We start from the raw sequence: 144179 nt of genomic DNA, 5'->3' as shown, positions 1-144179 counted from the left end.
TTGCACCAACACACTATGCGCATGCGCCGGGTGACTTTTGGGATAACCCTGCTTTGGTTACATGCGTGATATAGTCTAATCACCGCGCCAGTAGATAAAATGGTGGAATGTGTATATGTATACTCTTTGTGCATGCGCCGGATGGCGCTGTTATGTGTCTTGGTGACATTGCTTCCTGACATGCGCAGTTGAGATTACAGGATGCCAAACGGTGCGTGTATATGCACATACTGAATGGCGTAAGCCATGATATTGGTAATTTTTCTAATGGAATACAGCTGCAAACTGATTGCTAATTAACGTGTAAATGCTTTTGTACAATGTCTGCTTTTTTGCACTTTATAGCACTGCACTTTATGTCATTTTAATAGACACAGGTCACCATTTGCACAATTTGTATGTCATCTCATATGATTAGACATGCTCTTTCTAATGTAATTGTTCTTAAAGATTGTAATTATTTGCACCCTATATATACCTACCACATGTAACTATTCATTGCTTGAAAAAGGTTCGCATCTGTTAGAACCGAAATGTTGCTGAGATGGGCTAATAAAAGTAGCTCCTGCTTTTTCTACTACAAATGGTGTGCTGCCTCCGTTTTTTGGATTCCTGCGATTGAGGTTTGGTCTGTGCCTGGGGAGCTCTGCACCCGACTTCCTCTTTTTTATACTCTTTTTGTATTCTTGTGCTGCTCTAATATTCCTTTTTCTATCTATCTATCTATCTATCTATCTATCTATCTATCTATCTATCTATCCATCTATCTGTCTATCTATCTAGAAAAATCAAAGAAGCAGCACACCATCATTTTAGTGCATTTTAATAGCCCATTTGTGCGCAACGTTTCAGTATGTACCTGTGAAGCCTTGCACCCAACTATTGCCATTGTTTAGGTATAGCTCTCTGCTTTTTCTATCTATCTATCTATCTATCTATCTATCTATCTATCTATCTATCTATCTATCCTCCCTGACAGAAGTTATGTCGCTTATCAATGTTATGTAAATAAAAGCTTATAACCTGATGTTAAATTCATCATGGTTTTGGTTAAGAAAATAATTTGTCATCAATGCAGAAATATTGATCAGTTAATAGACACAGAATGGTCAGATTTTGGCAAGTCAAAAGTTTTGTCGCCTTGTCATATAATGCACCCAATCCTAGTTTACATCCTCACCTGTGCTCAGTTAATGATCGGTTAATTAGTGTGTGTATATAAAAAGAAACCCAGCACCACAAACCTTCACTTGAACTGCAACTTGAGCTCTGACAACATGCCAAAAATCCACCCTACGACCAAAGCCTGGATTATCAAGAGGCTGAAGACCAGATCCAGTGCAGAGGTGGCTGGCACCTTTATTGTGTCTCAGCGTCAAGTACAAAGAACTAAAAAAAGATTTGAAGAGACTGGAGATGTGTTTGACAAGCCCAGGTCTGGCAGACCCCACAAGACAACTGCTCAGGAGGAACGTTTGTTGGTTAGAAAATCCAAAGCAAGTCACTCTTCCACTGCAGCAGAGCTCCAACAGGCCTGGTCACCTCAAGTCCCAGTGTCAACTAGAACAGTTTGTAGGATTCTGTCTTGAAATGGCCCCTATGGTCGAATCAGTGCCCAGACGCCAGCACTAAACAAAAGGCAAATAAAAAAACGTGTGGCATTTGCAAAGTCACACAGCCTGCTAAACAGATGGACGCTGGAAAAGTGGCAGAATGTGGATTTCTCTGATGAATCTTTAGTAGAATTACACCACAGCCGAAGCAAATACTGCAGGAGACCCACTGGAGCCCGTAGGGATCCAAAATACACCCAGAAAACAGTTAAATTTGGTAGTGGAAAGATCATGGTCTGTGGTTACATTCAGTATGGGGGTGTGCGAAACATTTGCAAGGTGGAAGGCAATATCAATAGCCTAAAATATCAAGAAGTATTAGCTACCTCTTATATTACAAATCATAAAAGGGGTCAAATTCTGCAGCAGGATGGTGCTCCATCTCATACATCCATGTCTACAACAAAGCTCCTCCAGGCAAAAAAGATCAAGCTGCTCAAGGATCGGCCAGCCCAGTCACCAGACGTGAACATCATTGAGCATGTTTGGGGTAGGATGAAAGAGGAAGCTTGGAAGACAAAAACCAAAGAATCTAGATGAACTCTGGGAGGCATGTAAGACTGCATTCTTTGCAATTCCTGATGACTTCATTAATAAATTGTATGAATCATTGTTGAACTGCATGGACGCAGTCCTTCAAGCTCATGGAAGTCACACAAAATATTAAATATGACTCTAATAGCACCACAACTTCATTCACCAATGTTATGCAATATATATTTGTATTTTAAGTTAATTGTTTGAATATCACATTACTTTCTGTGTGCAACAAAACTTGCCAAAATCTGACCATTCTGTGTCCATTAACTGATCAATATTTCTGCATTGATGCCAATATATTTTCTTAACCTAAACCACATTTCGGAGGGTTTCAGCTTTCAAAAGAATAATTTATACAACCAATGGATGAATTTAACGCTAGGTTATAAGCTTTTATTTACATAACATGGATAAGCGACATAACTTCTGTCAGGGAGTGTATCTATCACCACTCCTAACCCCATTAAAGATAGAGAAAATGAAATAAAAATACCCATATGTGGTAACAGCATCCGATCTTTAAACAAAAAGGATTAAAACAGCTGATTTGCGTTCTTTCGACTGTTGCAACACCACAAGAAGAATGCAATAATACAGTATACCCTAAAATGGTATCAATAAAAACAACAAAACAACTCGGGGTACTAAAAAACAATCCTTTACATAGCCACATCAGCTAAAAACTCAAAGCAGTTGGGATCTCAGAATATGGTGACACAAGCAATTTTTTGATCAAACCAAGAAGACTCATACTACCAGGTAATTTTTACTTTATAGAAAACTTTGTAAATAAAAAAAAAAATTGCAGAATTGATCTTTGTTGCAATTTCACTGCACCCGGAAAAAATAAGATCTAATATTGCCTCATCTGGCTGTTGATGGAAGAATAAAATAGTTATGGCTCTTGGCAGGAGAGGAAAAAAATAAAAAGCAAAATGGCAAAAAGTGGAAAGTAGCCATGACGCAAAGGTATTAGTGAGCAGGCGACAACCCCCTTTACCTGTGTGCCTTGTTTTTTGCTCATGTTTAATTGTATTTGTCTATATTTGCCTCCTTTTCACATGTAAAGCGCCATGGAATAAATGGCGCTATAAAAATGTATAATAATAATAATAATAATAATAAATGTTATTTTGCTATAGTTTTGCTTTGGCTCTCTGGAGCTTGAAGATATTCCTTTGATCAGTATCATCTGGTAATAATACCTCCATGATAATATTACAGCCTGTCGTTGTGCTATCTCCTATATTTTCCCATCCTATTTGTTAGTAATGATGAAAATGATAAAATATTAAATGGAACTGAAACGTTCTGACAACATGAATGTGTAAACAAGCAATCAAAGTGTCAGATAAAAGGAAGATCATTTGTCCCCAGAGTGAAAGTTATAAACTCCCCGTCATATAGTGGCAGAAAGGAAGAAGATATCATTTGTATCATACTTTACTGGAATTTGCGGAAACAGTTTATGACCGACGTCTTCTTCCGTGGAGCTCCCTGGGGACTTTATGACAGACTGCTCCCTGGATGATGCATGGCTGACAGAGTGCTAGATTATTTTTGCATTGTAACTGATCTGAGCCATCATTCATGGATCGAAGCTTTACAGTAACCTTAAGATTATTGTCTCTATTCTCTGTGATATTCTATGCTCAGGGCCACATAACTCACAGTGACATTACATCATGTATCACCATCCACGGGAAGACGCCATGTTCTTAAAGGAAATCTGTCAGCGGGGGACTGTCATGTAATCTGAGAGCAGCATGATATATGGGCAAAGAGCCTGATTCCAGCTGTGTCGTAGTTTCATTCAAATCAGTGTGTCATGATCAAGGCCGAGTTTTGTATCTTGCTATTCTCTCCCAGGTCTGGTCATGCGGGTGTTAACCTTCTTTGCCTCGTTTTGGGATCTGTTTTGCTATATCAGTCTAGAGCTGCCTGCAGGCAGCGTCAGCTATAGTTCTTGCCCCCGGCTTGAGCGACTGACACTGTTACACCCTGATTTGTCCTCTGCCTGTTTACTCTGTTCCCCTACCTTCCCATTCCTGCTTCCCTGCTCGTCTTGCTGTGTGTTCCCCATGCTGTGACCTTGGTATCTGACCCGGCTTGTCCTCTGACCTCTTTCTCTGTCTTATGTCTCTGGCATCTCTGCTCCCAACTGGCTCCGACTTCTTTGGCTTGTATCTGACCATGTGTATTGATGTTTCCCCTGGTACTGCATTTCCTGTCTGTTCCTGACCCGGCTTGTCTGACCTCTCTCGCCACCTAGTGGCGCCTGTGCTGTTGCACTGAAGTTTTACGCATTGAGTGCTAAATATCTTCCCTCTACAGCACCCCCTGGGATAGGGCACATGATACTGCACCTCGGCAGCATTACACAGTGTTTTATAAGGAAGAGATTATCACTAGAGGACTATGTCTCCTGGCATGTAGTCCTCTTGCTCTGTATAACCCCGCCCCCACCACTGATTGGCAGATTTATGCCAATGCACAGTGTACACAGAAAGCTGAAACAAGTAGTGTGTGTGGGGATATACAGAGCTCAGCATTCAGAGAATTGCTAGATCTGCCACAGAGAAAACAGTGATTGTAACAAGCAGCCCAGTAAGTGACACAAACAAGGGAATCAGAGTATCTGCCCCTACATTATGCTGCTCTCAGATTACATAGTGAAAAAACGGTGACAGATTCCCTTTAGGTCATTGAACAGGGATCCAGTTGGACATGCAGCGACATCTGCAAGCAATATGGTATAAAGCACATGTGCTGGTTTGGTGGGGATTGATTCCGTATAACTTGCATTGTATTAATATAAATCCCTGCTTTTTCTACTCATATGAGTATGAGCCCCTACACACAGCCCCTATATACAGCATGACCCAACACACAGCCTCCAATATACAGTATGGGCCCACAAGCCACCTCCGTATATACAGTATGAGCTCCTCTATGTACAGCATGAGTCCCCACACAGCCCATCTATATACAATATGAGCTCCTCCTCCCAGTCCCCAATATACAGTATGAGCCCCCACATAGCCTCCTTACATACAGTATGAGCCTCCACATAGCCTCCTTACATACAGTATGAGCCTCCACATAGCCTCCTTACATACAGTATGAGCCCCCACATAGCCTCCTTACATACAGTATGAGCCCCCACATAGCCTCCTTACATACAGTATGAGCCCCCTCATAGCCTCCTTACATACAGTATGAGCCTCCACATAGCCTCCTTACATACAGTATGAGCCCCCACATAGCCTCCTTACATACAGTATGAGCCCCCACATAGCCTCCTTACATACAGTATGAGCCCCCTCATAGCCTCCTTACATACAGTATGAGCCCCCACATAGCCTCCTTACATAGAGTATGAGCCCCCACATAGCCTCCTTACATACAGTATGAGCCTCTACATAGCCTCCCTGTATACACTTTTAGCCCTTACATAGCCCTTCTTTATACAGGCACACATCCACACCTTCACAACAGTTAACAGCATCTGCGCTCCTCGCTCTTGTCCCCTGGTGCTCTGCTCCACTCTTTCTGTGCGCACTCACACTGCACACAGCAGATGTGATGTAGTGACATCACCATGTCTACAGTCTCAGTCGCACACATGAAATGGTGAAAGAAGGAGCCTTCATCCACCATTATATTAACCACTAGATGCAGATAGCGGTAAAATTGGGATGTCGGGCAGGGGAGGATGGCTACATGGTGTGGCCCGTGGCCTTCAGCCCTTCAGCTCTCCCATGAGACGCTCTCAGCTCAAGTCTAACTAATTGATTTCCTTTTACTGCACAATGTTGCATCAAATCTTCAAGGTTACTCGGTACAAAAAAAATATGTAGCATAAGAAATGGTTTAAAAGTCCTGGCTGTGTTCTGCTGCAAACTCCTCGCTATTCATTATTTATTCCTCTGAATTGTCTGCAGGACCAGGGGCGGACCTACCGCCGGTTCAACCGGTGCAGCCGCACCGGGGCCCGGAGGTGGAGGGGGGCCCTTGCAGGCAGGGCCGGCGTTAGGGGCAGGCAGACCAGGCAGCTGCCTGGGGCCCCCACTCCCCCAGGGGCCCCCAGCTAGCGGCAAGTCACGCAGCCGCTATGGGGCCCCTGTGAGGCAGGGGGGCCCGCCTGCCTCCAGCGCCGACTCCCCCGCCGCATTGAACTATACCGGCGTCTGCCGGTACAGTTCAATGCAATGATGGAGAGAGCGTCACCTGACGACGCCCCCTCTCCCATCATTCCCCGCTCTGCCTCTGACACAGCAGGTGCGCGCGCACTCACTGTGTCCCAGGCAGAGCAGCGGCAGCTACTAACACAGGAGCAGTGAGCAGCGCGGGCACGTGTGGAGAGGTGAGGCGCTTGTGTTTTTTTGTTTTTTTTACTGGATTGTGGGGCCATTCTCAGGACAGGAGAGGAGGGGAGGAGAGGAGGGGAGGGGAGGGGAGGAGGGGAGAGGAGGGGAGAGGAGGGGAGGGGAGGGGGGATGAGCATGCTGTATACTATTGTGGGTTCTGCTGTATACTACTGTGGGCAGTGCTGTATACTACTGAGCCCTCTGCTGCTACTGTGGGCTCTGCTGTATACTACTGTGGGCTCTGCTGTATACTACTGTAGGCTCTGCTGTATACTACTGTGGGCTCTGCTGTATACTACCGTGTAGGCAGCGCTGTATACTACTGAGCCCTGTGCTGTTACTGTGGTCTCTGCTGTATACTACTGTGGGCTCTGCTGTATACTATGTGGGCTCTGCTGTATACTACTGTGGGCTCTGCTGTATACTACTGTGGTCTCTGCTGTATACTACTGTGGTCTCTGCTGTATACTACTGTGGGCTCTGCTGTATACTACTGTGGGCTCTGCTGTATACTACTGTGGGCTCTGTTGTATACTACTGTGGGCTCTGTTGTATACTACTGTGGGTTCTGCTGTATACTACTGTGGGCTCTGCTGTACACTACTGTGGCCTGTGCTGTACACTACTGTGGCCTGTGCTGTACACTACTGTGGCCTGTGCTGTACACTACTGTGGCCTGTGCTGTACACTACTGTGGGCTCTGCTGTACACTACTGTGGGCTCTGCTGTACACTACTGTGGTCAGTGCTGTATACTACTGTGGTCAGTGCTGTATACTATATGGAGGACTATGGGAAGTGTATAATACTATATGGAGGACTATGGGAAGTGTATAATACTATATGGAGGACTATGGGGTGTATTATACTAAACAAGCAAAATGCTGCATATTCATTGGGTGATTGGATTGTTTATGCTGGAATAAAAATCCTTGTTCTCAGCAGCACATCGCCTGGTGTAAACTGTAGATGTGCTGCTGATAACATGATGCTGTATGGTGATCTGTAGTGATCTATTAGTGATCGTTCTGTCCCCTTCATTCTTTCTCAGATGGCGGAAAGAGGCAGGGAAACAAGCGTCCATGACTTCAGTATTGTCGATCACATTCGTTTAGCGGCCTGAGATCAGCGCAGGTAAATACAACTGAAATGCTTCTGTATGATGTGCAATATGCTAGCATTTGGGGCCCCATTTTAAACTTTTAAACACTATGGAGCATCATGTGCGGCCATTATACAGTATGGAGCATCATGTGCGGCCATTATACAGTATGGAGCATCATGTGCGGCCATTATACAGTATGGAGCATCATGTGCGGTCAATATACAGTATGAAACATCATGTGCGGCCAATATACAGTATGGAGCATCATGTGCGGTCAATATACAGTATGGAGCATCATGTGTGGCCATTATACATTATGGAGCATCATGTGCGGTCATTATACAGTATGGAGCATCATGTGTGGTCATTATACAGTATGGAGCATCATGTGCGGTCAATATACAGTATGGAGCATCATGTGCGGTCAATATACAGTATGGAGCATCATGTGCGGTCAATATACAGTATGAAACATCATGTGCGGCCAATATACAGTATGGAGCATCATGTGCGGTCAATATACAGTATGAAGCATCATGTGCGGTCAATATACAGTATGGAGCATCATGTGCGGTCAATATACAGTATGAAACATCATGTGCGGCCAATATACAGTATGGAGCATCATGTGCAGTCATTATACAGTATGGAGCATCATGTGTGGTCATTATACAGTATGGAGCATCATGTGCGGTCAATATACAGTATGGAGCATCATGTGCGGTCAATATACAGTATGGAGCATCATGTGCGGTCAATATACAGTATGAAACATCATGTGCGGCCAATATACAGTATGGAGCATCATGTGCGGTCAATATACAGTATGAAGCATCATGTGCGGTCAATATACAGTATGGAGCATCATGTGCGGTCAATATACAGTATGAAACATCATGTGCGGCCAATATACAGTATGGAGCATCATGTGCGGTCAATATACAGTATGAAGCATCATGTGCGGTCAATATACAGTATGGAGCATCATGTGCGGTCAATATACAGTATGAAACATCATGTGCGGCCAATATACAGTATGGAGCATCATGTGCGGTCAATATACAGTATGAAGCATCATGTGCGGTCAATATACAGTATGGAGCATCATGTGCGGTCAATATACAGTATGAAACATCATGTGCGGTCAATATACAATATGGAGCATCATGTGCGGTCAATATACAGTATGGAGCACTGTGTGGCCATATTTTTTTGTTTATAATTATTCTTTATAAAACAGTGTGATCAGCAGTGCTAAATGGATGTGGTTGGGACGTGGATATGGGTGTGACTAGTTATGAATGGGTGTGGCCAGAGGCGTGGCCTAAAATTTGCTGCGTTGCGCGCCGCAAACTTTTTCCCTCTTTCCCATCTTCAAAACTTGGGAGGTATGATGCTGGGCAGGGAGGGGGGCCCAGACACATTTCTTGCACAGGGGCCCAAAGCTGTCAGTGTCCGCCACTGTGCAGGACCATGCACAGATCATCACTTAAACCTGGTTCACAAATTTCATAATAAATCAATTACCTATCAGAATGTTTTTGAAGTTTGGGTAAAAGCCATTGGGGGAAGTCCACGCAAACACTGGGGAATATAGTAACTTTATGCAGTTGTTCTCCTTGGTATTTGGCACAGAACCGCTGTGCTGGAAGGGATCAGAGCTTACCCCAGACCTCTCAAATCTACTTGTCATCAGATATGTGATCTCCTATTATTCCAGAAGATCTGTCAGCAGATTATGCATTACAAACTGCATGAATTATTAAACAGATCACTTAGACCTAATGAATCTGTTGTACTTACTCCATGTTAGAATGGCGGTAGAATCCTTTTTGAAGTTTGAACTACCGCACACCTAGCCCGAGTGACAGCTCTCCAGTGTCACCCCTCCCGCCTGCTGCTGAAATCTCTCACTGCTCAGTGCCAGCAGCTGCCGTCAGTCAGGCTGTGTGGGGAGTGACTGGATAGCTTTGGACCCATGTGTAGATTGTCAAACTACGTAAACCAGTATCATCAAACCCGAGAGATCTATTCATTTAAGAGCTTATACTGGAATTTTATTTTTTGCGCAGAACACCAAGAACTAACAGGCAAATAGTTGTTAACAATGGTTTTCTTGTCCTGATGAAGAAGTCTGTAGCACTTTGAAACGCGTCTACTGAATAAAGAAAAACCTCAAATACTTTCTGTCTGGACTGGGATCTATTTTATGTGATACCAGCAGCGCAGATTATCTGCAAATTCTCCTCACCTTCCCGGTCTGATGACCCGTTGGACCTGCAGCAGCTGGATTTAAATGACATGGGAATGTTGCGTACACACAACTAAATCAGGTTAGCATGTCCTTATTTCACATCTTTATCTCCCTCTGGTATAGCCCTATTGCCTATATATTACTGGGGAAGACACTCCTGCAAGAGAAAAATCTGAAACTTGGAAACGGCTGTAAACTTCATATAAAGAGATCTGAATAGGAATGGATGGAAAAATAGTGCAGAGTGCAGACTGAAAAGGAAAATATGAATTACTGAAGCTTTTGAAATTTTCAGCTATACTCTTCTTTTCTTTTGTTTTTAGCTTGTGGCCTAGAAGACCGACCACTGCTGCTGTCTATTTTGTAAGACTGTGCTGAAGGTGACTGGGATTAGGAAGTAAAAGCATGCTGGCAATCTTGCCAAGAATCAATGCAGTGCTATAAGTGAAATAGAAAACAGCTTGGAAGCGCTGGGCATGTTCTACTGTTTAGCAGCAGTGGTCGGTCTCCAAAGCAATGAGCTGTAAACAAAAGAAAAGAAAATTTTTATCTCAATAATGGCTGAAAATTTTGATAAACAGTACAGTTTGCAACCACTGTTTGACAATATACATTTCTAAACATGGGAATAACCCTTTAGGGATCCTGCTTATAGTGTCTGAGAAAAGTTGGTCTACGAAAAGCCACCCAGAAGGGTTTGCTGGTGGACTATAGAGAGATGTGGAACAAGTTGCGAAAGCTTGTGATGTAAGTGATGACTGAAACCTCTCTGGTCACACCTCTATGACTGAAAGCCGGCTGCTCCCGGGAGGAATCATGGTAGCCGCGTTTTCAGTAAGGCATCCGGACGGCACTGTAAGGCTATTAACCTGCTGATTAACCCATATCTGCAGGATAGTAGTGTTTTGACATGATAAGTTCCCTTATACATGCCACCAAGAAGAAACCAGAGACAGCTCTTATTACTACAGTATGGGAGGAATAAGGGGTAAATATTTAATTAGTACTGTATAAAGTATTCCTCATGTTATGCTTTGACTCCCTCTCGTTATCATTCATCAGTGCATGCATTTTCCTCACTTCAATGGGTCTGGTTGGTATATTCTATCAATTTTTCACCTGTATTGCCAGACGCTTGCTAAATTTTGTATGAAGTAATGGTGCAGTCAAGTGAATAGTGTTAACCTTACGAGTTTGGAGATATTAAAATAATGAACATATGAAGAAGGGCACGTATTTATTCCTGCAAGGTTATTCAAGCTGTCACATCATATTTACAAGCCGTGCGCAGGACGGAAGTAGAAACACAGGTGAGAGCAGCCACATTTAATTGGATTGTGTGACAACCTTCGTGGGCTTGTCAGCTTGCGGTCATAATGACGTCTGGTGGATCCTACTGTGACCAGCGAGGGGAGAAGACACCGGATTACAGAATAGATAACAAATTGGATTTTCCTGTTCACAGTGCACTGAGCAATGAGCAGAAATGTCACTCGGATGATGTAAATAAAACAGAGCCCATAATAACGAGCGTGATCTCATTCTGACAAGAAAATCCAGAGCATAGTTTTTATCTTTGTTTTAGCTGAGTATTAAAGAATCAAGAAAAAGAGAGAAGGAAACAATCCTGAAGAAAAGAAAGAGAGACAGAAGAAAATAGATAGATAGATACAGTGGCTTGCGAAAGTATTTACCCCCTTTGTCATTTTTCGTGTTTTGCTACCTCACAACCTGGAATTTCAGCTTTTTTTTAGGGTTTACATCAGAACATCCCTACAACTGTGAAACTTTTGTTTTATTTTATTTTTTATGAAGCAAACAAATAGCACAAAATAATTGAAAACTTCAGTGTGCATAACGATTCACCCCTTACAGTCAGTACTTTGTAGAGCCTACATTTGCGGCAATTATGGCTGCAAGTTGCTTTGGATAAGTCTCTGTGAGCTTTCCACATCTTGACACTGGGATTTTTTCCCATTTCTCAAGACAAAACTGCTCCAGTTCTTCAAGTTTAGATGGTTTCCTTTGGTGAACACCAATCTTCAAGTCTGACAACAGATTCTCCATTGGAATAAGCTCTGGTATTTGACTAGGCCACTCCAAATATTTACACGTTTACCCTTAAACCACTTAAACCGATTAAAGCAGTATGCTTTGGGTCATTGTCTTGTTGGAAGGTGTATCTCCGTCCCAGTTCTCAAATCACTTGCTTTAGTACAGTTAAGTGCAGCCATTGATCTATTTGTTATGTAAGTCTTTTTTGGTTATGCACCAGTTCAGACTAGATTGCTGTTCAGTCAGTTTACCTATATTTACTATGTACTATTTTTTCTGACTTGAACGCCCCGCCCTTCACCATGCTGTGATTTTAATTACATCCAAACACAGTTGGTTCTGACCTTCCTATAAATACAGGCTTTACCATGTTATTAGCAAGAGGTAAGTATTCACACTAGCAGTCAGGTCAGGGACCCATCCGATCTGAGATTACCTTAACGTTTGGTGGATGGGCTCACATTTTTTGACCAAATCTTGTGCTAAGCATCTCATGTGTTTTTTCATAGATTTCACAAGCCATTATGCTATTCACATTTCATGTATCGCACATTTCCTTGCTTTAGTACAGTTGAGTGCAGCCATTGATCTATTTGCAATGTAAGTCCTTTTTGGTTATGCACCAGTTCAGACTAGATTGCTGTTCAGTCAGTTTTCCTATATTTACTATGTACTATTTTTTCTGACTTGAACGCCCCGCCCTTCACCATGCAGTGATTTTAATTACATCCAAACACAGTTGGTTTCGACCTTCCTATAAATACAGGCTTTACCATGTTATTAGCCAGAGGTAAGTGTTCACACTAGCAGTCAGGTCAGGGACCAATCCAATCTGAGATTGCCTTGACGTCTGGTGGATGGGCTCATATTTTTTGGCCAAATCTTTTGCTAAGTATCTCAAGTGTTTTTTCATAGATTTCACAAGCCATTATGCTATTCACATTTCCTTGCTTTAGTACAGTTGAGTGTAGCCATTGATCTATTTGCTATGTAAGTTCTCAGATCACTGACAAACAGGTTTTACTGAAGAATATCACTGTATTTCGCACCATCCATCTTCCCCTCAACTCAGACCATTTTTCCTGTCCATGCTGTCGAAAAATTGTGTTCTTGGGGTGATGATTTGTGTTGAATTGACACCAGATATTGTGTTTACCTTGGTGGCTAAAGAGTTTAATTTTGGTCTAATCTAACCACAACACCTTTTCTATACATTTGGGGAATCTCCGACATGTCTTTTGGCAAACTCAAAATGAGCCTCACAATTTTTGTGTTTAAGTAAAGACTTTTTTCTGCCTACTCTACCATAAAGGTCTCCTCTATTGAATGTATGGATTATTGCGGTCGTATGGACGGATACTCCAGTGAAACTTGGGAAATCTGCAGCTCCTTCAGGGTTACCTGTCACGCTGTGACAGTCTTCGGTAAGGAAAGGGGACCTCAAACTGTCCCTGGAACTGAGACCCTAACTATACCTATTCCGGGGTAGATAGGGCCGAGTCTCTGACTATGCTCTAATAAAACCCTGCTCTGTCCCCTCCCCCACCCCATGAGGCATGGGACAGAAATATATAATGTAAACAAGACACAAAGACAAAACAGGGATAACAGATGTAATGCCGGCGTCTCTGCACCTCTTTCCCCGGCAGAGACGCCGATGCTCTCACTACTGCGGCCCCGCACCTCACTTTCCTTCTCTTGCTGTCCCGCCTATGATGCTGGCATCTGTGCACTCTGTCTCATTCCCCCAGCAGAGACACCGAAATACCGCCGTGATCCAACACCTCATCCTCATCCTCCTGCGGCTGCCCGGAGTCTGCGCACAGTTCACAGATCCTCGGGCACTGTGCATATTTCCCTTAAGGGATGGGGGCAGTGTTCTGGATCACTGCGTTGAGAAACACGTGATGGTGTCTCCGCGGTGTTGGATGTTTTAATCTCCCCGAGGTCATTCATCCTTATGTTCATAGCCTTTTCACTAGGCACTGCTCCTAATAGCCAGTTTCCTACTCCACACTGATGAGGGGCAAATACCCCGAAACAGCTGTCTGTGGATGGATACCATGTTTTGGCATAGGTGGTTTTCCTTTATTGGATGCTGTCCTTCCCGTGGTTGTTCCTTCCCAGTGAAAGACCTGGCTATTCATTGCTTCCGTTGAGAAACACATGATGGTGTCTCCGTGGCTTTTCTACATGCAGTTTACAGCTCTGGCAGAAATTAAGATACCACCACATCAAAACCCTGTCATTGGCAGCCCAATCTCCAGACCTGAACCTTTGAACCATTGAAAACCTCTGTAATGTAATCAAGAGGATGATGGATAGTCACAAGCCATCAAACAAAGAAGAACTGCTTACATTTTTGCGCCAGAAGCAGTTTGAAAGACTGGTGGAAAGCGTGCCAAGACGCATGAAAGCTGTGATTAAAAATCATGGTTATTCCACAAAATATAGATTTCTGAACTCTTCCTGAGTTAAAACATTAGTATTGTTGTCACTAAATGATTATGAACTTCTTTACTTTGCATTATTTAAGGTCTGAAAGCACTGGGTTTTTTTTAAGTTTGACCATTTTTCTTTGTCAGAAAAAAATACAAAATGTATTGCTTGGAAATTCAGAGACATGTTGTCAGACGTTTATAGAATAAATGAACAATTTACATTTTACTCAAAAATATACTGTAGGGGTTCACTCGCTCAGATGCGTAGGAGGAAACAGGAGGCACATTCTCTTTAAAAGTTGACAGGTTTATTTGCTCCATAAACCATTTAAGTCAGCAACGAAAAAGGATAACAGTCCGTACATCAGGCCAACATAACATAAAAGTCCATAGAAGATCTCTGCTCTTCTCAGGCCTGACGGCACTCAGGCTCTGTCTGAAGCCACAGACAGAGAAAGGCTTCTCCATCTCTTTACACAGACTCCTGTCTGTAGTGTCCAGCTTAGACACACGGAAATCTGTCCACCATGACAGACTCCCACACTCACTCACCTGTGCCAAACACATCTCCATTAAGTAGCCTGAAACCACACCCAGAACCCATCACATGATTAGACATGTGGTTCTGACATCACCACAGGTCCTGACACAAACATAGACAGGCATGGTTATGCCCCTTACCCAGGGGTGAGGTATATGGGTAGCCAGACCCTCCCATCTCTCATAGCTACCCGTAACCCGGACCCAAATATACTACACAATTCCTTATTACTTTATGAGCATTACAGAAAACACTCCGGGTCACATCACAGGGACAAGCCTTCTCTGCGATACATACCTCCCGTCGATTAGACACCCTTTAGCCATGCTACAATACCTATAAAGAGAAAAATCAGACAAACCGAAAACTCTTAATTTTTGCTCTTGAAGCTCATCAAGAGATTGCCAAGAGTGTGCAAAGCAGTAATCAAAGCAAAAGGTGGCTACTTTGAAGAACCTAGAATATAAGACATATTTTCAGTTGTTTCACACTTTTTTGTTAAGTATACATTTCCACATGTGTTAATTCATAGTTTTGGTGCCTTCAGTGTGAATTTACAATTTTCATAGTCATGAAAATTAAGAAAAATCTTTAAATGAGAAGGTGTGTCCAAACTTTTGCTCTGCACTGTATATATATAAATTACTAAATTATAGACAGAAATATTTCTACCTTAATTCTGCCTTGTGGTCATGAGATATAATTTCCTGATGAATCTGGCTAACCCAATTTTGCAACAGCTCACATTACCTAAAAATAGCTAACTGCTTATTTCAGAATAAGAACACAGAATTAATATAAAGGGAGAGATTTAACAAGAGTGTTCTCCAAACACCATCACAAACAGCACAAGGGACTCTTTAACGCCTATCATTACATGGAAAGTGTTCTCTAATGAACAACCTGAAATATTGATGTAACAATCTTCATGACATTTTTATTTCTAAGTAATTATACCATAAATTCTAGATTCAAAGGCATAAAAAAAGTCGTTGTAAAGACTTATGCAAAATTTGATTCACTCGTATCGAAGTTTCAATTTTAACCTCCAAAACCAGTATCCCATTTACAGGAGTGTTATTGTGTAGTAGGCACAATGAGCTAACTCGGAGTTGCAAGAACCCCTACATTGGGTCATGTCTATGTCCTGAACTATGCACAATGATTCAAATAATTTATTGTTGTTTTTTTTTTAATTAGTGCTCTATACTGATATCGGTACTCTGGGATATTACTAGTGGTAGCAAGAGCTTCACATGGAAGCGCCAATAGACCTGAGTATACTTGCCGTGATGTCTGTAATATGTGTAGCCATAAAAAGAATGGAAAGTGGCATTTCTTAGATGAAAAGTCCTCAAAAATACTGTCCAGTAGACAATCTCATTGTTAGGCCTACTCTTCATTCACTCACATCTAGATAGGAAATTTCCACCTTACCTGTGATTCTCAAGGGCTCCCACCATGCCACTCCTTCATGCTATCTAGTCTAGTACAGGACTATACTACCACCCACCAATCAAGGCCTACAAGACAACCAGATCTCATTCTAGCTATTTTTATAGCACACCAGGACAGGGATCCTTGTGGCTCAGAACAGGACCTAACTACAGACTTTCAAGCTTGCGCTCATTGTCCCAACCCAACATCTACATAGAGGTTAAGCAATCAGGTCTAGGACTTCACATGGCTCTTGACTTCTGTTCACCACTCTCACAGCCAGTAGGGACAAGCTTGCTCCCAGTGATGACCAGGTCCTGACCCCACAACTGCATAGACGTTTAGCACTCAAGTCTAAGACTTCAAATGGTTCATTGACTACAGGATCTATCCAGAATTGAATGAATAAAAAAAGGCATGCTAAATCTCTAGAGGCAGTCATGACTTAAGAATTAAAACAAATTTGTCTATGACATTTCCTATTTGTAATATTTATTCCATTGCATCCATATGATAGAGGATCAAAGGATAATTTCATGTGAGAGTCTTCAGCTCTGAAGAAAATATGATTCATAGTTGATAAAACAATTATTTTTAACTTTTCCATAAAACCGAGCCAACCTTCAACTCATTATAAAACTAATTCAATCATATTTTTATAGCTAGAAAATTAAACAATGATGAATGTAGCAACCAAACCAGTCAGTCCCTGGTTATGTTTTTTTTAATTTATTTTTAAAAACAAAAGTAGATGGGATTGTCTTGTTATTTAATGCATCTTCCTTCATGGCATGTGTGGACTTTGCCTCTAGATGTAAAACACTCAAATTATCTTGCAAAGATGTTAAATATTCAGATTGAGTTGAAGTCCCACAGCTCATGATGATCATCATTGGTTCTCAGTCAATACTGTGGTAGTAGGAAAAAATGTCAAGCTGATGTTCAATCATTCTTTGGTCAATACTAAAACTAACAGGAGCTTTCCATAATACCACCTGGCCTCACGCAAAGTCAATTTTTGGTATAATGCTTGTGTCTAAACCTCATTAGTAGTCACTTGCGTAAGACTCCACCTTGAGCTTGGAGATCTGTTATCAAATAATGGATCACTACGTCACTAAACACTGTCTGTACGAAACCTAATGCTCGGGTTTATTACATATCGCTAATGGCCTATAAGCCCATTTCACATTGCTGGGGCAACCGAAGGCGTCTGGAAATGATTCACCGCTATGTCCAAATGACGAGAGCTTTGCATACGAAGAAAATGAACTTCCGATTCTCTAGGGAAATATGATGCCGGGCCAACTGCTTCCCTGCAAACAACATATTTGTAGGAAAATATTGGCCTATTCTGGAGTTCACTAATGAATAGCTTTCTTGTCTTTACTGTGGTAAAGTGAATGAATGGTTGCCACATTTAAACCTTAATAGGATCTTCGACATTAACTGTAATTTTTATGATGGTGAAAAACATTGCTGATGGCCTTCTGATTGCAGAAAAATAACAAATAAATTGAACTTTTTGAGCTGATCACAATGATGTTTTTCGAGATGAGCGTGCTTCCTTTCAATATGCTAAACTACTGCCAGATTCCAGAAATGTGCAGCAATAAATAATGTTATTATTCTTATATATATATACAAAATACAATATTCAACAGAAATACAGTATACATGCACAAAACACACACGTGTGGACAGTTAATGGCTAAATGAACCATGGAAATGTCAATTAGCTAATCCAAATTGTTTGTGATAAAACTGTGTTTCAGTGACAAATCAGAAGACCAGATTTCCAATTAAAATTGTTAGGTATAACAGTGTTGTTCAAGCACAGTAGCCAAGAAAATAAACAGTGATTGTTCATTTAGTGACAGGTGACTGATAGCTGTGGACCTAAGGTTGTGAGACAGCAGGTTACAAGAGGGGAAAGCTACTTACAACATGAGTGGGAAATAGCGAGGTTGTGATGGAAAGGAGAATATGCTTGGTGTTCGACATGTTCGTGGGTTAGGTGTTAATGTTAATGAAAGCTCAACTAAACAAACACTGTCTTCTCCTATGAAAAGACTACGGACAACTTCTGTTATTGGATGGGCTACTTGACTCATTTTCTTTGGCAGCCGCAACAGTGGTGGGCCTTGCAGATGAGGCTCAGAAAAAGCATGTGCTACAGTGGATGGCAAATACTGCATCAAGTGGCCTCTCCTCCTCTTCCTCCACCTTAACATCACACACAGTACAATCCTCAGAGGTGGCACCTCAATCACTATTTTCTCCTGCATCAAACATTTACAAATGCCCAACTGACTGTGGGGAACCACAGATGGGCCGCTCTGTAGAGCTGTTCACACATTCTATTTTATGGGCATCATAAGTCTGCCCCGAAGAATCACAGAATCCAAAGGAGGAAAGCATCTGCACAAATGCCCAAAATGTTTTCCTGTTGGCTCTGGGGCAGGACAAGGTAGGGTTCGAGCAGAATCCAGACACTCATCACCAGACATTAACCAACAAGGGTGGAGGTGATCCTGATGAGACTCAGAAACCAGAGGCATACACGGACAGAATTGTGGTGTCAAGGCAGGAAGAAGAGGAGGGTGACTCTCAGGGTGAGGAGTGTGAGAAAAGAAAGATGACGATAAGGTTGTATATCCCATTTGGGGTGAACCCAGAGGTATGCAGCTGAGTAGCTCAGCAGTGGAGGTGGAGGAGGAGGAAGACGAGGAGGTTACAATGGGGCTTTCCACACAGACTTGAAATGATGCAACCACGACAAGTACTGCATCCTCAGCCCCAGCACTGGTCGTGAGTGTGCAGATCACAGGCGCGGCAAGGGTTGACTAGCCTGGGTACTTTTTGAGACTGCAAAGGATGTCCTAACACACGTTATCTGTCAAATTTACAAAAAGAAAACTCAGTAGAGGCAGAAATTCCAATAATTTGACAACTACATGTATGAGCCGGCACATGCATGATCAACATGCTTTAGTGTGAGAATCTCACTACATTAAATGTGGACTAGCGGGCCTCACCAACCACTGATCATCCCATTAACCCCATCTGCTTCTAATTCCTCTTCCATCACCATGACAAGTCTTCTCACACAGGTCTCCTGTCGCGGAAACTACACTTGTTTACCCCCTACAGTTGGGGTGAGTGAGAGCATGTTAGCTGTTACAGAAGTGGACATGACTGCTGCTTTTGTGTCACCTAGCACAACACATTTTTCTCAATCCACCATAACATCTCCGCCTACACCTCACTTACAGTCCAGCAGCTTGTCCTGTTCTCCACACTCCACCCTCTCTCAGAACAGCAACCAATCCTTGGTCCCGCAGTTGTGTTCACATAAAATAATGTTTTCTTCTACACATGCCATAGCTAAGAGCTAGAACTCCACCATCGCCAATCTGCTGGACATGGAAATGCTGCCTTTCCGCCTGATGGATACAGACGGTTTCAGAAAGTTGATGACCGTCGCAGTTCCCAAGTACAAGTTGACAAGTCGCCATTACTTCTCTAAGAAAGCTGTGCCTTTGCTACACCAGCATGTCACCTACAATATCACTAGTTCCCTGAAAAAATCTATGTCTGCCAGTGTAATTTGATCACTGATGCCTGGATGAGCAAACATGGGCAGGGGTGTTACATCTCACTGACTGGGCACTGGGTGACTCTGGTAGCTGTAGTGGCAAGTGATCAAGGGGTTGCTCCACAAGTCTTTGACTCCCCAAGGCTTACAGGACAAACCTCTGCTTGTAACACTTCCTCCACTGCTTCTGGCTCCTCCACCTCCTGCAGGGCCTCCACCTGTATCCTCAACCTCTCCCTTAATCCGACACACGTTCAGATAGAATCTTCCCCACCTTCACACTACATAGCCATGGCTCACCGCATTCATGCAGTGTTGAAATTAATATGCCTTGGGGATCGCAGTAACACAGCTCAAGAGTTGTTGGCAGCTATCCAGGCTGTGTTAGAGCAATGGCTGTCTCCACTGAACCTGGAGCCAGGGAAGGCCATGTGCGATAATGGTGGAAATCTGGTGGTGGCCCTACGCTGGGGCAGTCTCACACATGTGCCCTGCATGGCTCAAGTCCGCAACCTGGTGGTGCTGCAATTTCTCTGCCACTGTCCCAGCCTGGATGCACTGCTTCAGAAAGCACGGTCACTGTGTGCTCACTTCCCATGATCACCCCCTGCAGGTCGTCAACTTGCATCGCTACAGAGGTCTTTCGTCATACCGGTTAACCGTTTGATGTGCTATGTACCGACATGGTAGAATTCATCTCTGTACATGTTGCAGCGACTGTGGCAGCATCGACGAGCCCTGGTGCATTGCCAGGGCCAACACAGTCCGGATGTGGTGCAAATCACGCTTGCTGAGTGGGCACAGATGAAGGACCTCTGTGCCCTTCTGCACAATTTTGAAATGGCTACTAAGATGGTAAGCGCTGACAAAAACAGCAGCCATGGTTGGTTTAAACAGCTGCCTAGCACTCTGAAAATGAAAATTGTGGAGGCTATAGCAGGAGAAGGCTGTAAGATGATAGCAAAGTGTTTTCAAATTGCCCTTTCCTTAATTTGAAATGTAATTAAGAAATGGCAATTAACAGGAACAGTGAAGGTCAAGATAAGGTCTGAAAGACCAAGCAAAATTTCATTGAGAGCTGCTTGTAGGATTGCTACAGAGGCAAATCATGACCCAGATGAGATGAAATGAAAGTGAGAAGAAATCTGATGAAATCAGAACCTGGATGAAAATGAAGTGATTAACCAGAGCCAGCATGCGTTTGTAACTAATAAGTAATGTCACGCTAACTTAATTTCCTTTTATGACAAAATCACTGACTGGATGGATCAGGGAAATGCAGCAGATAGTATATCTTGACTTCAGAAAAACATTTTACAAAGTATCTCATACCATACTTATTGAAAAAATGACCAGGTATGGAATGGACAAGTTAACTGTTAGGTGGATTCATAACTGGCTTAGTGAGTAGACCCAAAGAGTGGTCATAATTGGCTGCACATCCAGTTGGAAGAATGTCTCAAGTGGAGTACTACAGGGCTCTGTCCTGGACCCTGTGTTGTTCAACATCTGTATCAATGATTTAGATGAAGGAATTGAGGGTAAACTGATTACATTTGCTGATGACACAAAGCTTGAAGGGATAGCTAATACAAGAAAACAGAGAGAGAGGATTAAAAAAGATCTAAACAAACTGGAACTTTGGTCAGCAACTAACAGAATGTTTTTTTTAACAGGGAGAAATGCAAAGTCCTACATCTGAGCACGAAAAATGAAAAATGCACATACAGAATGGGAGCAATAGGGCTAAGCAACAGCACATGCGATAAAGACATGGGTATTCTAATAGATCACAGACTGAACATGAGGCAACAGTGTGATTCAGCAAAAAAGCAAACACAATTCTGGGTTGCATTAACAGAAGCATACAGTCGAGATCAGAGGTGTCAAACTGCATTCCTCGAGGGCCACCAACAGGTCATGTTTTCAGGATTTCCTTGTATTGCACAGGTGATAATTTAATCACCTGCACAGAATGATTCCAGCACCTTGTGGAATGCTAAGGAAATCCTGAAAACATGACCTGTTGGCGGCCCTCGAGGAATGCAGTTTGACACCTCTGGTCTAGATCACATGAAGTAATTATCCACCTTCAGGGCTGCCATCAGGGCATTAAGGTACCTTCACACGAAGCGACGCTGCAGCGATAGCGACAACGATGCCGATCGCTGCAGCGTCGCTGTTTGATCGCTGGAGAGCTGTCACACAGACCGCTCTCCAGCGACCAACGATGCCGAGGTCCCCGGGTAACCAGGGTAAACATCGGGTTGCTAAGCGCAGGGCCGCGCTTAGTAACCCGATGTTTACCCTGGTTACCAGCGTAAAAGTAAAAAAAACAAACAGTACATGCTCACCTGCGCTTCCCCCAGCCTCTGCTTCCTGACACTGACTGAGCTCCGGCCCTAAAGTGAAAGTGAAAGCACAGCGGTGACGTCACCGCTGTGCTGTTAGGGCCGGAGCTCAGTCAGTGTCAGGAAGCAGACGCTGGGGGACGCGCAGGTGAGCATGTACTGTTTGTTTTTTTTACTTTTACGCTGGTAACCAGGGTAAACATCGGGTTACTAAGCGCGGCCCTGCGCTTGGTAACCCGATGTTTACCCTGGTTACCAGTGTAAAACATCGCTGGTATCGTTGCTTTTGCTTTCAAACACAACGATACACAGCGATCGGACGACCAAATAAAGTTCTGGACTTTATTCAGCGACCAGCGACATCACAGCAGGATCCTGATCGCTGCTGCGTGTCAAACGAAACGATATCGCTAGCCAGGACGCTGCAACGTCACGGATCGCTAGCGATGTCGTTTCGTGTGAAGGTACCTTAAGCGACGCTCCAGTACTGCCCTTACTGGTGTATGGGGCCAGGTGAGCAGAGGGGAGCCCCAGGGATGCACGTTGATTGAGCGCCCGCTAGGACCGTGGGTTACTCGGAACCGGGCCGGTTCTTAAAGGGATGTGTCACGGTGGCAATGACCCGGTTCATGGCCCTGGGTGTCCAATAAAACGGGATGTAAATGGGGAATAAACTTAATGAAAGTTATTTGTTTGTGACGCCATCTGTGGTACTCGGCCAGGGATGGCCGACACTGCTTAAAGGGGTCCTCTGGGGTTGATGGTATTGCAGCAGAGGTGGAATAGTTCCCCACAGGTAGAACTTAGTTCCCAGGGCTTCCGGTGTAGTTGGTAAGGATGATAGATGGTGTGGTGCCAGAAAGAACTAGAGGACACAAGGATGCAGTCTCTTTACCTTTTACTGGTAGCATGCAGCCACAGTCCAGGGTACGGCTCACAGGTGATGGTGAGGTCCGGCCAGCTTAGAAGCAATTCGGAATCCCTCTAGCCAGGTGGGGTTGGAAGCCTTCCTTACTGCGCTGCTTTGTAGTCCCCTGCTGCCTAAGGCTTCATACAAGGTCCTCACTTTCTCTCTGTCCCTTTAGGTAGGACACTACCCACATGGCAGGCAACTCAAGCCTTTTTACAGGTGTCTCTGGTTGCTACTTCGGGCTCTATGTGCTGCTGTGCCTTCGGGTGTTATTGGTGGACAGGCGACTTGAAATCTTCTGTCTGCTGGTTTCTGCTAAGGGGCATACAGTTACCCCCACAACCTCGGTATACTGGCCACCGGCTTCTTGTGCTTCAGCGTGGAGGGAGCTCAGTCGCAGCTCTCCTCCAGCTCTTCACTACTCCTGTGCTTCTTCTCCCTCACAGTTTCCTACAGACTACTCTTTTCAGGAGCTGCAGAACTTCATGTCTGCACGGCCCCAGCTTTCCTCTCAGGAGCTGCAGTCCCTCGTGTCTGCACGGCTCCAGCTCTCTTCCTGCCTCACTAACTCCTCCTCCAGCCAGAATATATATAGGGAAGCCACCCACAAACTGGATCAGAACAGTGTTGTATGCATGTGTTACCTGTTAAAGGGTTCTTTCCTCACTTCCAGGCATGGCATCACCCTCCCCGTGAGGAAGGCAATACCACTGTGACAACCGAACTCCTGGGGTGTCACACTCAGTTAAAATCTATTGATTATGGGATACATGGGGCATGATGGAGACAAATGGGGAAGGCTCATGGGGCAGGATGGAGACAAATGGGGCAGGATGGAGACAGATGGGGCAGGATGGGAAAGATGGGGCAGGATGGAGACAGATGGGGCACGATGTAGACAGTTGAGACACATGGGGCATCATCATGGGACACATGGGGCGGGATGGAGAAAGAGGAGGCAGGATCATGGGGCAGGATGGAGACAGAAGGGGCAGGATCATGGGACACAGGGGCAGGATCATATGACAGATGGGGCAGAATCATGGGACACATGGGGCTGGATCATGGAATAGATGGGACAGGATGGAGACAAATGGGACAAGATCATGGGGCAGGATCATGGTTCACATGGGGCAGGATCATGGGACAGATGGAGCAGGATGGAGACAGATAAGACAGGATCATGGGACACATGGGGCAGAATCATGGGGCAGATGGGTCAGGATGGAGACAGATGGGGTATGATTATGGGTCACATGGGGCAGAATCAGAGGACACATGGGGCTGGATCATGGGACAGATGGGACAGGATGAAGACAAATGGGGCAAGATCATGGGGCAGGATCATGAGACAGATGGAGCAGAATGGAGACAGATGGGACAGGATCATGGGACACATGGGTGTCATGATCTCAATGGCAAGAGATCATAGCATCAGCATATATAGGAACTAGCTCTTGGAAGATGGGAACTGAGCTGACCATGAACTAAACCTAACGCACAACTAGCAGTGGCCGGGTAGCATGCCTACGTTGATTCTAGATGCCCAGCACCAGCCGGAGGACTAAATAATGCTAGCAGAGGGAAATATTAGTCCTAGCTCACCTCTAGAGAAATACCCCGAAAGGAGACAGAGGCCCCCCACATGTATTGGCGGTGAGTTAAGAAGAAATAACAAACGTAGTATGAAAATAGGTTTAGCAAATTTGAGGTCCACTTACTACATAGCAGAAGACAGAAAGGACACTTTCACGGTCAGCTGAAAACCCTATCAAAACACCATCCAGAAATTACTTTAAAACTCTGGCATTAACTCATAACACCAGAGTGGCAATTCCTGTTCACAAGAGCTTTCCAGACACAGTAACGAAACTACAGCTGTGAACTGGAACAAAAATGCAAAAACAAACATGGACAAGAGTCCAACTTATCTAGTAGTTGTCTAGGAGCAGGAACAAGCACAGAGAGGCTTCTGATAACATTGTTGACCGGCAAGCAACTAACAGAGCAGCAAGGTTATATAGCGACTCCCACATCTTGATGGGAACAGGTGAACAGAGAAGATGAAGACACCAGTTCAATTCCACCAGTAGCCACCGGGGGAGCCCAGAATCCAAATTCACAACAGTACCCCCCCCTCAAGGAGGGGGCACCGAACCCTCACCAGAACCACCAGGGCGATCAGGATGGGCCCTATGAAAGGCACGAACCAGATCAGAGGCATGAACATCAGATGCATTCACCCAAGAATTATCCTCCTGGCCGTATCCCTTCCACTTGACCAGATACTGGAGTCTCCGTCTGGAAACACGAGAGTCCAAGATTTTCTCCACAACGTACTCCAACTCACCCTCAACCAACACCGGAGCAGGAGGCTCAACGGAAGGCACAACCGGTACCTCATACCTGCGCAATAATGACCGATGAAAAACGTTATGAATAGAAAAGGATGCAGGGAGGTCCAAACGGAAGGAAACAGGGTTAAGAATCTCCAATATCTTATACGGGCCGATGAACCGAGGCTTAAACTTAGGAGAAGAGACCCTCATAGGGACAAAACGAGAAGACAACCACACCAAATCCCCAACACAAAGCCGAGGACCAACACGACGGTGGCGGTTGGCAAAAAGCTGAGTCTTCTCCTGGGACAACCTCAAATTGTCCACCACCTGCCCCCAGATCTGATGCAATCTCTCCACCACAGCATCCACTCCAGGACAATCCGAAGATTCCACCTGACCAGAGGAAAATCGAGGATGAAACCCCGAATTACAGAAAAACGGGGACACCAAAGTGGCAGAGCTGGCCCGATTATTGAGAGCGAACTCCGCCAATGGCAAAAAAGCAACCCAATCATCCTGGTCAGCAGACACAAAACACCTCAGATACGTCTCCAGGGTCTGATTAATCCGCTCGGTCTGGCCATTCGTCTGAGGATGGAAAGCGGACGAAAAAGATAAATCTATGCCCATCCTAGCACAGAATGCCCGCCAAAATCTAGACACGAATTGGGTCCCTCTGTCAGAAACGATATTCTCAGGAATACCATGCAAACGAACAACATTTTGAAAAAACAGAGGAACCAACTCGGAAGAAGAAGGCAACTTGGGCAGAGGAACCAAATGGACCATCTTAGAGAAACGGTCACACACCACCCAGATGACAGACATCTTCTGAGAAACAGGCAGATCTGAAATAAAATCCATCGAGATGTGTGTCCAAGGCCTCTTAGGAATAGGCAAGGGCAACAACAATCCACTAGCCCGAGAACAACAAGGCTTGGCCCGAGCACAAACGTCACAAGACTGCACAAAGCCTCGCACATCTCGTGACAGGGAAGGCCACCAGAAGGACCTTGCCACCAAATCCCTGGTACCAAAAATGCCAGGATGACCTGCCAACGCAGAAGAATGAACCTCAGAGATGACTCTACTGGTCCAATCATCAGGAACAAACAGTTTATCAGGTGGGCAACGATCAGGTCTATCCGCCTGAAACTCCTGCAAGGCCCGCCGCAGGTCTGGAGACACGGCTGACAATACCACTCCATCCTTAAGGATACCTGTGGGCTCAGAGTTACCAGGCGAGTCAGGCTCAAAACTCCTAGAAAGGGCATCCGCCTTAACATTCTTAGAACCCGGTAGGTATGACACCACAAAATTAAACCGAGAGAAAAATAATGACCAGCGCGCCTGTCTAGGATTCAGGCGCCTGGCGGTCTCAAGATAAATCAAATTTTTGTGGTCAGTCAATACCACCACCTGATGTCTGGCCCCCTCAAGCCAATGGCGCCACTCCTCAAAAGCCCACTTCATGGCCAAAAGCTCCCGATTCCCAACATCATAATTCCGCTCAGCGGGCGAAAATTTACGGGAAAAGAAGGCACAAGGCCTCATCACGGAGCAGTCAGAACTTTTCTGCGACAACACTGCCCCAGCTCCGATCTCAGAAGCGTCGACCTCAACCTGAAAAGGTAGAGCAACATCAGGCTGACGCAACACAGGGGCAGAGGAAAAACGGCGCTTAAGCTCCCGAAAGGCCTCCACAGCATCAGGGGACCAATCAGCAACATCAGCACCCTTCTTAGTCAAATCGGTCAATGGCTTAGCAATATCCGAAAAACCAGCAATAAATCGACGATAAAAGTTAGCAAAGCCCAAAAATTTCTGAAGACTCTTAAGAGAAGAGGGCTGCGTCCAATCACAAATAGCTTGAACCTTGACAGGATCCATTTCAATGGAAGAGGGGGAAAAAATATATCCCAAAAAGGAAATCCTCTGTACCCCAAAAACACACTTAGAACCCTTCACACACAAAGAATTAGACCGCAAAACCTGAAAAACCCTCTTGACTTGCTGGACATGAGAGTCCCAGTCATCCGAAAAAATCAGAATATCATCCAGATACACAATCATAAATTTATCCAAATAATCGCGAAAAATATCATGCATAAAGGACTGGAAAACTGACGGAGCATTTGAAAGACCAAAAGGCATCACTAAATACTCAAAATGGCCCTCGGGCGTATTAAATGCGGTTTTCCACTCATCCCCCTGCCTGATTCGCACCAAATTATACGCCCCACGAAGGTCAATCTTAGAGAACCACTTGGCCCCCTTTATGCGAGCAAACAAATCAGTCAGCAACGGCAATGGGTATTGATATTTAACAGTGATTTTATTCAAAAGCCGATAATCAATACATGGTCTCAAAGAGCCGTCTTTTTTTGACACAAAGAAAAAACCGGCTCCTAAGGGAGATGACAATGGACGAATATGTCCCTTTTCCAAGGACTCCTTTATATATTCTCGCATAGCAGCATGTTCAGGCACAGACAGATTAAATAAACGACCCTTTGGGTATTTACTACCCGGGATTAAATCTATGGCACAATCGCACTCTCGGTGCGGAGGTAACGAACCAAGCTTGGATTCTTCAAAGACGTCACGATAGTCAGACAGGAACTCAGGAATTTCAGAGGGAATAGATGATGAAATGGAAACCACAGGTACATCCCCATGAGCCCCCTTACATCCCCAGCTCAACACAGACATAGCTCTCCAGTCGAGGACTGGGTTGTGAGATTGCAGCCAAGGCAATCCTAGCACCAAATCATCATGTAGATTACACAGCACCAGAAAGCGAATAATCTCCTGGTGATCCGGATTAATACGCATAGTTACTTGTGTCCAGTATTGTGGTTTATTATTAGCCAATGGGGTGGAGTCAATCCCCTTCAGAGGAATAGGAGTCTCCAAAGGCTCTAAATCATACCCACAGCGTTTGGCAAAGGACCAATCCATAAGACTCAAAGCGGCGCCAGAGTCGACATAGGCGTCCGTGGTAATAGATGACAAAGAGCAAATCAGGGTCACAGATAGAATAAACTTAGACGGTAAGGTGCAAATGGAAACAGATTTACCAAGCTTTTTAGTGCGCTTAGAGCATGCTGATATAACATGAGTAGAATCACCACAATAGAAACACAACCCATTTTTCCGTCTAAAATTCTGCCGCTCGCTTCGGGACAGAATTCTATCACACTGCATACTCTCTGGCGATTTCTCAGTGGACACCGCCAGATGGTGCACTGGTTTGCGCTCCCGCAAACGCCTATCGATCTGAATAGCCATTGTCATGGACTCATTCAGACCCGCAGGCACAGGGAACCCCACCATAACATCCTTAATGGCATCAGAGAGACCCTCTCTGAAAGTCGCCGCCAGGGCGCACTCATTCCACTGAGTAAGCACAGACCATTTACGGAATCTTTGGCAGTAAATTTCCGCTTCATCTTGCCCCTGAGATAGGGACATCAAAGTTTTTTCTGCCTGAAGCTCCAAATGAGGTTCGTCATAAAGCAACCCCAAGGCCAGAAAAAACGCATCCACATTGAGCAACGCAGGATCCCCTGGTGTCAATGAAAAAGCCCAGTCTTGAGGGTCGCCCCGGAGCAAGGAAATCACAATCCTGACCTGCTGTGCAGGGTCTCCGGCGGAGCGAGATTTCAGGGACAAAAATAATTTGCAATTATTTCGAAAATTCTGAAACCCAGATCTATTCCCCGAGAAAAATTCCGGCAAAGGAATTCTCGGCTCAGATACAGGTGCATGACAAACAAAATCTTGCAAATTTTGTACCTTCGTGGCGAGATTATTCAAACCTGCAGTTACACTCTGAAGATCCATTACAAACAGGTGGACACAGAGCCATTCAAAGATTAGAAGGAGAGAAAAAAAAAAAAAAAAAAAATTTCAGCAGACTACTTATTTCTCTCCTTTCTCAGCCAAGGATTTTAACCCTTTAGTGGGCCGGTCAAACTGTCATGATCTCAATGGCAAGAGATCATAGCATCAGCATATATAGGAACTAGCTCTTGGAAGATGGGAACTGAGCTGACCATGAACTAAACCTAACGCACAACTAGCAGTGGCCGGGTAGCATGCCTACGTTGATTCTAGATGCCCAGCACCAGCCGGAGGACTAAATAATGCTAGCAGAGGGAAATATTAGTCCTAGCTCACCTCTAGAGAAATACCCCGAAAGGAGACAGAGGCCCCCCACATGTATTGGCGGTGAGTTAAGAAGAAATAACAAACGTAGTATGAAAATAGGTTTAGCAAATTTGAGGTCCACTTACTACATAGCAGAAGACAGAAAGGACACTTTCACGGTCAGCTGAAAACCCTATCAAAACACCATCCAGAAATTACTTTAAAACTCTGGCATTAACTCATAACACCAGAGTGGCAATTCCTGTTCACAAGAGCTTTCCAGACACAGTAACGAAACTACAGCTGTGAACTGGAACAAAAATGCAAAAACAAACATGGACAAGAGTCCAACTTATCTAGTAGTTGTCTAGGAGCAGGAACAAGCACAGAGAGGCTTCTGATAACATTGTTGACCGGCAAGCAACTAACAGAGCAGCAAGGTTATATAGCGACTCCCACATCTTGATGGGAACAGGTGAACAGAGAAGATGAAGACACCAGTTCAATTCCACCAGTAGCCACCGGGGGAGCCCAGAATCCAAATTCACAACACATGGGGCAGGATCATGGGGCAGATGGGATAGGATGGAGACAGATGGGACAGGATCATGGGACAGATGGAGCAGAATCATGGGACAGATGGAGCAGAATCATGGGACACATGGGGCAGGACCATGGGACACACGTGGCAGGATGGAGACAGATGAGGCAGGATCATGGGACACATGGGGCAGGATGGAGAAAGAGGAGGCAGGATCATGGGGCAGGATGGAGACAGAAGGGGCAGGATCATGGGAAACAGGGGCAGGATCATATGACAGATGGGGCAGAATCATGGGACACATGGGGCAGGATCATGGGACACATGGGGCAGGATGGAGACAGATTGGGCAGGATTATGGGACACATGGGGCAGGATCATGGGACACATGGGGCAGGATCATGGTACACGTGGGACAGGATCATGGGACACTTCGGGTAGGATGGAGACAGATTGGGCAGGATCATGGGGCAGGATGGAGATGTCAGATGAGGCAGGATGGAGATGTCAGATAGGGCAGGATTGAGACTTCAGATGGGGCAGGATGGGAGATCACATGGGGCAGGATGGAGACAGATGGGGCAGGATGGGGACATCATATGAGGCAGAATGGAGACACATTGAGGCAGAATGGAGAACATATGGGGCCAGGATGGGAAAATATATGGCTGGAGCCAGGAATGAGACACAAGGAACTAGGAATGGGACACAGGGGGCCAGGATGGGGGATTTTATTACAGTAGGGGCTAATTAAGGGATATTATTACTGCAGCAATGTATTTTATTTTTGAGGATACTGTTTTTAATGGGGGGTCTTGATACTGTGTAGGGCGGCACTATGTCACCTTTTTTTCTTCTTCTGGTGTAGTGTAGAAGTTGGAAAAAATAAAGGAATGTGCTCTTCAAGTGGTGTCATAAATAACTGTGTTATTTTATGCAGAGTCGAGTCCTGGCTGGAAGAAGTCATGTGATCTGTGCTGGATGAAGAAGAAAAGCGAAGATGAAGGAATTCAACTGGTGAGTCAGTCTGTTACCTATACACTATATAGTATATACAGAGCCCCTGTGTGTAATGTTACTTGTGATCACTGTATTACCTATACACTATATACAGAGCTCCTGTGTGTAATGTCACTGATAATCGCTGTATTACCTATAGAATATACACTATATACAGAGCTTTGTGTATAATGTCATGTGATCCCTGTATTACCTGTACACTATATACAGAGCTCCCATGTATAAATTCAATGGTGATCACTGTACTACCTGTACACTGACACTAAACACTGTCTACTATTAACAGAGCTCCTGTGTATAATAGCACTTTTGGTAATATTAGTATTGTTTTTTTATTAATGATCACTATTGTAGTATTCGAACACTATATGGTGGTAATATGTGGTCTGGTTATGGTGTGACGATATTTGTCCCTTGTACATAGTATTATTCAGTCACTATGAGGTGGTAATATGTGTTCTGGTAATGAAATGACCATATTTGTCCCTTGTATTTGGTATTATTCAGTCATAGTGTGGTGGTAATATGTGGTTTGGCCACGGTGTGACGGTATTGTGATATTATTAGTTATTTTAAAAAATTGAAAATAAATAAAAATATACCTAAAAAGAATATTGGATATTTTAACAAATGATTAATGGGTTAATAGGCTAGAGTAGAGTAGGGTCCTGCAAAAAGAGTCTCCTTGTCATGGTGGAAGTGTAAAAAAATGTTTGGCCTAAAAAAAAGCTGCTCTCCATGTATGTGATGTGATATTGGATGGGATCTGTTAATGTGTGATTGGTGAGGACGTGGTGCAAAAGTGGATTTTTTCCAAGAGTGGGTGGTAGGACTGTGGAAGGTTCAAAGGGTGCTGAGGTGGAGCCTTGGTCGAGTCTCAAGGGGGCCGAAAATTTTGCCAGTATGTGGCTCTGAAATTACTGGCAGCAGCCTTGTCCACTTCTACTCCTCTTTGGTAATACCTCGTATGGAATTCTGTGTCCAGTTCTGGGCACCATATTTAAAAGAAAGACAAACAAACTGGAGCGAGTTCAGAGAAGATCAACCAGAATGGTGACCGGTCTGCAAACAATGTGCTATGAGAAATGGAAAAAGGATTTTGGAATGTTTAGATTGCAAAATAGAAGACTGAGACAAAACTTAATAGCTGTCTACCAATATATCAAGGACTGTCATACTGTAGAGGCGTCAGCTTTATTCTCATTTGCACAAGGAAAGAATTGAAAAAATGGGATGAAACTGAATGGGAGGAAACACAGATTAGATATTAGAAAAACATTTTTTGACAGTGAGGGTTATCAACGAGTGGAACAGGCTGCCACGAGAGGTGGTGAGTTCGCCTTCCATGGAATTCTTCAAACAGAGACTGGACAGGCACCTGTCTGAGATGGTTTAGTGAATCCTACATTGAGCAGGGTGTTGGACCAGATGACACAGGAGGTCCCTTCCAATTGTACCATTCTGTGATTCTATGAAAACCCCCGCTTGACTGCAAAAGACCTTCAGAAAGATCTAGCAGACTATGGAGTTGTGGTACATTTTTCTACTGTTCAGAGACACCTGCACAAATATGGCCTTCATGGAAGAGTCTTCAGAAGAAAACCTTTCCTGCATCCTCACCATAAAATTCAGCGTCAGAAGTATGCAAAAGAACATCTAAACAAGCCTGATGCATTTTGGAAACAAGTCCTGTGGACCGATGAGGATAAAATAGAACTCTTTGGCCATAATGATCAAAGGTGTGTATAGAGAAAAAAGGGCACAGAATTTCACGAAAAGAAAGTCTCCTCAAAAATTCAGCATGGGGGTGGATCAATCATGCTTTGGGGTTGTGTTGCAGACAATGGCAAGGGGAATATTTCACGGGTAGAGGAGAGAATGGATTCAATAAAATTTTAGCAAGGTCTTGATGGAAACATCACACCATCTGTAAAAAAGCTGATGGACAATGATCCTAAACACGTCAAAATTCACAATAGACTACCTCAAAAGGTGCAAGCTGAAGGTTTTACAATGGCTCTAACAGGCCCCTGATGTGAAAATCATTGAAAATCTGTGGCTAGACCTCAAAATAGCAGAGCATGCAAGACAACCCAGGAATCTCACAGAACTGGATGAATTTTCCAAGGAAAAATGGATGAAAAACCTTCAAACAAGAATTTAAAGACTCTTTTCTGGCTACAAAAAGTGTTTACCAGCTGTGATACTTGCAAAAGAGGGTGCTACTAGATACTAACAATGCAGGAAGCTCAAACTTTTGCATAGACCCATTTTACTTTTTTGTAATTCTTAAAATTAAAAAGATTAAATGCAGGGGAGGGGGAGCAGGGGCTGTCTAATTATACTCACCTGCTCCTGGCGCGGTCCCTGCAGGTCCCTGGTTCCCCGCAGGTCCCTGGTTCCCTGGTGCCGCAGCTTCTTCCTGTACTGAGCGGTCACATGGTACCGCTCGTTACAGTAATGAATATGCGGCTCCACCTCCCATAGGGGTGGAGCCACATATTCATTACTGTAATGAGCGGTAATGGTGACCGCTCAATACAGGAAGAAGCTGCGGTGCCGGGGAACCAGGGACCGCGCCAGGAACAGGTGAGTATAATGGGGTGGGGGAGCGCTGCGCGATAGTCACCTTTCCTCGTTCCGGTGCCGCTCCGTCTTCAGTGTCTTCTGCAGTGATGCTCAGGTCAGAGGGCGTGATGACGTGGTTAGTGCGCGCCCTCTGCCTGAACGTCAGCGCAGAAGACGGAGCGGCACCGGAAAGAGGAAAGGTGAATATAGCAAGTGCTGGGGGCCTGAGCGATGAGAGGCGAGTATGTGATTTTTTTTTTTTATCGCAGCAACAGCAAATGGGGCAAGTGTCTATATGGAGCATCTTATGGGGCCATAATTAACGTTTGTGCAGCACTGTATGGGGCAAGTGTTTATATGGAGCATCTTATGGGGCCATAATTAATGTTTGTGCAGCATTATATGGGGCAAGTGTTTATATGGAGCATCTTATGGGGCCATAATTAATGTTTGTGCAGCACTATATGGGGCAAGTGTCTATATGGAGTATCTTATGGGGCCATAATTAACGTTTGTGCAGCATTAAATGGGGCAAGTGTCTATACGGAGTACCTTATGGGGCCATAATTAACGTTTGTGCAGCACTGTATGGGGCAAGTGTCTATATGGAGCATCTTATGGGGCCAAAATTAACGTTTGTGCAGCATTATATGGGGCAAGTGTCTATATGGAGCATCTTATGGGGCCATAATTAACATTTGTGCAGCACTATATGGGGCAAATGTGTCTGTGGAGCATCTTATGGGACCATTATTAACCTTTATGCAGGATTATATGGGGCATATTTTAATATGGAGCATCTTATGGGGCTCATCATAAACTTTATGGAGCATTACATGGGGCTCTTGATTCAATATCAATATTCAAAAACAGTTGAGAACGTGTATATTTTGTAGCGGCGCTAATGTAGGTGCATAGGGTCAGCTGCAAGTATAATCCCAAACCACATAGGGAAGTAATAATAATGCAAGGAGATATATAATATAATACCCGCTCTCAAAATCAATATGCACTTGTAGGTCACCAATATATTTTCAAATGATTACCTGTTAGGTATATAGGGGGCTGTTTGGAACTGTATGCTGAAAAGGTAGTTCAGATGGATGTATGTTGACTCAAACTGGAGTGGAAAGAAAGGGGGGTAATTAGTATACACACCACTTATCTGAATGCTATGCGGTAATTGGGAGGTACTAAAGTAAAAATAAGTATATCTATGTGTAAACTGGCTGACAAAGGGGGTGGCATTGTCATTCTGGACCAAGTCCACTATGACAGGGAGTCACAACGCCGCTTATGTGACACAAGGACGTATAAAAAATTGTTGGGTGACCCCTCAATAGAATATACAAATGACCAGAAAAGACTTCTCACTAGAGGCCTAGAAAATGGATTTATAAATAAACAGGAGTATGAATATATATAAAAGAAAGTATAGCATATGATGACCCAAAATTAGTATTTACCAGAAAACTAAACAAAAAACTAATATATTAAATATCTTTATACATTTTAATCAAAACTAGGAATAACAAAAACCGACACCCTTTAAAAAAAACCTCTACATAGGAGTGGGTTACATAAAAATCTGGCCCGATAATACTAGGGCAATAGGTGGGAGCACGATACTAGAGTCTGACCTCTATGCGTCCCTAAAGTGCTCCCTGCCTGTCTGCAGAGGTTGGCACCCTCTTGGACGCAATGTGGCGCCCCCGCTCCTCGACGGCTAGCCCTATAGGCCCTGCGGGTCCCTAATTTAGTAGGTGGATGCTGTGGATATCACCAAATTGCCCACATCTAGGGCCCAAATGAAGAACAAATCGATGCCAGATGGTAATTCACCAAAGTACCCCAATAGCAAAAGGCTTGGTCAAACCATATATAACCCCTAACAGTGTACTCTAAGCCTGCTCTACTGGCTATTACGCCCTTCGAAGTCCCTACTCGGACCACCCTGCCTGACAGCGGAGGTTGGCACCCTCTTGAGCGCAAAATGGCGCCCCCGCTCCTCGGCGGCTGTCCCTTATGGCCCTGAGCGAATCCCTACAAAAAAGTGGGGATCCTAAAAGGTGGTGCCTATGGGGCTGCAGTAGTGAACTACAATGAAGATATATGTATATATCAGTTAAGCCTAAAGTAGTAAAACACAGAATGGGCTAACAAAACAATGTGTCTTCATTATACACAGTGATACAACATGATAAAGGGACAGAGGCAATGAGCTACTTTTTAAATTCAGCACAACTCTCCCCAGGAAAGGTGGAGTTTTTAAAGGATTGTGCATTTTTTATTCTCACACATAATTTTTTAAAAATACAAGGCGGACTACTATGCCCAGCAGTGGGGCACAGCCATGGGGACCAGATTCGCGCCCAGTTATGCGAACCTCTACGTAGGTAGGTGGGAGGACCTCTATATCTACCCGGGGGGTTCTCTGCGCGTGGGTCTGGCCCTGTGGCTGCGTTTGAAAAACCTTTCTATATATTGGTGTCCTACAAGTGCATATTGATTTTGAGCGCGGGTATAATATTATATATCTCCTTGCAATATTCAAAAGCACTTAACCTACTGATGTCTCAATTAATTTTACTTTTATTGGTCCTCCGAGTATTTTTTAGTGCTCGGAGATTTAGTTTTTATTGCCGCAGCTGAATGATTTACATCTGTTAGCCAGCATAAGTACATGTGGGGAGTCCCTAGCAACCAGGCAACCCCCACATGTGCTTATGCTGGCTAATAGCTGTAAATCATTCAGCTGTGGCAATGAAAACCAAATCTCCGAGCACTAACAAATACTCGGAGGACCCCCGAGCGTGCTCAGGAAATCTCGAGTAACGAGTATATTCGCTCATCACTAATGATTATCCCTTTCATCCAGATAGTCATACCATAGAAAAACATTAATAAATAATATTTCCCTCACATCTGCTTTACATCAGCACCAGTTATAAAATGTTATTTTATTTTGCTAGCATTTTAGGAAGTTCAAAAACGTAGCAGCATTTTTCCTTTTTCCAAAGAAATTTACAAAATTATTTTATCTAAGGTCCTATCCAGGTTTTGAAGTGACTTTGGGGGTTGTGATGTAGTGACCCCTGCTACAGCTAGGTGGCGCTGCATGTGCTCCTCAGGATATGCATGGAGGCATATCTGTAGTTGTAATGGTTGAACTAGCCACACACACCTCCCACCTATGGGAGTGGCTACAAGTATATAATGTGACCATGTGGGTCACATGGGAGAGATGGATGGACCTGAGTGGTCTGTGTGGCAGGTCCTGTAGGGCCTCTGTGTTGGGAGGTCCTGGGAGTAGGACTGTTGTGAATTTGCTTTTTGCTCCCTCTAGTGGTTACTAGTTTTTTGACTCTGGTTTTTCTGTCATTCCTTTTATCCGCACCTGGGTCGTTAGTTAGGGGTGTTGCTATATAAGCTCCCTGGACCTTCAGTTCTATGCCTGGCAACGTAGTTATCAGAGCTAGTCTGCTGTGCTCTTGTCTACTGATCCTGGTTCCAGTTATATCAGCTAAGTCTGCCTTTTGCTTTTTGCTATTTGTTTTGGTTTTGTATTTTTGTCCAGCTTGTTCCAAATCTATATCCTGACCTTTGCTGGAAGCTCTAGGGGGCTGGTGTTCTCCCCCCGGACCGTTAGACGGTTCGGGGGTTCTTGAATTTCCAGTGTGGATTTTGATAGGGTTTTTGTTGACCATATAAGTTACCTTTCTTTATTCTGCTATCAGTAAGCGGGCCTCTCTGTGCTAAACCTGGTTCATTTCTGTGTTTGTCATTTCCTCTTACCTCACCGTCATTATTTGTGGGGGGCTTCTATCCAGCTTTGGGGTCCCCTTCTCTGGAGGCAAGAAAGGTCTTTGTTTTCCTCTACTAGGGGTAGCTAGATTCTCCGGCTGGCGCGTGTCATCTAGAATCAACGTAGGAATGATCCCCGGCTACTTCTAGTGTTGGCGTTAGGAGTAGATATATGGTCAACCCAGTTACCACTGCCCTATGAGCTGGATTTTTGTATTCTGCAGACTTCCACGTTCCTCTGAGACCCTCGCCATTGGGGTCATAACAGTTTGCCAGGCCAGTATTAAATGTTTAATGCATTGCAGAAGAGGGATTATAAGAAAGAAGATTCTGAGTTTTTTTTTTTTTCTTCTTCCCCTTTACCTCAGAGTGGCTATGCTTGCTGCAGACATGAATGTCCAGACCTTGATTACAAGTGTGGACCAGCTGGCTACTCGTGTGCAGGGCATACAAGACTATGTTATCAGAAATCCTAGGTCAGAACCTAAAATACCGATTCCTGAACTGTTTTCCGGAGACAGGTTTAAGTTTAGGAATTTCGTGAATAATTGTAAATTGTTTTTGTCCCTGAGACCCTGTTCATCTGGAGATTCTGCTCAGCAAGTAAAAATTGTTATTTCGTTCTTACGGGGCGACCCTCAGGATTGGGCTTTTTCGCTGGCGCCAGGAGATCCGGCATTGGCTGATCTTGATGCGTTTTTTCTGGCGCTCGGTTTACTTTATGAGGAACCCAATCTTGAGATTCAGGCAGAAAAGGCCTTGCTGGCTATGTCTCAGGGGCAGGACGAGGCTGAAGTGTATTGCCAAAAATTTCGGAAATGGTCCGTGCTGACACATTGGAACGAGTGTGCACTGGCCGCTAATTTTAGAAATGGCCTTTCTGAAGCCATTAAGAATGTTATGGTGGGTTTTCCCATTCCCACAGGTCTGAATGATACTATGGCACTGGCTATTCAAATTGACCGGCGGTTGCGGGAGCGCAAAACCGCAAATTCCCTCATGGTGTTGTCTGAACAGACACCTAATTCGGTGCAATGTGATAGAAAAACCGCAAATTCCCTCATGGTGTTGTCTGAACAGACACCTGATTTAATGCAATGTGATAGAATCCTGACTAGAAATGAGCGGAAAATTCATAGACGCCGGAATGGCTTGTGCTACTACTGTGGTGATTCTACACATGTTATCTCAGCATGCTCTAAACGTATAGCTAAGGTTGTTAGTCCTGTCACCGTTGGTAATTTGCAACCTAAATTTATTCTGTCTGTAACTTTGATTTGCTCACTGTCATCTTATCCTGTCATGGCGTTTGTAGATTCAGGTGCTGCCCTGAGTATCATGGATCTCTCATTTGCTAAGCGCTGTGGTTTTACTCTTGAACCATTAGAAAATCCTATTCCTCTTAGGGGTATTGATGCTACACCATTGGCAGCAAATAAACCGCAGTATTGGACACAGGTTACCATGTGCATGACTCCTGAACACCGCGAGGTGATACGTTTCCTGGTTTTACATAAAATGCATGATTTGGTTGTTTTAGGGCTGCCATGGTTACAGACCCATAATCCAGTCCTGGACTGGAAGGCTATGTCAGTCTCAAGTTGGGGCTGTCGTGGTATTCATGGGGATTCCCTGCCTGTGTCTATTGCTTATTCTACGCCTTCGGAAGTTCCGGAGTATTTGTCTGATTATCAGGATGTCTTCAGTGAGTCTGAGTCCAGTGCACTGCCTCCTCATAGGGACTGTGACTGTGCTATAGATTTGATCCCAGGCAGTAAATTTCCTAAGGGAAGACTGTTTAATCTGTCGGTACCTGAACATACCGCTATGCGTTCATATATCAAGGAGTCTCTGGAGAAAGGACATATTCGTCCGTCTTCTTCCCCTCTTGGTGCGGGATTCTTTTTTGTGGCAAAAAAGGACGGATCTTTGAGACCTTGTATTGATTATCGGCTTTTAAATAAGATCACTGTCAAATTTCAGTATCCTTTACCGCTGTTGTCTGACTTGTTTGCCCGGATTAAGGGTGCCAAGTGGTTCACCAAGATAGACCTTCGTGGTGCGTACAACCTTGTGCGCATTAAGCAAGGTGATGAATGGAAAACCGCATTCAATACGCCCGAAGGTCATTTTGAGTACTTGGTGATGCCTTTTGGGCTCTCCAATGCGCCTTCAGTTTTTCAGTCCTTTATGCATGACATTTTCCGGAAGTATCTGGATAAATTTTTGATTGTTTATCTGGATGATATTTTGTTTTTTTCTGATAATTGGGATTCGCATGTGGAGCAGGTCAGGTTGGTCTTTAAAATTTTGCGTGAAAATTCTTTGTTTGTCAAGGGCTCAAAGTGTCTCTTTGGTGTACAGAAGGTTCCCTTTTTGGGGTTCATTTTTTCCCCTTCTGCTGTGGAGATGGACCCAGTCAAGGTCCGAGCTATTCTTGATTGGACTCAGCCCTCGTCAGTTAAGAGTCTTCAGAAGTTCTTGGGCTTCGCTAACTTCTACCGTCGTTTTATCGCTAATTTTTCTAGCATTGTGAAACCTTTGACGGATATGACCAAGAAGGGCTCCGATGTAGCTAACTGGGCTCCTGCTGCCGTGGAGGCTTTCCAGGAGTTGAAACGCCGGTTTACTTCGGCGCCTGTTTTGTGCCAGCCTGACGTCTCACTTCCCTTTCAGGTTGAGGTGGATGCTTCGGAGATTGGGGCAGGGGCCGTTTTGTCGCAGAGAGGCCCTGGTTGCTCTGTTATGAAACCTTGTGCCTTTTTCTCTAGGAAGTTTTCGCCTGCCGAGCGAAATTATGATGTGGGCAATCGGGAGTTGTTGGCCATGAAATGGGCATTTGAGGAGTGGCGTCATTGGCTCGAGGGTGCTAAGCATCGTGTGGTGGTCTTGACTGATCACAAAAATCTGATGTATCTCGAGTCTGCTAAACGCCTTAATCCGAGACAGGCCCGCTGGTCATTGTTTTTCTCCCGCTTTGATTTTGTTGTCTCGTATTTACCAGGTTCAAAGAATGTGAAGGCCGATGCTCTTTCTAGGAGCTTTGTGCCTGATGCTCCTGGAGTCGCTGATCCTGTTGGTATTCTTAAAGATGGAGTTATCTTGTCAGCTATTTCTCCGGATCTGCGACGTGTGTTGCAGAGATTTCAGGCTGATAGGCCTGAGTCTTGTCCACCTGACAGACTGTTTGTCCCGGATAAGTGGACCAGCAGAGTCATTTCCGAGGTTCATTCCTCGGTGTTGGCAGGTCACCCGGGAATTTTTGGCACCAGAGATCTGGTGGCCAGGTCCTTTTGGTGGCCTTCCTTGTCAAGGGATGTGCGGTCATTTGTGCAGTCCTGTGGGACTTGTGCTCGAGCTAAGCCTTGCTGTTCTCGTGCCAGCGGTTTGCTCTTGCCCTTGCCTGTCCCGAAGAGACCTTGGACACATATCTCCATGGATTTCATTTCTGATCTTCCGCTATCTCAGGGCATGTCCGTTATCTGGGTGATATGTGATCGCTTCTCCAAGATGGTCCATTTGGTTCCTTTGCCTAAGCTGCCTTCCTCTTCCGATCTGGTTCCTGTGTTTTTCCAGAACGTGGTTCGTTTGCACGGCATCCCTGAGAATATTGTGTCAGACAGAGGATCCCAGTTCGTTTCCAGGTTCTGGCGATCCTTTTGTAGTAGGATGGGCATTGATTTGTCGTTTTCGTCTGCTTTCCATCCTCAGACTAATGGACAGACGGAGCGAACCAATCAGACTTTGGAGGCTTATTTGAGGTGTTTTGTCTCTGCTGATCAGGACGATTGGGTGACATTCTTGCCGTTGGCTGAGTTTGCCCTTAATAATCGGGCTAGTTCCGCCACCTTGGTTTCGCCTTTTTTCTGCAACTCTGGTTTCCATCCTCGCTTTTCTTCGGGTCATGTGGAGCCTTCTGACTGTCCTGGGGTGGATTCTGTGGTGGATAGGTTGCAGCAGATCTGGAATCATGTGGTGGACAACTTGAAGTTGTCACAGGAGAAGGCTCAGCGCTTTGCCAACCGCCGCCGCGGTGTGGGTCCCCGACTACGCGTTGGGGATTTGGTATGGCTTTCTTCCCGCTTTGTTCCTATGAAGGTCTCCTCTCCCAAATTTAAACCTCGTTTTATTGGGCCTTACAAGATATTGGAAATCCTTAATCCTGTATCTTTTCGTCTGGATCTTCCTGTGTCGTTTGCTATTCACAATGTATTTCATAGGTCCTTGTTGCGGCGGTACATTGTGCCTGTAGTTCCTTCTGCTGAGCTTCCTGCTCCGGTGTTGGTTGAGGGCGAGTTGGAGTACGTGGTGGAGAAGATCTTGGATTCTCGCCTCTCCAGGCGGAGGCTTCAGTACCTGGTCAAGTGGAAGGGCTATGGTCAGGAGGATAATTCCTGGGTGGTTGCCTCTGATGTTCATGCGGCCGATTTAGTTCGTGCCTTTCATGCCGCTCATCCTGATCGCCCTGGTGGTCGTGGTGAGGGTTCGGTGACCCCTCACTAAGGGGGGGGGGTACTGTTGTGAATTTGCTTTTTGCTCCCTCTAGTGGTTACTAGTTTTTTGACTCTGGTTTTTCTGTCATTCCTTTTATCCGCACCTGGGTCGTTAGTTAGGGGTGTTGCTATATAAGCTCCCTGGACCTTCAGTTCTATGCCTGGCAACGTAGTTATCAGAGCTAGTCTGCTGTGCTCTTGTCTACTGATCCTGGTTCCAGTTATATCAGCTAAGTCTGCCTTTTGCTTTTTGCTATTTGTTTTGGTTTTGTATTTTTGTCCAGCTTGTTCCAAATCTATATCCTGACCTTTGCTGGAAGCTCTAGGGGGCTGGTGTTCTCCCCCCGGACCGTTAGACAGTTCGGGGGTTCTTGAATTTCCAGTGTGGATTTTGATAGGGTTTTTGTTGACCATATAAGTTACCTTTCTTTATTCTGCTATCAGTAAGCGGGCCTCTCTGTGCTAAACCTGGTTCATTTCTGTGTTTGTCATTTCCTCTTACCGCACCGTCATTATTTGTGGGGGGCTTCTATCCAGCTTTGGGGTCCCCTTCTCTGGAGGCAAGAAAGGTCTTTGTTTTCCTCTACTAGGGGTAGCTAGATTCTCCGGCTGGCGCGTGTCATCTAGAATCAACGTAGGAATGATCCCCGGCTACTTCTAGTGTTGGCGTTAGGAGTAGATATATGGTCAACCCAGTTACCACTGCCCTATGAGCTGGATTTTTGTATTCTGCAGACTTCCACGTTCCTCTGAGACCCTCGCCATTGGGGTCATAACAAGGACTAGATCCCTGAAGAGCACATGGGGGAGGCCTTGGACCTGGGGGCCTGTGTGTTGGACGGTCCCAGATGGGGATGGACGTCCTGAATAGCGCACAGAGAGGATGCATGTGCAGAGTCCGTGATGGCACTGCGTTTGGGGAAGCTACAGCCCATCTGAGGATCTGGACTGTCAGGTGGCCTGGTGAGCAAGGCATTGCCCGGGACGGTGATCCCAGTTCGGCAACTTCCCTGAGAGAGAGAGTACTGACAGGAGTCAGCGTACGGAGCAGGAGCTCCTGGAAGGTAACCCAGCGTATGGGGTGCTGTGCAGTCACCCATGGTAACTGGATGGAGTAAAGTCCAGCATGATTAGAGACTGCAACCGTAATGTCGTATGTTGGTGCCTGTTGTGCTCCATGGACACTAATGAACTGTATGGCGTGTGGTCACCCACGATAACTGGACACAGAGGTTCGGTGTGTTTAGTGACCGAATTTCAAAGCCGTATACTATGATGTGAAGATTGATGTAAAGACTGTTTGCTTGTCATTCATATTTCTGTGGCTTATGACTCCATAATAAACCACATGGACTGTTAAAGTGAAAACTTGTGCCTGACTGTTGTGAACTCTATTTTTGGGCTCCCTCTAGTGGTCACAAGTGGTACTGTGTAGTGTTGTCTTTCTGCAGGTTGCAGCATCAGCTGGTTTGTTATCCTTGGTTGGTTTCCTATTTAGCTCACCTGGATACTCAGTTCCTTGCCTGCTATCAATGTATTCAGTGCTCTTCAGATTCCTTGTGGCTACCTTGCTCCCAGTCTCTCCAAGACAAGCTAAGTTTTTGTTTGATCATTTTTTGATTATCAGCGTTCATTATGTTTTTAGTCCAGCTCGCTAAAATGTGATTTCCTCGCTTGCTGGTTGCTCTAGGGGACTGAGTTTCTCCCCCCACACCGTTAGTTGGTGTGGGGGTTCTTGAAATCTCAGAGTGGATATTTTGTAAGGGTTTTTTACTGACCGCATAGATTCCCTTTTCTATTTTCTGCTATCTAGTATTAGTGGGCCTCATTTGCTGAATCTGCTTTCACCCCTGTGTATGTGCCTTCCTCTTACCTCACCGATATTATTTGTTGGGGGCTTCTATATCTTTGGCGATTATTTCTCTGGAGACAAGAGAGGTCTTTCTTTCTTTCTAGGGGTAGTTAGTTCCTCAGGCTGGCTCGAGACGTCTAGGATTTTTAGGCACGTTCACCGGCTACTTCTAGTGTGTTTGGATAGGTTCAGATTTGCGGTCAGTCCAGTTTGCCACCTCCCTAGAGCTTGTCCTACGTTTGTTACTTAGCTGGAGTAATTTGTGATTCTCAACCACTAAGGATCATAACACCTGACTACGTTAATCCGCTGCCAAATGAGTGTCCCCCAATACACTCAGTAAGTGCAATCTTACAGGGTCCTATATATATTGGAAACTCCCTAAAAATGATACCATTTTAAAAACAGCGCCCCCGACATATTGAAAACTGATGTCAGGTATTTTATTAACCCTTCAGGTGATTTTCTGGAATTAATGCAATGTGACATAACAGGAATCAAAAACTGTATTTTTGCCATCTAAATGTTGCTAACTTCAAAACAGGTCACTATTTGCCGGCAGTCTCTAAGGCCGCTAATTGATCGTGAGCTGTCATAACAAACACCAGGACCACACAATCATGATCTCAGGGTGCTGATGGGGATAAAAATGAAGCCCCCACACTCTGATAACCATTTATATGATGTAGTCACTAGTGACAGCAGCATCTAAGGGGTTAAACAGATATGGACGGTGCAAACAATGATCGTAGCTAATGTAGCAAGTTGTCAGCTATAGTGTACAGCCGACAGCTGCTGGATTATCACCTGTATGAGGATGCTAGTCTATTATATCTCAGGCCAGTAAAAAGACGTATTGGCGGTCATTAAGGGGTTTTAAGAGTTGTGATGGAGCACAAAATTGCTGACTCCATCACTTACCCCAGCAGGCCATGGGTATCATTAGAAATATTGGTCTTGTAGAACATCTTCCTTTCCTCCATCCAGGGTAATATTAGTAATATATCCCATCTGGTTCATGGGGACGGGGACAGCATGGGCCTGTGTGATTTCAAATGCCAGGACTGAATTTCAGCCCCAGTCCGTACCTGCAAAAGAGGATGTGTATTGTCTACTGAGAGAGACAGGAAATGTCTTATTAGGGTCTGAAATGGATCAAAGAACATCTGACACCCTTCACAACTAGCTACGGTAACTGCAGTACAATGTGAGAGCAGACAGTATGGCTCCAGGAGAAAATATGGAATATTGGATTTTCTATACATCCAATATTAATGAGACATACATTGTTGACACCGGGATAACTAGGCCAAAGCTACACATATTTTCTCATAATTATAATCCCCACCAAAAAGTTCCAAACCCATGGGGCCATAAAACCACCAGCAGATAAGCCATGTTTGGGTTCTAAGTATAGCTATAATCCTGATACAAAAGATGACATCCGTTTCGACCCTCTGTGATCACTTTATGAGGAGTTATTACATAAAATGGGATTTCTTAAAATTATGAAGGGCTGTCCAGCCCACAACTGGTACCTTGTGAGGTCATCATAGAGGGGTGTGCGGGTGGGACTAAGGGTCTGATAAAAGATCAATCCAAATTATCATCAACGTTCGTGCAGAGAGCTACGTATCGTGTATTAATACAGGGGCCTTGTTTATCGACAGCCAAATTGAATCGATCTCCTTCAGCTAAACTGAATTGTCTCTGCGATTGGTGTAGTAAGTTCTCCTGTTAATCCTGATTATTTTATGCAACTGTTTATGCTCTATTGTTTTATACCCCTTGTAAAATCTTTTGTATATTTTTCACAAACACTGCCTTCCCTTTGGATTAAATATAAAGTTTAATAGTTCTACTCTTTCTGTTCTGTAAACTCACCTCAAAGTTATAGCTACCGTTAATGGTGTCTAATCGTCCGAAACAGATTAATGGGGGCGGCGAGTAGTCTGGGGTTATCGTAGAGTTAAGCTGTGACCATACCGGAGTGTGTACACATATTAGCTGTGACCGTACCGGAGTGTGTACACACATTCCTTGTGTTGGAATGCGAAGGTGTATATGCCTTACGCCCACCGCTAATTTTCCAATAGCCGGTCTAGTGGTGCGAACAGGCTGCAACCATCTTCATTGATCATCGGCTAATTGTTAAAATTGCCCGGACGATAGGAGGCAGCAGAGAGCTGGGTGCTCCAAAGATCACAGGGGGTGGTGCTCATGACCTCCCCGGCCTGTGATATCAGGGATTTGTGGGATTAAGAAGGTCCTGACAAATATTGTATCCCTGACAAAATAGTAAAACTTTTCCGTTGTCAGAACCATTAATGAAAATTTTAAATTTGGGAATAATGGACGCAAAGTCTTGTGGACTCAAGAGGGGAGAGACCATCCAGCTTTTAAGATGCGCAAACATTCTCCATAGGTATTGGCTTGCATTAGTACCTATGACATGGACACATGGACAGCTTACAGATAACGAAAAGGTATTATCAATGCTGAGCATTGTATAGAGGTTTTAAAACAATACTTTTTCCAGACAACGTCTATTTCAGGGAAGGCCTTGTATGTTTCAGCAAGACAGAGCTAAATCACATAATGCATTCATCATAACAGCATGGCGTTGAAGAATTATAGACTCAAAGAATGCTAGAGTTGGAAGGGACCTCCAGGGCCATCGTGACCAACCCACTGCTCGATGCAGAATTCACTAAACCATCTCAGAAGAAGAGATTGTTTAGTGGAGAAGAAAAAGAGTTCAGGTGATGAATTGACCTGCAGCTCAATAAATCTAAAGAGCCATACTCCTTTTCTACTTTTTTTTTGTTTATACTTTAAATTAGTAGTTATTCTGGCACCAATAGAACTTCAGTCACAGCATCTGAGAACAGGTCACAGTTATTTTGAGTGACACAGGTATATAGGAATAACATTTTTACTTTACAGTAATTCAGTATAGAATATCGGTCCTAGTGTCAGTATCAGAGGTTTTGTCCAAAGTTTTATCAGATTCTCATTATAGGATAATCCAAGTTTCACCTAAGCTTTCACAATTAATTCTTTGAGGAAAGAAAATAGTCTCTCTACCATCTAGCCATTCACTGTCCTGTAGACTTACATTGCCGATTTTGATCCAACACTCCGCAATTACAGTTATATGAAAAAGTCTGGGCACCCCTATTAATCTTAAGCTTAATGTTTTATAAAAATTGTTTTTTTTGCAACAGCTATTTCAGTTTCATATATCTAATAACTGTTGGACACAGTAATGTTTCTGCCTTGAAATGAGGTTTATTGTAATAACAGAAAATGTGCAATCTGCATTCAAACAAAATTTGACAGGTGCATAAGTATGGGCACCCTTATCATTTTCTTGTTTTAAATACTCCTACCTCCTTTGTACTGACTTACTAAAGCACTTTTTTTGGTTTTGTAACCTCATTGAGCTTTGAACTTCATAGCTAGGTGTATGCAATCATGAGAAAAGCTACTTAAAGTGGCCACTTGCAAGTTGTTCTCCTGTTTGAATTTCCTCTGAAGAGTGGCATCATGGGCTCCTCAGAACAACTGTCAAATGATCTGAAAACAAAGATTATTCAACATAGTTGTTCAGGGGAAGGATACAAAAAGCTGTCTCAGAGATTTAACCTGTCAATTTCCACTGTGAGGAACATAATAAGGAAATGGAAGAACACAGGTACAGTTCTTGTTAAGGCCAGAAGTGGCAGGCCAAGAAAAACATCAGAAAGGCAGAGAAGAAGAATGGTGAGATAAGTCAAGGACAATCCTCAGACCACCTCCAGAGAGCTGCAGCATCAACTTGCTGCAGATGGTGTCACTGTGCATCGGTCAACTATACAACGCACTTTGCACAAGGAGAAGCTGTATGGGAGAGTGATGGGAAAGAAGCCATTTCTGTAAGCACGCCACAAACAGAGTCGGCTGAGGTATGCAAAAGCAGATTTGGAGAAGCCAATTTCTTTTTGGAAGAAGGTCCTGTGGACTGATGAAACCAAGATTGAGTTGTTTGGTAATACAAAAAGGCGTTATGCATGGCGGCAAAAAAACACAGTGCGTTGTATAGTTGACCGATGCACAGTGACACCATCTGCAGCAAGTTGATGCTGCAGCTCTCTGGAGGTGGTCTGAGGATTGTCCTTGACTGATCTCACCATTCTTCTTCTCTGCCTTTCTGATGTTTTTCTTGGCCTGACACTTCTGGCCTTAACAAGAACTGTACCTGTGTTCTTCCATTTCCTTACTATGTTCCTCACAGTGGAAATTGACAGGTTAAATCTCTGAGACAGCTTTTTGTATCCTTCCCCTGAACAGCTATGTTGAATAATCTTTGTTTTCAGATCATTTGACAGTTGTTTTGAGGAGCCCATGACGCCACTCTTCAGAAGAGATTCAAACAGGAGAACCACTTGCAAGTGGCCACTTTAAGTAGCTTTTCTCATGATTGCATACACCTGGCTATGAAGTTCAAAGCTTAATGAGGTTGCAAAACCAAAGTAAATGCTTTAGTAAGTCAGTAAAAAGTAGGTAGCAGTATTTAAAACAAGAAAATGATAAGGGTGCCCATACTTATGCACCTGTCAACTTTTGTTTGAATGCAGATTGCACATTTTCTGTTAGTACAATAAACCTCATTTCAAGGCAGAAACATTACTGTGTCCAACAGTTATTAGATATATGAAACTGAAATGGCTGTTGCAAAAAAAACAATTTTTATAAAACATTAAGCTTAAGATTAATAGGGGTGCCCAAACTTTTTCATATAACTGTATGAGAGGACCGCTCAATCAGGAAAAAAATATGGGAAATGTAAACTGTCCCATAGACTATACTAGGTACGAGTTCTATCAGTGAATCTCATACGCAAAAAGCGGATGTCTGTATGAGTCCTTACGTAGAGTCTCAAAAGTTTAACCTCTTTCAGCACTTTTAGAATGGGTCGATATGTATTGTATACTACCATCTTACTCACAGCAAGTGGCCAAGGATGAACTGTCAGTATGGTTGAGAATCACTGCTGCATAGTGTATATTACAAGAATGAATGGAAATGACTTAGAGACAAATAACATCTTTGCATCTCAGTAAATACACAATTTCCCTTCATGTTCCCATTAGATGAAAGTAGATGTGACCTTCTGCTGCATTGAAAATATCAAATGATGAAAGCCTCAACCCAATGTCCTCAGCTGGAATCCACTCTGGGATTCAGTTAATGAGCTTGTAAAGTATTTTTCTCTGTCTACACAATTATTGTGGATGACGGTGTAGAGTATACAGTGAACTATAAGGGATATGAATGATGTATGTGATAATGTCAGAGCGTACGTGGAGATGTCCTACCGATCTGTGTATACATCTAAATCCATTGCTTCTAGGAGGCTTTATTAAATAATTTACCCAAATTATTCTGCCCAACACTTTAGATAAAAGCAGACCCAAATGTTCTGGTGGTGATGTAATTCTGGTATGGCTCCAATATTCTGTTTCCAGCTAGGCTTGTTAGGAACAAGTATTAACCTGATGTCAATACCAGGCTATAAGAATACGGAGAGTTTCCAGAATTCTTTTAAAGCTGGCCCGCTCCAAAAATACCTGGAAAATAGCTCAGAAAACTCATAAAAGACTCTTGCGATTCATTTCTAATGAAAAACGATGCTCTGTCACGGGTGTGTCAGAGGTTGCAGACAGTCACACTGCATCTAGCTGCAAAAGGTCTCAGAGGTTGGCTTTGCATACTCTTTCCCAGTCCTTATGACTGTAGGACCCAGTGGCAATCTCCCCGGCTCTAGTTGACACACCTGGACCGGGGTGTTTATCATTCTCAGCTTGCTGCTGGAAGTTGCCTTTGATATTTCAATTTCCCTGTTGAGGCTTGGCGCTAAAGCAGTGGGCTATCTTCCTCTTTGGTGTTTGGAGGACGTCTGTATTTCTCTCCGAGTCTACTCAAGCTAAGTGTTCCCCTTGTTTGTGTATTCCATTTGTCTTTAGTGGTAGTGGGGATTGACTAGTGCTATCCTGTCCTTCTCTATGCTTTCGCCATGGTCAGGCAGTGGTTAGGTATCCTGCTCGCTGATAGGTGCAGAACCTATACCCTGTATACGCTTAGGGCAGACAGGGTGAAGTTAGATCTGCCTAGGGGTCTCCACTCCCCCTTTCCCTAGTGTTGGGTTCCCTTCCCCTTATCCCTTCGTGTTGCACTTAGTCTTTCCTACACTGTGTGTGACATTATCACCGGCCGTGCATATTTAAGGAAAAAAACAAAACTGGCACGTGTTTTTTTTTGTGTGTGTTTTTTCGGGTGTGTTTTTTTTTCATTTTCTCCCTTAGTATGGATCCAGTTGCAGGACTAACAGAGCAGCTGTGCTGTCTGTCTCTGAAGGTGAATGACCTTCGCTATTAGGTTCAGCAGCCGATACAGCGGCTGCAAGGTGCTGATGTTGGGGCCTCTGCAGGTAGGCTGATCCAGCCTGAACCCAAGTTTACCCTCCCAGACAGATTTTCCAGAGGAAGGGACACATTTTTTGTGTCTAAGGATGCTTGCAGACTTTATTTTAAGCTTTGTCCTTACTCCCCCGGAAATGGAGAACAATGAATGGGTATTGTGATCTCTCTGCTACAGGGAGATCAGGGAGATCCACAGTCCTGGGCGTTTTCTTTGCCGCAAGATTCAGTTTGTCTCCAGTCTGTGGAGGGATTTTTTAGGGCTCTTGCTCTTATATATGATGACCCTGACCGAGTCGCCTTGGCTGAGTCCAGGTTATGTCGCCTTTGGCAGGGAGATCGGTCAGTAGAGACGCATAGCTCCGAATTCGGCAGGTGAACAACTGATTCTAAGTGGAATGACCCAGCTATCAGAAGCCAATTTCTTCAGGGTCTCACTGAAAGGTTGAAGGATGCTTTGGCAGTGTACGAAACCCCAGATTCCTTGGAAGCCGCTATGTCTTTGGCTATTTGTGTGGATAGACGTCTTTGGGATAGGAGGGTAAGACCACCATCTAGCAATAAACCAATACTGAGGAGGGCGGAAGAACCCATGCAGTTACGGGGTGCCTCTGCAACGGACTTTCACAGGAGGTTCGCAAGAAAAGGGAGTATGTTTTTTTGTGTGGAAAAAGGGGCATTTTATTGGGGCCTATCCTTTGATGCCTGAACAAAGGGAGACTCGTTTAACCCATGGTAGCCTGGAGTTAAATAAGGAAAGGATGCATTTTTCAGCAACCTGTAGTTCCCGGTTTGTCCTGCTAGCAGAGGTGGTGCTGGAGAGCAAAACCAAGGAAATTTCTGTGTTTGTTGACAGTGGAACTGGAGTCAGTATGGTTGATGCTGAGTTTGCCAGAACTCACTGGCTGGTTTGCTGTGCTGTAGCTAAGCCCATTTCCATCTTCACCATTGACTCAGCGCCACTTGCACAGAAAGCTTTCACTCACATTGTACATAATGTAAGACTGAGGGTGGGGTTGGTTCATTATTAAATAATTCCTTGCTATGTCCTGGATGGTCTCCCCACTCCAATTGTATTAGGCCTTCCCTGGTTGGTCAAACATAATCCGTTGGTGTCAAATTCAAAAGATCACTGCACTCGTATAGTTTTCAAATGCATAATTTCAAAAGTTTATTAAATTTGTGTCAGAGAAAAAAAGGTTCCTGGCGAATTTTTTTTCTCTGACACAAATTTAATAAACTTTTGAAATTATGCATTTGAAAACTATACGAGTGCAGTGATCTTTTGAATTTGATGACTTTGGGGACTCAACATCCCGTTCACTAGCACCGTGAACCTCATTGATTGTGTGCTAGCTTTTTCATTTCTTTCTACGATAATCCGTTGGTGGATTGGCAAGCCAGGGAGGTCATGGAGTGGGGGGGGATTACTGCCATGAGAACTATTTAAATATTTCCCTTTCTACAGTCTCTACAGAAACCTTACCTGCATTTTTGTCTGGGTTTGAGGATGTTTTTTCTGAGAGGGGGTTTCAGGATTTGCCTTCTCGTCGTGAAAATGACTGCCCTGTTAATCTTGTCCCTGGAGCTAAACTGCCTAAGTCCATACTGTATAATCTTTCCGGTCTGGAGAGACAAGCCATGAAGTTTTTCTTTGTGGAAAGTCTGCAGAAGGGACACATCGGACCCTCATCTTCACCCGTGGTGGCAAGATTCTTCTTCGTGAAGAAGAAAGATGGCGGTCTACGTCCCAGTTTAAATTTCCAGGAATTAAATCAAATTACCATCCGATATCCATACCCTCTTCCTCTGATTCCTGATCTGTTCAGCTAAGTTGCGGGAGCTAAGGTGTTCTCCAAGTTGGATTTAAGTGGGGGCCTATAAACTAGTTAGAATCAGAGAAGGGGATGACTATAAAAGGGAATTCAATGACCTGGAGGGTCATTGCGAGAGTCTAGTCATGCCTTTTGGTCTGACCAATACACCTGCGATATTTGAGCATTTCATTAACAATATTTTCCATCATTTCGTGGGTAGGTTTGTGGTGGTCTATCTTGATGATATTTTAGTTTACTTACCTGATTTGGAGACACATTGGGGCATGTTAGACAGGTGCTGCATATATTAAGAGATAACAAATTGTATGCCAAACTGAAAAAATGTGTTTTCCCTGTCCAGCAGGTGCAGTTTTTTGGGTAACTGTTTTCATGTTCAGGTTTTCGGATGGATCTGAAGAAGATCCGTGCTTTTGTTGATTGGGACCATCCCGAGAATGTAAAAGCCCTACAACGTTTTCTGGATTTTACTAATTTTTACCTGAAATTCATTCAGAATTATTCAATAATTGTGAAACCCCTTACTGACATGACAAAGAAAGGGTCAGACTTTTCCAAATGGTCGAATGCTTCCCTGCAGGCTTTTTCCTCCCTAAAGAGCTACTTCACCATGGCTCCTATACTTAGTCAACCTAAAGTTTCCAAACCCTTTGTTGTAGAGGTTGATGCGCTGGAGGTTGGGGTTGGGGCTATGTGGTCTCAGGGTTCGTCCGCCATGGTAAATGGCATCCATGCAACTTCTTTTTGAAAAAAAAATTCTTTGGCTGAGAAAAATTATGACGTGGGTAATAGTGAGCTTTTGGCAATCAAGTTGGCATTTGAAGAATGGCAACATTGGTTGGAAGGGGCTGTCTATCCTATTACTGTTATCATTGACCATAAGAACTTGTCATATCTTCAGTCAGCTAAATGTCTCAACCCTAGGCAGGCTAAATGGCCCGTTTTTTACCATGTTCAATTTTGTGGCCACTTTCCGTCCAGGGGTCAAAAATGTCAAGGCTGATGCTTTGTCCCAGAGCTTCACTGGTGGTGGTGACCATGAGGACCCTGCCCCAATTTTGCAGAAGGGAGTAGTCATTTTAGCATTGTACCCTGAGCTGGAGGGTGAGGTGTTGGAGGCCCAGGGGGATGTCCCTGTGTCCTGCCTTCCAGGAAGGTTATTTGGACCACCAAATCTGTGACGCAAAGTAATAAGGGAACATCACAACTCAGTACTTGCTGGTCATCCAGATTGCAAGGCAACCGCGGACCTCATTTCTCGCCGTTTTTGGTGGCCAGGGTTGCAACGGCATGCCGTTGAACAAGTATCTGCTTGCAGTGTCTGCGCACGGTCCAAAATATTACATACCCATCCATCTTGTACTATTCTTCCACTACCTATTCCCATCAGACCATGGACACACTTGTCCATGGATTTTATTACTGACCTACGGGTGTCTGCAGGCAAGACTGTGGTTTCAGTGTTTGTAGACAGGTTCAGCAAAATGGTCCATTTCATTGCATTACTGCCACTTCTGGGTGCCAAGACTCTTGCTCAGGTGTTTCTTAATGAGATTGTGAAGCTTCACTGGGTTCCCTCCGATGTGGTGTCAGATCAGGGGACCCAATTTGTTTCCAAGTTCTGGAAGGTTTTTAGTTCTTGACTGGTGGTGCAGCTGTCCTTTTCCTCTGCCTTCCATCCCCAGTCTAATGGACAAGACCAATCTAATCAACCAGAATTTGGAGACCTACCTTAGGTGTTTTGTTGCCAGAAATCAGGAGCAGGGCCGGACTGGCCATCTGGCAATTCTGGCAAATGCCAGAAGGGCCTGTCTGGTCTTGGGCTGCCTTGTCAGCTATGTTGTTAACAGAATCTGGTGATCTCAAGACACCCATACTGTTAACCCCTTAGTGACCAGGCCAAATTTTTGAAATCTGACCAGTGTCACTTTATATGGCAATAACTCTGGAACGCTTCAACATATCCAAGTGATTCTGAGACTGTTTTTTCATAACACATTGTACTTTACGATAAAGGTAAGTTTATGTTTTGTGTTTATTCATAAAAAATATCAGAAATTTGACAAAAATGTAAAAAAATAGCAATTTTCAAACTTTGAATGATTATCCCTTTAATCCAGATAGTCATACCATAGAAAAACATTAATAAATAATATTTCCCTCACGTCTGCTTTACATCAGCACCATTTGTAAAATGTTATTTTATTTTGTTAGCATTTTAGGAAGTTTAAAAGGTAGCAGCAATTTTTCCTTTTTCCAAAGAAATTTACAAAACTATTTTTTCTAAAGGTCCTACCCAGGTTTGAAGTGACTTTGGGATATATATATATATGGTAGCTGAAGAGCCCGGCGTTGCCTGGGCATAGTAAATATCTGTGGTTAGTTATAGCACCTCACTTCTCTTATTTTCCCATCACGCCTCTCATTTTCCCCATCACATCTTTCATTTTCCCCCTCACATCTCTCATTTTCTCCCTCACACCTCTCATTTTCCCCCTCACTCCTCTTATTTTCCCCCTCACTCCTCTCATTCCCCTCTAACACTTGTCATTTCGACCTCACATCTGTCATTTTCCGATCACTCCACTATTTTCCCTCACTCCTCTCATTTTGCACTCACACCTTTTCATTTTCACCTCACACCTCTCATTTTCACCTCAGTATATACATGTTTGTCATCTCCTTTATATATAGTATACACCTGTATGTCATCTCCTGTATATAGTATATACCTGTATGTCATCTCCCCTGTATATAGTATATACCTGCTGTGTGTCATCTCCCCTGTATATAGTATATACCTGTATGTCATCTCCTCCTATATATAGTATATACCTGTATGTAAACTCCTCCTGCATATAGTATATACCTGTGTGTCATCTCACCTATATATAGTATATATCTGTGTGTCATCTCCTCCTGTATATAGTATATACCTGTATGTCATCTCCTCCTATACATAGCATATACCTGTATGTCATCTCCTCATGTATATACTATATAACTGTAGGTAATCTGCTCCTGTATATAGTATATACCTGTGTGTCATCTCCTTCTGTATATAGTATATACCTGTATGTCATCTCCTGCTGTATGCAGTATGTACCTGTATGTCATCTCCTCCTCTATATAGTATATACCTGTGTGTCATCTCTCCTGTATATAGTATATATCTGTGTGTCATCTCCTCCTGCATATAGTATATACCTGTGTGTCATCTCCCCTGTAAATAGTATATACCTGTGCGTCATCTCCTCCTGTATATAGTATATATCTGTATGTCATCTCCTCCTGTATTAGACCTCGTTCACACGTTATTTGGTCAGTATTTTTACCTCAGTATTTGTAAGCTTATTTGGCAGCCTGATAAATCCCGCTCTCATTCTTTAAGTCCCCCTTGTTCACATCTGGCAGCTGTTAATTTGCCACCAACACTTTTCCTTTCACTTTTTCCCCATTATGTAGATAGGGGCAAAATTGTTTGGTGAATTGGAAAGCACGGGGTTAAAATTTCAACTCACAATATAGCCTATGACGCTCTCGGGGTCCAGACGTGTGACTGTGCAAAATTTTGTGGCTGTAGCTGCGACGGTTCAGATGCCAATCCCGGACATACACACACACATACATACACACATTCAGCTTTATATATTAGATTGGAAACCCTCTAAAAATAAAAATGACACCATTTTAAGAATAGCGCCCCCGACATATTGAAAACTGCTGTCAGGTATTTTATTAACCCTTCAGGTGATTTTATGGAATTAATGCAATGTGACATAACAGGAATGAAAAACTGTATTTTTGCCATCTAAATTTTGCTAACTTCTAAACAGGTCACTATAGCCGGCAGACTCTAAGGCCATGTTCACACAGTGCGTTTTTTACCGCGGAACCGCGGCGGTTTTGCCGCTGCGGTTCCGCAGCTGTTTTCCATGCAGGGTACAGTACACTGTACCCTATGGAAAACAGGACACACTGTGCACATGGTCCGGAAATTTAAAAAAAAAGCCGTGCTGAATAGCTCCCGGAAAAAAGAAGGAGCATGTCAATTCTTCTTCCTGAACCGCAGCGGTTCTGCACCCATAGACCTCCATTGTGAGGTCAAAATCGCAGTAAAACACGCAGATCAAAAATATATCTGCGTGTTTTACTGCGGTTTGATGTGCAGAACCGCTGCTGCAGGAAGTGCGGGGAAGCCGGCGGAAGTGCGGGGCCGGAAGTGCGTGGGCGGAGAGACATGGAGGCATAGCGTCGCATGGGGATCGTGTCGGCCGTTTGATTGATTTGGTGTGTGTGTGTGTGTGTGTGTGTGTGTGTGTGTGTGTGTCCCCATGCGACGATAGTGCCTCCATTGTGCTAAGTCGCCGTATGGGACTACTACTCCCATCCGGTATTAGGATGGGAGAGTTGTCCCTGTGTCCGGCGACTTAGCACAATAGTAAAGTTTACACCAAACACCTACACACAATACACATACATGACACACAGTACAGTACATACAACATATAACACAGAGTATATACTCACCAACAGCACACTGGTAGGCGAAGCCCTCGATCCTCCAGGAAAAAATCCAAAAATAATAAACCAAATCCATACTCCCTGTCCGCAGAATCCATAAAACGAGTGTCCCACGCCGATCCCCTGCTCTCCGGCGATACACTGCCAGGAGCGAAGCTCCTAGCAGTGTATCGCGTACTGTTCCGGAGTTCAATGGCTCCGGCGTCTCGGTTAACAGCAGTACAGCTGCGTTGAACTTTCCCACGCAGCACTGCCGTTAAGCGAGAGTGCCGGGGTCAATGACCGCCGGTAAACTCGCTCGCGCATGCGCAGTGACACACCGACAGGAACTATGGCTCCTGTCAGTGTGTTGCTGCAGCCGTGGATAGCAGACATATCTCTGGATGTGTCTGTTCTCCATGAAAAATCTTCGTGGGATACGTGGATACTTAAATACGTGACACGTGTCACTTAAATACGTGATACGTGTCACTTAAATACGTGGCACGTGGCACTTAAATACGTGGCACGTGGCACTTAAATACGTGATACGTGGCACTGAAATACGTGGCACGTGGCACTTAAATACGTGATACGTGGCACTGAAATACGTGGCACGTGGCACTTAAATACGTGGCACGTGGCACTGAAATACGTGGCACTTAAATATGTGGCACTGAAATACGTGGCACGTGGCACTGAAATACGTGGCACTGAAATACGTGGCACGTGGCACTTAAATACGTGGCACGTGGCACTTAAATACGTGGCACTGAAATACGTGGCACGTGGCACTGAAATACGTGGCACGTGGCACTGAAATACGTGGCACGTGGCACTTAAATACGTGGCACGTGGCACTTAAATACGTGGCACGTGGCACTTAAATACGTGGCACTTAAATACGTGGCACTTAAATACGTGGCACGTGGCACTGAAATACGTGGCACGTGGCACTGAAATACGTGGCACTGAAATACGTGGCACTTAAATACGTGGCACGTGGCACTGAAATACGTGGCACGTGGCACTTAAATACGTGGCACTGAAATACGTGGCACGTGGCACTTAAATACGTGGCACGTGGCACTGAAATACGTGGCACGTGGCACTTAAATACGTGGCACTGAAATACGTGGCACGTGGCACTGAAATACGTGGCACTTAGGCTATGTTCACATTTGCGTTGTGCGCCGCAGCGTCGGCGCCGCAACACACAACGCAAAGTAAAACGCAGCAAAACGCATGCACAACGCTGCGTTTTGCGCCGCATGCGTCCTTTTTTTGATTGATTTTGGACGCAGCAAAAATGCAACTTGCTGCGTCCTCTGCGCCCGGATGCGTGCGCTGCAGTGACGCATGCGGCGCAAAACGCGGAGCGCTGTCATTCAAAACACGTCCACTCATTTTGGTGTTTAGTCCCAAAATGGAGGATGGAAGAAGAAAAGGGTTGGACAAGGAAATGACATCATTTTTTATTTTTTTTTCCCCCCACTGCAGTAAACTTTATTTCTGTCAAACACAGACAATCTGCAGACAAAACTGCATCAAAAAACGCACTAAAAAACGCACTAAAAAACGCACCAAAAAACGCACCAAAAACGCAACAAAAACGCACCAAAAAACGCACCTGCGTTTTCTGCAGAGACCTGCAGTTTCAGTCAGGAAAAAAAAAGGATGGAAATCCTGAACGTGTGAACATAGCCTAAGGCCGCTATTTGGCGGTGAGCTGTCATAACAAACACCAGGACCACACAATCATGATCTCAGGGTGCTGATGGGGATAAAGAGGAAGCCCCCACACACTGTTAACCATTGATGTAGTCACTATTGACAGAAGCATCTAAGGGATTAAACAGATATGGACGGTGCCCACAATGATCGTGGCTGATGCAGCAGGCTGTCAGCTATAGTGTACAGCCGACAGCTGCTGGATTGTCACCTGCACTTACCCCAGCAGGCCACAGGTATCAGTAGAAATATTGGTCTTGTAGAAAATCTTCCTTTCCTCCATCCAGGGTAATATTAGTAATATATCCCATCTGGTTCATGGGGACAACATGGGCCTGTGTGATTTCAAATGCCAGGACTGAATTTCAGCCCCAGTCCATACCTGATCAGGAGGATTGGGCATCCTACTTACCACTGTCAGGATTTGCTATCAATAATCACCATCAGGAATCTACCGGCAGGTCACTGTTCTTTGGTGCATATGGTTACCATCCTCAGTTTGGTACTTTTAGTGGGGGAAGGGCTTCGAGAGTTCCTGAAAAGGAACTTTTTGCTTCATCGCTCTCATTAGTGTGGCGGGGGATTCTGAGTAATTTGAAGATTATGGGAGACAGGTACAAACATATGGCTGACAGAAAACGTGTGCCAGCTCCAACCCTGAATGTAAATTACTTTGTGTGGTTGCCTACCAGGAATATCAGGTTGAAGGTTCCTTCCTGGAAATTGGGACCTAGGTTCATTGGTCCCTATAAAATAACCGCCGTCATTAATCCAGCTGTGTTTCGTCTTGAGCTACCTCAGACTCATAAAATCCACAATGTCTTCCACAGGTCTTTGCTCGAGAAATATGTGGAACCTCTTTAACCCTCACCCCTACCGCTGCACCCCCAATAATGGTTGATAGAAATCTGGAGTTTCATATTTCAAGGATTGTAGATTCTTGCCTCAAAGGTCGTTCACTACAATACTTGGTGCACTGGAAGGGTTATGGCCCAGATAAAAGGATGTGGGTCTCGGCATCAGAGGTGAATGCCCCCCAGCTGGCTCATTCACTTCACACCTCTTGTTCCAAGAAGCCTGGTCCTGAGTGTCCGGAGGCCAATCATTGAAGGGGGGTAATGTCAGGGGTGTGTCAGAGGCTGCAGATAGTCTCAATGCATCTAGCTGTAGAAGGTCTCAGCGGTTGGCATTGCAGACTCCTTCCTAGTCAATCTGACTTTAGGACCCAGTGGCAACCTCCCCAACCTCTAGTTGACACACCTGGACCAGGGTGTTTATAACTCCCAGCTTGCTGCTGGGAGTTGCAGGCCATATATCAACTTCCATTTCCCTGTTGAGGCTTTGAGCTTTAGCAGTCGGTTATTTTCCTTTTCGGTGTTTGAAGGACGTCTGTATTTCTCTCTGAGTCTACCCAAGATAAGTGTTCCCCTTGTTTGTTTCCCATTTGTCTTTAGTGGTAGTGGGGATTGACTAATGTTTATCCTGTCCTTCCCTATGCAGGGCTTATTACCAGGGTCATTCAGTGGTTGGGTATCCTGCTCGGCGATAGGTGCGGAACCTATATAGGGATGCTTAGGGCAGACAGGGTGACATTAAATCTGCCTAGGTGTCTCCACTCTCCCCTTCCCTAGCGTTGGGTTCCCTTCCTCTTATCCCTTCATGTTGCACTCAGTCTTTCCTACACTGTGCGTGACATTTTCCTGGTAATTTCTTCAGGCTTTTGGTTTTTATCAACTTCAGTTTTCCAAAATTGCCATTTTTTTTTAAAACAAGTGACCTGATCATACGCAAATGTTTTTCGACAAGAAGCCGCTCTATATACACTGCTCAAAAAAATTAAAGGTATCACTAAAATATCACATCCTAGATATCACTGAATTAAATATTCCAGTTGCAAATCTTTATTTTTTACATATTGGAATGCGCTGAAAAAAATAAAACATAAAAATGATCAATGTAAATCCAAATTAATATCCCATGGAGGTCTGGATTTTGACTAATACTCAAAATCAAAGTGGTTTATAAAATGCAGGCTGATATAACTTCAGGGGAAATGACTCAAGACAAGGAAATGATGCTCAGTAATGTGTGTGGCCTCCATGTGCCTGTATGAACTTACTACAATTCTCGGGCATGCTCCTGATGAGGAGGTTGATGTTCTCCTGAAGGATCTCCTTCCAGACCTGAATTAAAGCATCAATCAACTCCTGGACAGTAGTCTGTAGTGCAATGTGGCACTGGTGGATGGAATGGGACATGATGTCCCAGATGTGCTTGATTGGATTCAGGTCTGGGGAATGGGCAGGCCAGTCCATAGCATCAATGCCTTCATCATGCAGCAACTGTTAACACACTTCAGCCACATGAGGCCTAGCGTTGTCTTGCATCAGAAGGAACCCAGGTCCCACTGCACCTGCATATGGTATTGCATTGGGTCTCAGGACCTCATCCCGGGACTTAATAACAGTCAGGGTTGCTCTGGCTAGTATATGGAGGACTGTGTGGCCCTCCAAAGAAATGCCTCCCCACACTTTTACTGACCCACTGCCAAATCAGTCTGAAGGATGTTGCAGGCAGCAGAAAATTTTCCACAGCGTCTCCAGACTGTCATGCTTCTCACTTGCATTTCAGTGTGAACCTGCTCTTATCCTTGAAGAATACAGGGTGCCAATGTTGAATCTGCCAATCTTCCTGTTCTCTGGCAAATGCAAATTGCCCTGCACAGTGTTGGACTGTAAGCACAACACCCACTAGTGGACGTCGGGCCGTCATACCTCATGGAGTCTGTTTCTGACAGTTTGAGCAGACACATGGAGGTTAGTGGCCTGCTGGAGGTCATTTTGCAGGGCTCTGGCACTGCTCCTCCTGTCACTCCTTGCAGAAAGTAGGAGGTAGCGGTCCTGCTGATGGGTTATTGCCCTCCCACATCTCCTGGTGTACTGGCCTGTCTCCTGGAATTTGCTCCATGCTCTGGACACTGCTGACAGACACAGCTACCCTTCTTGTCACAGCTAGCATTGATGTGCCATCCTAGATGAGCTGCACTACCTGAGAAACTTCTGTGGGTTGTAGACACTGCCTCATGCTACCTCTAGGGGTGAGAGCAGTGACAGATTGCAAACGTGACCAAAGCAACAGCCTAAAACAATGAGAACAGAGAAATGGTCTGTGGTCACCACGTGCAGAACCACTCCTTTATAGTGGTTTTCTTGCTAATAGAATATCATTTCTACCTGTTGTCTGTTCCATTTCCACAACAGCAGGAGAAATTGATTCATAATCAGTGTTGCTTCATAACAGGACAAGATGACTTCACAGAAGTGTAATTGACTTGGAATTACATTGTGTTGTTTCAGTGTTCCCTTTATTTTTTTAGCAGTATATTAACAACTCAATGGGAAGACTACAGGAACACCACAAAAGCTACAGGTTGATTTAAAAAAAAAAAAAAAACATTTTGAAATTTTTTTGGGTTTACACCTTTATCAAGTGCTTAGTAGGCTTAATGTGAGGAAAATGTCACTTAAAAAATTAAAAAATCACATGTAAAAACAATGACAAACAAAAATATTGTTGATGAAATGATTCAGAAATCATCAGCACAATATTAACATCAACGCTTCCGGATAATAAAAAAGGACAAGAAAACGCCACATAGAAGTAGAGTTTCTTAAAGTGATTTACATATGAAATATTCAGCACAGTTTTCAGCACCTGAAAACTCATTCTGCACACAGCCTAAAATAAGCACTGACTGTGAAGTCTCCCTGTGGTACCAATGAAAATGCATGTTGCACAAAATTCCTAAATATACAGTGTGTCCGTAAAGTCATGGTGCACTTTTATAGTTTACATTTTGTAAATGTTTTTCCCAGCAATATGCGCTCCTGAAGGATGATGATGGAACTCGATATTCTGATTCAAGGATGATTTTTATTTGAAACTAAAAAGTATTTTAGTTTGAAATAGAAATCATCCTTGAATCAGAATATCGAGTTCCATCATCATCCTTCAGGAGCGCATATTGCTGGGAAAAACATTTACAAAGTGTTATCGCCTATGAAAGCACTGTTCAGTGCGCTCATCAGTTCCCAGATCTCTGCAGCAAACGGAATGGAAAGAGGAATGGAGTGGTCCATGGATTGGATCTATACGCAGTATTTCAAGACGCCAAAAAGTTGAGTGGATTATACACCTTTGGAAACTTAAGGTACCTTCACACTAAGCGACTTTGCAGCGAGAACGACGACGATCCGTGACGTTGCAGCCTCCTGGATAGCGATCTCGTTGTGTTTGACACGCAGCAGCGATCTGGATCCCGCTGTGATATCGTTGGTCGGAGCTAGAAGTCCAGAACTTTATTTCGTCGCTGATCACCCGCTGTCATCGCTGGATCGGTGTGTGTGACACCGATCCAGCGATGTGTTCACTTGTAACCAGGGTAAATATCGGGTTACTAAGCGCAGGGACGTCATCGCTGTGCTCTGCTTTACGGCCGGCCGGCCGGCGCTGACACATTCAGTGCAGGTTAGCCGCCGGCGGGGGACGTGACAGACATCACAAGGTGAGTATGTAGTGTGTTTTTTACTTTTACAATGGTAACCAGGGTAAATATCGGGTTACTAAGCGCGGCCCTGCGCTTAGTAACCCGATGTTTACCCTGGTTACCTGGGTGCTGCAGGGGGACTTCGGCATCATTGAAGACAGTTTCAATGATGCCGAAGTCGTTCCCCTGATCGTTGGTCGCTGGAGAGAGCTGTCTGTGTGACAGCTCCCCAGCGACCACACAACGACTTACCAACGATCGCATCACTGGTCGTGATCGTTGGTAAGTCGTTTAGTGTAACGGTACCCTAACTACACTCAGAAGTCTGCACTTCCCATTTCTCTCCCTATAATCCCCTCTTGTTTTATATAGTTTACATTTTGGCGCCCTTTCTCTTGCCCAATCATATCTGACCTGTACATGAGGAGAGATAACAAGAAACAATCAAACAACACAAACTCATTTAGGGTATGTGCACACGTCCGGATTTCTTGCAGAAATTTCCTGAAGAAAACCGGAAATTTTCTGCAAGAAATCCGCATTTTTTTTTTGCGTTTTTTTCGCGGTTTTTTTAGCATTCTGCAAGCGTAATTAGCTTGCAGAATGCTAAAGTTTTCCAAGCGATCTGTAGCATCGCTTGGAAAACTGACTGACAGGTTGGTCACACTTGTCAAACATAGTGTTTGACAAGTGTGACCAACTTTTTACTATAGATGCAGCTTATGCAGCATCTATAGTAAAAGATAGAATGTTTAAAAATAATTAAAAAAATGCTTATACTCACCCAGACATCTCATCAGCGGCGTCCGTTCGTCTTCCTATAGCTGGTCTGTGCGCACAGGGCCTTCCGTGACGTCACGGTCACGTGAGCGGTCACATGACCGCTCACGACCAATCACAAGACAGTGACGTCATCACAGGTCCTTCACCGCACAGCAGCTATAGGAACCGAAGCGGCAGCATGCAGCGGTGAGGCGGGAAGACATCGAGGGTGAGTATATCACTATTTTTTATCTTAATTCTTTTATTTTTGACCAATTATATGGTGCCCAGTGCGTGGAGGAGAGTCTCCTCTCCTCCACCCTGGGTACCAACCGCACATAATCTGCTTACTTCCCGCATGGTGTGCACAGCCCCGTGCGGGAAGTAAGCAGATCAATGGACTCCTAGGTGTGCGGAATCCCCGCAATTCCGCATTTTTAATGAACATGTTGCTTTTTTTTCTGCAATGCGATTTTTTCGCGGAAAAAATCGCAACATTTGCACAAAAAATGCGGAATACACTGTAAATAATAGGAGGCATATGTTAGCGTTTTTTTTCGCGTTTTTATCACGTTTTTATAGCGAAAAAACGCGAAAAAAACGCGAAAAATCCTGAACGTGTGCACATGGCCTTAAGGTGTTGCTGAGCCCCAAGTCAGATTAACCCCTGATAAACTCAACTCTGATTAATACACTGCCAGGTCTGTGACATCATGCAACCACAGGCTTATGCTATCATTTGGATGTGTGTAGGGCAACAAATGGAGCCCACACCGAACTGCACTGAATAGGTATGACACTGGGAGAGTTTTTCTTTTATTTGGAGCAGATTTCACATTTCTATAGTTTTTTGTTGCTTTCCAGTGACTGGTCAAAAGTGCACCATGAATTTACGGACACACTGTATGTTCATGCAGCAAAAGTATTCTGTCCCACTGAATGGGATCCTCAGCAGCACATCCATGTGGTTTTATAACCTACATTGAGGAGCATACAAGACTGTTTACAACAACTCTGCTGAGTGTGCACATAGCCCAATGAGTACAGTAGAGGGCAACACTATCATTAATTTGAAGATTATTACTTACATGAAGCCCAAAGGCAACTGAATATTTAGTTTTCTGGCTGCATAGGTGAACGCTATGAGTGCTGCTACTCTACACATTAACCCTTAAGATCCTGTTGTCAATAACGGCTGAGGCATCCAAGGAGTTGGCCAAAGGAAGAGTCTCGCTCAGTAAAAACTTTAGCTTAGCAAATTGATTACAGTTGCTGATAGCTAACATGGCACCCTGGGGCTCTAAGGTTTATAAAGAGTTTTGAGATCTGCAGGAAAAATTTAGAGTTTCTGCTCAGTTTTCACTGAATTTCCACTCCAGAACGTCCTAACAAAAGCTGTGTGCACTTAGTATAACAATGACATCTCAATTACAATAATATACGGAAAGCAAATTAAAGCAATGTGTAACACCCCAGGAATTCGTTTTTTCACAGTGGTATTGCCTTCCTCACGGGGAGGGTGATGCCATGCCTGGAAGCGAGAAGGATCCCCTTAGCAGGTAACACTTACAAACAACACTTTTCTGACTCCAGGCCAGAAGGGGGAGCTCTAGACCCTGTTTGAGGGTAGCTTCCCTATATATTCTGGTCTGGAGGAGGAGTTAGGGGAATCTGTGAGGAAAGCTGGAGCAGAGAAGACCTGCGGCTCTGCAGCTCCTGACAGGAGTGGATCTGTAGGAGACAGTGAGGGGAGAAGGAGCACAGGTGGAGCAAGAAACTGGAGTGGAGCTGCGAGTGGGCTCCCTCCACGATCTAGTGCAAAAAAACGGAGGTCGGAAGTCTGAGGTTGTGGGAAGGAACTGTATGCCTCGCAGCAGAAACTGGCGGGCAGGAGACTCCAAGTCTTCTGGCCACAATTACACCCGAAGGAACAGCAGCAGATTAGAGCCTGGAGTCACCAAGAAAAGGGACACCTGTAAAAAGGCTCGAATTGCCCGCCATGTGGGTAGTGTCCACCTAAGAGGATAGATTGAGAGAGGCCCTTGTATGAAGCCTAGGGCAGCAAGTGACTCAGAACACCACGCAGAAAGGAAAGCTGACACCCGGCCAGGTAGTGACGGAAATAACCTGGGACCGCATGGTAGACCTGGGGTGTGCCCTGAAAGAATCTATGGTACCTGAACCCTTGTCACTGGGGGCATGCAGGATAGAGGAGGCGATTCAATGCGAACACCCAGAGACTGATTTAATGGGGTTCCCGGAGGAGGCCTAAGCAGGAGGCAACCATGTTAAAATAGTAAGGAATGAGGATTTCTATCTGCAGCAGATTCTGAAATTAAAAGCAGAGGAGCAGGAGCGCAGGGCTCACTGGGAGGCCATGGAACAACGTAAAATGCAGGCCAAAGCCCAGACCCACAAAGCCAGACCTGCTAATAGGGGTCCAATCAGACAAGGTACTGTAGTCTCCTTTAACCTGGATAAAGGATGGCGATTTATTCAGGAACCTGGTGTAACTACAGAGCTGTTTGTGAACCGCAGGGATGTGGAGTCGTGTTTGTTAAAGGGACATCCATACCGTAACTTCTACCCTGGAAACCAAGTGACATTTACCTGGCACAAAGGTGAAAGGGGATGGTATGTAAGAGGGTGAACTGTAGTCCCACTGAGAGAGCACTAGGACCCTGTGGTTTTTGCCTGCTGCAGCGAGGGACAGACACTGCCAGACTCCCGAAGACAATGTGTGCTGGTGGGTGGGGTCTGGTGTCCTGTGTGTAAAGTGTCAGATAAGGAAGTGGGAGAGGAGACTAAAGGCGGGAAGAGAAGAAGAAGCTGCAGTGATATATAGCAAGAGACTGTGGATTTACTGTGAGTGTGTTGGAGAAAAAGCTTTTGAGAGACTTTTTGTTGCTAACGTTTTTCTGGAGAAGAGCTAACCTTTTATTTAACCCTGTGAGAGACTTTTTGTTGCTAACGTTTTTCTGGAGAAGAGCTAACCTTTTATTTTGGAAGACTGAGACTTCACTGGGAACTCAGTACGTGTTTGAGAGTCTGTGGAGTCCCTGTGCATTGAGTGGAGAAACCAGTTTGGACAGACTGCTGATATAGAGACGGATGGGTTGTTGTGAGAGCATTTCTAGGAGCTACAGAAGCAGAGACAACATCGTGAGGCCACCGAACTAAGTCCCCGGTGTTTGGGCTCGGCATCGGCTGACAAGACAGAGGAGCTTGCTGTAACTTATTGGCGCTGAAGATATGGACTGGCTGCAGCCTGTGCAGATTCCTGCCTGAGACGAGATCTATCTCAGGATACGGTACCGTAGTCATAGATACCCGGGTATCCCTGTTCAGAGTGTTTAATCGTTAATTTAGAGGTGTATTGAATATTAGATGTGTATAAGTTATACTCAGTGTGCCATTCCAGGGGCTCTCTTGATTGCACTACAATCAATTTACACTTGTTCTTGTATTGAGTTGTTCTGTTAGGTAAATTGATTATTAGTCTGTTGGAGCATACACTTCTCAGGAGACCTTGGAGTGGCACAGTGATTTCAGCTGCTGCTGAATTGGTGTATCTTTGGGTTGCATCTGCCTTGGTATTCTCCATACTACCTTAGTTATTTTGCCTTTGAGTAAACAACTGTTGGAGATTTCTGCCTTAGTCTTGGTTTGTGACTCACTGGATCGTATTAGGACCTCTGGTCGTTACAGGTATCTATGCCCTTAATGTTAAGGTATGCACTGGAGAACATGTTGCTACACCTGGAGCAGCCAAAAATGCAGGGCGATCACAGGCAACTCAGACTGCAGTTGCTGGACAATTGGAAAGCTGTGGACATCAGGAGTGGCCTTAAAGGAACAAGCAGGTAATGTCAGTTGTTGTTTAATAGTGAACAGTTAATTACCTGGTTAAGGATCTTGATTCTTGTTTATTAAGAGGTTAAACGACAAAAAGGTGATGGACGGTAAATTACCAGAAAACTTTACTGTAAATAGTTAAAGTACTCCCTATTGGTTTTACCACGCACTGGCAGCATGAGTAGAACCCTTGCTGTTTGCATTAAAAGTTATTGCCTTAAAGATAATCCAGAACGAAAACCATTTGGCGCTGCCAAAGAAAGGTCTGAATGGTTATGCCTTGCAGCCCGCCCAAATACTACGTTGGGGATTTGGAACGGGTCCCCCATACTACTGTTATTGGTGAGAACGACTCCTCGGTACGGGATCTCCCAACTTGTTGAGCAGAAGCGTTGCTGACAATATGTTTTTACACTTGAATGCTGTTTTTTTTGCACTTGAATAATGTTTGCACCTTTTAGATATTTGTACTTTTACAGTTTTGTAACGTTAAAGCAAAGCAATCTCCCATAAAGAGAAGAAAAGTTTATATTACCTATTACAGTTAAAATGCGCATTTAAAAAAACTTTGTATGTCTTAACCCATTTAAGGTTTATGTTTTTTCCCAGTCCAGGAGTACTGGATTTAATGGGGTTAGAATGTAACACCCCATGAATTCGGATGTGACAGTGCCTGGAAGTGAGAAGGATCCCCTTAGCAGGTAACACTTACAAACAACACTTTTCTGACTCCAGGCCAGAAGGGGGAGCTCTGGACCCTGTTTGAGGGTAGCTTCCCTATATATTCTGGTCTGGAGGAGGAGTTAGGGGAATCTGTGAGGAAAGCTGGAGCAGAGAAGACCTGCGGCTCTGCAGCTTCTGACAGGAGTGAGTCTGTAGGAGACAGTGAGGGGAGAGGGAGCACAGGAGGAGAGAGAAACTGGAGTTAAGCTGCGAGTGGGTTCCCTCCAGGATCTAGAGCAAGAAACCGGAGGCCGGAAGTCCAAGATTGTGGGGGGAACTGTATGCCCCACAGCAGAAACCGGCGGACAGGAGATTCCAAGTCTCCTGGCCACAATTACACCCGAAGGCACAGCAGCAGATTAGAGCCTGGAGTCACCTCGAGAAGGGACACCTGTAAAAAGGCTTGAGTTGCCTGCCATGCGTGTAGTGTCCACCTAAGAGGACAGATTGAGAGAGGCCCTTGCATGAAGCCTAGGGCAGCAAGGGACTCAGAACACCACGCAGAAAGGAAGGCTTCCAACCCCACCTGGCTAGTGGGATTCCGAATCGCTTCCAGGCTGTCCGAATTCCAAAGATCAGCTGTAACCTGTACATGAACGTCATCAGTAAAAGGTAAAGAGACTGCAACCTTGTGTCCTCCAATTCTTTCCTGCACTTCACCATCTATCATCCTGACCAACCACACCGGGAGCCATGGGTACTAAACTCCACCTGTGGGGAGCTATACCACCTCTGCTGCAATACCATCATCCCCAGTGGACCCCTTTAAACAGTGTCAGCCATCCCTGGCCGAGTTCCACAGGTGGCATCAAGAACATACTACATTAGATTTTATTCTCAGTTCCATTAACCCCCTTCTTTTACTGGATGCCCAGGGCCACGGACCGGGTCACTGCCACCATGACCACCCCTTTAAGAACAGAACCGGCCTGGTACCGAGTACCCCATGGTCCTAGCGGGTGCTCCAACTGCACTTAGGATGGCATTGTTCTCGGAAGCGCAAGTCATTTTTACCTGGGATGATGCACCCCCGATAAAGACGATCCTTTCCTCTGCATAAAGTATAATTTCAATCAGACAAGGAGTGTTTTGCTTGTTCGTTGGGTGCTCGCCATCCTTTCAACAGTGAAAAATTACCATGAAACATGGCCTTAGGAAAGCTCAGGTCACAATCTTGCAGTGTAAATGCAGCTTACACGTTATTCATACTGCGCTGTAAATTACCTAAATTACCAATGTAAAAGACAATGACGAATATTCCTCTTTTTTTCATTCTCCCGTAAAAAGTGAATAAAAGTTAATCAACAAGTTGAATCTACCCCAATATGGTGCCAGAACTATTACAACTACTACTTGGAAAAATATTCTCTCATAGTGTTTGATGAAAAAAAAAATATTGCTGCCTCAATGTGATGATACAAAATGAAAAAAGTAATAATGGAGGGGCATCCTCTGATGCGGACATGGTTTACGGTAATATTATATAACCCCTGAGGGCAATGATATCATGGACGCAGGTTCCATCACGCTAGCGCCCAATCTGGGTAGAATGGTGGCGGCCACTCAGGTGCCCCCAACATATCCCACTCCCGACTCTCTGACATCTGTCACTTTCCCCGGTGGAGCGAACGCTCTAATTCCCTGAGAAACATACAAGCCAGACAATACGCCGACAGTTCACCTGATTCTGTTTTTGGTGAGTAATAATATATATAGTTTTATGATTACTGCCTTCAACAGAAAGTAATGTGGATACGGCATCTCTATAAAGTGAGACGATTATCATTCAGTCATGAATCGAGAAAGTAGAAAATGTGTCAAAATCTGTTTTCTGGTTAAAAGAAACATCTGCTGCCAGATGAAAATGTGGCAGTATTCCCAGGAGATGCGAGAAACAGCTGTTATTGTGTAAGACGACTCTGCAATCCTGCAGACGGTAATGTATGCTATTAATATCCATAATTTACTAGTCGTCAACCAGAGGTGAATAACTCGTGAGAACGCTGCAATCCTCCAGTAACCATTTCCCAAAATAAACCTGAATACAGTCAAGGGGATAGAAAACCATGACAGCAAGTCTTTAGAGAAGAACCTCACATCAGCAGAGGTGAAAGCCAGATAGAGTTGTCATTTCATATGTTGCCAAAAGAGTGAAGAATTAAAGGGAATCTGTCAACAGATGTTTGCTGTTTTATGTAGGGCAGAGACCATGATTCCAGCGATGTGTCACTTACTGGGCTGCTTGTTGCAGCTTCAATAAAATCAATGTTTTATCAACTCAGGAAATTATCACTAGAGGACTAGTTGTCTGGTGCCATGTAGTCCTCCTGCTGTGCATAACCCCACCCCCACCACTGATTAGCAGCTTTCTGCCAATGTACACGCTACACATCAGTGTATACAGTCAGGGTTATACAGTTCTCATCATTCAGAAAACTGGCAGATCTGCAACAGAGAAAACAGAGATTTTATCAAAACTGCAGCAAGCAGCCCAGTAAGTGACACATTGCTGGAATCAGGGTCTCAACCCATAGATTATGCTGCTCTCAGGTTACTTACCAAAAATTGGTTACAGATTCTCTTTAAATATTAGAAATGTTAGTAAAAAGTAGAAGCTCTAAAAATGAAAAAATAAAACATTAGAGAAGAGGAAAAGTAATAAATCTTTGTTGAGATCCGATGACTGCATTGTTTTTAGAAAATCCAAGCTAAAAAACCTTCCCATTTTTTACATTGGCCTGTACGTCAACAAGGTTGGTATAACACATTAGTACAGGCAAAACAAAAGAAACTTTGTAATATATCTTATCAAACAATTTAGCTTCTTTCTCTACTTATTAAACATTTCTCCCCCTCCCTCTTTCTTCTGGACTCACCATCCACTTTGAAAAAAAAAACCAGCTCAAGTCCTTCTTGTTCAAAATCAAAACTAGATGCACAGTGAGGTGTCAGGTATGTTTCTCTATGGACAGAAGAAGGGGAGAGAAAGTACATAGCATAGCAAGATAACAAACAGAAGGAGACACAGAAAGATTGTGCTAAGCTTTCTGACAAGTCTTTTACCTTACCACAGTGCTGGATTCACATGCACACTGCACAGTACTGCTATATACTTTCCTCCAAGCTGTTGCTGCTTCTGTCTATGTGCTGACTTAGTAATGAGGAGCAGGAATCTTTATCAGCATGCTGTGACTGTGGTGTCTATGGGAGCCATCATAGAAACTAGTCTCCACCTACCAGCTGAGAGCCAAGTGCAAATTACACATGTGATGTTGCAACTCATCCCTATGCAACTCAATGGCACTGATCTGCAGTACCAAACACATACTATAAACACAAGTGGCGCTGTTTCCAGGAAACTCCTCATCTTGCCCAACTCCTTTAGAATAACATATTACTCAAAGTACTGCTTAGTTACTATCGTGGACTTATGCTTGAAAACATGTTCTTAACTTTTTGCACAATTTCTTCAATATACTGTAGTATATACCTCAGGGGCAATTTACAGGATATATTATGCAGGAAGAATTGAAATTAAGCTTGCCTTTCATCACAATGTTAGTGTCTGATTTAGGATGCTGTACAACAGGTGCATTAAAGGGAGTTTACCACCTCCAAAACTAAAATGTAACTATTTAGACCTTGATATAAGAACACAGCCCCTAATTATGTTTGTACTGTAGATTTTAGTAAAGATTTTTTTTGGGGGGAAAGCAGTTTAATTCTATATTGTCATGCCGATGCCGCCGCCGCTTCCCGCGCCCTGTCATACTTACCTGTCCTTGGCGTCCCGGCGCGGCTCCTCTGCTGAAGCGTCTGCTCTCCAGCGCTCGCCCTCGGCTTCTGCAGCTCGTCGGGTGCGCACGCGCGTCGCATTCAGCTCTGCGCGTGCGCACCTCTAATTCCACTGCTGGCGCTCCTTCCCGTCCTCTCCATCATCCCGGAGGACTGTAACCCGGAAGTGTCTCCCACGCTGGTATGTAAGCTGCTTCCTGCTGCTCCTCTGTGCCTGATGTTCATTTGTGCTAACAAGTGCTTCTGGCCGCCTGTGTGCGTTCCTTGCCCTCTGACCTTGGCTCTCTTCCTCTTTCTGCAGTGCCTAGCCTGTTTCCTGTGTTCCTGCCGTGTTCCATCAGTTCCTGTTTCTCTGCAGTACCTGCCCTGCTCCTGGGTCCTTACCTTGCTCCCGTCAGCCTCTGTGTCTCCGTATGTTCCCGCCAGTCTCTGTGTCACCGTAGCGTTCCTATCAGCTCCCTCTTCTCGGTAGTACCTTGCCATTCCCTGTGTCTCTTCCCTGCTTCCTCTGTCCCAGTTTGCCTGCAGTATATCCATCTGATCTCTGTCTCCGTCGTACCCTCCAGTTCCTAGTCTCTGCAGTTCCCATCTACCCTGAGTTCCTGCCGTCATCATCAATCCGTTATTTTTCCCCTTTTTTGTCTCGATCCTCCAGCTTCCGTGGCGATAGTCCCTCATGGGCCTGCCCCTAACTCTCCCTGTATAGGGGGTGGTCCATCTGGTCAGCTCATCCGTGAGGGGTTCGTCGTCACGGTCCAGAGGGTCCACTTTTCGTTTTTTATCTGCGAAACGTCACACATATGTAAATGAGGAGACTTTGGTGCAACCTTAGTGTGTGCAAGGGCTCAGTGCACCGTTCCGCCCCCTCAATTACAATACTCCACCTCTCCCCTCATGGTGATTTCTCTGATCTAACTCCAGAACACGGCCCATACTGACACTGGATCAGTCGGGATCTCATCCCTCTCCTGTGTATGGCCGCCGTACGCTGCAGGATTACAAAGCAGCGTGTGGCCAAAGCAGACAGGGGAGGGGATTAGAACACATACAATGTCAGTGTGGGTGCGCTCTCATTCCTCTCTCCTGTGTACAGCGGCCACTCACTATACACAGGATCATACAGTAGCATGTGACCACTATACACAGGAGAGATGAGTATGCACATACACTGACATTGTACTTGTTCTCCTCCCTGTCCTGTCAGCAGCGAGGGATCACTACTGTGTAATCCTATGTGCAACAAGCGGCCGCTATACACAGGAGAAGGATGAGAACTCAGCCCTGCACACACTGACTGTCACGACTCTGTTATCGGGTGTCCCGGGACCAGGGGATCTTTCCCTGTCCCTAATGCTAGGAGCACCATAGTTCACCCTGTTCCCCGGATTACTACTGATGGTGAAGATGCCGGGGGCACGTACCTTGCCTTAGCTCCTGAATCTGCCCTCTGTCTGTAGCCTTCCTCCACCCAGGGAAGAGGGGAGTAGTAGTGTGCAATCATACACCAACAAGACTAACAAGGTTATATGAACAGGAATAAAGGAAATTACCAATCATACATATACACTCACATAAACAACAGAGGTATACACCGGGGAATGATGGCTGGTTGTCAAACACAGTCAAGCTCCCCATAGAGAAGGCAGGGATGGATTATTACCGTCTCTGCCTTCCTGATCACTGTATACACAGAGCTGAACAAGCGATGTGAATATAGTAATAGGAAGCTCTAAAGACGTTTCCTCCTCCTGATCCAGTGGTCATATGATCGCTAGACCAACTAGGGAAGAAATCGCTGCTGCTGGGTCCTCGTAGAAGCCATCATCTCAGCTATGCAGACAGGTGGCTGCATTTCCATGGTAACTGATGGTAATATACCTAGTTCATGTAAAAAAAAAGGGTCCATATGTTGCAATGCCCCTTCCCACCCCAGGTGTCTTCTATGAGCTTATGGGGGGAAGGGGGGGGTACTATATGCAAAAAAAAAACAACTCATTAAAAAAAAGGAAGGTAGGTAATAAATAAAAAAGATGCTGCCAATCCAAACTCTTGCTATGAGCCTCATCTATGTTGAAAAAAAAGTGTCCGGTACGTAAAAAAATTAGATATAGAACAAATTTTATAATAATTTAGTGGTTATAAATGAAATTTGTTTCTCGCATTGTTTTTTTTCTATTTTACCAACAATATTGCCTAATATCAGCAAAAAAGAGACTATGAAAATAGCATCAAAATTAAGCCCTATGTATCTTGAAAAAGATGCAACAAATTATTTGAATATCCTAAACGAGAACATTATTATTTTTTTACAGCGCTCCAAACCACATGTACTAAATAAAAGCAGGATTGGGGGTAAATGGCCTGGGCGTGAACTGGTCAAATATAGAGCTCATTGGCAATAATCAGGGCGGTCATCGATAAAGGCAGAAATTTTGAGCAATGAGAAAATAATCTGGGTTAAGATAAGAATGCACAAACCAGTAAGAAACATCACATTTCGGAGCCCAATCAGACAATACTAGAGCAAACAGCTTATGACAGGCGTGCCACATGCCCCCCAGCCCGGCCGCCCATGCGCACGGTGTCCTGCTCCTACTCATGCAGCTCTATGGCTGATCACAGTCCCCCCTCCAGCTGCAACCTCCGTCCCTATTTCCTCTCTTGCATGTTTGACAAATGCAAACTGAGCGAAGAGCAAGAGAGGCAGGCGAAGGAGGGGGAGGCGGAGGTGGGCAGAGCTCGCTGCCCTCCTACAATCATTATTCCCTGCAGATCCCAGTGGACATATAGGGAGAACAGTCCTGGCTTTTCCTTCCCACAGTGCTGAACCATACAAAATACCAAGAAAAGATAAGAAAGTCAACTGAAGATGTGCTCATCCCAGGGCAAGAGAATGATTTGCCTGTGAGGCTGTGCACCCCACTAGCTACTACAAGAGGTAATGGCTCCTTAGCGTATGTTTGCAGATGAATGGGATCTCCATTGAGGATTGCAAAGAGGGAGGCGATGGGCACCGTGCCTTCATGGTGATATAGTGCAGATGATGAGATGAGTGGTGCCTTGGCTCCTCGTCAAGGATTTTCTTCTTGGCAAGAATTGCCACCAAGCAATATGCTTATAAGATATACATGAGGCAATGTGTTGGGGGACTTGAGCAGTGTCCTTGGAATTTGAGCTCTCTGCTGTCCATGGTGCTGATCCTCTCATTTTGAAGACCTGCTCCTACACCCTACTTCATCCCAGATGTGTCTAGAGGTTTTCTTATCTGGTCTACATGGCTGTAGGTCTTGGAACCCTTTGCTGAGATGTGACTTGAGCTGTGCCCTTGGTGCTTTCATGTCATTGCTGACCATGGTGCTGAAATGCCTCAATTAGGACCTCTGATGCGCGTCTTCCACCTCACCTCATTGCGGTTGGGTGGCTTGGTCTTGCTTGGTCTTACTCAGTCTTTCGGCTACTAAAAATGCATATTTGAAAGTCACTAAAAGTGTATTTTGGAGCCTTGACACATTCCTATTAGAGTCAATGGATCCTTTTTTATAGCAATATTATGCTCTTTCCAGCACATTGACTTTATAGTTGACATACGTAAATATTATTAGAATTTTTCACACTTATTGCACATTTATTTATTCTTCGTCGGATTGAAAGTCAATATATGGACACAATGTATTTGTCGGAGGAAATCATCTTTCTAATCTCTCTGCGTTTCTGTTCGTTTTTAATGTATTACTGTTTATTTTTTTTTCCCAGTCTCTAAAATATGGATGAAGACATAATTGCAATGTTATCTCCATGCGGTTTTGCCGTCATCTCATATGCCCCGGGTATAGCAAATGAGGCAACAAACTGAGGTTGGCATTTATATATTCAGTAGGAAATAACCACGGGAAGCGGAGATACAATCAGAGCAATAACCGAATATCCTTAAGATTGTGGATCGAGTTTGATCCAACAAAGAAACCATCAAAGGAGCAATTTAGCATATTTCTAGGGGAAATAATAAATGATGTAGACAGAACGCAGGAGCTAGAAGGATTGCGTACGACATGGAAGATTAATCTAACCACTGCAGAATTATAGATTTCTGATTGTGCCAGATTCTAGGGAAATAAGTCCAATAGATTGTTATCTTGATGCTCGAAAATTTCAGTGGAAAAATTGTCATTGAAAAATTAGAAATGAATTGGAAAAAAAGAGTAAAAAATACAAGAAAGCAAATTGTATCTGAGCTATTCTAGCTGTTTGCAGAGAGACTCCGGATGTCATCTGCTTCCTCATTATTCTCATGGTTATTTGTCTCTGCTCATCTGCAGATATGACAACGAGGAACAGTCGCAGTAATGGAAAAAGACACAACTGTTTGCTTTGAGGGTCCAGTAAATGAGTTAGTAGGTGTGAGACCCACATAGACGTTCATCACTTTGGATATCTTGTAGTTGTAAAAGGATTCTTGATAAAGTAGAATCAAATGTGAAAAATGAGTAAAAAATGGAAATTCAGTTATTTTGTTAATTTTCAATGTTTTTTATATTATGTCCGAAAAACATCTCATTGCACTTATCGCACAGATATTGTACAAATTTGCTGTAAGTTCCACTTACAGAATCTCGATGTATATTATTATTTATTATTATAGTGCCATTTATTTCATGGAGCTTTACATGTATCCAGACTATATTTTCCTTTGCTCCACTCTAAATAATTTGCCATAATAATAAAACTTAATTTTACACTAATCCGCCATATCATAAAAATCGCTGACAGGTGGAGTAACAATAAAATTGCTATTAATGATTACTGCGGTCTATGATGGCAGAACACACAGTATCTTGTAGTTTGCTGCGTGGCCCCAGACCGGTACAAGGGTCCATCCTGACAACTGTCCATCCTGACAGCTGTCCATCCTGACAACTGTCCTCCTGACAACTGTCCACTACCAAAAGCCCCTACAATGGTCACATAAGCGTCAGAGATGAACGTGGAGCATTGGTAGAAGGTGGCCTGGTCTGAGGCATCATGTCCACGTCTACACTGACCGCTACCAATCACTTCTTAAAGGGAAACTGTCACCGGAATTTGGCAAGACCGGTTTTCGGTCATATGGGCGGGGTTTTCGGGTGTTTGATTCACCCCTTCCTTACCCGCTGGCTGCATGCTGGCCGCCGACTGCGGACAAAGCCGAAAAGCATTAGTGCATGCGCCGGCGCACTATGTCCCGGAAGAATTTCACTGTATTCCGGAACATAGTGCGCTGGCGCATGCGCACTAATGCTTTTCGGCTTTGTCCACAGTTGAGCAAAGCATACTGCGCGTGCACAAGGCAAGATTGCCTTGCGCAGGCGTGTACTACGGAGGACAGCGAATTAACTTCAAGCCAATATTGCGGCCAGCATGCAGCCAGCAGGAAAAGAAAGGGTGAATCAAACACCCGAAAACCCCGCCCATATGACTGAAAACCGGTCCCGCCAAATTCCGGTGACAGGTTCCCTTTAATCACTACAGTGCCCCATGTGAAATAAAAACAATCAATTCTCACATTCGCTCTGAGGGAATGCTAAAAGGCTGCAGCCCATCAGCTGACAATGATTGGCTGCAGTGGTTGAGTGACAGGGCAGACATACCAAGAATGGCCCAGCTATGGGAGATGAGTGTGGATTGTTATTATCTTATATGGGCACTGCAGTGATTAAGCAGGGCCGGTCTAGTAGTGGATGACCCCTTTGTTGGCTAGGTCCTCGTGGTCTGCTCACCCGGGAAGTCGGTGAAGCTAGCGTGATGAAGTGGGCGACATTCTGCTGGCCGACCTTGTGTTCTGGTATTTCTGTGAATGTCCCTTGACTTGTACCATCTTCCAAAATTTAATTGCAGACTAATTACACCATTTGATTTCAATGGTATTCCCTACACAGTGACCTCTTTAGTGGGATAATCTCCTCCGCCACACTGCAGAAAGTGTTGGTTTGAGGAAGATGACAAAAAATTTGGGGTCTCGGTAACATTGAGCAATTGTGGGATGTGCTGGAAAAATCAAGTCTGATCCATGGAAGCCTTATTGTACAATTTATTTAAAAGGGAATCTGCTTCCAGATTTCTGCTACCCCATCTGAGAGCAGCGTGATGTAGGAGCAGAGACCTTGATTCCAGGGATGTGTCACTTACTGGACTGCTTACTGCAGATTTGATAAAATCATACTTTTATCAGCGGCAGATCTACCATTCTATCTGAATGCTGAGCCCTGTATAATACTATTCACAACTCTGATTGGAAGCTTTCTTGCTACCATGTGCATAGGCAGAAAGCGGCCAATCTGTAGTGGGGAGAGGCTACACAGAGCTCATGAATATGGAGGACTACCTGGAAGCAGGATTACTAGCCATCTAGTGATAGTTTACTTAGTAAACAGTGATTTCATCAAAACTACAATAAGCAGCCCAGTAAGTAACACATCACTGGAATCAGGGTCTCTGTCTCTACATTTCGTTGCTCTAAGATTAGGTGGCAAAAACCTGTTGCCAGATTCCCTTTAATAATCTGTAGTAACTATGATAGTACCAGATACCAATAGTTATTTGGTAGCACTCCTAGGCAGTCCCCGGTGCTGCAGGTGCTGACCCCAGGTGTCAGGTATGCAGACATGGATATGACTAGGGCTCAGTTCAGACTGATAACTTCTGGATCTTCTGTAGAATGGTTACTGACCCGGACTCGGGCTCCATTCAGTCTACTAGGCTCAGGATCCTCTGCAGAACGGCTACTGACACGGAGTCTCAGACACGGCTGATTCTGAGACTGGTTGTAGCAATCTGGATACACGGGGTACTCAGATTGACACACGTTCAGACATACAAGTCTCAGATACTGATACAGGAACTGCCTGCACATGAACTGGGGACAAGGTTCAGGCACTGGTCACACCAGGATCAGGAACTTCGAGTTCAGGACAGGTCGCACAAGGACCAGGGACATCAAGTTCAGGACTGGTCGCACAAGGACCAGGAACTTCAAGTTCAGGACTGGTCGCACAAGGACCAGGGACTTCGAGTTCAGGACTGGACGCACAAAGACCAGGGACTTCAAGTTCAGGACTGGACGCACAAGGACCAGGGACTTCAAGTTCAGGACTGGTTGCATAAGGATCAGGGACTTCGAGTTCAGGACTGGTCGCACAAGGACCAGGAACTTCAAGTTCAGGACTGGTCGCACAAGGACCAGGGACTTCAAGTTCAGGACTGGTTGCATAAGGATCAGGGACTTCGAGTTCAGGACTGGTCGCACAAGGACCAGGAACTTCAAGTTCAGGACTGGTCGCACAAGGACCAGGAACTTCGAGGTCGGGACTGGTCGCTCAAGGACCAGGGACTTCGAGTTCAAGACTGGTTGCACAAGAACCAGGGACGTCGAGTCCAGGACTGGTCGCACAAGGACCAAGGACTTTGAGTTCAGGACTGGTTGCACAAGGAGCAGGGACTTTTTGTTTAGGACATTGGCCACACCAGGACCAGGGGACCTCACATCTCACTAGGAGACCACCTCACTCATGGTGTTGCTTGGCACCTCCCTATTGAGGGGAGGCCTTTTAAACAAGATGCCAGCTATTGGCTGGGAGCCATCTTGCAGGTGTACTCATATACTAAATGCCTTGTAGCTATTGGCTGGGGACATTTAACTATGGTCACGCGCTGCTACTTTAAAGGCAGGGGAGTGAGCGCGCATAAACAGCGGAGCACACACAGCTTGAGGCAGGGAGCATGCCAGGGACCACGCTGTGCATCTGAGGCTGTGAGTTTGCCGGTATCCCTGCATGGAGGGGGAAGGGGAACCATGCAGGGGCGCCGGCAATAGCGCTACAAATACTATAGTGTCATAGGAGTCTTCACCACGCTATAAACCATACTAGCACTCTACCTGTTACTGTGCAATGCCTGTGATAACAACTTTTAATCCCTATTAGAATGAAGGGGCTTCGGGGCACATATCGTGTGGCCATCACCCATGAGCTGGGAGCACAGTTGTGACCCCACAGTTTGCATCTTGGGGGGTGCATGGGTGATTTAAATATGGACTAAAGTTATTGTATCAACCTCTGTACCAGTAACAGGTATGGTCTAATGTGATTTTTAAAGGGGTGAAGTTCCCTATATCGCTGTATAGTTAGTCGAAAAGGCATTTTGGGGGTCGACAGACTTCATTTTCTATTATGGACTGTACAGAACTGCCATACAGTGACAGAACCAGTGACCGAAAAACATCACCATACAATGGCTAAATCATCCTACCATATGGTAACTAAATAATACCGCATAACATTGCTAAATCATGGAATAAGACTAACGCATAATACCATTGTAAAGTGAGTAGATTTAACCTACAGTCACCAAATAATGCCGCAGTGACAGAATCGGCATACTGTAAATGAATAACTAATACTTTCATATATTGACTAATTAACGCTGCTATATAGTGACAGCACAACACTGTCAGTCACAGCGCGAAAAAATAATACTACAGGGAGGAAATAATAACACCCAAAAGCAATGACAGATAGACGATCTGCAGGACATTGCCACACCGCAGACTAGACAGAGGAGTCCAACGCTCATCACCAGACACAGCCAAAACTCAATAAACGACAGTTGTATGTGATGACTCACGGTCCGTCTCCTATGATTACAGATTCACCTCCTTGTTCTCTGCCATTGACTTAGACTGTCATAAGGGCTTCTAGTCCGCCTGTCTGGATAATGCATCGATGTTACTGTCGCTTGTAGGACACGTGACCCATCGCAAATGTACACCGGCGTTTTCTACACCATAATCATTTCTCAAAATGTCTTCAGTGCCTCATAAAAGAACAGGAACGATACCGCTATAAATAATGCCAAGTACGTGCCCCCCAAAGCTCCAGCAATGTCACCTCTATACACAGTACACCACAAGACCAAAAAAAAAAAAATTTGGAATATTAAATAAATTTAGAGAAATTTCCATTTTTCCTTTAAAAAGGATATATAAGAATAATGTCATCGTCAATAAATACCTCAATACCATAATTAGAAAAATCATACTTGTTTCGTCTAGGTAGGTAATTACTATAGTGAAAAAAAAAAGACTCCTGTCTTGTCACATCGACATAAACCCGTCCTAGAGTGATATTATCCTGTGAGCATGTGCAGTGGGAAGCTCGGCTGCTGTGAGCTGGACACAGTGTGTGTAATAGGCTAGACCCAGGAGCTTCCTACTGCACATGCTCACAGGATAATATCACTCTAGGACGGGTGTATGTCAGTGTAACAAGATGGCATTCATTTTAATGTAGTAATGACATTACCTCCCTATGTACAGTATGAGCTCCCATATAGCCCTCTATATACAGTATGAGCTCCCACATAGCCCTCTATATACAGTATGAGCTCCCACATAGCCCTCTACATACAGTAAAAGCCCCCACATAGCCCTCTATATACAGTATGAGCTCCCACATAGCCCTCTATACACAGTATGAGCTCCCACATAGCCGTCTATACACAGTATGAGCTCCCACATAGCCCTCTATACACAGTATGAGCTCCCACATAGCCCTCTATACACAGTATGAGCTCCCACATAGCCCTCTATACACAGTATGAGCTCCCACATAGCCCTCTATACACAGTATGAGCTCCCACATAGCCCTCTATACACAGTATGAGCTCCTACATAGCCCTCTATACACAGTATGAGCTCCCACATAGCCCTCTATACACAGTATGAGCTCCCACATAGCCCTCTATACACAGTATGAGCTCCCACATAGCCCTCTATATACAGTATGAGCTCCCACATAGCTCTCTATACACAGTATGAGCTCCCACATAGCCCTCTATACACAGTATGAGCTCTCACATAGCCCTCTATACACAGTATGAGCTCCCACATAGCCCTCTATACACAGTATGAGCTCCCACATAGCTCTCTATACACAGTATGAGCTCCCACATAGCCCTCTATACACAGTATGAGCTCCCACATAGCCCTCTATACACAGTATGAGCTCCCACATAGCCCTCTATGTACAGTATGAGCTCCCACATAGCCCTCTATACACAGTATGAGCTCCCACATAGCCCTCTATACACAGTATGAGCTCCCACATAGCCCTCTATATACAGTATGAGCTCCCATATAGCCCTCTATACACAGTATGAGCTCTCACATAGCCCTCTATACACAGTATGAGCTCCCACATAGCCCTCTATACACAGTATGAGCTCCCACATAGCTCTCTATACACAGTATGAGCTCCCACATAGCCCTCTATACACAGTATGAGCTCCCACATAGCTCTCTATGTACAGTATGAGCTCCCACATAGCCCTCTATACACAGTATGAGCTCCCACATAGCCCTCTATACACAGTATGAGCTCCCACATAGCCCTCTATATACAGTATGAGCTCCCACATAGCTCTCTATACACAGTATGAGCTCCCACATAGCCCTCTATACACAGTATGAGCTCCCACATAGCCCTCTATACACAGTATGAGCTCTCACATAGCCCTCTATACACAGTATGAGCTCCCACATAGCCCTCTATACACAGTATGAGCTCCCACATAGCCCTCTATACACAGTATGAGCTCTCACATAGCCCTCTATACACAGTATGAGCTCCCACATAGCCCTTTATATACAGTATGAGCTCCCACATAGCCCTCTATACACAGTATGAGCTCCCACATAGCCCTCTATACACAGTATGAGCTCCCACATAGCCGTCTATACACAGTATGAGCTCCCACATAGCCCTCTATACACAGTATGAGCTCCCACATAGCTCTCTATACACAGTATGAGCTCCCACATAGCCCTCTATACACAGTATGAGCTCCCACATAGCCCTCTATACACAGTATGAGCTCCCACATAGCCCTCTATGTACAGTATGAGCTCCCACATAGCCCTCTATACACAGTATGAGCTCCCACATAGCTCTCTATACACAGTATGAGCTCCCACATAGCCCTCTATACACAGTATGAGCTCCCACATAGCCCTCTATACACAGTATGAGCTCCCACATAGCCCTCTATACACAGTATGAGCTCTCACATAGCCCTCTATACACAGTATGAGCTCCCACATAGCCATTTATATACAGTATGAGCTCCCACATAGCCCTCTATATACAGTATGAGCTCCCACATAGCCCTCTATACACAGTATGAGCTCCCACATAGCCCTCTATACACAGTATGAGCTCACACATAGCCGTCTATACACAGTATGAGCTCCCACATAGCCCTCTATACACAGTATGAGCTCCCACATAGCTCTCTATACACAGTATGAGCTCCCACATAGCCCTCTATACACAGTATGAGCTCCCACATAGCCCTCTATACACAGTATGAGCTCCCACATAGCCCTCTATGTACAGTATGAGCTCCCACATAGCCCTCTATACACAGTATGAGCTCCCACATAGCTCTCTATACACAGTATGAGCTCCCACATAGCCCTCTATACACAGTATGAGCTCCCACATAGCCCTCTATACACAGTATGAGCTCCCACATAGCCCTCTATACACAGTATGTGTTCCCACATAGCCCTCTATACAGTATGAGCTCCCACATAGCCCTCTATATACAGTATGAGCTCCCATATAGCCCTCTATACACAGTATGAGCTCCCACATAGCCCTCTATACACAGTATGAGCTCTCACATAGCCCTCTATACACAGTATGAGCTCCCACATAGCCCTCTATACAAAGTATGAGCTCCTATATAGCCCTCTATATACAGTATGAGCTCCCACATAGCCCTCTATATACAGTATGAGCTCCCACATAGCCCTCTATACACAGTATGAGCTCCCACATAGCCCTCTATATACAGTATGAGCTCCCACATAGCCCTTTATATACAGTATGAGCTCCCACATAGCCCTCTATATACAGTATGAGCTCCCACATAGCCCTCTATATACAGTATGAGCTCCCACATAGCCCTCTATATACAGTATGAGCTCCCACATAGCCCTCTATATACAGTATGAGCTCCCACGTAGCCCTCTACATACAGTATAAGCCCCCACTTAGCCCCCTATATACAGATACACATCCTATGCACATATGAAAACCAACAACATAAACATATACTCACCTCGTTCCTGTTCCCCTGACGCTCGTCCGCCCCAGTCTCCAGTGAACTGACCCTCCCCATGGCGGACACAATTTAGTGACATCATTGTCTCAATTGTCTATGCTGATTGGTGGGAGAAGGAGCCAGAGACTTCCTCCTCCACCAACGTATTCACCGCTATCTGCATCCTGAGGATAGCGGTGATGTTGGCACGTGGGCGGAGGGCTTGGTGGGGCCTGTGGGCCACTGTTTTCAGTCCTCCTGCTGTCTTAGTACACGGGCAGGACTAGAACACCCAGAGGGCCGGATGTGGCCCGCAAGCTGCACTTTGCCCATATTTGCACTAGATAATCCAACCAAAAAAATAAACAGCTCTATACCAAAAGAAGACCCAGCTCTCGTTTCACCAGTAGTTTCACCCCAACAAAGCTATTAGTGAAGCATGAATCAGGTGTCTCGGTGAGGGAGCTCTGCTTTTCAGTTTACACAGCTGCAGATTTCAGCTTTCAGCAGAATCATTTCCACGTAGACATTGCGGAAGAATACTCAGGACATACAGCATCATCGCAACATGGAGGATTACAGGAGAGAACAAACACAAACCAAAGAGGTTACAAAGAACAGTATTATCTAACTCAATCAATGAACACAGTGCCATGTTTCATCTCAACACAACACAGCATAAGCCTGCAACTGTTGTACATTGCAACATATCCACCTCAATAGTTTAAAAAGTGCCAAACAGATACCCCCTTGAACAGTGTGTACCAGCTCTACCCTCATATACAGTGCCTGTCAGATGTGCCCCTATACAAAGTACCATGCCTTTTCCCAAACATCAGCATGGCCGTCCTTTCCTTTTTATAATGATCCATTCCTTGGTGAGGGAGTTACTTGTGGCTCATTACAAGGCACTGACATAATCTACATTCATTTCTCCACACCCCGCGAGGTCATAGACTCAGAGTGCTGTAGTAATCGTGGCGCTAGCACCTCGGCCATGAGGTAGTTTATCTCACTATTCACATAGAAGCAGCGGATAAGTCAGACGCAGAGCGTGATGTCTTCATGCTGGGTTTCGAGGATGTGTTTACCATAGAGATCAATTCTCTGTGTGAAAGCGGCCATTCAAGTAGATAACACCATGTGGTAAATGCACAGAGCGGGGATGATAGGATGCCATGGATTATATCTAGTTGCCGTGACAACACCATTATATTTTCCTGTTGTATAATTAAAGAGCAACATTTGCAATTTTATTTCATAAATCAGTTCAACACAGGAAAATAAGCAACTGTGTAATGTATCACAACAGAGAAATCTGCTTCTTTCTCCTCCTGGACTGATCTTTCACTCTCAATTCATGGGTAATATCTGTATTCAGAGAAGACACATTCCCCATTACTGAGATAGGAGATGACAGTTGGTGCTTGTAATATTCTATGGAAGCAGGAGAGGGAGGGGCTAGAGGCCGACACTGACATTCTGCTGTAAGTTCTCCTGAGACAAAAGTTACAGTTCTCCATAGAATATTATAAGCACCAACTGTCATCGCCTAGCTCAGTGCTGGGAGAATCTGTATTCACTGAAGACACATTTTATCCATGATCTGAGAATTTTGAGAATGAAAGATCAGTCCAGTATTAGAAAGAAGCGGAATTCTCTAATAAGATAAACTGCAAAGTTTCCTATTTTCACACATATTATTTAACTCTGTTAAATTAGTAAAGAATGGTCACCCGATTTCACATTAAATGTGGCATATATTATTAAATAGATCTCTTTATGATGATGAGGCTGGTATATTTACTTTGAAAATCCAAGTCCGAATGACTGTATAGCCTGAATGACAACTACAGCTTGTACTAAGCAGTGTGAGACCTCATCAGAGGAGGTTTCAATTTAGTAAGGTGGGTGGAGTTTCAACAGCATGGGGGGACACTAAGGATCTGTCACTTTGGCAAAGTGGGTGGAGATTCAGCAGCAGTGGGGAGAGACACTGAGGATCTTTCAGTTTTGCTAGATGGGTGGCAATTTAACAGCAGGGTGAAGGACACTGATGAGCTATCAATTGGCTAGGTGGGTGGAGATTCATCAGCAGTGGGGAGGGACACTGAGGAGCAGTAAGTTTGGCTAGGTGGGTGTAGATTCATTAGCAGTGGGGAGGGACAGTGAGGAGCAGTAAGTGTGGCTAGGTGGGTGTAGATTCATTAGCAGTGGGGAGGGACAGTGAAGACCTGTAACTTGGCTAGGTGGGTGGAGATCATCAGCAGAAGAGAGGGATACTGAGGATCTGTCAGCCTTCCGAGTTGGGTGGCAATTTAACAGCAGGGTGAAGGAAACTGATGAGCTGTCAATTGGCTAGGTGGGTGTAGATTCATCAGCAGTGGTGAGGGACAGTGAAGATCTGTAACTTTGGCTAGGTGGGTGTAGATTCATCAGCAGTAGGAGGGACACTGAGGATCTGTCAGTTTGGCTAGGTGAGTGGAGATCATCGGCAGGGGAGGGACACAGGATCTGTCAGTTTGGCTAGGTGGGTAGAGATCATCAGCAGGGGAGGGACACTGAGTATCTGTCAGTTTGACTAGGTGGGTGTAGATTCATCAGCAGTAGGAGGGACACTGAGGATCTGTCAGTTTGGCTAGGTGAGTGGAGATCATCAGCAGGGGAGGGACACTGAGGATCTGTCAGTTTGGCTAAGTGGGTAGAGATCATCAGCAGGGGAGGGACATTGAGGATCTGTCAGTTTGGCTAGGTGGGTGTAGATTCATCAGCAGTAGGAGGGACACTGAGGATCTGTCAGTTTGGCTAGGTGAGTGGAGATCATCAGGGGAGGGACACTGAGGATCTGTCAGTTTGGCTAGGTGGGTAGAGATCATCAGCAGGGGAGGGACATTGAGGATCTGTCAGTTTGGCTAGGTGGGTGTAGATTCATCAGCAGTAGGAGGGACACTGAGGATCTGTCAGTTTGGCTAGGTGGGTGTAGATTCATCAGCAGTGGGAGGGACACTGAGGATCTGTCAGTTTGGCTACGTGGGTAGAGATCAGAAGTAGGGGAGGGACACTGAGGATCTTTCAGTTTGGCTAGGTGGGTAGAGATAGAGATCATCAGCAGGGGAGGTGTTGTGAATTCTGTTCTTGGGCTCCCTCCGGTGGTTGTAAGTGGTAGCGCTGCTGTCTCTGAATCGCAGCATTTATCAGATGTGTTCACTTTTTGCAAATCTGACTGGGCTATTTAGTCTTGCTTCACCCTTTAGTCAGTGCCAGTTGTCCATTGTTCCTGGAGGATTCACATCTCTGCCTGGTCTCTCCTGCTTTGCAGTTCTTTTCAACAAAGATAAGTTCTGGCCTTGATTTTTTGCTGTCCACATGCTGTGGCCTTATTGTTCAGCTCTTTTCCATGTTTTTGTCTTGTCCAGCTTGGTCTGTATAAGGATTTGTTTAGCCAAGCTGGTATCTCTGGAGATGCAGATATACCCTCCATATCTTTAGTTAGCTGTGGAGTTTTTGTATTTTCTGTGGTGGATATTTTCTAGTGTTTTAATACTGACCACATAGTACTCTGTCCTATCCTTTCTATTTAGCTAGAAGTGTGTTGTGAATTCCGTTCTGGAGCTCCCTCCTGTGGTTGCTAATGGTATTTTTGTGAGTTCTGCCCTTGGGCTCCCTCTGGTGGTTTCGAGTGGAACTGCTGCTCCTTTAGGTAGCTGTGGCAGCTGCCTTCACTAATCGCCTTGCCTGGGTTTGTTATTTAAACCTGCTCTGGGCTTTAGTTCATGCCAGCTGTCAAAGTTCTTGGTTGGATTTGGTTCTCTCCTTGGATTTCTCATATGGCCTGTCCTTGTCTGCAAATGATAAGTTTTTGCTAAGTTTTTGTTTGTCCATTTTCCTGGACTCTATTGCTCTGCAAATATGTCTCTTTTTGTCCAGCTTGTCACTATGTCATATTCAGGCTAGCTGGAAGCTCTGGGAAAGCAGATTTGCCCCTCCACACCGTGAGTCGGTGTGGAGTTCATTTTTGTAAACTCTGCGTGGATTTTGTAGTTTTTAATACTGACTGCACAGTATCCTTTTCTCTCTGTCTATCAAGTTTAGTATTGGCCTCCTTTGCTGAAATCTGATTTCATTTCTGTGTATGTCATTTCCCTCTTCATTCACAGTCAATATTTGTGGGGGGCTGTCTTTCCTTTTGGGGTTTTCTCTGAGGCAAAATAGCTTTCTATTTCCTTCTTTAGGGGTAGTTAGTTCTTAGGCTCTGAAGAGGTGTCTAGGGAGAGTCAGGAACATCCAACAGCTATTACTAGTGTTGTTGTTAGGATTTGGGACTGCGGTCAGTAGAGATACCACCTTCTCAGAGCTCGTCCCATGTTGCGTTTTAGCCACCAGGTCATATCAGTGTGGCCTCTTAACCACCAGGTAACAACAGTACAGCTGGCCCACAATGTGTTAAATGCATCTCAAAAGAGGGAAAAGAAAGTTCTGAGCCATATTTTTTTCCTTTGCAGCTTGTTTTGTCTTTTTTTTCCCCTTAATCTCTGGGTGGTTCAGGATTTTGGTGCTGATATAGAGGTTCAGGGTCTGTCCTTGCGCGTGGATCAACTCGCTGCAAGGGTACAGAGTATCCAAGATTATGTTGTCCAGACTCCGGTATTAGAGCCTAGAATTCCTATTCCTGATTTGTTTTCTGGGGATAGATCTAAATTTTTGAACTTTAAAAATAATTGCAGATTGTTTTTTGCTCTGAGACCCCGTTCCTCTGGTGACCCCATTCAGCAGGTGAAGATTGTTATTTCTTTGCTGCGTGGCGACCCGCAGGACTGGGCATTCTCCCTTGAGCCAGGAAATCCTGCATTGCTTAATATTGACGCATTTTTTCAAGCGCTCGGATTGCTGTATGACGAGCCTAATTCTGTGGATCAGGCAGAAAAAACTTTGCTGGCTCTGTGTCAGGGTCAGGAAGCAGCAGAAGTATACTGCCAGAAATTTAGAAAGTGGTCTGTGCTCACAAAATGGAATGAGTATGCCCTGGCAGCGATTTTCAGAAAGGGTCTTTCTGAAGCCCTTAAAGATGTTATGGTGGGGTTTCCTACGCCTGCTGGTCTGAATGAGTCAATGTCTTTGGCCATTCAGATTGATCGGCGCTTGCGCGAGCGCAAGGTGGTGCACCATATGGCAGAGTCCTGAGCCTATGCAATGTGATAGGATTTTGACTAGAGCAGAAAGGCAGAAATTCAGACGTCAGAATGGCCTGTGTTTTTACTGTGGTGATTCTGCTCATGCTATTTCTGATTGCCCTAAGCGTACTAAGAGGGTCCCTAGGTCTGTTACCATTAGTACTGTACAGCCTAAATTTCTCTTGTCTGTTACCCTGATTTGCTCATTGTCGTCCTTTTCTGTTATGGCATTTGTGGATTCTGGCTCTGCCCTGAACTTAATGGACTTAGAATTTGCCAAGCGTTGTGGTTTTTCCTTGGAGCCTTTGCAGAGTCCTATTCCCTTAAGGGGGATTGATGCTACGCCATTGGCCAAGAATAAATTTCAGTACTGGACACAGTTAACCATGTACATGGCTCCAGCACATCAGGAAAATATTCGCTTTTTGGTGTTGCATAATTTGCATGATGTTGTTGTGCTGGGTTTTCCATGGTTACAGGTACATAATCCAGTTCTGGATTGGAGATCTATGTCTGTAACTGGTTGGGGTTGTCAGGGGATACATATTGATATTCCTTTGATGTCCATCTCCTCGTCCCCTTCTTCTGAAGTTCCTGAGTTTTTGTCGGATTTCCAGGATATATTTGATGAGCCCAAGTCCAGTTCCCTGCCTCCTCATAGGGACTGCGATTGTGCCATTAATTTGATTCCTGGCTGTAAGTTCCCTAAGGGCCGACTTTTCAATCTGTCTGTGCCAGAGCATGCCGCATGCGGAGTTATGTAAAGGAGTCCTTGGAGAAGGGGCATATTCGCCCGTCTTCGTCACCATTGGGAGCGGGATTTTTCTTTGTTGCCAAGAAGGATGGCTCCTTGAGACCCTGTATAGATTATCGCCTTCTCAATAAGATCACTGTCAAATTCCAGTACCCTTTACCTTTACTTTCTGATTTGTTTGCTCGGATTAAGGGTGCCAGTTGGTTTACTAAAATCGACCTTCGAGGGGCGTATAATCTCGTGCGTGTTAAACAAGGTGATGAATGGAAAACAGCATTTAATACGCCCGAAGGCCATTTTGAATATCTTGTGATGCCATTCGGGCTCTCTAATGCTCCATCGGTATTTCAGTCCTTTATGCATGATATCTTCCGGAATTATCTGGATAAATTCATGATTGTGTATTTGGATGATATTTTGGTTTTCTCCGGTGATTGGGAGTCTCATGTGAGGCAGGTTAGGATGGTATTTCAGGTCCTTCGTGCTAATGCGTTGTTTGTGAAGGGGGTCTAAGTGCCTCTTTGGAGTTCAGAAGGTTTCTTTTTTGGGTTTCATTTTTTCTCCCTCAGCTATTGAAATGGACCCTGTTAAAGTCCAGGCCATTCATGATTGGACTCAACCTACATCTGTAAAGAGCCTTCAGAAATTTTTGGGCTTTGCCAATTTTTATCGCCGCTTTATTGCTAATTTTTCTAGTGTGGTGAAGCCTTTGACCGATTTGACGAGGAAGGGCGCTGATGTGATGAATTGGTCCTCTGCGGCTGTTGAGGCCTTTCAGAAGCTTAAATGTCGTTTTACTTCTGCCCCTGTGTTGCGTCAGCCAGATGTTTCTCTCCCTTTTCAGGTTGAGGTTGATGCTTCTGAGATTGGGGCAGGGGCCGTTTTGTCTCAGAGAAATTCTGATGGTTCTTTGATGAAACCATGTGCTTTCTTCTTTAGAACGTTTTCGCCTGCTGAGCGTAATTATGATGTCGGTAATCGGGAGTTGTTGGCTATGAAGTGGGCATTTGAGGAGTGGCGACATTGGCTTGAAGGAGCCAAGCATCGCGTGGTGGTCTTGACTGATCATAAGAATCTGATTTACCTCGAGTCTGCTAAGCGGTTGAATCCTAGACAAGCTCGGTGGTCTCTATTTTTCTCACGTTTTGATTTTGTGGTCTCGTATATTCCGGGATCTAAGAATGTGAAGGCTGATGCCCTTTCTAGGAGTTTTTTGCCTGATTCTCCGGGAGTTCTTGAGCCGGCTGGGATCCTCAAGGAGGGGGTGATTCTTTCTGCCATCTCCCCTGATTTGCGGCGGGTACTTCAGGAGTTAAACCTGATCGCTGTCATGTGGGGAAACTGTTTGTTCCTGATAGATGGACTAGCAGGGTAATTTCTGAGGTTCATTGTTCGGTGTTGGCTGGTCACCCTGGGATTTTCGGTACCAGAGATTTGGAGGCTAGGTCCTTTTGGTGGCATTCCTTGTCGCGGGATGTGCGTTCGTTTGTGCAGTCCTGTGGGACCTGTGCTCGGGCTAAGCCTTGCTGTTCCCGTGCCAGTGGGTTGCTTTTGCCTTTGCCTATTCCTGAGAGGCCCTGGACACATATTTCCATGGATTTTATTTCTGATCTTCCTGTTTCTCAGAAGATGTCTGTCATCTGGGTGGTTTGTGACCGGTTTTCTAAGATGGTCCATTTGGTACCTTTGCCTAAGTTGCCTTCCTCCTCTGATTTGGTTCCATTATTTTTTCAGCATGTGGTTCGTTTGCATGGTATTCCGGAGAATATTGTGTCTGACAGAGGTTCTCAGTTCGTTTCTAGGTTTTGGCGGTCCTTTTGTGCTAGAATGGGCATTGATTTGTCTTTTTCTTCAGCATTCCATCCTCAGACAAATGGCCAAACGGAGCGAACCAATCAGACCTTGGAAACCTATTTGAGATGCTTCGTGTCTGCTGATCAGGATGATTGGGTGACCTTTTTGCCGTTGGCCGAGTTTGCCCTTAATAATCGGGCTAGTTCGGCTACCTTGGTTTCGCCTTTCTTTAGTAATTTTGGTTTTCATCCTCGTTTTTCTTCAGGGCAGCTTGAGCCTTCTGACTGTCCTGGTGTGGATTCTGTGGTGGACAGGTTGCAGCAAATTTGGACTCATGTGGTGGACAATTTGACGTTGTCTCAGGAAAAGGCTCAACGTTTTGCTAACCGTCGTCGGTGTGTTGGTCCCCGGCTTCGTGTTGGGGATTTGGTCTGGTTGTCTTCTCGTCATGTTCCTATGAAGATTTCTTCCCCTAAGTTCAAGCGTCGCTTTATTGGGCCTTATAAGATTTCTGAAATTATCAATCCGGTGTCTTTTCGTTTGGCCCTTCCAGCTTCCTTTTCCATTCATACTGTGTTCCATAGATCCTTGTTGCGGAGATATGTGGTACCTATGGTTCCCTCCGTTGATCCTCCTGCTCCGGTGTTGGTTGAGGGGGAATTGGAATATGTGGTGGAGAAGATTTTGGATTCTCGTTTTTCGAGGCGGAAGCTTCAGTATCTGGTCAAGTGGAAAGGTTATGGCCAGGAGGATAATTCTTGGGTTGTGGCCTCCGATGTTCATGCTGTCGATTTGGTTCGTGCTTTCCATTTGGCTCGTCCTGATCTGCCTGGGAGCTCTGGTGAGGGTTTGGTGACCCCTCCTCAAGGGGGGGGGTACTGTTGTGAATTCCGTTCTGGAGCTCCCTCCTGTGGTTGCTAATGGTATTTTTGTGAGTTCTGCCCTTTGGGCTCCCTCTGGTGGTTTCGAGTGGAACTGCTGCTCCTTTAGGTAGCTGTGGCAGCTGCCTTCACTAATCGTCTTGCCTGGGTTTGTTATTTAAACCTGCTCTGGGCTTTAGTTCATGCCAGCTGTCAAAGTTCTTGGTTGGATTTGGTTCTCTCCTTGGATTTCTCATATGGCCTGTCCTTGTCTGCAAATGATAAGTTTTTGCTAAGTTTTTGTTTGTCCATTTTCCTGGACTCTATTGCTCTGCAAATATGTCTCTTTTTGTCCAGCTTGTCACTATGTCATATTCAGGCTAGCTGGAAGCTCTGGGAAAGCAGATTTGCCCCTCCACACCGTGAGTCGGTGTGGAGTTCATTTTTGTAAACTCTGCGTGGATTTTGTAGTTTTTAATACTGACTGCACAGTATCCTTTTCTCTCTGTCTATCAAGTTTAGTATTGGCCTCCTTTGCTGAAATCTGATTTCATTTCTGTGTATGTCATTTCCCACTTCATTCACAGTCAATATTTGTGGGGGGCTGTCTTTCCTTTTGGGGTTTTCTCTGAGGCAAGATAGCTTTCTATTTCCTTCTTTAGGGGTAGTTAGTTCTTAGGCTGTGAAGAGGTGTCTAGGGAGAGTCAGGAACATCCCACGGCTATTACTAGTGTTGTTGTTAGGATTAGGGACTGCGGTCAGTAGAGATACCACCTTCTCAGAGCTCGTCCCATGTTGCGTTTTAGCCACCAGGTCATATCAGTGTGACCTCTTAACCACCAGGTCACAACAGAAGTGGCCTCCTTTGCTAAATTCTGATTTCAGTCAGTCTGTGTATGTTTTTTCCCTCTCCTCTCACAGTCAATATTTGTGGGGGGCTGTCTGTCCTTTGGGAATTTTCTCTGAGGCAAGATAGTTTTCCCTTTTCTATCTCTAGGGGTAATTAGTCCTCCGGCTGTGTCGAGATGTCCAGGGAGTGCTAGGTACATTCCACGGCTACTTCTAATTTCGGTGTTAAGTTCAGGGTCTGCGGTCAGTACAGGTACCACCTTCTCCAGAGTACGTCTCATGCTGCTCTTAGGCCACCAGATCATAACAGGGAGGGACATTGAGGATCTTTCAGTTTGGCTAGGTGGGTAGAGATCATCAGCAGTGGAGGGACACTGAGGATCTGTCAGTTTGGCTAGGTGGGTAGAGATCATCAGTAGGGGAGGGACACTGAGTATCTGTCAGTTTGGCTAGGTGGGTGTAGATTCATCAGCAGGGGAGGGACACTGAGGATCTATCAGTTTGGCTAGGTGGGTAGAGATAGAGATCATCAGCAGGGGAGGGACACTGAGGATCTTTCAGTTTGGCTAGGTGGGTAGAGATAGAGATCATCAGCAGGGGAGGGACACTGAGGATCTTTCAGTTTGGCTAGATAGGTAGAGATCATCAGCAGGGGAGGGACATTGAGGATCTGTCAGTTTGGCTAGGTGGGTAGAGATCATCAGCAGGGGAGGGACACTGTGGTTCGGTCAGTTTGGTTAGGTGGGTAGAGATCATCAGCATGGGAGGGACACTGAGGATCTGTCAGTTTGGCTAAGTGGGCAGAGATTTAACTGTAGAGAAAGGGTACACTGAGGAGCTGTTAGGTGGGAGGATGGAATTTAAGTTTACACTTACAAAAAGGATTATATAGCCATTCTGACATGGATTTAAAAATAAACCCACCAGTTTCATCAGGTCTAAGAGAACTATTTCAAATTGTATGCAGTATGTAATGTGAAAGCCAGTGACGATCCATTTTAAAGGGGTTTTTACCAATACCCAGTTATGGACTGTGGAGAAACGGGGTCAGTGTGTGCTCTCATCCGCTGGCCCAGCCGTCTTTAGAAAGACTGCATGGATCACGGCTCATACCATTGAACGCCCGCTCTATCTCCCAGTGGGCAATACACTACACAGACAACACAGGGTTAAGGTAAAACAGTGTGGCAATACTTTATTGAACCACAACACACAATAGCAAACAGAACAATCCCACCAATTACCCCAAGATGGTGCACATTACAGGGCCTCACCCTTCCGCTGACTCACTGAGATAATGGTAGATGTTATGTCAGAGCTCCCAGGGTCGCTACTCCATCTGTGGATGCATGCACAGAGAAGGGGTAATGACAAGCATAGGGAGATGACCAAGAACTGTCCATACACACACAAGAGTCACCACCTGGCTTATCTGACCAGCTCCATGGAACCAGGCGACCAGCGGGTCCCAAACCCGGCTTCCTCCAAACATATTCATGGTTCAGAGATGGTCACTGGATCAGATCTGTGTCCTTCCAACCGGAGCCGAAAACCCCTGGGTTGTTTCCTATAGAATCATAGATCAGTGTCCCTCGTCATGGTGCCATGATGAATTGGCTGCAGTCCTTTCTCTTGTCTGTTGGGTGGTTTGCAGAATGTCTGGCTGATAGCTCTGTGTTACTTCAGTCTTCCAGGATGTGATCTCTGAGTCTTTTTATACCCAAGGCATGTAAGCTATTTTTAGAATTACCCAGGGTCTTTCAGTCCAACATCAAGATAAGGTAAGCAATGGTGATGGGATTAAGTAGCACTATTAGCATATAAGCACACATCAATAAACAAAGTTTAACCCACTCAATGTACAGTCACTATTACAGACTTACACAGTATGTTAGATAGTATATCAGTTGGCAAGTCTGTCTTCTTGACCCACCAGATATAAACATTTAAATTCACAAGCCAATATACAGATAAAAAGCCAGTTCTTTTGGTTTTGCAAAAACATGGTTGTCTGGGAAAATCTGGTTTCTTCACATGGACATCAGAACAATCCTCATTGTAGTTGTTTTTTACCTGCACTGTGGAGCTGTGTAGGAAATTGCAGCACAGACCTGTTACCATGAATGGAGCTGTGGTGCAGACAGTTCCCCGCACAGAGACGGTGTCTCAGAATACTCCTGTGAAGGTAAAATGCCTAATGGACCTTGGCCATTGATCCCAGATGTTTGACACCCACTATCGATAAGTTTATGACATATCCTAGAGGCATGCCCCTTTAATTATTAATCATATACCTGACTATTGGATGTACTGTAAGTACAAGCTAAAGAAAAAAAAATAATGTTGTATTTGGAAGCTGTAATGTTACCAAAAATAACTCCTGATCAGAGCCAGGCCGATGGTAAGAGCTTTAGTGGAGATAATAATTTATAACGGCCACGCTGCAGCTAGAGGCTCATTTATACACGCACGCTAAGTGCTACTTCTTTATTCTACTGCTATAATGAATGAGACTTTTTTCAGATTTACTTTACTATTTATCACCTCATTCATTTGGTCCCTAGAGGTTCGCACCACTAGCTGGTAATTACTTCAAGGCTGGAGACAAATAGTGGCTAAATCTTCCCCATGAAACTGTAAAATATATTGAAGGGATTCTCTAGGTGTAGCAAATATAAATATCAAGTGACAGAACACAAAATATACTGCAATTTACTAGTTTAAAGGGAATTTGTCATCATGTTTTTCTCATATGAGAGCAGTATGATATAGGGACAGAGACCCTGATTACAGCAATGTGTCACTTACTAGGCTGCATGCTATCATTTTGATAAAATCACTGTTTTCTCTGAAGTAGATCTCTGAATGCTGAGCTCTGTATAACCCCTGTTGTGAACTCTATTTTTGGGCTCCCTCTAGTGGTCACAAGCGGTACTGTGTAGTGTTGTCTTTCTGCAGGTTGGCTTCATCACCTGGTTCGTTATCCTTGGTTGGTTTCCTATTTAGCTCACCTGGATACTCAGTTCCTTGCCTGCTATCAATGTATTCAGTGCTCTTCAGATTCCTGGTGACTACCTTGCTCCCAGTCTCTCCAAGACAAGCTAAGTTTTTGTTTGTTCAGTTTCTGATTATCAGCGTTCATCATGTTTTTGTCCAGCTTGTTAAAATGTGATTTCTTACTTGCTGGTTGCTCTAGGGGACTGAGTTTCTCCCTTCACACCGTTAGTTGGTGTGGGGGTTCTTGAAATCTCAGTGTGGATATTTTGTAAGGGTTTTTTACTGACCGCATAGACCCCTTTTCTATTTTCTGCTATCTAGAATTAGTGGGCCTCTTTTGCTGAATCTGCTTTCACCCCTGTGTATGTGCCTTCCTTGTACCTCACCGTTATTATCTGTTGGGGGCTTCTATATCTTTTGGGGATTATTTCTCTGGAGGCAAGAGAGGTCTTGCTTTCTCTCTAGGGGTAGTTAGTTCCTCAGGCTGGCTCGAGACGTCTAGGATTTTAGACACGTTCACCGGCTGCCTCTAGTGTGGTTGGATAGGTTCAGTTTTGCGGTCAGTCCAGTTTTCCACCTCCCTAGAGCTTGTCCTATGTTTAGTCACCTTGCTGGAGTAATTTGTGATCCTCAACCACTAAGGATCATAACAGTATAGCAGGCCTAAAGAGTGTTTTTTGCATCGCAGAAGTGGGATTAAAAGAAGACCTGAGTACATTTTTTTTTTTTTGTGCTGCAGTCTGTCTAGCTTCTTTCATCCCCTTGAACTCTGAGTGGTTTTGAGCTCAGCTGCAGACATGGATGTTCAGACTCTGACTTCTAGTGTGGATCATCTTGCTGCACGGGTGCAAAGTATTCAGGATTTTGTTATTCATAGCCCTATGTCAGAACTAGTGTTGAGCATTCCGATACTGCAAGTATCGGGTATCGGCCGATACTTGCTGTATCGGAATTCCGATACCGAGATCCGATATTTTTGTGATATCGGGTATCGGTATCGAAACAACATTAATGTAAAAATGTGTAAAAGAGAGAATTAAAATAAAAAATATTGCTATACTCACCTCTCCGACGCAGCCTGCACCTTACCGAGGGAAGCGGCAGCGTTCTTTGTTTAAAATTCGCGCTTTTCTTTCCTTTACGTGAGTCCCGGCTTGTGATTGGTTGCGTGCCGCCCATGTGACCGGGACGCAACCAATCACAGCAAGCCGTGACGTAATTTCAGGTCCTTCAGGATTTTAAAATTACGTTCCGGCGTTGTGATTGGTTGCGTCGCAGTCACATGGGCGACGCAACCAATCACAGCAAGCCGTGACGTAATTTCAGGTCCTTAAGGATTTTAAAATTACGTCCTGGCTTTGTGATTGGTTGCGTCGCAGTCACATGGGAGACGCAACCAATCACAAGCCGGGAGGCTGGACACGCGCCCATTTTAAAATTTTAAAATGCGCGCGTGTCCAGCCTCCCGGCTTGTGATTGGTTGACCGCGGCGCAACCAATCACAAGCCGGGACGTCACGGGAGGCTGGACACGCGCCCATTTTAAAAAGCGCGCGTGTCCAGCCTCCCGTGACGTCACGGCTTGTGATTGGTTAATGGCGGCCATGTTGCCGGGACGCGGACCAATCACAGCAAGCCGTGACGTAATTTCGTCACGGCTTGCTGTGATTGGTCCGCGTCCCGGCAACATGGCGCCGTGACCAATCATAAGCCGGGACGTCACTGGAGGCTGGACACGCGCGCTTTTTAAAATGGGCGCGTGTCCAGCCTCCCGTGACGTCCCGGCTTGTGATTGGTTAATGGCGGCCATGTTGCCGGGACGCGGACCAATCACAGCAAGCCGTGACGTAATTTCGTCACGGCTTGCTGTGATTGGTCCGCGTCCCGGCAACATGGCCGCCCTGACCAATCACAAGCCGGGACTTCACGTAACCAAGTAAAAGCGCGAATTTTAAACAAACAACGCTGCCGGTTCCCTCGCTGAGGTCCAGGCTGCGTCGGACAGGTGAGTATAGCGATATTTTTTATTTTAATTCTTTCTTTTACACATTTATATGGATCCCAGGGCCTGAAGGAGAGTTTCCTCTCCTTCAGACCCTGGGAACCATCAGGAATACCGTCCGATACTTGAGTCCCATTGACTTGTATTGGTATCGGGTATCGGTATCGGATTGGATCCGATACTTTGCCGGTATCGGCCGATACTTTCCGATACCGATACTTTCAAGTATCGGACGGTATCGCTCAACACTAGTCAGAACCAAAGATACCCATTCCTGAGTTGTTTTCTGGAGATAGATCTAGGTTTCAGAATTTTAAGAATAATTGAAAGTTATTTCTATCTCTGAGACCTCGTTCCTCTGGTGATTCCGCTCAGCAAGTAAAAATTGTTATCTCCTTGTTGCGTGGCGACCCGCAGGATTGGGCTTTCTCTCTGGCGCCAGGAGATCCTGCATTGCTTAATGTTGATGCGTTTTTTCTGGCTCTTGGATTGCTTTATGAGGAGCCTAATCTTGAGAATCAGGCAGAAAAAGCGTTGCTAGCCCTCTCTCAAGGGCAGGATGAAGCAGAGGTGTATTGTCAAAAATTTCGGAAATGGTCAGTGCTTACTCAATGGAATGAGTGTGCCCTGGCTGCAAATTTCAGAGAAGGTCTTTCTGAAGCCATTAGGGATGTTATGGTGGGGTTCCCCACCCCTACAAGTCTGAGTGATTCTATGGCTTTAGCCATTCAGGTTGATCGGCGTTTGCGGGAGCGCAAATCTGCTCATCCTTTGGCGGTATTTTCTGAACAGGGACCTGAGTCTATGCAATGTGATCGAACCCTGACCAGAATTGAGCGACAAAGTCATAGACGTCAAAATGGGTTGTGCTTTTACTGTGGTGATTCTGCTCATGTTATCTCAGCATGCTCTAAACGCTTAAAAAAGGTTGCTAAACCTGTCACCATTGGTACTATACAGCCTAAATTGATTTTGTCTGTTACTTTGATTTGTTCTTTGTCGTCCTACTCGGTTATGGCCTTTGTGGATTCGGGTGCTGCCCTGAATCTGATGGATTTGTCATTTGCCAGGCGCTGTGGTTTTGTCCTGGAGCCTTTGGAATTTCCTATTCCTCTGAGGGGAATTGATGCTACGCCATTGGCTGAGAATAAACCTCAGTATTGGACGCAAATGACCATGTGCATGACTCCCGTTCATCAGGAGGTGATTCGCTTTCTTGTTCTGCATAATTTACATGATGTTGTCGTTTTGGGTCTGCCATGGCTGCAGGCTCATAATCCAGTTTTAGATTGGAAAGCTATGTCTGTGTCTAGTTGGGGTTGTCAGGGAATTCATGGCGATACTCCATTGGTGTCTATTGCTTCTTCCACTCCTTCTGTGGTCCCTGAGTTTTTGTCTGACTACCAGGATATATTTGATGAGCCCAGGTCCAGTGTCCTGCCCCCTCATAGGGATTGTGACTGTGCTATAAATTTAATTCCTGGTAGTAAATTCCCTAAGGGACGACTTTTTAATTTGTCTATACCAGAGCATGCCGCGATGCGGAGTTATATAAAGGAGTCTTTGGAGAAGGGACATATTCGCCCATCCTCTTCCCCTTTTGGTGCAGGATTCTTTTTTGTGGCCAAGAAGGACGGTTCTTTGAGACCGTGTATAGATTATCGCCTTCTGAATAAAATCACAGTCAAATTTTAGTATCCTTTGCCACTATTGTCTGATTTGTTTGCTCGGATTAAGGGTGCCAGTTGGTTCACCAAGATAGATCTCCGTGGTGCGTATAATCTTGTGCGCATTAAGCAGGGAGATGAATGGAAAACTGCATTTAATACGCCCGAAGGTCATTTTGAGTACTTAGTGATGCCTTTTGGACTCTCTAATGCTCCTTCTGTGTTTCAGTCCTTCATGCATGACATTTTCCGAGAATATCTGGATAAATTTATGATTGTTTATCTGGATGACATTTTGGTTTTTTCTGATTATTGGGAGTCCCATGTGAAGCAGGTCAGGATGGTGTTTCAGGTCCTGCGTGCTAATGCTTTATTTGTGAAGGGCTCAAAATGCCTCTTCGGAGTACAGAAGGTCTCCTTTTTGGGTTTTATTTTTTCTCCTTCTACTGTGGAGATGGACCCAGTCAAGGTCCAGGCTATTCATGACTGGACTCAGCCCACATCTGTTAAGAGTCTTCAGAAGTTCTTGGGTTTTGCTAATTTTTACCGTCGTTTCATCGCTAATTTTTCTAGCGTGGTTAAACCTTTGACGGATTTGACCAAGAAGGGTTCTGATGTTACTAATTGGTCTCCTGCGGCCGTGGAGGCCTTTCGGGAGCTGAAGCACCGGTTTTCTTCAGCTCCAGTCTTATGTCAGCCAGATGTCTCCCTCCCCTTCCAGGTCGAGGTTGATGCTTCCGAGATTGGAGCAGGGGCTGTTTTGTCGCAGAGAAGCTCTGAGGGCTCTGTGATGAAGCCGTGTGCTTTCTTTTCAAGAATGTTTTCGCCTGCCGAGCGAAATTATGATGTTGGTAATCGGGAGTTGTTGGCTATGAAGTGGGCATTTGAGAAGTGGCGACATTGGCTCGAAGGAGCTAAAGATCGTGTGGTGGTCCTGACTGATCACAAAAATCTGATTTACCTCGAGTCTGCCAAGCGCCTGAATCCTAGACAGGCTCGTTGGTCGTTGTTTTTCTCCCGTTTCAACTTCGTGGTCTCATACCTGCCTGGTTCGAAGAACGTGAAAGCTGATGCACTTTCTAGGAGTTTTGTGCCTGACTCTCCGGGAGTTTCTGAGCCGGCTGGTGTTCTCAGAGAGGGAGTGATTTTGTCTGCCATTTCTCCAGATTTGCGACGAGTGCTGCAGAAATTTCAGGCGGATAGACCTGACCGTTGTCCACCAGAGAGATTGTTTGTCCCGGATAGATGGACCAGCAGAGTTATTTCCGAGGTTCATTCTTCGGTGTTGGCGGGTCATCCTGGGATTTTTGGTACCAGAGATTTGGTGGCTAGGTCCTTCTGGTGGCCTTCCTTGTCGCGGGATGTGCGTTCCTTTGTGCAGTCTTGTGGGATTTGTGCTCGGGCTAAGCCTTGCTGTTCTCGTGCCAGCGGTTTGCTTTTGCCTTTGCCTGTCCCGAAAAGGCCTTGGACGCACATTTCCATGGATTTTATTTCGGATCTGCCAGTATCTCAGAAAATGTCTGTCATCTGGGTGGTGTGTGATCTTTTTCCAAGATGGTCCATTTGGTGCCCTTGCCTAAGCTGCCTTCCTCCTCCGATTTGGTTCCTCTATTTTTTCAGAATGTGGTTCGCTTGCACGGCATTCCTGAAAATATTGTGTCTGATAGAGGATCCCAGTTTGTGTCCAGGTTTTGGCAAACTTTTTGTGCTAAGATGGGCATTGATTTGTCTTTTTCGTCGGCCTTCCATCCTCAGACTAATGGCCAAACCGAGCGAACTAATCAGACGTTGGAGACTTATTTGAGATGTTTTGTTTCTGCTGATCAGGATGATTGGGTGACTTTTTTGCCATTGGCCGAGTTTGCCCTTAATAATCGGGCTAGTTCTGCTACCTTGGTTTCGCCTTTTTTCTGCAATTCTGGTTTCCATCCTCGTTTTTCCTCGGGTCAGGTTGAGTCTTCTGACTGTCCTGGGGTGGATTCTGTGGTGGATAGGTTGCAGCAGATTTGGAGCCATGTGGTGGACAATCTGAAATTGTCACAGGAGAGGGCTCAGCGCTTTGCCAACCGCCGCCGCGGTGTGGGTCCCCGACTTCGTGTTGGGGATTTGGTGTGGCTGTCTTCTCGGTATGTTCCTATGAGGGTTTCATCTCCTAAGTTTAAGCCTCGCTTCATCGGTCCTTATAAGATCTTGGAAATCCTTAACTCGGTGTCTTTTCGTTTGGATCTCTCGGCATCGTTTGCCATCCATAATGTGTTCCATAGGTCTTTGTTGCGGAGGTATGTGGTACCTGTGGTTCCTTCTGTTGAGCCTCCTGCTCCGGTGCTGGTCGAGGGCGAATTGGAGTACGTGGTGGAGAAGATTTTGGATTCTCGTATCTCTAGACGGAGACTTCAGTATCTGGTTAAGTGGAAGGGCTATGGTCAGGAGGATAATTCCTGGGTTGTCGCCTCTGATGTTCATGTGGCCGATTTGGTTCATACCTTCCACGCAGCTCGTCCTGATCGCCCTGGGGGTCTTGATGAGGGTTCGGTGACCCCTCCTCAAGGGGGGGGTACTGTTGTGAACTCTATTTTTGGGCTCCCTCTAGTGGTCACAAGCGGTACTGTGTAGTGTTGTCTTTCTGCAGGTTGGCTTCATCACCTGGTTCGTTATCCTTGGTTGGTTTCCTATTTAGCTCACCTGGATACTCAGTTCCTTGCCTGCTATCAATGTATTCAGTGCTCTTCAGATTCCTGGTGACTACCTTGCTCCCAGTCTCTCCAAGACAAGCTAAGTTTTTGTTTGTTCAGTTTCTGATTATCAGCGTTCATCATGTTTTTGTCCAGCTTGTTAAAATGTGATTTCTTACTTGCTGGTTGCTCTAGGGGACTGAGTTTCTCCCTTCACACCGTTAGTTGGTGTGGGGGTTCTTGAAATCTCAGTGTGGATATTTTGTAAGGGTTTTTTACTGACCGCATAGACCCCTTTTCTATTTTCTGCTATCTAGAATTAGTGGGCCTCTTTTGCTGAATCTGCTTTCACCCCTGTGTATGTGCCTTCCTCGTACCTCACCGTTATTATCTGTTGGGGGCTTCTATATCTTTTGGGGATTATTTCTCTGGAGGCAAGAGAGGTCTTTCTTTCTCTCTAGGGGTAGTTAGTTCCTCAGGCTGGCTCGAGATGTCTAGGATTTTAGACACGTTCACCGGCTGCCTCTAGTGTGGTTGGATAGGTTCAGTTTTGCGGTCAGTCCAGTTTTCCACCTCCCTAGAGCTTGTCCTATGTTTAGTCACCTTGCTGGAGTAATTTGTGATCCTCAACCACTAAGGATCATAACAAACCCCACCCACACCACTGATTGGCAGTTTTTTATGTACACTGCGCATAGGCAGAAAGCTGCCAATCTGTGGTGGGGGTGGAGTTATACAGAGCTCATGAGTATGGAGCACTAAATAGCATCAGGTTTACTAGTCCTCTAGTGATAATCTCAGCATCAGGCAGCCCAGTCAGTGACACATCACTAAAATCAGGTTGGACTAGGTGGCAAATACCTGGTGACAGAGTCTCATCCTTGTCTTCTTTCTTATTAACACTGTTCACTGCAGCAATTCACCCGGAAGTGCAGAGAGCGGTGTCAGAAGAAAGGAGACAGGGAGGAGAATACACGCAGCCATTGCTTGCACCACTGGCTGCACACACGCCAGCAGCATTCAGACAATGCTCGCTCTGGGAAGCTGGCACCGCTAAGCAGAAGGGGGAAGGGCCACAATATGTAAATGAGGATGCATAATGGTGCAGGTAGCTCTTGGCCATGCCTAGGTGCACCGAAGTATCGTCATTTGCATGTGAACTAAAAGGTAATGTCTCGGGCGCTCTACCGGTAACATGTACAGTGCTAGTATGGTTGTCATTGAGGCTAGGTCCCATACATCAATGTTTAGCCCATTAAAATGCATTATGGGGGGTGACAGACTCCCTTTAACCCTTCAACCCTGGGCCATTTTCTGTTTTTGTGTTTTTGTTTTTTGCTCCCCTTCTTCCCATAACTTTTTCATTTTACAGTCAAGATGGCCATGTGAGGGCTTGTTTTTTGTGGGATGAGTTGTACTTTTGAACGACTCCACTGGTTTTAGCATATCGTGTATTGGAAAACAGGAAAAAAATTCCAAGTGCAGTGAAATGGCAAAAAAATTGCAATTCCACAGCTGTTTTTTTTTTTGTTTTTTTTTACCATGTTCACTAAATGCTAAAACTGACCTGCCATTATGATTCTCCAGTTCAATACGAGTTCACAGATATCGAACATGTCTAGGTTCTTTTTTATTTAGGTGGGGGGAAAAAAAAAAATCGAACATTTGTTAAAACAAATGGCGCTATTTTCCGAGACATCTAGCATCTCCATTTTTCATGATCTGGCTTATTATTTGTGCAGCGAGCTGATGTTTTTATTGATACCAATTCAGTGTAGATACAATCCTTTGATCGCCCGTTATTGCAATGTTGTGGCAACCAAAAAAAAGGTAATTCTGGCATTCTTAATTAGCGATCAGGTTAATTGTTTTATATATATTGATAGATTAGTCGATTCTGAAAGCGGCGATACCAAATATGTGTATATTTCACTTTTTTAATTGTTTTATTTTGAATGGGGCAAAGGGGGGTGATTTGAACTTTTATATTTAAAAAAAAAACTTTTTGTTTTACTTTTTGCATGCTTCAATAGTCTAGAATAGACTAGAAGCTGCAATACTTTGATCCCCTCTGCTACAAACAGGCGATGATCAGATCGCCTGTGTGTAGCTGAAATGCTCGCCTGCTATGAGCGCCGACCACGGGGCGGTGCTTATAGCAGTCTGGCAATGATAACCACAGAGGTCTGCTGCAGACCTCTGGTTGTCATGCCGACCCTTCGGTGACCCCCAATCGTGCATCGGGGTACCCAGTGGGCGGAGCCAGTGATGCGTTTCCTGTAAGCACTTGTTAAATGCCGCTGTCAGAGATTTAACTAGCTAACAGCCGCTGGTGGATCGCGATTCCACCCGCGGCTGTTGCGGGCACATGTCAGCTGTATAGATCAGCTGTCATGTGCCCGGAAAGGAGCAGACTCAGCGCCGGAGCCTGCATCAAACAGAGGGAATCTGACATGTGCGTATGATTATGGCACATGTCGGAAAGGGGTTAAGTAATGAAGAATAATTGGAAATTTGTAAAAAAAAAAAATCCACTTGTGTAGCCAATTTCCAAGATTGGTTACATTTTTATTTTTCACTCGACTGAGCTATGTGAGGGCTTGAATTTTGCACCCTTGATCTGTTGTTATTGATAATATTTTTAGGTAGATACAAAATTTGGATTCCATATTTTGCAGAGTTGTGACAACATAAAAAACATTAATTCTGGTGTTTAGATTTTTCTTTACGACATTTACTGATCAGGTTTTATATTTTGATAAACCTAACCTTTATCTATGCAGTGATAGAAAATGTGTTATTTTTTTTCAATTTCTTTATTCTTAATTATGGGAAAAGGGAGGTGATTCTCAGCTTTATTTAAAAAAAAAAAAAAAATTCTTTTTTTTCTTTAACTTTGTAGTTCCCTTAAGGAACTTGAGCCTGCTATAATCAAATCATTTATACTATGTACTATAAGGGTATTTGCACACGTAGGAAAAGAGGTGCAGAATTTTCTGCACAAAATCCGCATCTCTTGGCAGAATCCGCAGCCGCGGATTTACTGCGGTTTTTATGCGGAATTGATGCGGATTTTTAGCGGTTTTTGCCTCTGCGGAATTTTAACATGGAGGGGTGCAGAAACGCTGCAGATCCGCACAAAAGAAGTGACATGCACTTTGAAATCTGCAGCAATTCCGCACCATCTGCACATCTTTATTTTTTTGCCATTGAATAACATTATACTGTACATCAAAGTGCGGATCTGCAGCGTTTCTGCAAGGAAAAATCCGCTGCGGATCCGCAGCAAATCCGCATCGTGTGCACATAGCCTAATACCAAAGTGGATTGCCTCCAAGAGTGCATAGAGGGTAACCCACTTATGTTCTGCAGGGGGCCAGAGGGAGCTGGTGAGCACACACACTGATGATCAAACTATCTAATATTTAAGTGCGGTTATTCATAGTGGCATTTAACCCTCCATCAGGGGCAATATGTTTCACAACGAGTTTAGGGGCATTGCGCCTGTCCGGCACAGGCTAGAAAATTGGCTATATTTTCCTTTTTTTTAAATTTCAATGCTCTAAAAGTGATCAGTTACCTTAATAGGAATGTAATAAATGAGAATACACATAATCAGGTGTAAAAAAAAATGTTTAATAACCAGAAAAGTAATATGTTTCTATGTCTTGAGCATCCTCCTCACTCTCTCCATCTTGACCTGTATCAGACACATCTGGACATTCTTCCACATCATCTTCTGAAGCAATGTCACTTTCTTCCCCTAAATCTTCTAGCTGTAAGGGATCTGTCTCATCATCAATCAGTATATTTTGCACTTGCTCAACATGAAGGGCATTGGACAAGTCAAATATTCTCCTCGCCATTTCAGAAGAAAAGCTGAAGCAAGAGAGAGAATATGTGTAAAGGTACCTTCACATTAAGCGACGCTGCAGCGATACAGACAACGATGCCGATCGCTGCAGCGTCGCTGTTTGATCGCTGGAGAGCTGTCACACAGACCGCTCTCCAGCGACCAACGATGCCGAGGTCCCCGGGTAACCAGGGTAAACATCGGGTTGCTAAGCGCAGGGCCGCGCTTAGTAACCCGATGTTTACCCTGGTTACCATCCTAAAAGTAAAAAAAACAAACAGTACATACTCACCTGCGCGTCCCCCGGCGTCCGCTTCCCTGCACTGTGTGAGCGCCGGCCTTAACAGCAGAGCGGTGACGTCACCGCTGTGCTTTTACTTTCACTTTAGGGCTGGCGCTCAGTCAGAGCAGGAAGCGGACGGCAGGGGACGCGCAGGTGAGTATGTACTGTTTTTTTTTTTTACTTTTACGCTGGTAACCAGGGTAAACATCGGGTTACTAAGCGCGGCCCTGCGCTTAGTAACCCGATATTTACCCTGGTTACCAGCGTAAAACATCGCTGGTATCGTTGCTTTTGGTGTCAAACCTGACGATAAACGCCGATCTGACGACCAAATAAAGTTTGAACTTTATTCAACGACCAGCGATATCACAGCAGGATCCTGATCGCTGCTGCGTGTCAAACTAAACGATATCGCTAGCCAGGACGCTGCAACGTCACGGATCGCTAGCGATATCGTTTAGGGTGAAGGTACCTTTAGGGCGCAATGTGCCTGAGAAGCACAATCTTATTTCTAACAAAACCTTTTATGACAAATCCACAAATTTAGCACTAGCTATTCATAAAACAAGCTAAAAAAACAATTGGGATGAATAAAAACAGCAAATTCTAATCGTCAAATGTGTGACGCGTTCAGGGGCAATGAGCCTGAGAAGCCAAAACACTGATATCTGATCTCCTGCAGCTCTGCAGCACAAGAGGCTTCTCAGGTTTCACACAGCCTTAAGGTAGCTTCACACTGAGCGACGCTGCAGCGATACAGACATCGATGCCGATCGCTGCAGCGTCGCTGTTTGGTCGCTGGGGAGCTGTCACACAGACGGCTCTCCAGCGACCAACGATGCCGAGGTCCCCGGGTAACCAGGGTAAACATCGGGTTGCTAAGCGCAGGGCCGCGCTTAGTAACCCGATGTTTACCCTGGTTACCAGCGTAAAATGTAAAAAAACAAACACTACATACTTACATTCGCGTCCCCTGGCATCTGCTTCCCTGCACTGACTGAGCCCGGCCCTAACAGCAGAGCGGTGACGTCACCGCTGTGCTGTATTTCACTTTGCGGCCGGCGCTCAGTCAGTGTGGGAAGCGGACGCCGGGGGATGCGAAGGTGAGTATGTACTGTTTGTTTTTTTACATTTTACACTGGTAACCAGGGTAAACATCGGGTTACTAAGCGCGGCCCTGCGCTTAGCAACCCGATGTTTACCCTGATTACCAGTGTAAAACATCGCTGGTATCGTTGCTTTTGGTGTCAAAACGATACACGCCGGTCTGACGACCAAATAAAGTTCTGAACTTTCTTCAACGACCAGCGACATCACAGCAGGATCCTGATCACTGCTGCGTGTCAAACTAAACGATATCGCTATCCAGGACGCTGCAACGTCACGGATCGCTAGCGATATCGTTTAGTGTGACGGTACCTTTAGGAAGGTACTGGGAGGAGGGTGTTTCCCAGACAAACCATTGAGAATAGAGAAATGAAACTAAGTGAGCTGCGCCTGTTAGATCAGTTGCCCCTGACGGAGGGTTAAATACTTAGGGCTCATTCCGACTCGCGATGAAATCGGACAAATGTAATCCGATTAAAAAATAAATAAATAAAATAGGAATGCTGCAAAATATACGGCAGATAGGAGCTGCCCCATAGAAAATAATTGGTCCGTGTGCAATGCGTAGTTTTTGCGCCTCTCATACATCCGTAAAACTCACTAGTGTGAAGCCGGCCTTAATGTCCCTTTAAGTGACTACTCGTTAATTAAAAATGTGTTCAAAGACCCTTTTATGACAGTTCTGATTGATCTCTGATATTTATTTGGTGCCAGAGATAGATGTTACATTAAAATGACCATCACTTTAAATCACCGCTTTATCAGTCATTTTCCACCATTAATATTGATAGCATAAATCTTGGCACACGTGAACCAATATTTCAGCTTTAATAGTCGGTATCAGCAGGAATGGGGCCTGTGATGCAGCGGTAGGACCATACGCAGTGTAAGGTCAGTGACCCAAGCAAGTGCAAGCAAAATGTTTCTTTATTGTGTTACTTCACACAGTCTATTAGCAATACATAGTAAACGGCTTCTTCTAACCGGCTTTACCTTTGCAGTCCCTACACAGGCCTGACTTCCCTTTGTCCAGTTTCCCTGGGGAGACTGCCCGCCAATACCAAGTCTCTACTCACGCCGTGCACATCACGCTATCCTCCAGATTGCAGCCTTGCAACACAAGACAGCCCGGGACACAGGGTGTCAATTCCTTTTGCTCCTGTGTTGCTCCACACACAAAGAGCTCTACAGACAACTGCTCTGTCTGCTTCCAAACCAACACTGACACACCTCCCCCTCTACTACAGGGCTTTTGCTTCACTATTCTAATCACAGCCACACCTGTGTCTGCAGTACGCCCTCATGGCCTCACTACACTTCCATGCACATTCTGAAGAGCACATACAGCATCCCCTAGCTGTAACAGGGGTCACTGCCTCACAGGCCATAATAAGTTACAGGATCACAAGAGGTGGTAATAGTTTTTTTTACTGCTGATATATTTAGGATTTTAGTTTTATAGATGAAATTAATATTCACCTTTCTCAGTTTTAGCGTTAGCATTGCCATACTATCAGAGCTTTTACATAATATTAATATTAGCTTAGTTAATGGTATCTGGATATGGCTCATGCATATTGTTCCCATGCAGGAATCATCATTCATGGAGATAAGGCTCAGGCTTTGTTCACAAAGATTTTTAGAGGTGATCAAAAACAGAAAAACACAAATTTTTCAAATTTAAACCAGCTCAGGAAAAGGCTCCGCTTTTAAAGAGTTCTTGGAGAATTTTTTTTGCTTCCAGAAGCAGTTTTGGATAAGTTTTTTGAGTAGAAACTGCCTATGTGCACATGACGTGTTTTAAATTCAGGCAAACCCAACAAGTTTTTCAAGTAGAAGATACTTCAATAATTGCTGTAGGTTTTTTTCCTGAAGCATTTTTTTGTATTGTTTCTTGAGTGTTTCCCTATAGTTTTGGCCACGGGGCAGATTTTGGAGTGTTTTTGCATGGTTTTTGTGAGGACTTTATTCACTGTGTTTTTTTGGTAGCTTTTTCTTTTACTCCATTGAATAATGAAGAAACCACTAGCATTTTTTTAAGCAAAAAGTATAGCAAAATGCTCCAAAAAGATACGACCGACTTCCGGGTGTCTATTGCGTTTTCTCATTGATTTGTATTGTAAGATGCAGAGCATCTTCTGACGCCAGAAGAGTGGCCCCGTCACTTATTGTAACTTCTTGGCATTTTTAGAAACTTGAAGTATTTAAGAGGTGTATAAAACCCTGAATATATTCACAGCAAGCTATTTTACATGGATATGAATATTTATTTATTTTGAACCTTTTTCAGACAGATTTTGCAGGCGGTTTCTGCAGCAGAATTAAAAAAACCTTGTGAGAAAAGAGCAAGTCTCTGCTCGGAAAACTGCAAAAAGACTTTGTGCTCAAAGAGTTTTCCTGGAAATGTTCTTTGCAGCCTTTTGACTTGACAATGCTTAGTTTGGAAAGGTGTACCTTACGATCCGCTTCTAAGGCTATGTGCACACAGAATTTTTTGAGGCGGATTTGGAGTAGAAACTGAGCGGAAAGTCTCCAAATCAAAATTCCTCAAAAATGTGGAGTTCCTCAAAGTAGAGCAGTGTGCATGGCGCCTGTATGGCAGCCCATAGAGCTTCTGTACAATGATGGAACCCCCGGCGTTCCTTGTGTGGCTGTATGTATCTGTATGACGTCATATTACAGAGGTTCTCCTATAATTAATGCTTCATAATGAGGAGACCTTGGTAGGACAGCATCTTATAGAACATGAAATTAGAAGTAGAGGTTCGGCATGGGCTCACGTAGTGCTATAGGCGCTATATTACACCTCTGCAAAATGGGAAATCAGCAGTGTGGTCATTTGGCTGTATTCAGGAGACAGAGAGGATGTAAAATTCAACAAATGATTTTATCCACAATAAAGAAAATTTTAGGCTAGGTTGGCAGAGTTTTTTGGAGGCAAAAATTTCAATATGCTTTTCATTAGTAATGTATTTCAGGAAATGCTTCTGCGTTTGTTTTAGTTTTTTGGAAGCATTTTTATTTTCTGAAGTGTTTCACCACTTTGCATAAATGATTTTGTTCCTTGATTTGGATCAAAATCAGACGTCTCTGATTTTTCTGCAGACCGTGTCATGGACATTTGAACAGCTTCACAGACTACTAGGGTATGTGCATACGATCAGTCCAGATGTTACAACTTAGTGGATGGGATTTCTAGAAAACCCATGTCCACTATGCGTCCAGACACGAACGCGGATCACCTGCGGAGACGGACATGCGGCATGTCTCTCCAGACCACAGCTTGTCAAAAATTTCACCCGTACAATGTATTGGACACAGAGAATCCGCACGGTTCAGTGATCACAGAGGAGTCCCCTGCGTTCAATAGATGACAGCAGTATGGACACAGCGGACATGTACTGCCACTTCCAGATCATCTGCGCATACCTTAATGGATACGAGTTCTATCCATCAAACAGACGTCTGAATGAGGCTTTAAAGGGCCACTGTCACCCCCCTCCAGCCATTATAAACTAAAAGAGCCACCTTGTGCAGCAGTAATGCTGCATTCTAACAAGGTGGCTCTTTTAGTTTTAGGTTCAAGCATACCCAAAATAAAGCGTCTTGATACTTAGCCACAATACTGGTCTCTAGCCAGGGAGGTGGGTCCTCACCCCCCAGCTTGAACCGCTACTCTGCCGTCACTCCAATCTTCATGGGCTTTCGGCACCGCCCCCTCAGTGCTGTTTATGTTTCAAAACCGGCGCCTGCGCTGTGTACTACTGTGCTGCGCAGGCGCAGTGAGCTCTGGCCATCTGACGTCACAGCCAGGCTTGCAGACTGCGCCTGTGCGGCCGCCCTGCTTGTGAATCCCAGCCCCGCACTCTGCATAATGCATAACAGTGAGGGGCTGGGATTCCAAAGGTGGGTGGCCGCACTGCCCGCACAGGCGCAGTCTGCAAGCCTGGCTGGGACGTCAGACGGCCAGAGCTTACTGCGCCTGCGCAGCACAGTAGTACACAGCGCAGGCGCCGGTTTTGAAACGTAAACAGCGCTGAGGGGGCGGTGCCGAAAGCCCCTGAAGATTGGAGTGATGGCAGAGGAGCGGTTGAAGCTGGGGAGTGAGGACCCGCCTCCCTGGCTAGAGACCGGTATTGTGGCTAAGTATCTAAAGCTACAGTGTTAACTGCTGAGCCAACGTGCTGCGCTAATCGAGCCATCGGTCTGTTATTCCACTATTGGGGTTGTGTTTATACACCCTGACATTGCCTGATCAGCGCTGAATCACCTATTCAGCCAGTTGTATATATTCGTAAGTATACAGGAGGAGTAGCAGAGGAACGTCACAACACAGAGCGATGGGAAAACGTCCCGCAGAGTCGATATTTCCTCGTGTCTGAAAGTATTTGCTAAAACATACATGTTTCAGGTGATGACAGTCCGGTTTAACATTATCTTGAATTCTTGTAGAATGATGTGGCAGATTTTTCTGTTTGCCGCTTACAATGAGCCCGTATGTCGAATTTCTACACTACATGGATTATGCGCCTATAGACTTTACCAATATTTTTCCCCTAGTTTTCTATATACACTGTGACATGTTGATCTCCTATACAATCTTTTAAGTTTATAAGCGCCTATAATTTCACTTACTGTACTGTTTGCATTAATTTTAAATCAATTATTATTTGTATTCTTTGCAGAATATTATTCAAGGACATGGATAAATCACCATCCAAACCTTACTCCACCAAGAAGAGAGTAAAAATACATCCGAACACTGTGACAGTGAAATACACATCCCACTATCCACAACCCGGAGATGAGGGATATGAAGAAACCAGTGAAGACAATGGAGGCTTTGTAGAGGAGAACCCCAAAAAAAGATTACTAGGGGATGCCAAAAATAAGGGGAGAACCTTTTTTGGGACAATGGATGCCCGACCAAAGCAGTCAGAAGATCCTGATAATGACCTGGCTCAGCAGTTACAAAGCTTTGCGGACAGCTCTATATTTCAGAGCAGGAAAATGTGGGCTGTACTCTTCGGGTCAGCGATGGCCCATGGGTGTGTGGCACTCATCACAAGATTGGTTTCTGACCGCTCCAAAGTGCCCTCTCTGGAGTTAATATTCATCCGTTCCGTTATGCAAGTTTTATCCGTTATCATGGTTTGTTATTATAAGGAGGCTCCGTTTGGCCCCCCAGGGTATAGATTACGACTATTCTTCTATGGAGTGTGCAATGTTATTTCCATTACTTGTGCCTACACTTCCTTCTCTATTGTTCCACCAAGCAATGGAACCATTATGTGGAGGGCGACCACCACAGTCTTCAGTGCCATCCTGGCCTTCCTCCTTTTGGATGAACATATGCCAAATGTGGACTTGATCACTGTTGTCAGCAGCGTATTTGGCGCATGTTTGGTTATGATTCCAAATATAGTTAATGAAGAAAACTCCTTTCTGGGTGTGTGGAAGGAAGCCTTTGGTTACACCATGACAGTCATGGCTGGCCTTACCACAGCACTGTCAATGATAGTCTACAGGTCTATCAAAGAGAAGGTCAGCATGTGGACAGCCCTTTTTACCTTTGGGTGGACCGGAAGTGTTTGGGGAGCCTGCACAATGTTTATTCTTCAAGAACCAATCATACCCCTAGATGGAGAAACATGGGGCTACCTTTTGGCGATTTGCTTGTGCTCTACCGTCGCCTTCCTTGGTGTCTATTATGCATTGTATAAGTTCCATCCAGCTTTGGTTAGCACGGTGCAACACTTAGAGATCGTGGTGGCCATGATCCTGCAACTTCTTGTGCTGCATATGTTCCCAAGTGTCTATGATGTCATAGGTGGCGCAGTCATCATGGTCAGCGTCTTTGCTCTGGCTGGCTACAAACTCTATCTAGGAAGATTGGGGCGTCAAGATTATCAAGAAATTTTGGACTCGCCCATTAAATGAGGCCTGATGTCTTGTTGTTATTGACTGTAATCTGTCTGTAACAGTGTTGCATACTATACATTCCACTGTTGGGGGTGACCAAACCGGAGATTTTCCCCAAAGCTTGGAGGAAAACAATAGATAAACATAGTTAAAGAACATATTTTAATATAATATATAATTATTTTATTTTAGTTGTGTTATAGTATCATGACTTCATTATAACTACTTGAATCTTGTACCGATTGGTTACATAGAGGCGAGAAAGATTTGACAGACCAGGTTACTAATTGATCAGATTATTGCCACGTTCACATGTTCAGTATTTGTAAGCCAAAACTAGAAGTCGGTGATAAATACAGAACTGGTGACGTGTTTCCATTATACTTTTCCTCTAATCGTTCCACTCCTAATTTTGGCTTATAAATGCGGAGGTAAAATACTGACCAAAACTGAACGTGTGAATGTGGCCTAATTCATTTAGTCAAATCAGACCTCTTGCTTTGTACTGAGGAGAGGCAAACAGCTAGAAACACGTTTCTGCAAATGGAGTGTCTTGTTTGGCTTTTACCCAAAGTCATGTGACAAGGCTCGTTAAGGGGTCGATATTGACTTTTAGAATGGCTTCTAATAGGTGGCACTAGAGTTCCTGCCCCTTTCCTCTCCGAATAGATAAATTACATATTTAATTTCGAGGAGGAGCATTGCAAGACCTATAAGTCTCCTTATGCCGACATGGCCCTCTTCAAGAGGAGAGATGTTACCTCTTAGATCCTCTTGACTTCTGATGTGTAAGGTTATAGAATGTGTCTGCTGAAGGGTCAGCACAACTTCTGTCACTGGATCACCTTTACCTCCGGGGTCTAGAAATAGGAGAACTATTTTATTCTTGTTTTTCAAAACTGTTGTGTTATATCTCATCTATTAGGGCATTTGAACATAACAGAGGAGATTTCCCTGTTGTGGACTCCCCTCTGTGAGGCAAAGATGAAAGCCATTAATGAGCAGAAACTTTGGCTCTGGAGCAGATGATGACTGATCTGAATGGCTGCCATGTAATTAGCAGCCAATACAAGCTAATTGTCTGTCTGGCTGGAGAGTTCTTTGCCAATATCAGTTGATTGTAGGGTGTAGCAGGAGCTGTACAAGCCTATAGCGACTACGGCTGCCATATTAGATGTTCATGTTGTATAGTAGGTTTGTTTGTGCCAAATGTACACGTCTCTACAAAGTCTCAGCGTTTGCTCTGTTTATATGGTATAATGCATTCCTCTAACTTCAGCCTGCTGTGCCACGTACACCCAGCGGAAAAATGATGTGCCATTCCATGTAACGAGGCATAAAAACCTATCTTTGTGACAGGTGACATGTTCTGCTTTGAATTTGGTCCCAACTTTCTTTGAGCCACAATATGGCGACAGTTTCAAGGGAATCTGGCAGCAGGTTTTTACTATGTAATTTGAGGAAAGTATAAAAACACAGAATTCAACGATGTGTCACCAGGCTGTGTGTTGTTGGCTGCGTACAGTGAAAGTTTTATCACTAGGACATTCTCATTGCCGTCACTAGCTGCCTTGTGCAAAGTCATCCAACTCCACCCCCTCCTGTGATAAGCAGCTCACTGTCAATAGACAATGTATAGAAAGAGCATTGTGTGGGCGGGGTTAGCTTTCTCAGCTCTGCTGAATGCTGCATCTAAAAACTCTGATTGTGTCAGAATGGCTGCACCCAGTAAACTAAGTAATACATCATTGGAATCAGGGTCTCTTTCTCTACATTATGCTGCTATCAGATGAGGTAGCAAAAACCTGCTCACAGATTCCCTTTAAGATTTTGAATTGAATCTGCTTCACAATAAAACATCATGTGAACATACACTTCAGAAACAAAAAAAGTTCTTACCACACTGATTTCCTTGTCGCTCGCTTTCCATGATGTCCTTTCCCCTGCTAAGCTGTGATCTCTGCAGTCAATAACTGGTCATAGTCTGTAAGTGCTGCAACTACTGATTGGCTGCAGTGGTCACATGCTTCTGTTACAGCATATCACTGCTGCAAGCAGAATAGAGCAGCGGAGGACCAGACAGCATCAAGACAGGAGAGGCGAGGGATCAGTGGGATCATTTCCAGCATTTGAGAAATGAATAACTGACTCTAGACAAGTCCTGCAAAGGGTTATATCCATCTTGGATAATTTAGGTTGTATGGACAAGATATGCCACAAATGTCTGACAGATGCGTGTCTGGGAATAAAGAGGTGTCTTCCTCCATTCACTTCAATGGGAATTCCAAAAATGGGAGCGAAAATCTGCATGGAAATGTTCAGAACTCAGAAAGAAGTGAATGGAGAGCGCCCACATGTGTGCCCACCTCTCCACTGCCAGTGTCTCAAGATGTGCAGGTAACAGAGGTGGCACCAGTATCTATCCGACATCTATGGAATATTCTGTGACCGTTCTTAACATAAAGAGGTTAAAACCCTCGGACAATTCTTCTATACTTATGTAAGACTATAGGCCTGTAGTGCGGCTACATCTTGACAAGAGATAATAATAATAATAATAATAATAATTTGTATTTATATAGCGTCAACATATTCCGCAGCACTTTACAATTAAGCGGGGACATGTACAGACAATAAATTCAGTACAAGTTAAGACAATTTAAAAATTTAAACAGTGACATTAGGGGTGAGGTCCCTGCTCGCAAGCTTACAATCTACAAGGAAATGGGGGGACACAATAGGTGAAAAGTGCTTGTTATTTCAGGACTGGCAATTATAATAAATAGGGATTTTCATATAAAAGCTGCATGATCCGGTCATCAGCCCGTGTGTTTAAGTGCAATAGTCAAGTATCAATTGCAGTTATAATGTGCATGGAGGGTGTGGAGACAGATGAATAGTAGGGTGCAGATTCAGAGTAATATTTGGATGGAGGGAACAGGACAAAGTTAGTTTACTGAGTAGTTGGTGTGGTAGGCTTGTTTGAAGAGATGGGTTTTTAAAGCGCGCGTGAATAGGTCGGGGCTAGGTATCAGTCTGATCGTCTGGGGAAGTGCATTGCAGAGAGCTGGCGCAGCACGAGAGAAGTCTTGGAGACGGAGGTGCGAGGTTCGGATTATGGAGGATGTTAGTCTTAGGTCATTTGTAGAACGCAGGGCACGTGTAGGGCGATAGACAGAGATGAGAGAGGAGATATAAGGCAGTGCAGAACTGTGGAGAGCTTTGTGAGTGAGAGAGATGAGTTTATACTGGACCCTGTAGCGAATGGGTAGCCAGTGTAATGACTGGAACAAGATGGAGGCATCGGTGAAGCGGCTGGACAGAAATATGACCCTGGCTGCCGCATTCAAGATGGATTGGAGAGGAGAAAGATTGGTAAGAGGGAGACCGATCAGAAGAGAGTTGCAGTAGTCCAGACGAGAATGAATAAGAGCGACAGTAAGAGTCTTAGCAGTTTCAAATGTGAGAAAAGGTCGGATTCTAGAGATGTTTTTAAGATGCAGGTGACAGGAGCGAGTGAGTGATCGGATATAGGGAGTAAAGGAAAGTTCGGTGTCGAATGTGGCCCCAAGACAGCGGGCTTGCTGCTTGGGAGTTATGGTTGAACCTTCCAGGGTAATTTCGATGTTGGGTAGAGTCAGGTTCGTAGAAGGGAGAAACACAAGTAGTTCAGTTTTGGAGAGATTTAGTTTCAGATAGAGGGAGGACATGATGTTAGAGACAGCAGACAGACAATCCTTGGTATTTTGAATTAGAGTGGGGGTGATGTCAGGGGAAGAAGTGTATAATTGGGTGTCGTCAGCATAGAGATGGTCCTGGAACCCAAATCTGCTGATTGTTTATCCAATAGGGGCCGTGTAAAGAGAGAAGAGGAGGGGGCCTAGCACTGAGCCCTGCGGAACCCCGATAGTAAGAGGACGAGGAGGGGAAGAGGAGCCGGCAAAGGATACAGTGAAGGAGCGGTCAGAGAGGTAGGAGGAGAACCCGGAGAGGGCTGTGTCCTTGAGGCCTATGGAGCAGAGCATAGTGAGAAGGAGCTGGTGATCCACAGTATCAAATGCGGCAGATAGATCCAGGAGAATTAGCAGAGAGCAATGACCTTTGGATTTAGCTGTTATTAGATCATTAGAGACTTTAGTGAGGGCAGTTTCAGTGGAGTGTAAAGAGCGGAAACCAGATTGTAAGGGGTCAAGAAGAGAGTTATCCGAGAGATAGCGGATTAGACGGGAGTGGACCAAGCGTTCCAGGAGTTTAGAGATGAAGGAAAGGTTAGAGACAGGTCTGTAGTTAGTCGTGCAGTTCTGGTCCAGGGATGGCTTTTTAAGTAAAGGGGTAATGATGGCATGTTTAAATGAGGAGGGAAAGATACCTGAAGAAAGAGAGAGGTTAAATATTTTAGTCAGGTGAGTGGTGACCACTGGTGAGAGAGACTGCAGGAGAGGTGACGGAATGGGGTCACTGTTGCAGGTTGTAGGCCGAGCAGAAGTGAGGAGCTTGGAAACTTCTTCTTCTGAAACAGGCTCAAAGATGTCTAATGAGCTTGAGGTGCGGCAGGCAAGGGGATCTAGGCACTGAGGAGATTGGGCTGAGATATCCTGATGGATGTGGTTGATTTTTTCTAGGAAGTAAGTGGCCAGATCCTCACCACTGAGGTTGGTGATGGGGGCCTGTACTTTAGGTTTCAGGAGGGAGTTTAAGGTTTCAAAAAGTCGTTTTGTGTTGTTGGATAGTGAGGTGATGAGGGTGGTGAAGTAGGATTGTTTGGCCAGAGAAAGGGAAGAGTTATAGGTTTTGAGTATGAACTTATAGTGGATGAAGTCTTCTGCTAAGAGAGATTTTCTCCACTGCCGCTCTGCACACCTTGAGCAACGCTGAAGAAAGCGTGTTTGCATAGTGTGCCAGGGCTGCCGTTGTTGAAGAGATTTCTCACCAGTAAAAAGTAAACGGTCAAAGGTAACGGGCTAACAAAACATATTAGATATCAGAAATTACAGGCTTTGAGGCATTCGTTTTCACCAAATTTCCAATATTTTTGGCTAAAGCATTTTTTGCAATAGGGTTTATTTCAAATTATTGGAGCTTAGGACTTCTACAGCCTCTATTTACGGTAGTACATAGCAATCTGCAGAATTAGTGAAGCCTTCAGCAATCTTATCTGATGGCAGGGTTTGTATAGGCCCCGTCTCACATAGCGATTTACCAACGATCACGACCAGCGATATGACCTGGCCGTGATCGTTGGTAAGTCGCTGTGTGGTCGCTGGGGAGCTGTCACACAGACCGCTCTCCCCAGCGACCAACGATCAGGGGAACGACTTCGGCATCGTTGAAACTGTCTTCAACGATGCCGAAGTCCCCCTGCAGCACCCGGGTAACCAGGGTAAACATCGGGTTACTAAGCGCAGGGCCGCGCTTAGTAACCCGATGTTTACCCTGGTTACCAAAAAAACAAACAGTACATACTCGCCTTTCGGTGTCCAGGTCCCTTGCCGTCTGCTTCCTGCTCTCACTGAGCCGCCGTACAGCGAGAGCGCAGCGGTGACGTCACTGCTGTGCTCTCACTTCTCACTGTACGGCCGGGAGTCAGTGAGAGCAGGAAGCAGACGGCGAGGGACCTGGACACCGAAAGGCGAGTATGTACTGTTTGTTTTTTTTTACATTTACGCTGGTAACCAGGGTAAACATCGGGTTACTAAGCGCGGCCCTGCGCTTAGTAACCCGATGTTTACCCTGGTTACCAGTGAAGACATCGCTGGATCGGTGTCACACACACCGATTCAGCGATGTCAGCGGGGCCTCAACGACCAAAAAAAGGTCCAGGCCATTCCGACACGACCAGCGATCTCACAGCAGGGGCCTGATCGCTGGTACGTGTCACACATAGCGAGATCGCTATGGAGGTCGCTGTTGCGTCACAAAACTTGTGACTCAGCAGCGATCTCGCTAGCGATCTCGCTATGTGAGACGGGGCCTTAACTCTCATCCTTAGGGCTCATTCAGATGTCCTTTTTTTTCCATGTACAAGAAAAACTGGCAGAGTTTCATCAGTGATTTTTGGTCAGAGTTTGGTTCCGAGTATGCTCAGTTTTTCTGGTACGTGAAAAAGGAAAAAAAAAAACTCTATTCCGTTCATATGTACCAGTCTGTGAATATTAGCCTGCACTTGGATGCCATCTGAGGGCTGTCCAAATTTTTTCACGGACCTATATGCAGTACATGTTTTGTTGATTCCAATCCAACACTCGGATCAAAATCAGACATTTCCCTGTGATTTTGCATGGACTACTCAGTCCACAGAAAAGAACAGATGAGTGAATGACCTCATTCACTATTATAGGTACGAATGCTATCCATGAAAATTCTATGAAAAACACGGATAGCAGTTGTATGCAAAAAAGCATGTCTGAATGAGTCATCAATATCATATCGGTCAAGTCCTGACCCCACTGTGATTAGGCATTAGCATCTTCAGACCGGTACACCACAGCGCCGCACAAGGATTAGTGGCTGCTGCCAGTACTGCAGATCAGCTCCTAGTCATAAAAATAGTGGCTGCAGTAGTGGGAATGGCCATTAGGTAACACAATGGCCTGTTTATAGGCAGCAGCGGAGTTTGGGTGCTCTCTAGGCCTACACGGCCGCCAGGTTAGTGGACACTGCTTGATTGTCTGATCATGATTAATAGGGCCCTATTCATACTGATGTTATGGTGTTATGGTGACCAATCATAACAGAGTCATGGCAGCTTCAACAGATCAGCCTCAAGGATCCCAATAGTCCTAAGATGTCTGTCATGTATCTATGGGGATTCCAAAATTTTTCACAGACAATTGCACAATTTTTTGTTATGGGAGTTGGAGATGAAAACGTGAACAGAATCTAAAGAATAGATAAAGATATGACAAATTGAAACAAAGAAGTGCCAAAGTGTGGACTATGCGTCCATGAACCTTTTTCACTCACAACAGTCAAAAATCTCACATGATATGGGAGATATGAAAACAATGGGCCACAGAACAGACTTGGGTAGCTATGTCGGTGCTTAAAGGGGTTGTGGGAGACTTAACAATTGATGATAGATGATCAGTACGGGATTGGTAGGGGTCTGACACTGGGTGATCCTCACTGATCAGGTAACCTCTGCTCAAGCAGCGGCTGGATATAAGCGATGGGGTGCAGCACTACATCGCCTAGTGGCTGCTGCCCAGTACTGCGCTTTATCTCTGCTGTGTTACGCACTGTGCATCGCTTTTATCCTTCAACTGTGAGAGTAGATTTCAACTGATTGGTGGGAATGTCGGGTGTTGGCCCCTCACTAATCCTCTTGCTGCACCGTGACATCACCATAACCACGTGGTTTTTACCGTGAGCTCAGTCTTGGTAACAAGATGAGGAGATCACACAATAAGTGTACATTGAGCCTAGAGTCACTTAGTAAGGAATATTGAGGACGTCCGTTACGAGCAATGCTGTAATAATACTTTCCTCGATTATATCACATCTTTATAATGCAGATGAGGAACGTTCTAAGAGAAAAAAAAGAGGAAGGGATGATCCAAACACCAGGGACCACCCAGATACCCGTGGACTGACCTCATTACTACCATTACATGTCCATATTACCAATATGCAGTCCATTTCCCCTCAAAAGGATGACTTTGCTGTCCATGTTAAGTTTACATAATGAGACATTCCCAGAGTCAGCCATTAGGTCTCCTGACATGTCGGTTTTATTAAGTATGTGTATTCCCCATGAAATAACAATGCTGAAGAATCTTTTCTTAGAACTTTGTGTTGTGCCATCCCTGTTAGGCAGGGTTCTCACCATGCTTAACCCTATGTTCAGTGGCACTGTCGGGGCTTATGTCAAAGCCCCAGCAAAATGGGATTTGGGTGTATACACTGACGGGGCCATTGACTATATAGTTGCAGACGGAGTCACAGTGTGCTCTATCGTGCGTCATTTTCAGCCGTTTTCAGTGGACTATATCTTGTTGCCCACCTCAAGAAAGCGTATTCGACCGGAAAATATGAATGACAGAGAGCACTGTGACTCCAACTGCATCAACGGTGACTGAACCTGTTAAATTCTGGCGAGGAGAATAAAGTTCATTTTGGCGCCTCAGTCAGCGCATGCCACTACTATGCCCGCCGCGAATGCACTGTTAACAGGTCAGTGCAATTTATTTGACAGTTGAATAAAATGGTGCCCTAGTCAGCGCATGCCATGACTATACCCTTCACGACGAAAATAGAGTCTCTCTCTCGCGCTCTCTCTTGCGCTGTCTCTCTCATGCTCTCTATCTCTCACTCTCTTGCTCTCTCAAGCTTTCTCGCATGCTCTCTTTCTTGTGCTGTCTCTCACACTCTCGCTCTTTCTCGTGCTATCTCTCTTGCGTGCTCTCTCACGCACTCTCATCACTGCCAGTGAAAAAGGTGCCGCAGCCGACGTTCTGAAGATAGTTGGAGCAGAAACGAATGGCTGGCACACGATTAGGATATGTGGTGCTAGTAAACACGACCGGAGATCCCATAAACATAGAAAGTCAATAATCACTGCACTCTTTGACCAGAAAGGATTTGCTTCAAGTGAAAACAGTTTATTCATAGGTGAAGAGCGACAGGTAATAACGACGTTTCGGCTACAACGAGGACTCCTCTCCTAGACGCAAGTCCTCCATAATTCCCACTATACCACCGACGTCGGCTCCTGTAGCCATGCTTCTCTACACATCGCCGCTCCCCCCGGACCGTGTCTTATAAATTGAGCGGTTTGCCACACATGGTTACCTTGATCCTCATTTTAATGCGTCTAATGAATTCAGGCTACTCCACTTCCTCTAATACTGACCACATTCCAGGTGATAAGCCTATTCCTTATCAGCTTCTGTAAATTTCCCTGTGATGTTCCATCTGGACATATCCCTTACTTTACCTTTCTCCCTGATGGGAACTTACAAGTACGACCACTGATATATCAATTTAAGGCAACACTATGATCAAGGCCATGTTGTAGCCGAAACGTCGTTATTACCTGTCGCTCTTCACCTATGAATAAACTGTTTTCACTTGAAGCAAACCCTTTCTGGTCAAAGAGTGCAGTGATTTTTCACTTTCTATGTCCTGAAGATAATGGCGCTGTAGTGCGGCATGCTCTGTCTACTGCGCAGGTGCTGAAGGCATCGGATAGAAGGACACGTCTATACTTCTTATATTATAGATGGCCACGTCAGCGCATATGCTAAAATCCCGTTTTGCTGCGGTTCAGACATAAGACCCGACGGAGCCACTAAATGTAGGCTAAAATGCTGTGTGAACAAGGATGTACAGATGCAATCAAAATTATCTTAGTTAAATTTCCAAACTTTGTGCTGTTTGCAAAAAACTAATCAAACAAATTAAGGTGAACTTGTGATGTGATTCATGCTGCCCGAACCACGTGCAGCATGAATCAGACACCGGCTTTGTTATTGCAGCGGTGTATGTTTTACACGAAATCGCTGCAGCTTTTTGGAGAAAAGCTACTTTAATGAAAGTCAGCCGGGGAGTATGCCTCACTGCAGCGTTTTAGCGTAAAATGTACACGGCTGCAATCCGGTAACCAGTGTCTGATTTGTGCAGCCAGTGATTCGGACAGCATGAGTCTCATGGGAAGTTCCCTATAAATAGCTCACTACAACTTATATATCAAATGGTTTCTTCAAATCCAACGCAAAATGCCCCTTTTTACTGACTACTGTAGTCTGATATTCAACCCATTCGTGACAAGATCCTTAAGATCCTTTTGTATATAGTTGAGCTTCTCTGGCTGTTATGACCTGCTGTAATGTGATCCAAACATCTTAGCCCACATGACCTGCTATAAATGTGATGCATAGCCAGACTTCAGCTTATGGCAGGTTCCTGAGGGATCTTAGCCAATTCCTCATGGACAATTTTCGCCCAAGTCAGTCAAATTCTTGGCTCTGCATGCTTGGTTTCAGAAGAAGTGTTGGAAGATTCTGCAGGTCACAGTCACTGTCATACTGACTTGAACTCAATAGAAAATCTTTGGTCGGATTTAAAGAAGGAGGATAAAGCATGCAAACCCGAGAATATGAGTGAACAGGAGGGGTTTGTCCATGAGGAGTGAGCTTAAATTACTGAGGAAACCCATCAGAAACTGGTGTCTGGCTATGCATCACGTTTTAGCAGGTCATAACAGCCAGATGGGCTAAAGCGGTTTGTCATAAAGAAATTTAATATTTCTCAGACTGCAGTAGTCACCAAAGATGGCATTTTATGTTGAATTTGGAGCAACCACTTGTTATATGAATTGTGTCTATTTAAACTGTTCTTGATTCTTATTTTGCTAATAAACCTAATTTACACTATTTGAAGTAGAGGTGAATCACTTTGATTGTACAAAACTAGACGCATTTAAGCTCAACCAAAGCTTTAATGAGAAGACTGCTGATGAAAGCTTTGGATGTGCTGAAACGCGTCAAGTTTCGTTGAATAAAGAATCAAGGAAAAAGTTAAGTGATTGCCGGGACCTGATTTTCCAGAAGAGTGCTGATCGATTTTGGTTTTCTACAATAATTTTGATTGCAACTGCTATTATCCTACAAAATTATGGTTACATTGGCAGCTGGTTGTCACTATTTTGGGGTGTCCTATATAGTTTGACTTAATCCAATCCATGCTGACAGTGTCATCATATACCATGGGGAAACAGCCCTTTGATACAGGGAAAGGCGACACCCAGTTCTCCATTTATTCATATATTCTAGGAGAAGTTGCAGTGAAATGCGCAGTGTAAAGATCCAAAATGCACACTTTATGGGGTATCCAAGTCTTTCCGGAAGCAGACACTTCAGCCTAGCCGACAAGTTCACTTTATGAGTCATCAGCAGATGTATAATCCAGTAATGTTTTATGAGAATGTGGGGAAACACAGTGTGAGCTCATCACCACTGAATCATCTCCTAAATTTAGGAACAATAAATTGAAGTAACTGTAATAAAAATGAATCCGATATTTATATTATAGACTTTGGGATCTCTAGGTTTTCCCCCACGTACCTCCTCCAAGCAATGCACTCTTGAAATGGATTAACACTCATGGAAATTCCATATGGGTAGTCTGTCCCTGGGACTGGGACCAGCGCCATTTTTCATGGATGGTCTTGCTTTGAACATTTCCATTTGTGAGCGCACAACTTTGAGGAAGCGTTCTCCTGTCCCCGTGCCATGTAGTCTTGGGAGTGGGATCACAAAACCCTAGCTCTGTGACGATGCCCGGCTCACTGCCATGTTAGAGAAGACACATTCTGCCAACGTATTTTTGTATTGTGCTGGTGAATGAGTGCCAATGTTTTTGTCAATGAGTGTCAACTGCACAATAAAAAGTCAATGACATTTTGTGTACTGATGGTGTCGTGTCCTTGTGTCTGTCTGTGATCTCGATATGATTGTGTCTACAGTAGAATTTTATGCAGAAGCCAAAGACTTAAAAGGTTTGTGTGGTGGTGGGTAATACCCTCTTGATCCTGGGAATCCGAGCACTGGGATTCCCACCGATCATCAGAATGGAGCACTATTATTCTAGTTAGAGTGATGGGAAGGGCACATGCTCGATCACCGCGACATTCCTTCCTTCGGCTGCTTTTGGCAGCCCCAAAGAGAATCAATGAAGTGATGTTGGGGCAAGAGCATTGCAGCTTTATTGTAATGGGGATAAAAGTGCCCCATCGGGGTTAAAAATTACCCGTTCTGCAGATCGGTACAGGCCCCAGCGGTCAGATCCCCGCTGATTAATAGGTTATCACTTATCGTATATTGCGGATGGGTAATAATTTTTCCCTGGAGAACAAGTTGACCCACACTCATTTATCTCCTACTGACAGGATGCATGATCATTGGTAAGCGCAGGTATGGCCACTGATCACGAGACGTCCCCTGTCTGAATTGGAATCCTAGTGAGCATGTGTGACCACCACTCCTATAGACAATGGATAGAGCAGTGATCGCACATGCTCACTACTGCTTTATTCAGGTAGGGGAATCTTGGACCCCAAGTCTAGTAATTGATGCTGTTCCCAGAGGTCAGACCCTTAAAAATTAGACATTTATCACCTATCCTATGGACAGGTGATATATTGTTTATAGAACAGTCCTTTTAAGCTGGCCACTAATGTCACAGCTATACTACATGACATAACCATAAATGTTCAGCTGAGAAAATACTCAGCTCCTTAGGCTACTTTCACACTAGCGTCGTACGACGCACGACGAATTGCGTCGTTGCGACGTACCGACGCAAGCAGTGAAAGTGCCGCACAACGGGGGCAGCGGATGCTGTTTTTCAACGCATCCGCTGCCCCATTGTGAGGTGCGGGGAGGCGGGGGCGGAGTTCCGGCCGCGCATGTGCGGTCGGAAAAGACGGTCTCGACGCACCAAAAAACGTTACATGCAACGTTTTTTGGTGGCGACGGACCGACGCAACACGACGCAACTGTCGCACGACGGTTGCGACGTGTGGCAATGCGTCGCTAATGCAAGTCTATGGAGAAAAAACGCATCCTGCAAGCACTTTTGCAGGATGCGTTTTTTCTACAAAACGACGCATAGCGACGTGCAGTGCACGACGCTAGTGTGATAGTAGCCTTACCCACCACGTGAAGAAAAGATTGCACATATTGAAGTCCAACATGTTCAATCCTTTATCTACTGGGAGGCCCTTATATAAATATTATTGTCATCCACTCCTTATATTATTCTATCCTATATTATTGGTGGGTTTTATGTAAAGTCAGACAGCTGTACAATATGTTCACATCTTGGTTTGGCTGTGTGTTTGGACGCGCTCCAATAATGACCACAGGCTTTGAATGGCTTGATGTACAGAATGCCAACGGAGTGTCACCTGCCTTTTTCTCCACAGGTGTCAACAAATCATTTCAATATAAGACCCGAGCCCAAGTAAGGTTGGGAATTGGTAGCCAATATAGGCCACTGTATAGCATACCCCCGAGCTCTACTTCCAGCACACACAAAGAGATTTGCCTTACACATGCACTGAACATAGTAAAATATTAAGATGTGAACTATCTTAGATCACTTAAACACTAAATTTGGATAAATATTTGTATGTCAAAATAAGGTGAGAAACCTACAGACAGAAAAACTATCTACACCTGTTTTGTGTATTGTGCCCACTCGCTTTTCCATTAGAACTACTGATACAAAAAATACAGTACGTCCATTCACCAGTAACTCACTAGTCTCACCGGTGTTACAAGTGGCTACTGACATGACATCATCAGGTTAGTAATCCTGACTACTCCATATCCGATGAATGACCTTTGGACGTCCAATCTAATTACAGAGAGATGTAAAAGTTTGGGCACCCCTGGTCAAAATTACTGTTATTGTGAACAATTAATCAAGTTGAAGATGAAATGATCTCTAAAAGCCTAAATGCATATAATAGTGTTGCGCAGTAGCATTTATGTCTTACCGATAGATGCTACTGCGCATGCGCCGCCGCCATCTAGCTGGAGCTGAATTTTTTTCCTCCAACAAAATGGCACTGCCAGTGGCGCATGCGCAGTAGCATCTATCAGCAAGACATGCTCTCAATCTGTACAAGCAAGCAGTGGGCAGGGCTTACACAGATTAAGAGCAGCGCTTGATGATAGATGCTACTGCGCATGCGTCGCCCCATTTTTTTTGGAGGAGGCTTTGCATCCACCTTATCCTGATGCTGCTTCCGCTTTTATATGTATGTGTGTGTGTACATATATATATATATATATATATATATATATATATATATATATATATATATATATATATATATATATATATACATACAGCACCCCAGAGTCCTGGTCGTTGCAGTACTGTGGCTCCGCCGCTAAGGGGAGCTATGGTACGTCTGATGGCACTGAAGGAGTTCATCTGATCAGGTATCACAGACACCAATATATTTCACCGCCGGGCCTCCAGGGGGAGCTAAGGGTTCTATTTACTAGGCCACTCTCCACACACTGGTAAAACTGGGGGTCAGGCAGGAAGTTAGGCAGAAAGCTGACTGGGTTGGAGCCAGGCAACACCTTGTGGCAGAGGGTGTTGCAGGGGAAGATTCGGTAGGGTCTCTGTCAGGGGTGGGATCCTGACAGAGGCTTGGCAAACTGAGAGAACGTAACGGGACCGTGCCTGCTCAGTATAGCGGCGGTGCCCAAGGAAGGACTAGAAGCGAGATAGATTGTGCTGAGTGAGAAACGAGATCAAAGCAAGAAGGAGAATACCAGTAGGGGTCGTGCTGTAAGACCGAGGCAACATCCTACTGAGGCGCAAACAACCGGTGGCCAGAACGCCGAAGGAAGTATTTCTATATACAGCTTCAGGCAATACTTCGAACCTACGGCAGGACAGTCAGTCTCAGGCGGGCTGTCTCACTTAAATCACCTATGCAGTCTTGGGGGGCAACTTGTGGAGAGGGGCGACTCTAGGGTCCCGGAAGAGCTCCGAGCCTACCCGTCAAACGGGTGCCGTCCTAACCGTAACATCAGGGAGGGACGGAGGATTAGCAGAACATCATCTAATCGAGTTGTGAGGGAACTTAAGAAACAGACACAACAGTTGTGGGGACTTTCCGTAAGCACAGCAGGGAAGGACCGCAACACATAGCACTAGAAGGAAGGCACAGATTTCCACCTGTAAAGAGAACTCTGGAGGTGCCATTGGACCGGCCGGACTTGCGCAGCCTGGTTATCCGGATTCCGGACTGAGGACCCAGAGATCTTCAGTAAAGAGGTAAAGAGACTGCAACCTGGTGTCCTCGTTATTTATTGCACCGCACCACCACCACCACCATCATCCATCATATCTACTACTGACTGTGCGCCCCTCGGCAGGGTCACGGATCGGGCCTAGCCACCGTGACAACCCCAGAACAAGAGACTCAGAGGCCCGGTACCGGGTATCCCTCGGCCCTGCGGCGGTGGGGGCGCTACAACTTGGCGTCACGAACAGGATCTACTTAAGCCTAAAGAATCAGGTCATGTGTGCCTTGGGACTGTGATTTATCGTGCTTGGACTGTGCTTTATTACAAGGACTGTGTGTTGCCACTTGCCGCCAGAAGTTCCCACCAAAACCGCCGCCATTACAGCGCTAAGGAGAGCGCAGGAGAAGAAGAAGGGCGTGGAAGTGGGCGTGAACAAGCTGAAGAGCGCGAAAGACAATGGCCGCCCAGTCTAAATATCTCGGCCCCTTGTGGACGTGTCCGTCAGCAGCCGAGATCCGCCTCCTGATCCTTAATGGTGGGCAGAGACAACGAAAACGAAACCACCCACGAAGAAGAGAGCGGGAAAAGGACGAGGAAGAAGAAGTCCGCGACATGGAGGACGCCATGGCCAGCCGCCCGGAGCCGGAGCGTGGGGTCGGAGCCGAGGACTCCCCCAGCTACCCGGAGAGGCACCGCAGCCAGACCTCCACAGCTGACGCTGACCTCCTGCAGACCGGAGCGGACGGGCTGATCCGCCAACCCCTGCAGACGCAGCTGAGCACTGAGGCCGGGTGGAAGAAGACCACCATCGGGAGCCTCGCCAGACGTCTGTCGGTAGCCTCGTCTGGTCCGGAGCAAGAAAGAAGTTCCGGCGCTCCGAAGCCGGAAGGCAAGGCCCTGCCGGAAAGCGAGATGCTGCAAACGGAGATGACAACGCCGCAGCGCAAGGCCCCGCAACCAGCGTTCCAGACCCCAGCGGAGACGGAGCAGACCAGCACCGGAGGGATAGCATCTGAAGCAGGTATGAGAGACGACCCTGCCCTGACGACCGACACCACTCCAGTGACTGCTAGTGCCACAGCTGCTGACTCCGTTCCAGTGACTGATCTTGCAGCAGCCGCTACCTCTGCTGCAGCAAATGCCCCTACGCAAGCTGCGCAGACCTCCATCGCTGTGCATGACCTAACCGTACATGGAAGACGGATTAACGGCGTTTGTCCAGCACTGGGTGCAATCCTGGACTTCACCCTTCCCGGGCCAAGAGGTGTTAAGTGCCAGGTGCAGCCCTGGAAGCCGTCCAACTAAACCTCGGAAACCTGAAACTGTACATAGTTAATTGTTTGTTTCCCTGCTTTTTGCTGCTTTAAACCCGACTAGGGTTAACTCTTAAAGGGATCCCTTTGTTTACCCGGGATCCCTTCCTCTGCTTTTGCTTTTGTTTCCTGTTTCCTCATTGTTGAAAAGAACTGCTGAATCATGAACAGTGCATGATACAAACTTTTTGTAAATAGTTTGCACCTTCTTAAAGGTGCACCCTACTGGTTTTACTTAAAGAGAGACTCTTTGCGAAGATACCGCACTGGAGCCTTTGCTGAGTACGGACTGGTAGCCTGAGAAGATATGCTACCTCATAAAGACTTGGTCCCCTCTTGAAGGGGATGTCCACGTGTTGCACTTAAAAAGTGGTATTGCTTTAAGACAGATAGAAAGCAATAATGTCCTGACAAGAGAAAGTGATGATAATGCTTACATGTAAAAGTTATATGTATCCAACTAGTTAATTGTAAAAGAATGCTGATAATGTTCCCCGAAGGAAAGTGAAAGTTAGAAGAAAGATGCAGTGGGCCCGTAGGGGTAGGCGTAGTGTCCTGCATACATGTCAGTAAGAAAGTAATGAGAAAGTTTAATGTTTAATAATGTTGATAGAAAATGAGGACAGAAAGTGAACCCGTAGGGGTTAGTTAGTGAGTCCTCCTAGGAGCCATATGAAGATGGCTCAGTGTTCCTAAACTGAAAGTACGTTATGTTCTATACTGTGTATAGTAGTTGAAAAGACAGAAGGCTCGGGCTGAAAGGAGCGGTCCTGTAAGAAAGGAGAGGCAGTAGGTCTGGTGCCGTTAGGACAGGCGGTCCTGCAGATTTAAAGAAGGAGAATGAAAAAGTTAAATTGCCTTATAATGTGATTATAAGAGGGTCTTTAGCGGATATTGAGTGTACGTCCTTAAAGGCAATGTTAAATTATTGTTCAAGAATTTGTACTAAGTAGAATACCCGGTTGGGTAAGAAAAGTTACTTATAGCATGTTGCTATGATATTTAACCATGTTTGTAACGTTCAAGTGTCCACACCTCCCAAAAAGGGAAGCTCTGTTCAAGTATACGTATTGTTATTTGCACTCAACAAATTGTATGTCTTTTTGCTAATCTGTATTGTTGTTTTCTTCCCAGTCCCGGAGTACTGGATTTAACCGGGGGGGAGTGCAGCGCCCCAGAGTCCTGGTTGTTGCAGTACTGTGGCTCCGCCGCTAAGGGGAGCTATGGTACGTCTGATGGCACTGAAGGAGTTCATCTGATCAGGTATCACAGACACCAATATATTTCACCGCTGGGCCTCCAGGGGGAGCTAAGGGTTCTATTTACTAGGCCACTCTCCACACACTGGTAAAACTGGGGGTCAGGCAGGAAGTTAGGCAGAAAGCTGACTGGGTTGGAGCCAGGCAACACCTTGTGGCAGAGGGTGTTGCAGGGGAAGATTCGGTAGGGTCTCTGTCAGGGGTGGGATCCTGACAGAGGCTTGGCAAACTGAGAGAACGTAACGAGACCGTGCCTGCTCAGTATAGCGGCGGTGCCCAAGGAAGGACTAGAAGCGAGATAGATTGTGCTGAGTGAGAAACGAGATCAAAGCAAGAAGGAGAATACCAGTAGGGGTCGTGCTGTAAGACCGAGGCAACATCCTACTGAGGCGCAAACAACCGGTGGCCGGAACGCCGAAGGAAGTATTTCTATATACAGCTTCAGGCAATACTTCGAACCTACGGCAGGACAGTCAGTCTCAGGCGGGCTGTCTCACTTAAATCACCTATGCAGTCTTGGGGGGCAACTTGTGGAGAGGGGCGACTCTAGGGTCCCGGAAGAGCTCCGAGCCTACCCGTCAAACGGGTGCCGTCCTAACCGTAACATCAGGGAGGGACGGAGGATTAGCAGAACATCATCTAATCGAGTTGTGAGGGAACTTAAGAAACAGACACAACAGTTGTGGGGACTTTCCGTAAGCACAGCAGGGAAGGACTGCAACACATAGCGCTAGAAGGAAGGCACAGATTTCCACCTGTAAAGAGAACTCTGGAGGTGCCATTGGACCGGCCGGACTTGCGCAGCCTGGTTATCCGGATTCCGGACTGAGGACCCAGAGATCTTCAGTAAAGAGGTAAAGAGACTGCAACCTGGTGTCCTCGTTATTTATTGCACCGTACCACCACCATCATCCATCATATCTACTACTGACTGTGCGCCCCTCGGCAGGGTCACGGATCGGGCCTAGCCACCGTGACAACCCCAGAACAAGAGACTCAGAGGCCCGGTACCGGGTACCCCTCGGCCCTGCGGCGGTGGGGGCGCTACATATATATATATACAGGACCGGGACAATGTATTTTGGTGGTCTAGGCAGATGAAGCCAATTGCCCTTCCCCCAACTCCAAAGCAAAGGTATAGGTCAGAGATGTGGGCTCAACAGCTCAACTTGAGGTCAAACCTGGATTAGAAGTGTTGTGATGAATGAGGTAAGGTAACAGGGCCCCTAATGCATCTCCCCTTCTGGTGCATTAGGTAACAAGCTCTGATGACCACTTCCATTTGAATTGTTCCCTTTTTCACAAAAAAGTCAGCAAAAGTAAAAAAGTGGTGTACTTTAGGAATGTGATTTAAAAGAGAGCACAATTTCAAAGTTAGATTCAGAATCAATATTTTTTTGCAGACCATTTATACAATACAGGGGAAAAAATTGAGATATTAATTCTTGACATCCTATATTTTAAATGTCAAATCCAAGTAAGTCATGGAAACTAATATAGCGTAACTATAATGGGAGCCATTTGGTTTCAATTAAGGTGCCCAGCATTTGTCAGATACCCTAAAGGAAAATAAACAGACCCCTATTATAGAGAAAGGGATTACATCTGATTATTTTTTATTCCACCATGAGGTAAATACAGCTTGCACAAAAACTGATGGTGGTTCTTGTGATGTACAGTATTCATGTATTAACGGTGGTTCTGATGATGCATTCTGGTTCTTGTGACATATTCATGTTGTGATGGTTGTTCTGGTGCTGTATTCATGTAGTGATGATGATTCTGGTGATATATTCATAATCAGAACCATCATCAGTACATGAATACAAAACTAAAATCATCATCAGTATATAATTAGAGCACCGGAACCATCAATAGTACATGAATATGGTACCAGAAACCTCATTAGTAAACAAAAAAGTCACCAGAATCACCTTCAGTGCATGAATTCATCACCAGAACTACAATGAGTAGATGAGTGTATCACTAGCACCTCCATCAGTACATGAAAACATCAACAGACATCCTATCGATACATGACTACAGCACCTCAACTACCATCAGTACATAAATACGTCACCAGAACGACCAAAAGCACATGACCACAACCAAAAATACTTAAATACAAGGACCAAGCTTAGTACAATGATCAATCATAATGTCAAGTCAGCTGCATAAACAGTTGTATCGCATGAACCTAAAACCCTACAACTCCCAGTAAGTCCTTAACAATGATAAGGAGATGCTTGGAGTTGTTATTAACAGCCATCAGAGTGCGGACAATACAGGAACCACAGTAATGATGAGACGAAGTCAGTATCAATAATAAAAAAATTACATCCAGGTACATTATTGGTGACATCTTCTATGGAGTCATCTCTTTGTTTCCATCTCCATCTTGTCTAGAAGCCATTATGACTTTCAGGGGCGGATTAAGAGAAGCCAGGGCCCCGTGCAGTTTAAAAGTTGTGGGCCTACCTCTGGTACCCAATGTATCACATGACATTTCACATGATCCCATTTGGTAAATCATGTGATATGTCATGTAACAAACAGGTGCTCTAGTGCACATCTGTAGATGGAAAAATACAGAGATAGCAGGACGCCATGCAGATTTTTCCCTTACCTACAACACTATACATAACACAGCACTACTGTATACAAAATAGAGCAGGGACCACAAGAGACCGAGACTGTCAAGAATCAAAGCGACCATGGGGCCCTTATACATGTAAAAAATAGCAAAAAAAAAACTTAAAAATTCTCTATTTAGTTAGTTTAAAAATGCAATACATAAGGACATAAATGCACACACATTTCTACAGAAAAACTGTGATTTTTTTTAAAAAGCAGAAATGAGGGGAGATAGGGACTAGTTTTGCGCTTCACAAATACTTTCCTCACAGTGGAGGTTGGCACCCTAAGTTGAAACGGCACGGCGCCTCTCTGCTTGTCCACTGCCTCTATGTACTTACCACAATAACTGACCAGTAGTGATGAGCGAGTGTACTCAATGCTCCGGTTTTCCAGAGCATGCTCGGGTGGTCTCCGAGTATTTATGACTGCTCGGAGATTTAGTTTTTCATCCTAGCAGCTGAATGATTTACAGCTACTAGACAGCTTGATTACATGTAGGGATTCCCTAGCAACCAGGCAACCACCACATGTACTCAGCCTGGCTACTAGCTGTAAATCATTCAGCTGCCAGGATGAAAATGAAATCTCCGAGCAGTTACAAATACTCGGAGACCACCCAAGCGTGCTCGGGAAAACCTGAGCAGCGAGTACACTCGCTCATCACTACTGACCAGGCATCCTCAGTAGATGATCAGATAATATGTAATGAACATATATAAATACATACAATATACAGCTCTGGCAAAAATTAAGAGACCACCATATCAAAACCCTGTCATGGGCAGCCCAATCTCCAGACCTGAACCCCATTGAAAACCTGTGGAATATAATCAAGAGGATGATGGATAGTCACAAGCCATCAAACAAAGAAGACCTGCTTACATTTTTGTGGCAGAAGCAGTGTGAAAGACTGGTGGAAAGCATGCCAAGACGCATGTAAGCTGTGATTAAAAATCATGGTTATTCCACAAAATATTGATTCCTGAACTCTTCCTGAGTTAAAACAGTATTGATGTTTCTAAATGATCATGAACTTGTTTTCTTTGCATTATTTGAGGTCTGAAAGCACTGTTTTTTATTGTGACCATTTTTCTTTGTCAGAGCTGTACGCAGATAATAGTGGGCAGAGGGGTATATCACCAATACTTTTTAACAGTCTTTTTAACAGGCCAGAAAAAAAACCCTAACAAAGTCCAAGAAGAAACATACATGATGTCCTTGTCAAACAAAGAATAACCCTTCAGATCATAAATAGTCAGTCAAGTGGCAGTGCAATTAAAGTCACAAAACATCCATCTACCTCATAGTCACATTTCTATGGACATGGACTATCCTATATACAGTGGGGCAAAAAAGTATTTAGTCAGTCAGCAATAGTGCAAGTTCCACCACTTAAAAAGATGAGAGGCGTCTGTAATTTACATCATAGGTAGACCTCAACTATGGGAGACAAACTGAGAAAAAAAATCCAGAAAATCACATTGTCTGTTTTTTTATCATTTTATTTGCATTTTATGGTGGAAAATAAGTATTTGGTCAGAAACAAAATTTCATCTCAACACTTTGTAATAAATCCTTTGTTGGCAATGACAGAGGTCAAACGTTTTCTGTAAGTCTTCACAAGGTTGCCACACACTGTTGTTGGTATTTTGGCCCATTCCTCCATGCAGATCTCCTCTAGAGCAGTGATGTTTTTGGCTTTTCGCTTGGCAACACGGACTTTCAACTCCCTCCAAAGGTTTTCTATAGGGTTGAGATCTGGAGACTGGCTAGGGCACTCCAGGACCTTGAAATGCTTCTTACGAAGCCACTCCTTCGTTGCCCTGGCGGTGTGCTTTGGATCATTGTCATGTTGAAAGACCCAGCCACGTTTCATCTTCAATGCCCTTGCTGATGGAAGGAGGTCTGCACTCAAAGTCTCATGATACATGGCCCCATTCATTCTTTCATGTACCCGGATCAGTCGTCCTGGCCCCTTTGCAGAGAAACAGCCCCAAAGCATGATGTTTCCACCACCATGCTTCACAGTAGGTATGGTGTTTGATGGATGCAACTCAGTATTCTTTTTCCTCCAAACACGACAAGTTGTGTTTCTACCAAACAGTTCCAGTTTGGTTTCATCAGACCATAGGACATTCTCCCAAAACTCCTCTGGAGCATCCAAATGCTCCCTAGCAAACTTCAGACGGGCCCGGACATGTACTGGCTTAAGCAGTGGGACACGTCTGGCACTGCAGGATCTGAGCCCATGGTGGCATAGTGTGTTACTTATGGTAGGCCTTGTTACATTGGTCCCAGATCTCTGCAGTTCATTCACTAGGTCCCCCCGCGTGGTTCTGGGATTTTTGCTCACCGTTCTTGTGATCATTCTGACCCCACGGGGTGGTATTTTGCGTGGAGCCCCAGATCGAGGGAGATTATCAGTGGTCTTGTATGTCTTCCATTTTCTAATTATTGCTCCCACTGTTGATTTCTTCACTCCAAGCTGGTTGGCTATTGCAGATTCAGTCTTCCCAGCCTGGTGCAGGGCTACAATTTTGTGTCTGGTGTCCTTTGACAGCTCTTTGGTCTTCACCATAGTGGAGTTTGGAGTCAGACTGTTTGAGGGTGTGCACAGGTGTCTTTTTATACTGATAAGTTTAAACAGGTGCCATTACTACAGGTAATGAGTGGAGGACAGAGGAGACTCTTAAAGAAGAAGTTACAGGTCTGTGAGAGCCAGAAATCTTGATTATTTGTTTCTGACCAAATACTTATTTTCCACCATAAAATGCAAATAAAATGATAAAAAAACAGACAATGTGATTTTCTGGATTTTTTTTTCTCAGTTTGTCTCCCATAGTTGAGGTCTACCTATGATGTAAATTACAGACGCCTCTCATCTTTTTAAGTGGTGGAACTTGCACTATTGCTGACTGACTAAATACTTTTTTGCCCCCCTGTATCTATAACCTATATATATATATATATATATATATATATATATATATATATATATATACACAGAGAGAGAGAGAGAGAGAGACCCTATATGGCCTGAACAGTTGCGCCTTTAGCTTAGTGGCATCTACTTCCGACGTGTTTCCCCCTCTTTTGGTCATTTAGGGGTTAATCAGGAAATTTCTACAATCAGGACAAGAAAAGGAGATCATAAGCCGTACTACAATGAAAAGAACAGCTCACAGGCCCAGGCAATATGCTCCCATAAAGCCCCCTACATACAATAGGAGCCGACACACAGCCCCCTACATACAGTATGAACCCACACACAGTTCCCTACATACAGTATGAGCCCTCATATACTCTAACATACATTATGAGCCCCCATATACAGTTGTGCTCATAAGTTTACCTACCTGGCAGAAGTTTTGCTTTCTTGGCCTTTTTTCAGAGAATATGAATGATAACACCTAAACTTTTTCTCCACTCATGGTTAGTTGTAGGCTGAAGCTATTTATTGTCAAACAACTGTGTTTTCTCTTTTAAAATCAAAATGGCAACCCCAAACATCCAAATGACCATGATCAAAAGTTCACATACCCCATTTCTTAATACGGTGTATTGCCCCCCCCCCCCAACATCAATGACAGCTTGAAGTCTTTTGTGGTAGTTGTGGATGAGGTTCTTTATTTTCTCAGATGGTAAAACTGCTCACTCTTCTTGGCAAAAAGCCTCCAGTACCTGGTCTGTCTAGCATGAACTGTGCGCTTGAGATCTCCCCAGAGTGGCTCAATGATATTGAGTTCAGGAGACTGAGATGGCCACTACAGAACCTTCACTTTGTTCTGCTGTAGCCAATGACAGATCGCCTTGGACTTGGATTGTTGCCATGTTGGAACGTCCAAGTCCATGTTCTATGTGCAGCTTCCGGACTGATTAGCGCTAATTTGCCTCCAGTATTTGCTGATAATGTGCTGCATTCATCTTTCCTTCAACTTTGACCAAGTTTCCCGTGCCTTTGTAGCTCACACATCCCCAAAACATCAGTGATCCACCTCTGTGCTTTGCAGTAGGAATGGTGTTCCTTTCATCATAGGCCTTGTTGACCTCTCTCCAAATGTAACATTTATGGTTGTGGCCAAAAAGTTCCATTTTGGTTTCATCACTCCAAATTAGTTTTGAGGTTTGTCTCTGTGCTGTTTTGTGTATTGTATGCGATATACATTCTGGCATTTGCACAGTAATGGCTTTCTTCTGGCGACTAGACCATGCAGTCCATTTTTATTCAAGTGCCTCCTTATTGTGCATCTTGAAACAGCCACACCGCTAGTTTTCAGAGAGTCCTGCATTTCAGCTGATGTTATTTGTTTCTTTGCATCCCGAACAATTGTCCTGGCAGTTGTGGATGACATTTTTGTTGGTCTACCTGACCGTGGTTTTATTTTTACAGAGCCCCTGATTTTCCATTTGTTAATCACAGTTTGAACGCTGCTGACTGGCATTATCAATTCCTTGGATATATGTTTGCATCACTTTCCTGTTTTATACAGTTCAACTACCTTTTACCATAGATCTGTTGACAATTCTTTTGCTTTCCACATAACTCACAATCCAGAAACGTCAGAGGCTGAATGAAGGAGGCAAGAGTCTGTCTGAATCCTAGAAACTCACTCATCTTTTATGCACACACACTGATTACAAGCAAACAGGTCACAGGTGAGGATGTTACCTTTAGTAGCCATTCAAACCCATTTGTGTCAACTTCTGTGCATGTTATCAGGCCAAAATCACCAAAGTATGTAAACTTTTGATCAGGGTCATTTGGATGTTTTGGGTTGTCATTATGATTTAACCCCTTCACCCCCAAGGGTGGTTTGCACGTTAATGACCGGGCCAATTTTTACAATTCTGACCACTGTCCCTTTATGAGGTTATAACTCTGGAACGCTTCAACGGATCGTGGCGATTCTGACACTGTTTTCTCGAGACATATTGTACTTCATGATAGTGGTAAAATTTCTTCGATATAACTTGCATTTATTTGTGAAAAAAACGAATATTTGGCGAAAATTTTGAAAATTTCGCAATTTTCCAACTTTGAATTTTTATGCCCTTAAATCACAGACATATGTCACGCAAAATACTTAATAAGTAACATTTCCCACATGTCTACTTTACATCAGCACAATTTTGGAACCAAAATTTTTTTTGTGACGGAGTTATAAGGGTTAAAAGTTGACCAGCAATTTCTCATTTTTACAACACCATTTTTTTTTAGGGACCACATCTCATTTGAAGTCATTTTGAGGGGTCTATATGATAGAAAATACCCAAGTGTGACACCATTCTAAAAACTGCACCCCTCAAGCTGCTCAAAACCACTTTCAAGAAGTTTATTAACCCTTCAGGTGTTTCACAGGAATTTTTGGAATGTTTAAATAAAAATAAACATTTAACTTTTTTTCACACAAAATTTATTTCAGCTCCAATTTGTTTTATTTTACCAAGGGTAACAGGAGAAAATAGACCCCAAAATTTGTTGTACAATTTGTCCTGAGTACGCTGATACCCCAAATGTGGGGGTAAACCACTGTTTGGGCGCATGGCAGAGCTCGGAAGGAAAGGAGCGCCATTTGACTTTTCAATGCAAAATTGACTGGAATTGAGATGGGACGCCATGTTGCATTTGGAGAGCCCCTGATGTGCCTAAACATTGAAACCCCTCACAAGTGACACCATTTTGGAAAGTAGACCCCCTAAGGATCTTATCTAGATGTGTGGTGAGCACTTTGACCCAACAAGTGCTTCACAGAAGTTTATAATACAGAGCCGTAAAAATAAAAAATCATATTTTTTCACAAAAAAGATTTTTCGCCCCCAATTTTTTATTTTCCCAAGGGTAAGAGAAGAAATTGGACCCCAAAAATTGTTGTGCAATTTGTCCTGAGTACACTGATACCCCATATGTGGGTGTAAACCATTGTTTGGGCGCAGGGCAGAGCTCGGAAGGGAAGGAGCGCCATTTGACTTTTCAATGCAAAATTGACTGGAATTGAGATGGGACGCCATGTTGCATTTGGAGAGCCCCTGATGTGCCTAAACATTGAAACCCCCACAAGTGACACCATTTTGGAAAGTAGACCCCCTAAGGATCTTATCTAGATGTGTGGTGAGCACTTTGACCCAACAAGTGCTTCACAGAAGTTTATAATGCAGAGCCGTAAAAATAAAAAATCATATTTTTTCACAAAAATGATCTTTTCGCCCCCAATTTTTTATTTTCCCAAGGGTAAGAGAAGAAATTGGACCCCAAAAATTGTTGTGCAATTTGTCCTGAGTACGCTGATACCCCATATGTGGGTGTAAACCATTGTTTGGGCGCAGGGCAGAGCTCGGAAGGGAAGGAGCGCCATTTGACTTTTCAATGCAAAATTGACTGGAATTGAGATGGGACGCCATGTTGCGTTTGGAGAGCCCCTGATGTGCCTAAACATTGAAACCCCCCACAAGTGACACCATTTTGGAAAGTAGACCCCTTAAGGAACTTATCTAGATGTGTGTTGAGCATTTTGACCCAACAAGTGCTTCACAGAAGTTTATAATGCAGAGCCGTAAAAATAAAAAATCATATTTTTTCACAAAAATGATCTTTTCGCCCCCATTTTTTTATTTCCCCAAGGGTAAGAGAAGAAATTAGACCACAAAAGTTGTTGTGCAATTTGTCCTGAGTACGACGATACCCCATATGTGGGGGTAAACCACTGTTTGGGTGCATAGCAGAGCTCGGAAGGGAAGGAGCGCGATTTTACTTTTCAATGCAAAATTGACTGGAATTAAGATGGGATGCCATGTTGCGTTTGGAGAGCCCCTGATGTGCCTAAACATTAAAAACCCCCACAAGTGACACCATTTTGGAAAGTAGACCCCCTAAGGAACTTATCTAGATGTGTTTTGATAGCTTTGAACCCCCAAGTGTTTCACTACAGTTTATAACGCAGAGCCGTGAAAATAAAAATTCTTTTTTTTTTTTTCACAAAAATGATTTTTAGCCCCCAGTTTTGTATTTTCACAAGGGTATCAGGATAAATTGGACCCCAAACGTTGTTGTCCAATTTGTCCTGAGTACGCTGATACCCCATATGTGGGGGGGAACCACTGTTTGGGCGCATGACAGAGCTCGGAAGGGAAGGAGCGCCATTTGGAATGCAGACTTAAATGGATTGGTCTGCAGGCGTCACGTTGCATTTGCAGAGCCCCTGATGTACCCAAACAGTACAAACCCCCCACAAGTGACCCCATATTGGAAACTAGACACCCCAAGGAACTTATCTAGATGTGTTGTGAGAACTTTGAACCCCCAAGTGTTTCACTACAGTTTACAACGCAGAGCCGTGAAAATAAAAAATCCTTTTTTTCCCACAAAACTTATTTTTTAGCCCCCAGTTTTGTATTTTCCCAAGGGTAGCAGGATAAATTGGACCCCAAAAGATGATGTCCAATTTGTCCTGAGTACGCTGATACCCCATATGTTGGGGTAAACCCCTGTTTGGGCACACGGGAGAGCTCTGAAGGGAAGGAGCACTGTTTTCCTTTTTCAACGCAGAATTGGCTGGAATTCAGATCGGATGCCATGTCCCGTTTGGAGAGCCCCTGATGTGCCTAAACAGTGGAAACCCCCCAATTATAACTGAAACCCTAATCCAAACACACCTTTTACCCTAATCCCAACAGTAACCCTAACCACTCCTCTAACCCAGACACACCCAACCCTATTCCCAACCGTAAATGTGATCCAAACCCTAACCCTATCTTTAGCCCCAACCCTAACTGTAGCCCCAACACTAGCCCTAACCCTAGCAATAACCCTAGCCCTAACTCTAGTCCTAACTCTAGCCCTAACCCTAACGGGAAAATGGAAATAAATACATTTTTTAATTTTTTTATTTTTCCCTAACTAAGGGGGTGATAAAGGGGGGTTTGATTTACTTTTATAGCGGGTTTTTTAGCGGATTTTTATGATTGGCAGCCGTCACACACTGAAAGACGCTTTTCATTGCAAAAAATATTTTTGGCGTTACCACATTTTGAGAGCTGTAATTTTTCCATATTTGAGTCCACAGAGTCATGTGAGATCTTGTTTTTTGCGGGATGCGTTGACGTTTTTATTGGTAACATTTTCGGACACGTGACATTTTTTGATCGCTTTTTATTCCGATTTTTGTGAGGCAGAGTGATCAAAAACTAGCTATTCATGAATTTCTTTTGGGGGAGGCGTTTATACCGTTCCGCGTTTGGTAAAATTGATAAAGCAGTTTTATTCGTCGGGCCAGTACGATTACAGCGATACCTCATTTATATCATTTTTTTTATGTTTTGGCGCTTTTATACGATAAAAACTATTTTATAGAAAAAATAATTATTTTGGTATTGCTTTATTCTCAGGACTATAACTTTTTTATTTTTTTGCTGATGATGCTATATGGCGGCTCGTTTTTTGCGGGACAAGATGATGTTTTCAGCGGTACCATGGTTATTTATATCAGTCTTTTTGATCGCGTGTTATTCCACTTTTTGTTTGGCGGTATGATAATAAAGCGTTGTTTTTTGCCGCGTTTTTTTTTTTTTTCTTACGGTGTTTACTGAAGGGGTTAACTAGTGGGGCAGTTTTATAGGTTGGGTCGTTACGGACGCGGCGATGCTAAATATGTGTACTTTTATTGTTTTTTTTATTTTATTTAGCTAAAGAAATGTATTTATGGGAATAATATATATATTTTTTTCTTTATTTAGGATATTTTTTTTTTATTTTTTTTTACACACATGTGGGGAATTTTTTTTTACTTTTTTACTTTGTCCCAGGGGGGGACATCACAGATCATTGATCTGGCAGTGTGCACAGCACTCTGCCAGATCTGCGATCTGCTGTGCAGGGCTGCAGGCTTACTAAGTGTCTGCTCTGAGCAGACACTCGGTAAGCCACCTCCCTCCCTGCAGGACCCGGATGCCGCGGCCATCTTGGATCCGGGACCTGCGGCGAGGAGGGAGGTAGGAGACCCTCAGAGCAACGCGATCACATCGCGTTGCTCCGGGGGTCTCAGGGAAGCCCGCAGGGAGCCCCCTCCCTGCGCGATGCTTCCCTATACCGCCGGTACACCGCGATCATGTTTGATCGCGGTGTGCCGGGGGTTAATGTGCCGGGGGCGGTCCGTGACCGCTCCTGGCACACAGTGCCGGATGTCAGCTGCGATATGCAGCTGACACCCGGCCGCGATCGGCCGCGCTCCCCCCGTGAGCACCGCTGATCGGTGATGACGTACTATCCCGTCGGCGGTCATACGAGCCCACCCCACCTCGACGGGATAGTACGTCAAATGTCGGGAAGGGGTTAAAAATAGAAAACACAGTAGTTTGACAAAAAAATAGCTTCACCCAACGACTAACCATGAGCGGAGAAAAAGTTTTGGTGTTATCATTCATATTCTCTGTAAAAAAAGGCCAAGAAAGCAAAAATTCTGCTGGGGTATGTAAACTTTTGAGCACAACTGTACCTACCTAGATGCAGTATCAGCCTCCACATAGCCACTTAGACCCACATTGCTCCCTATAAACAGTACGAGCACCCATACTGCCTCCTATATGCAATATGAGCCCGCACATAGCTCCTTAGATACAGTTGAGCCACCATATAGCATCCTATATACAGCATGAACCGCCATAAAGTCCCCTATATACAGTATGAGCCACCATATAGCCTCCTATATACAGTATGAGCCTGCACAAAGCTCCCCAGATACAGAATGAGCCCCCATATAGCCTCTTATATACAGTATGAGCCCCACATAGCTCCCTATATACAGTATGAGCCCACACATAGACTTCTAGATACAGTATGAGCTCACATAGCTCCCAATATACAGTATGAGCCTGCACATAGGTCTCTATATACTGTATGAGACCACACATAGCTCCCTATATACAGCATGAGCGCCACATA

At 44.6% G+C, this 144179-nt stretch overlaps 1 protein-coding gene and 1 long non-coding RNA gene across 2 annotated transcripts; one reads left to right on the top strand and one right to left on the bottom strand.

Moving 5' to 3' along the window:
- Window positions 1-31044: 31044 nt before the first annotated feature.
- Window positions 31045-114127, bottom strand: LOC143808538 (uncharacterized). Its single transcript, XR_013221973.1, has 3 exons — window positions 114002-114127; window positions 34884-34957; window positions 31045-31226 (listed from the first exon to the last, which is right to left on the bottom strand). It is a non-coding gene; the product is annotated as an uncharacterized LOC143808538 (long non-coding RNA).
- On the top strand, window positions 74827-117043 carry SLC35G2 (solute carrier family 35 member G2). The gene is made up of 2 exons (XM_077291302.1): window positions 74827-75135; window positions 113026-117043. Exon 2 carries the CDS (start codon window positions 113042-113044, stop codon window positions 114278-114280), a length of 1239 nt encoding a protein of 412 aa, XP_077147417.1. The 5' UTR covers window positions 74827-75135; window positions 113026-113041; the 3' UTR covers window positions 114281-117043.
- Window positions 117044-144179: the final 27136 nt, after the last annotated feature.

Source organism: Ranitomeya variabilis, chromosome 2 (assembly GCF_051348905.1).
Source record: "Ranitomeya variabilis isolate aRanVar5 chromosome 2, aRanVar5.hap1, whole genome shotgun sequence".
Lineage (NCBI taxonomy): Eukaryota > Metazoa > Chordata > Amphibia > Anura > Dendrobatidae > Ranitomeya > Ranitomeya variabilis.
This window is presented reverse-complemented; position numbering and strand designations above follow the sequence as displayed.

Coding starts and splice junctions, on each gene's coding strand:
- SLC35G2 (XM_077291302.1), top strand. CDS start 113,042: ATGGATAAATCACCATCCAAACCTTACTCCACCAAGAAGAGAGTAAAA.